At 35.4% G+C, this 116113-nt stretch overlaps 1 protein-coding gene across 3 annotated transcripts; it reads right to left on the bottom strand.

Annotated features, from left to right (window-relative positions):
• Positions 1 to 16585: 16585 nt before the first annotated feature.
• LOC136029167 (ATP-binding cassette sub-family C member 10-like) lies at positions 16586 to 100060 on the bottom strand. Of its 3 annotated transcripts, none has more exons than XM_065707276.1 (19): positions 99975 to 100060; positions 91543 to 92597; positions 89719 to 89845; positions 87338 to 87431; positions 80831 to 81068; positions 78216 to 78364; positions 73207 to 73489; positions 70154 to 70258; positions 67456 to 67688; positions 57541 to 57730; positions 49989 to 50563; positions 45708 to 45840; positions 43825 to 44035; positions 37547 to 37716; positions 35475 to 35697; positions 34072 to 34307; positions 28990 to 29189; positions 24219 to 24358; positions 16586 to 17587 (listed from the first exon to the last, which is right to left on the bottom strand). In XM_065707276.1, exons 2-19 carry the CDS (start codon positions 92588 to 92590, stop codon positions 17473 to 17475), a joined length of 4470 nt encoding a protein of 1489 aa, XP_065563348.1. In that variant the 5' UTR covers positions 92591 to 92597; positions 99975 to 100060; the 3' UTR covers positions 16586 to 17472. The 3 variants fall into 3 exon arrangements, with proteins under 3 accessions (XP_065563348.1, XP_065563350.1, XP_065563347.1); XM_065707278.1 differs by lacking the exon at positions 99975 to 100060 and adding an exon at positions 99922 to 99938; XM_065707275.1 differs by lacking the exon at positions 99975 to 100060 and adding an exon at positions 99610 to 99844.
• Positions 100061 to 116113: the final 16053 nt, after the last annotated feature.

Below are 116113 nucleotides of genomic sequence, written 5' to 3'. Positions count from 1 at the left end.
ATATTATACAGGTAGGAAAGAGTATTTTCAACTAGAATATCGTTCAATTGAGGATTGTCACCATAAACGCTAAGAAATTCACTGTATATCCGCAACATCAAAAATTAAATATAATACTGCATGAAATACATAGCTTTTGGTAGATAATCTTGTACTCACGCCCGATTTTGAATAATAGATTTTCCACTTGTTCACTGTTCAAAAAAGTTTTAATGTGAGGTATGTAGAATAGATACAATATGCCAAGAGGATCGAAAAATTCAATATTCTTCGTTGTTTGAAAGATGCACAGACAATCCCCCGTCTTTACAATTGATGGGCTGCTATTAAGAATGCTAAGGGTATTTTTAACACTTAACCTCGGAAAAGGTTAAGGGTATTTTTAACCTCGGAAAATCCGAGGGTTTGCAATAGGATTTATATTTGGACTTGTAGGGATCCAAATTGAATACGTTGATTATTTGATTTGTGTTCATGGCACCACGTCTAATATAACAGTGCCATCAGGAGTAATTTTCGAACAAGTTTCAGATTGATTCGGCTGTAATAATGCTATATTTTCCTCCAATGATTCGACAAAAGTACACTCTAATTGTACTGTACCTGTTCGGACAATACATTCCCGAGTACTGGACAAATCCAATACAATAATACGATGAGTTTTTTTCAAACATTTATTCGGTTATACCATTTTTAAATAGTTGTGAATCTCGATCTAGAGATTGCATTGCCAATTCATAAAGGGTCTTGTAGTATTTATCAAAGGATAAATCGTAGAGTCAAAAATCCATTTACTTTACATATAAGATTAAAGTCCAAACATTTCAAATTCATGTGCAGAATTTGTCCATGATCCTATAGCAGTTGCACTTTTTACAAAAGCCACTGCAAGTTTTGAAGGAATTTCACCATTGAAAAATGACAAATCGGTGTAGGTACGTGCCCCGTAGTAATATGTCGCCGATACGTGATTGTATGTGGAATGAGCAGTTTGATAATATTCCCACTAGGTCTTAATATTTGGATTGTCAAAGTAACAGAACTAACAACTTGTTCTTTTCATATATGAAGTATCAGGGAGGTGAGAGAGACTGTTATATCAGGTGCAGTGGCAAGTACTTTTCACAAGATAAAACTGAAAGGAGCGAGTTGTAGCTTTATATCTATCTTAACATTGAGAAGTAACCATTGAGATATGTTAAATATCTCGTCATTTATATTCCCAACCAAGTGCAAATCTTTAGTTGTCGCATCTTTAAGTATATTGGTAGTGTCAGTGTCCATTTTATATTCATATCCAATAGCCTTGCTTCTCAATAGCTTATAGAACATTTTAGTCATCAACATTAAAAAGATATCTATATATATGAAAATAAGTTGTTTGTCTGTTGACTGACGTCATTATAAGGATTGAGCTGTATGCCGTCATGAAGTTGTTTGTCAACTGACGTCATGTTTGTCGACTGACGAAATTACAGACCGGGACACAAATGACGACCGGGAAACAGGGAAAATAAATGAAGACCGGGACAAAGGGACACAACTACAACGGGGACGCCGGGGGGCACAGGGGATATATAAATGACGACGGGGACACAGGGAATGTTCGATTAGCAATCACCATCAACAAAGCTCAAGGGCAATCAATAGAATAATGAGGTATAGATCTGAATACGGATTGTTTTTCCCATGGACAATTATATATTGCATGTTCAAGAGTCGGTAAACCTGACAATCTATTTATATGCACAGACAATGGGACAGCGAAGAATGTTGTATATTCGCAAGTTTTACGTAGTTAAAAACATATATATACATATATATATATATATATATATATATATATATATATATATATATATATATATATATATATATATATATATATATATCCATATTCACAGGTGGGACACAGGGACACAAATACAACGGCACGTAACTAATATGGCGCGTAAAGACTTACGCGCGCAGGGGGGCTGGGGGGGGGGGCGAAGCGCCCCCACCAACTAGATGTTGGGGTGGCACGAAGCGCCACCCCAACAGCTAGTAAATTGTATAATTTGAAAGAGTGATGCTTGTGCTCACCAAATTTCCACTTATGTGTCTATAATATTCCACTTATTTGTCTATAAAATTATGTAGTACACAATTTTCATAGGGAAACCCCTCGGCTACACTTGGTTTTTTATTGCTAGATTTTTTGACAATTACACGCAAACCTATAAATGTTAAAGTGAAATCTATGAAGTATTCATCACTGGAATAAATTTGAAAATATATTTTTCCAGATAGTGGTTGTTCTGGATAAAAATGTTCATTGTAACCGTCTTTTTCACTCACATTACCATTTTCCGTGTTGAAGGATTTAGAGATGAGGTGACTGAAAGACGAAATTCTTTATGTGTTAGATACGTCATTTCTAGGAAAAGAAATCCTTTTTGATCTAACAATTCTTACTTTTGGTTTCTTTTTCTTCTTTGACAAGAGGGATGTTTTGCGCTTCCAGTCTGAGTTGAGACTGATGAGTGATGAGGGGCTTCTCGCCCATTTTGAACCTTTTCCGCTTTAACGTGACTTCAGTAGCTCACAGAGAGATCGCGGGCCGGACCTGAGATTTTTCGAAATAATTTTTTTTAATTCTTCCAAGAGCCCCAATAGTTTAGCGGAAAGGACAGAATATCCGTGGAGACCAGTGCAATATATTTTTTTAGCATGGAGTAGTGCAGAGCAAAACAGCTTAGCAAACTAATTGCCGAGACCGTAGCCGGACACTGAGGAGCGAACACTGTAATAGTCTATTCCGCAACCCAATTGTCGTGGTCTAAGAGTAGCAACATAGCAATCAATATCAGGACCAACAAAATATTTTTTCTGTTAGCCATCTCGTTATTGAATGGGTCAAAAATGACATGTAATCACAGTCAACTCTTTTGTTATTGCTAGCGCACCGCTCAATCCACTTCCTAATGTGAACTGACAGAGTTCCAAACACGGAGTGTTGGCTGGAATATATTGAAGGTGCATTATGTTGTAGTTGTAATTGTGTTCATGAGTAGTTTTACCTTCAAGAATACGCAGAAGGGAGACAGCGGTGTTAACAACTCTCGATGTATCGACAAAGATTGCATAAAAAAATACAATTGCCAGATAAAAATTCCGTCGGATAGTCTGCAAAAATAACTCGTTCCATACTACTGATGCTTCCGGCACTTTTACCCTCGATTATGTTCCGTTTAAAACCAAGAATATCTCTTGATTTATCGTTGAGATGAATCATTTCATTCTCTATGGGAGAGAAAATGTAGATCTTGCACTGTTCCACTGAATAGTTAAATTGAAAGATACCTATTTTAAGTGAGATGCGGGTACATATCAGTGTTAGGTGATTTTACCCATTCCTCTTCCTAGCCATGTACTGGCGAATCGTTTTGTCTAAGTTTTATGTTATATGTACGATCTTTTCTCAGGATATAATATTTATTTTTAAGAAAACAATCAACAAGAGCAACTTCATACTTTCCTTTAAATTTGATAGTGAGGAAAATTTTTGTCCGAAAATCACTAGTGTTATTCAAATCATCACAGAGGGGATCAGAGATATTGAACATGAACATCACATAAAAGTCATTAGGCACTGTGAACGTCTTCAACGGCAATCCAAGAATCAAAATCAGACTTGTATCCTAGCCAGCGAACAAAACAACTATCTCTTACCCTTGCGAGTTCAAGTTTTTAGTACCCCGTCAATTTGATAGATTCCGTTGTTTTTAAATTTTTGCAATTCATACTCGTAAGACCAGCCAAGAATGTCTGCATTGTTCATATCACGTAGACTATACGTAAGAGCTTTAGTGCCCAAGACTTTTGACACTTTAAAAAGTTCAGTGGATCATAAGTTTTCTCCTTTTCAAAAATATTAGTAGCTCGATTAATTCGGACTGCATCACCAACGTTCAATTTCTTCTTTTTCACTTGCCTCCTTCATTAGAATATTGTTTAAGAAAAATGTCAAGTGTATTTTTACTATGATGAACTTCAAGAGGACTAAAATCGGACAGCCATCGATAAGGACGTCGATTACAAATCAACATGATTTCATCCAAATCTTGATAAAAAAGCAGCAGTATCAAAAGTCGAATTGCTCTTATCGAACGCTCAGCCAATGCCGGCTTTATCGGACTATGACTATGATAGATTATTGTATTTTTTTTCCAATAAACCTTTTTTGTATGGGAATTGACAAACTCACAACTCCGATCTGTTTGAAATTTTCTGTATAAACCCTCTTCAATTATAAATTCGTGGGCTCAACATATGTATAGTGACTAAAACCATTGATTGGAATTAAAATACACTTGTACAGGTTATTGTGACGTATTTGAATCTCATCTAGAATTAGAAGATCTGCTTGTAATATATGCACTGGGTAAAAGGCTTTAGTTTTTCGATAATGATTAAAGCTAATTGTTTTATTTTGATGAAGAGTATAGCTGGTTTCATTTTGTAAATACGCTTTCACCAACTTCTTTTCACCTCCAGAGACTTGGGCAAGTTTGGTGGGACAATTTAAACTTCCCCATTCACCAGTATTTTTAAAAACATGTTTCAAACCTTGAGCCATTTTGAATATAAACACAATGTGAAGTGATCGCTAATTAAGATATTAAGATATTAATACTGATGTTAATACCCCTTCGTTTGATGCTTTTTAAATCATCAACCCCCTTTGGATTTAAAGACATCTTTTGATATTTCTTCATATTCCCAATATGTTTATTCCCAATAAGGCTTTTTGGGAAATTTGATAACTTAAAAAATTTATACAAGTGACTATCAAATGATTCAAGTCTTTTATGATTTGCAATTGAATCTGATGCCAAATAAACTAAATTTTAGCTCTTGCAGTAGATTAGACCTTCATTCTTTATGACACCAGTTAGTATATGCTAATTTTCATTTAGATAGGTTAAGAGTCTTTTACTTTGTTTACGATATGGTTGATGGACGCATTAGGTCTATAACACTAGATAAAGCTTTAGATAAAACTTTTTCTTCCCGTTTTGGCGCTTTCAAAGTTTCAGAACTTGGAGGTGGATTTCGATCAGTGACATTTACTTTGAGTGGTCTTTTGCAGTAGGGTTTATCCCTATCAACCCGTCAAAGGGCATTTTGAAGCAAAATTAATTTTCCATCATCGGATTTTGTTTCATTGTTAATAAATTTACTCATACTATCCTAAAAGTGCTCTTTTGGTGAAAGAGCGAATTCAATTGGCGTCAATTTGTAAGGCTAATTCATCTAGAGAATAGTGTTTGCGAATCCTGCGATCATTTGCAGTAACAAGGAAAAGAGACTACTACCCGCTTGAAGAAGCCGTTTTCTTTTAAAATATTCAATTCAATTTACCTGTAACTACGAATTAAGGATTTAAGAGCCAAAAAATATTCCATAAATGGGCCCCCAAAATTAACATTCACATCGATAGCCCACTCACTACCAGTTAGGAATTTAAAAGCCTGAAATTACCACATAAATGTTGGTAGTGTGCCCCTCCTTTACACATCAGCTATTATAATTTTCTAACGAGTCTTAAAAACGCACAGGGAGGGAGATGCTGTGTTCATTGGTGCTTCTTCTGTCCCGAAAAAATCTGCCAGCAAATCATCAATCCATTCAGGCACTTATTTTATATCCTGAAGAAAGAGTACCAATTGTTATTCAATAAAATATTTATGCTTTTAACTGTAAAAAAATTTATATTAGGCTGAAAAAGAATATTAATCTAAGGAGCCAGAGGCTCCTCGAATCCACCTTCTTAGAGGTGAAATTAAAACACCCACTTTTAAACACCAGAATGCGGGATCGGTCAACAAAAATATCTCTGGGTCAATCTAAAAATGCCTTATTTTCAAGATGCTACTAATGACTAGAAGAAATATTTACCTTGGCAAAATACATTAAGTTTATATTGTTTAAGCATGGTGAAAAATTCATCAAAGCTCCCCTCAAAACTAACGTTAGGAGCCCATGATTAGGATCCTCAAAACTCTCTCTTAGAGACAACAGTAGAACGCTAAGTTTTTAACATTAGAATGCAGGATGTCAAAAATACTTTATTTTCAAAACACTACTATTCGCTAAAAGAAAGGATTATTTTTAGCTATTTTTTAGAAGGTTGTGAGGGTTCTCAACCCCCATCAAAACCATCGATAGGGCCTGCCTTTACTAACCCAAAAGGAATGTCTTATTTTTAGTTATTTCTCTCTTAGGAGCGAAGGGTCTTCAAAACTATGAGATGATACCCTTTATTAGGCCAAAAGGACTACACATTAGGTAGAAAAAATAATAAGTTTTTCTCCGGTAATAAATAGGCTTTTCAAGAAATGTCAATGAATCTAGTTACTATTGGATTGCCAGCTCGATCTTACTTGTTGTGCATGAAAGGCCTCGAAACTTTATTGTCATTGGGTTTTGGAGTCGATGGGAAGTATTCTCGCCCTGTAATGGACTGCATCTTGGGTATTAGGCAGTTTGGAGACAGCTCCCATCCTCATCCTTTTATTGGGGGAGGGCAAGCTCAGGACTTTCCTTAAAAAGAAATCAAATCTTAGTTTTTCATGCAATACTTTTCATAAAAAGGACATATATTGTTAAAATACATGGAAATATGTGATCATTTAAGAAGACTTAAGAATTTAGCCTTCAGAATTAACACCATCGACCCCCTCTCCCCCTACCTTAACGGGGTTAACACATAGGTAAAACGCCGTAATGATACGAGACTATGGGGGCAAATGATGTGTAACCCCTTTGCTCTAAGTGAAATTTAAACTTCGAAAGAGATTAAAGGCGCCATCACCTCAACCTTAGTAAAGGGGGGCTAGTCTAAAATAGGGTATTTAACAGAAAACTTTCATCAGCGATTATCACAGACTGTAAATATTTTCTTTACGTATCTATTCTTCCTATATTCTAGCAAAGGAAAAAACATTCTTCATACTTGAGCTGTGTTAGTTTTATACAAGAGAGTGTAAATGTAATAGAAGAAGATTCTGAAAAAAATGAATAAATTCGATTTTAAGAATCATTGCACAATCGAAAATGACTTCAAAATGACTACATAGCTCCTATTAAGAGAGGAAAGGGGGTCATATAATAATTCATATTTTATAGTGAAATTTTCCTTGTTTTATCTATCTTTATTTACTATAAGGAAAGAATATTATCCGCCCCTTTCATTTAGCACATAGATAAGTAATATTTTTCGGAGTATTACACGCTAATATTAAATTTAACCATCGTCTCTTAATTTTAGCGAAAATAATACGCTTTTTCCATTGAAACGTCATTCTCTTCTCATAAATTGAATTTAGCGGACACTACATATGATATAAGCACCCCTTTTTCATGGTTAACTAACGACTAACAACTTGTTTGCCCTCCTTAGCGAATAGCTGTTGATCGCTTAAAATGGAACTTCGAAAAAAAATCAAGGATATGTTTAACCAGAACTTTCCAATTTGATAAGCAAAATCATTTCTAAATTGCGATTCGCTAGTAGTATCAATGTTCAACTTTACCAGAGAATGGGATGCTCCCCTATGCAACATCGGATGTTCGCCGGAAGCTAACCCTTACCCGAATGGTGGTGTAGTTAAGGTTTTTAAACACGTCTGTCATCCTACACAATTTGAGCCCGATAGAGGAATAGCGGAAAAAGTAGTTTAATATGGGACATGAATTTAGTGATAAAAATAAAGCTATTATACCTCCGATAAAACTTTTTTATGAGGGTGGGGGTTAGGGTTTTACTTCTTGGTCTAATATAGGGAAATATATTTGCTCAAATTTGGTTATACCCATCTCTTTTTGGTGGGGGGGGGGGGGTAAAAACAAAGAGGCTTACCTATTTGCATCTTTGAGACATATCCATTTTTAAATCAAATGATATATTCAAAATCTAATACAAGGCTGATTTTTGAATTTCCATTCTAGAATAAGCTTTTATACCCCCTGGGATAAAAGAATTACTCGGCTCGGTTCTGCTCGTAGAAAATGGCGGAAAATCCTTTGTTTACACAACAACAAAAGGCTAAATGTGTGAAGCATAAAAATATTCAGAAAATTCGAGTGATGAAGAATCGGAATCATGTCCTTATTGGGGCCCTGAAGTTTTTTCCTGGCCCTCGCAAAATTTTAAAGAAAAAACACTATTATGTAACATTTCAATAACTGAACAAACCTTACTTCGTAACAACCAAAGAAAACATTCCCTATTACGGAAAATCTAAAGAAATTCTGAAGTAAACATGCTCCGGCCATCGCAGGTTTTTTAGACACTCAAAGAAAAAACACTCTTTTGCATAAGAGACCCCTATATCTTTTAGAAAAACATTCCCTATTACGTAACATTCACCCGCGTCTGGAAGAAAATTAATAACACCTGTGTCTTTGGGGAATCGTCGTTAAACCTATTCATAATCTTAAATCGTTAAAGGGAGAAAAGAGTAGCGGCTATTGGTCATTCTAAAATATCTGAGGTGACACTACTTCTCTTCAGTTTTCCAGTTCCAGAGTTCATAATGCTGTGAGGCAGCCCATTCGTTTCTGAAAATGTCTACAGTCCATAAAACATATTTTGTAAGTACCATTGTATTTTTAAATTTTATTTAGCTGAATTGGTTCATCTTAGGCTTCGTAAAATTATGTATATCGATGTATATTCCTATTAACTATTGGGGATAAGGTTCATTGGATCTTTCTGTGAAGGAGTGGAGTGCCTAAAAGTTTAAAAGTGAATTTTCGGGGAACATTTACTTACACTCCGTAAGAGGCTGTTCAAATAAATATGGAAGGAGGGATGGGGGTATTTACCCCCTAAGATTTTTCCTGAGGATATTTTTTTCACTCAGCCTGAAATATGAGTGCTTTTGGATCACATCTCTTCTTTTACAGCAGAGATCATTTAAGTGTAGCATACATTTCATATTCATTTGCTTACCTGGATAGATGTTGGCGGGCATCCCTGTAACAAGTCTTTTTCGAAGAACTCACATTGAAAACCATGAAAATGATGACCTTATATATTCATTTCGATATTTTAGAGATAATTACTTTCATATCTTTGTCCTCGGGGATATTTTAAGAGACGTACAAAAAAGGATGTGTTAAAGGAATTAGTGTTGAGGGGGGGGGGGGAAGAGCGGAAGCCTCGCTCAGTACTATTTTCAATATTCATCTAGCATCTGACCTTTGAACACCATGAGATTTATCTTTCGGGCTATTAATCTTCTGGTATCAAGAAAATTAGAAGAAATGGTTAGACGAAGACTAGTCTCTCCAGAATACAGATTAAAAGTGTTTTATAACTCAGGTAAATATGAGGGGTTCATCTCGGGCAGGAACTGTAAAGTGTGCAAAAATTGATGCAATTAATTGGACTGACAGCTGCTTTTGTCCTGACTATTCTCAAAGAAGACTTCATTCTTACAGCCAAAACCTACAAATTCGCCCATTCTACCTTCCCCTCATACCTCCCGTTTTCTTAATTCAAGAGCTAGAATGCTTACTGCCCTTAAGAAGTTTAATGATGAATCACCATTGCCCCTCCTGTCACAGAAGAAGATCCCTTTTTCCCATAACTCTATCATGAAGAGGCATTTCCCCCTTTGGAAGTTTACAGTCAGACTGAGGGCAGGACCACTTTTTTTTGCTGACCCTTCTTCTACTCTTGGCAAAAGCCAGTGGGAACTCACACCCCTGCTCACGTAAGGTATCAGTCAGACCGAACCAAACTCAATACTTTCAAGTTATGACTCACCATATCAGAATCCCCTTGTAAGACATTTTGGGTGTCAAACAGATATGGTCCTTTTAAATAGGAAAAAAGAAACGTTATTTTAAATAAAAATATTGCTTCTAGTAGCGCAATTTACAGAAATCTAAGAAAAACTTATGTTGTCATTCTTTTACAATGTGTGTAGACGTCAATGGCCGAGGGAGGGACAAGTTCAAGTACATTACATGGATACCCAATCACATTTTCTAAAACTTAAAAGCCGAAAGTTTATTAGAAGATTTGGAAAAAGGTATGTACATTAGCTCTCGAATGGACTTTACCAATTGGTACGAGCCCGTTTACGTGGAGCGAGTGAAACACCAGGCCCCAGATAAATTATTATTATTAAAATCCGAGACGGGGAGCAACTTGATTTCTAATGGAGTCCCTGCAGGTTCGAAGGTGTAGTGTGTGCAAGCATTTGTCTTTTTGTCTATAAAAATTGTTTTTAATTATTTACTCGCCCCCGCCCATTACCGGCCTGGGGGGTGGGGTGGGGGAGATCCGACCTTCCACCTGCCACCACCAGTGGCCACAAGGCCCTTATGAGGGTGTGGGGACCGCTTTCTAAGTATTAATTCTAAGTGGTTAGTAATTTTTAAAACAATTTTATAGTGCCTTTATTTTCATAAAAAAAAACATGCATTATTGTTAAACTTTATGGTTTTCGAGCAAAGAAAATTATTATTTATTCAATGGATAGAAGCATTCCCCAGTTAGTAGTATTTTGACATTGGGGTGAGTTTGTAAAAATTTAAAACCCCATTCAGATCGTTTCTTTGTGGGCCATCAATGTCTGGTAAAACGACTCTCATAAAAATAAATCGTAATAAACTATTTTTCGAGAATCCAATAACTTCTACTATTGCAACAGCATCTGACAAGAATCCTATATTAAATTAAAGACTATTGCAACAGACACGAAATTCATACAGGGACACTTAAAATTTTTAATATAATTGAACCAAAATCTTAGTTGATTATTGACGATTTAGCTGAATCCATTGAAGAATGGTCTAAGGAAATGTTACAACTGTTCACTGTCTGTTCTCATTATGAAAAGATTTCCATAGCCGTAGTTCCACACAATCTCTTTCATCAAAGAAAGTTTATGAAGACACCTGCTTTGAATTGTACGTACTATATCATCTATAGCTTTTTTCATGATTCAAGTTCACTCATAACTTTAAACAGACAAATTTATCCCGGTGAACCGAAAGTTCTACTCTCGGTATACAATCAGACTACGAATAAACCCTACGGTTATATTCTACTGGACCTCAATGAGAACACACCCGAGGATTCACGTGTAATCACTGATACTTTTGAGATGAAATTAACGTATGTCTTCCAGTGAACAGCAAAAAAAGGTCGTTAGTTGCCATCGTAACACTGAAGAAACTACATAGAAACAGATATTTATTCTCCGTCCTAGGTATTCAAAACCACGGCTTAGGAAGGCCATACTCAAACATGGTGTTGACAGAGAATTCATTAATCTCATATCAGAGCTTTATTTGATTTTAACTGAAGGTAGCGTTCAACTGTCATTATTAGTTAAGGAACAGACAACCCAACATCGTTCACTTGTACACGCCCTAGCAGCAGCAGCCAAAAATAAAGGAACCAATTTTAAAAGAAAACAGCTTCTTCAAGCGGGTGGTAACTTCAGTACACTTTTACTGACGATAGTTTTAGGATTTGTAAAAAGTTTTGTGTAGAAAAAAGGTCAAACTCTACAAATTGACTCCAATAGAACTCGCCCTTTCGCCAAAGGAAAATTTCGAGGGCAATCTCAATAAATTCATTAACAATGAGACAACTGCCGATGATGAAATTTTTTGCTTCAAAATGGACTTTGACGAGTTGTTAGATATAAACCTTATCGTGAAAGACCATTTAATGTAAATATCACTGGTAATAAAAGGGAAGTGACTCAAAATTCTGAAAAATCACTGCCACCACTACCAAAAGAATCATCATCATTGTTTAAAGTTTTGACAAGTGTTGCAGACCTAATGCCTCATTCTTATCGTGAGCAATGTAACAGACTGTTGACCTATCTCGAAAAATGAAATTGTTCAAATTGATGGTACTGTGAATCAAGTTATAATCTACAGCAAGACCCAAAATCTACTGGATTTGATATTAGATTTGATAACCAATCGCAAAAGAATTATTTCATTTGACAGTCATTTGGATAAATTTTTAAACTCGTCAAACTTCTTAAAAAGTCTTATTGATAATAAACACATTTTAAAACGATTAATTGAATTTCGTTAAATTTCAAAAGATGGTTTTAAATCATATTTTAAAAAATACTTTTTGGAATATACTGGCACTCCAAGTGGCAACGATCTGAAGAGAATTGGGGGACTAAAGCGAAGTCGTCTCAACATCACAGCATGACCCTCATCTGTTAGTACACAAATGGGCAGTGGACACTTCACATCGTGTTTACGTTCAAAATGGTACAGGATATTTAACCTTCTAGTAGTGGCTATGTTTATAACTTGATTTTGTTGTTTTGAAATTAATAACTTTTCTCTCTCTCTCTAAAAAAAAATTGACAATAATCCCTAGATATAATCCCTCGATCGAAATTCACAACCATTTGAGAATGGTACAACCGATAAAAAGTTCGCAAAAAGTCAAGAGATCATTGAATTGGACTTGTCTGGTACTCAATATATGAGTATTGTCCGAACGGGCACTGTACGTTTAGAGTGTACACCATTGACGGAGAGTGTAGCATCTAGTCTTACTAAATCAATTTGAAACATAATGGGAAATTAGCCCCGACAGTAGTGTTCTATTAAACTTGGAACCATAACAAAAATAAAAAAAATTGATGTATTTAACTTGGATCCATCCATGTCCAAATACGAATCGTATTGCACACCCTCAGATTTCCTTGAAAATATTCATAGTGCTAGCAATACCATTATCATTGTTAATAATAGTCCGTCGATTGTGCAGACGAGCCACTGGCTATGCATCTTTCAAACTGCGAAGAATATAGAATATTTTGATCCTCTTGGTCTACCTTACACCAAAAACTTCTTTGAAAGAAGTGGGAAATCTGTTGTTAGAAATCGGAAGCGAGTACAAGATTTATCAATCAAAACCTGTGGTTTTCATGCGTTAACATCTTTTATTTTTCGACGTTGTCACTATACTTGCAAGGAATTTCTTGTAGACAATCCTCGATTGAGCGACTTCATGGTAGAAAATACCCTGTATAACATTGATTTCAGTGCCCTAAGAAAAAAGTGTTTTAATAACGTATGTAAATTTGTTTATTGATAAAAATATATGTACAATAAAGTGTTTTGTCTTCATCTTTTAGATTTTTTCTTCTTCGTCATTTAGGTGGTCATCGAAAACGGCTAGTGATGGCAGATGTGATTCAACTTGTACTGATCTTGGTGTGCAAGGTCAGGGTCACATTTTCTACAATATAATGTAATTTAATTTTTATTACATTTCTTTGTGAAGTCAATGATACTTTTCTGATTCATATGGTAAAATGCATATGTTTCAATTTGCTTATTTGAAGTAATGTCACGCACGGTATTATCATATGAAGAATCACTTTCTGTAACAGCCAAATAAAATCAGTAGGTTTATTATCATGTTGTCCTCACAACGATGACGTAGAAACCATACTCTCTAGTTGTTTCGACAATTGAAACCTGTTTCAAATTCTTCTTCCCCAAACCATTCCAATCCACGACGATACCAATCCCTTGAAAATAAACATAAATCACGTTTAGATCACGTAATTATACAATATTTTTTATTATCAGAAATATAACAACAGAATAATATACATTTTCGGTCTTTTTCACGAGATGAGTCAATCTTTTGTTTTCAATGTGCTTCGTGATTGCATTCAATCCATGTGTAGTCTGGATATATGCATTATATTCACTTTTGCAACGAAATATAATTGTTCTTCCAACTTAAATTTTTTCAAAGATATAAAATCTGTGTTTGGAACTGTAATAATAAGTAACTCTCCATCAAACTTTTATGTCCATGATCACATGATGCTCGCCAGATGGGCATTGTGCGCTTGTATGGTGGGAGTAGTGGCCAGCAGGAACTGTTCTGTTATTCCACATCATGAATAATTACGCAATACTAGATGTTCGACAGACCAGATGTAATGGGATTACTGGCTGGTAATATTCATTGAGCACCGTGGCCGGTAATATTCGTTGAAGCTTCATGTGGGTACAGGCCGGTAATATTCGTTGAGGCCCCTTGAGGGATACTGGCCGGTAATATTCGCCGAGACCCCATGTAGGTACTGGGTGGTAATAACCGTTGACCCCATATTACTTTCACTCTTATCACTTTTCTTGTAAAGGGGTTTAATTAAAGTTTTTTCCAAAATAGTCCATTTTAAAAATCGTGTTCATAATCAGTAATTTATCTCTAATAGTACAACCACCATTTTTAAGAAACTCATTTACCATAATAACAATACCTGAGGCCTTATAATTTTTCAATCCTTTTATTCTGTCGCTAATTTTTCCTCACAAAATTAATCTTCCTCCACATCCAAGGTGCCACAAACTTTTTCATTTTCCTATCTCTTCCTGTAACTCTATCCCAATTTAGTTCACTCTCAAAATTTCAAAATTGGCAGTATGAATGGAGGCTTTGCCCATTTCTATTTAAGTCTTTTCTTATCACTAATCGCGACCTCGTTCTTATCTTAAACAAGTCCAGATTGACTACTCCCCCTCAATTTATTAACATGCCAGTACACTATTCAATATCTAACTGTATCTTCCATATCCTTGGCAATTTTATCCGTGACCTCCACTCCACAAACTCCTTAGTTCATATTTTAATGCTTTCTCCACTTTCTTTATATTGTTCTTATTCTTATATAATCTATCACTCAACAATTCTTGAACAAGCCCCTCCTCCAGTCTATTAGACATAAAGCATTTTCACAAATAGTAGCACATGGTTACCGCTGAAGCAACAGTCCAACCATTCACAGCTTTAAACATCCGTGCTTTAAGCAGTGAACATGGACTAGATGGTATCCCATATGAAACAGGAATAAATTGTTGGTATTTGTATAGCGCAGGGTTACCGCTAGAGCAACGGTCTAACAATTCACGGCTTGAAGCCATCCGTGCTTTAAGCAGCAAACATGGGCTATAAAGTGTCTCATATGAAAAAAGGACTATATTGTTGATATGTGTGTAATGGAAGGTTACCGCTTGAGCAACAGTCTAACCCTTCAGGAATTGCAAGCATCCGTGCTTCAAGCGGTGAAGATGGGATCTAGCTGTGTTTCCAACTTTCTTTCCTCAGACGCCATTTTCTTCTGGAAAAGAAACTATTTTTGCCTCAAGAAAAGCAGTGGTCCCGGAAACATATGCAGGACGGGGACCAACACATCTTCTCAAGTCTACACCGATGCGCTTAAGCCGGCTTAGAACCGGACAGCAAAAACTCCCTGGGACCTCCAGTATGAAGGGAGGCTTTGTGCAATCCTGGGCCCATTTTGATCACAATAAGGATTCCTCCAGAAGTCATTAAGTATTTATACCAACAAATATTATACTACAACGAGGAGGCCATTCATAACAGAAAACTTAGCTAAGAAAGGGTTATTGCAGCCCAAAAAAGCCCACCAAACGAAACGAAATCCAGAAAAATCATCCTCGAATTCAAATTTATCGCAACTGCTGTGTTGTTTACTAGTTTATAACTTCATCGAGGGTTCACTCCTTAAGGTCATGCAACACTGTTTGCAGTCACGGTTCCATTTAAGCCCACTCTTGAAAGGCCCACCCTGACATCACTGTGAAGCCACGCAAGTAGGATTTCCGTTTTAGGGATAGGGATGGAGGAAGGCGCTTATGATGTAACGGAGACCCCAAATCCTCTCGCAACTTTGGAGCAGCTCCAAACTTTTATATCCAACCTATTCCTGTTAAAGTGTTCATTCCAATTTACATGGAAGAAGAACGGCAAAGGATATGGGGGAGCATGGAATCAAATGAGAAGTTTGAAATCACCTAGACTTAGATTAAGCTGATGATTTTAGTGTCCCACATAGAAATGTTAGCAAAATGAATGAGTTTTTAGAGGTTTTGAATGGTTCTATCCTGCTTTTTAAGGTAATAATGAGAAAACACGGTTGAATGGCTAGAACAAGCTCTGCGGATGACATATTGACAAAGTTCGTCCTTTTCGCCCAACCATATAGGGCCAAACAAAAAGCAGGTCGTTTCCAAATGGGGGGGGGGGAGAAGGTCGTAAACAAGGACTTAATGAAAATGCGAGCTTCATAGAAGAGTATAACGAGAGAGGCTTTGCACAGATTGAGATAAAGGAGGAGCGTGCGTAGCTGTGTTGACCTCCGGCAGCTTCTTGCTTCAGCAAGTTGTTGTTAGTAGTAGTAATCAAACCATAATGAAAGTTTTAAATAAGTGCATTACTTCACTTGAAACAAATTAAGTTTCAGCTACGTTGGGATATCGATACGTTAAAATAAAAATTCGAGTCCACACAATTATAAACGTAAGAGGGGGCAATAAAATGACAAATAATGAAAAAAGTTGGGTAGTTGTGTAGTTGGGACAACCGTGAATTTTCTTAGGTTCCGTAGAAGGGGGTGCGGAACAAAAACCTAACCCCATTTCACCATGTAAAGGCGTTTGACCCAAGCCCTTAGAGTTGATTCATCTAATCCATCTTTGATTTGGTCAATAATACAGACGTATATCGTTTATTAAAAAATATATCGCTAAAAATAACAGATAGAAAGCAAAAACAAGAGTAATATACTTATATGCTATATAAACAACTCAAAGGGACGTCTTAATTATATTAAGAAATTGAAGCGAAACCTAATAAGACTAAAGCCTTAGAAGCTCAATGCACCAAGGACATCAAAATAAAAGCTTTTTTGGGCCCTGGACACATCTTGTGTCTCTTCCTAACTGAAAACCAAGATTCCCTAAGATTTTTCTTCTGATCATTCCTAATTATAAAGTTTCTAGGGCAGTGTAGCATTTTCGTCAGTGATGCAATAAAAAAACCATAAAAATAAATATTTGAAACTATTAAGTTAAATCTGACGACGCTTTTCATCTGCAAGAATTCAAATATTAACACTATCTTGATTCTAAAAGACAACTGTAGCTCCTAAAGATAGCTATACCTTCTTAAGCTGTTTGGTACCAGCTTTTTTCTAGCTTTTCTTGCTGATTTTTTGCTTACGTTCCTTATTTCTAAATTTGGCCCCAACAACTACAGAAAGTGCCTGACTAGATAAGTAACTTTTTCCTCAAAAATTGATTTCCCGATTATTCCTAATTTCTTAAGATGCATGTGGTTGTGTAACTTAACACTTGTCCAATCCAAGTGATCAGATTTTCTTTTCGCTGTCCTTGGTGATTTGAACTTATCGAATCTATGTAAAAGCGTTACGACAACATGAACGGACATGTTATCTAAAATTGTAGCAGAACCAAAGACAAACTTTTAAGATAAGAAGAAAACGACTGGTAGGGAACGCATATATTTTTAATCTTTACGAAAAGGAACTCCAAAGGTACCTGTACACAGCAAATGCTTAAAGAAGAAATAAAAGAAACTTATGAAGATATCCCTGCTTCAGAGGCCAGGGCGGCAAATTCAGATTCAGGATTAGCTAATAAATTAGCTGGGGTGTCAAATTCTTTGATTATTCCATTTCCCATAACCATCACTCTGAAAAAAAAATCAATTATAGGACGATCGATATGGAAGCACAGACAAAGACATATACATACACAAGCCTACACGGCACAAACACACATACAGTGACACGGACACACAAAAACACGTGACACAAACACGACACGCGTACAAACAAACACGAAATACAGAAAACACGATGCAGACACGTAACAAAAACACGTGAACCAAATAGATGCATTGCTAGAAATAATTCAAAAAAAGTTTCTACAAAAAACACTGAAAAAAGAAAAGTATGAAACGATATAAAGCCTAAGATAAGCATAGATAAAGTAACATAATAAACCAAGCTTAAAATTCACCCTTCATTTATAAAATAATTATTTTATTCTTCGAAATGGTTAAAATTGAATAATTAAAACCAAATAGGAACATATATTCAAATAAATAATTACATCAACCTCAAAACGGACAGAAATTACTATGAATCAATAAACAAAACCCAAGACAGACAGAAGTTGAAATAAATAATCGGAATTATCTTAAAACGAACATAAACTGTCACAAATAAAAGGGGAATCACAACCCCTCAAACCCCCGAAAGGTTAGAATGAATACTGGAGTTAAGTGAAAACAATGTGTTATTTATTTGTCACGTCCGTAAAAAGAAAAATCAAATCTTACTAATAAAGCTTACAGGAAACTGAAAAGCGACACATTGAAATAAATAAATTCATGGGTTTCATTTTCGTTTTACCATTAAAAAATCCCTTTTTTACACGATTTTAAGTATAGAAGATTGATGCCTAATAATCGTTTAAAAGTTCGATTGGTAACTTTTAAGCGAGCGTTTTGTTTGTTGAAACACGGTTTTAAATTTCTGAATCGATAAATGATTCGCCAATTGGTTTTCCAAATTCTCTAAAAAAATTAATTTAAAAGCAAGAAATATTATTGAAAATCTATAGGGCTTTATGCAAGAGTAATGAAATTAAATTGATTTTTTTTTCAAATATGCTCATATGTAAGAAAAAACAAAACAAAGAAAAAAAAAATTCCTGGAAGTGTTATTGGTTTTTCATTGTTCGAAGTTAAAATAAAACTAGAAATACTACTGAAGATACAATTTTAATCTAAGAAAACTTATAATTTTAATTAGTATAAAGCGCAATAGGCATTCTAACCTTCGAGAGCATACAACCGGGAAACACAAGGCAAAAAAAAATGTTTATTTGTGAATCTTTTATACATAGCCCATGCATTGCTTTAAACGACTGAAATAAAAATAATTTTGTACAGAACCAAGAATTCATGAATTTGGATAAAAGGACGATATTTCCTTAGTCCTAGCACCATAAACCTACTTTTCTTCTTTTCATTTTTTCTACGAACGCTTTTAGAGTACATTTTATGTTCTTACTATAAATTCCTCGCCTAAGGGGTAGGCCCCCTCCCTTGATTGGAATACCCAAATAGCTAACAATATGGAAAAAGGGCTTGCTTCTCGGTGAGGGGTCGTGGCGGGAAAAGATATTGAAGTTTAGCAAATATAACACTCGAACTTTACTTCGCTTCATAATTTTCCGTCAGTCAAAGGCAAGAGGCTTACAGATTCCACGTTTTCCTAGGTTTTGTGCTAACTAGTAAGCTTTGAAGCTCAAGGCAAATTCAAGGACAGATCTGGAAGTCATTCAAATTTTTGCGAATTTGAAGTAGATTATGCAAAGCGCAAATTAAAGTATGCAACAGTGTAAGTTTTCACAAGAGTTGCAAAGTCTTTAAAGATGCAAGTTCTTTTATAAAACTTAAAACGAATATGAACTAATTTACTTAGTCTACTCCTATCTCAACGAAATTTTATACTTATCGTCGCCTGAAAGCAGAATTGGCGTAAGTGGCCGACACAAAATTTCGAGAAAATGCAGTTGAATGCTTGCAACCTTGCAGAACGGAAATGGTAAACCAAAGAGCGACAACAAAACTTAAAACGAACATGAACTAGTTTACTTAGTTTACTTCTATCTCAACAAAATTTTATACTTATCGTCGCCTGAAAGCAGAATTGGCGTAAGTGAAGGACACAAAATTTCGAGAAAATGCAGTTGAATGCTTGCAACCTTGCAGAACGGAAATGGTAAACCAAAGAGCGACAACAAAACTTAAAACGAACATGAACTAGTTTACTTAGTTTACTCCTATCTCAACGAAATTTTATACTTATCGTCGCCTGAAAGCAGAATTGGCGTAAGTGAAGGACACAAAATTTCGAGAAAAATGCAGTTGAATGCTTGCAACCTTGCAGAACGGAAATGGTAAACCAAAGAGCGACAACAAAACTTAAAACGAACATGAACTAGTTTACTTAGTTTACTCCTATCTCAACGAAATTTTATATTTATCGTCGCCTGAACCAGAATTGGCGACTGCAAAAAAGTGCAGTTGAATGCTCGCAACCTTGCAGAACGAAAATGGTTAGAGTAAAAAATGCGAAAAAATTACATGTTAAAAAGAGTGGCATTATAAAGGGAAGGTGAAAATTTCCAAGCGGTGAGAATTTTCGGCACAATAGATTGCCAAAATACTGTTACGTCCATTGGGGTTTAATAGTTGGCCAACTTGTCAGATACGTCGAAACCGGTTCAAGCATGTTAAACACCAGACATGCGACTTACGGTAAGACAGACCTGTAAAGCATGAGTACAAACTGAGTAAAACTTTTAAAAGATATAATATAAGTGACAAATGGATACGAATTTTTTTAAAGGAACAGGTACAGTTAAATTTCATAATTATGCCTTTCGTTTTTTCCACTACTTTGATGTTTGACAGCTTTCTCTTCGGGGCAGCTCTCAACTCTAGCGTTCGTGGAACTGGGTGGTTTACCTGATATATATTTGACAGTTCCACGATTTTTTCTTAAAGCAAGCCCTGGCAAGTTCTTTTTGAAGAATTCTCGGCAATAGTTTACATCGACAACCGGCATGAATCACATGAGAGGCTCTATTTCTTTTACCTTGTCTTCTGGCAAGTTCAGGACCCAAATGACAGGCTATGGAACCTCGAGATTCTCAACTACCCTTACTTCTGAGATCCCTTTCCCCTTGACTCCCTGAGAGGTGTAATTTGGACAACTTTACAATGATCATCTGCAAAACACTCTAAGTACCATGCTCTTTTACAGAAATTCTGGCGGATTTCAAGATATTTGACCTTTGAGAAAGGCACTGCTGAATATGTTTTATAGATTTTCAAGCATGCCTGGAAATTCAGAAAATGTGATGGCGGCAATTGAATGATCGCGCATGGATTCTGACGCTTTACTTTGACCCATTTTTTGGCTAGGTCTAAAGGCGAGTACACTTCCTGGCTTTTAAGTGACTTCTCAATAACACTGTGTATCGCATCAACTTTGAATAAGAGAGTGTCCTGGCTGAAAACATTTCATAATCATGCTCTCAGCCAGTGGATTTTTGAACAGGATGTTCTGCATTTTGTAGCTCATGGTGGAGTTTCTATTTTGCGGAACACATGAATCTGACCATGTTATTAACTTCCTAATATCCGAAAAATTTTATCGCGAATAGTTGCCAAAGCTATTGCATTGTTTGTTTACGTTTTCCAAATCTTTTCTTCTAAAAGGTACACGCGATTGCGCAGATACATCATAAAGTCCTCTGTTAAAAGCGCATGTCTGATACGTCAATCACGCTTCCAACAGAATGAAAATAACTCAAGTACGTCAAAACGATTTCGACTCGTAGCGTTATATGTGAGTGAAATACACTAAAACGGAGTCCAGATTCCGACATTAGATCGTGTTGATCACTAAAACAGAGTTCAGATTCAGAAAATAGATGGTACTCATAACTCAATTTCGCTTAGAAGTGCCTAAAACGTCAATTCTGCTTCCAGACGACGTAATGTTTGAAAGTGTTTTGTTGAAAGCATTTAGCAGGCAGATATAAGTATTTTATTTACCAATGCCTTTTAAAGCAATTGAACTGACAATGTTACTATCTGAAATGACCACAATTAAATAAATCTTTCCATTCTCAAACCATACAATGGACACAGCTCTTTACATGTGTAATAGTATCCATGTTTGGATCATTGAAAATAAAACTCACTGAAAGTTTCCATTCCTGAAAGTTTAAGGCTCATAAAACAAACGAAATACAGTTAAAGCTAAAGGAAATAAAGAGAGATACAGTTTTTTACCCATTTAGGGAGGCTCATGCCTCCAACACAAAAATTTGGTTCCAGATTAGGGTTCCCGTCATTCAGGAACTTTCAGGTATAATGTTACAGCTGTTCGAGGAAAAGAAAATTTTTGGCCCGTGTTTGGGGCCCAAACTCAAACCTAATTTTTCTGTGCATAGGGTTCCTTTGACCCAGGAACTTACAAATGTAATTTAAAGCCATCCAGAAAAAAAATGTGCATAGATTTTTTTGGGTCCCACTCTCGACCAAAATAATAATGAAAAAAAAAATCTGGCCCCTAAAACTAACATCCTTTTCATACAATAAGGTCTCCCTGGCCAAGCAAATCAGAGCTTAAAGCAAATCAGATTATATAATTTCGGGCACAATTTTTGGAATCCCATGCCCCGTAATACCTCCCATGCAAAGTAACGAATTTCTTTCCACATTAGGGTCCTATTACCAAAGAGATGGGCAGATCTGGTCTTCAAGCAGCTTGGAAAAAAAATTTTAAGGCCCTTTTTTTCAACCCAATTTTTGGGCAAATCATTTTTTTCACATTTTGGCTACCGTGGCTGAACATTTATGCATAAACTTTTCAACTCAATCCAATACAAACCAGGCAATCGACAGATTACCAATAAATCTAGAAAGGAGCTCATTAAAACAAGATTTTCTTATAATTTTTAGATATGATCTCATCCTCATCAATAGTTGTAAGTGAAATTTTAATGATATACCTGTTAACATACCAACTGACAACTATTTGTTGCCTTTATTTATTTTTTTATTATTTCCTATGATACATGCAGCTCTACGAGACATTCTCTCTATGGATTATCAAAAATCACGCTGTGAGCTCTTTGTCCCTTCGTCAGCATTTAAAGGTTTGACCTGACTCATTTTACATCAGGATTGCAACGTCAATTTCTGGATCCGGCAATCCATTTTTTTTTTCTTCTATTCAATACGTTTATCACAGTTAGATTTGATCTTATCTCAGATGTACTATTTACCGCACAATTGTTAGTTCAGACCCACTAAAATATTAAAGACTTTAAACATTGCTGCCCAAAAGGATTGAACACTCCAACCCATTATACCATATTGTACACAAGTGCAGCTGAAATAAGATACCAGTAGAGTGGAATTATTAAACTCACAGTTGAGACACAAGCAAAACTTTTCTCTGATATGAAATTATCTGTTTTTTTTTGTTTTTTTTTGTTTGTTTGTTGAGAAAGGTTTCCGGAAGTGAAACCAAAATATTTGGACTTTATTGTTTTATCTTTGAAGTTTTGCATGTTCTTACATATTTCTGAATTTTCATTTTCATCATAAATTATTCCGAAATACGATTATATTTAGCCCCTTCCTTTTTTTACTTTAATTTTTACAAAAAAAAAAATCCTTTCGTGTTTTTTAATCCAATTTTACATTCGTTTGAGCGTGTTTTTTCTTGACCACTAGGTCTGTTTTACCATATACTCCAATATTTTAATTCATTTAACAATCTCTCATGACGCCCTTAAACTAATGGACGGACTTTGACAAATGAAATAAAATACATTTTTTTTCAAGGAAATATCATCAGGGTGACACAAAGATTCGGCAATAAAACTGCAACACTTCCATCAAAACATACAAAATAAATCTAAAATTTTATAAGAGCACTTTTTCGACATTAAGAGTAATAAAGTAGAAGCAAAGAAATAAAATCAGACTTTATTACCTTTCTTTAATGGTATAACACCATTCATCTTTTGTAATATTTTCATCGAAGTTTCCAATGAAAAATAACATAGTTTATACAATGTGGAAGTTAGACAATTTTAGAGGTCAATAGCCAGAAATATAAGCCCACCCCATTCTTGAATGAACTCTTGCACGGTTTGGACAGAATATTTTCGTCATATTCTTTAGTTGAGCAACAAAATTTCAATTTTATGCAATTATCTTTTATCTCTCTTGGCAATTATTTTGGAAATAAAGAACATTCTTCGGATACTAATTTTTAGTTCTGGTACCAGTATTGGGGGTTTGGGATGGGGGTGCTAAAAACTATTCACGTCCGCTTTGTCTGGATTTTGTAACTTCGCAAGACGTACCATATTTACAATAGGCCTCAAGTAAAAAAAAAAGGGAGAAAAAAAAGAAGGGTTGGGGCAATCATCTTGATCCAACGTCCTTTTCGAGGGTTTTCGGGGTTATCTTTCAAAATTCCTCTATATTTATTTTCGTATTGAACTTTTAACATCAAGATTAATCGGAAGAATAGTTATCATTCCTAAATCGGCTTCAAATGGTAATTTTCCCGGAAAACCTTTTTCACTTTTTGTTTTTCAGTATAAATTTTTTGCTAGAGGATATTCACCCCCTGTTTCCCTAGATATTACAAAATTGCAAGACGAACCATATTTACAATAAGCCCAAGTTTCAAAATGAGGAAAAAAGCAAAGAATACCTGTCTGAGTCTAAAACAGTGTGTAGCCTATGGGCTACAGTGAAGACAGTTGAATTATGAAACACTGAGCGCAAAGCATGTTGAATAAATCGATCAGTTTCTCCGTCACAATTAGCCGTGGCTTCATCAACACAGATTATCTATAACGATAAAAACAGAAAACATATAAGAAACTGCAGGGACATAGTTAATTTCGGTAACAACAGACAAAAGTTGACTTGCTGTGGTAAAAGCCAACAAATTGTTCCAACAATAATCCTTTGAATATCTAACACTGTTTAATGGTTGATCCGATTCACAAACAGAAAGAGTTATCTTATATTATTAATCTTTTGGATACATTTTGCTCACAATAAAAATATCGACATGAATCTGTTCAGTGAGTAAAAACGAAAGTTATTCCCAGTAGATTGACTGAAATCAAACAGAGATTTATATTGACAAATAAAATCTGCTGATAATACAGGCTCTCGCCCTATTCCCGATGCTTAGAGTTTTTTTTTTACCTTCCTATAATTGCTTATGTGTCCCATATAATTAACCTTTTTTAATATAATTTGCTTAAATTTTCAAAACATAATTCTCGCAGATTCTTTTTGAAACAGATTCCTGCATAGCTATCATACTGATAGCTATGCTATCAGTATGAACATGCCATTGGAATGCATGAACATGCCATCCCCCCCCCCCCTACAGCATCCCTCCTCTATTTTAGAGATTCAAAATTCTTATCGTTACTGGTTTAGTCTTCAGATCTTATCTAAACTAACACTAATTAAATTTGCTCTTTAATATTATTCTTTTATCAAATTCTACTTTAGTCATTACAAAAAAATTAAATAGTTCATCTTGCACTTTGTCGAATCATGTACACCCAAACCAATCATTGCTATGACACACACAGGGGCAAACACAAAAAACATCCAGACAAAGTGTAGTCTCTATTGTAAGAGTTACAAGTTATTGCCATCGCTAAGAATGTTAAAAATAATTTTGCCAATGATAGTTAATTCTGACACAATTAAAACTGAAAGAACAGCTTATAGTTTTAGTACAGCTAATTAGTGGAACGACAAATATCCTGTTGCTATTCTGGTTTAAAATAAAGGTCGTAAAATATTTCAAAAGAACCCACCCAGTGCAAGAGCAATTTGACGTAATCTGGCATGTACTAAAGTAAGACGTGTATGTAGAAAAGATAAAGAGACTGGTTGGACTAATTACAGCCCTAGCATTTGCTTTAGGAGTTAAAGATTCACTATTTCGTTAGTCAGCTCAATGGAAGTAAGCAGCCAATTGATGATCACAAATATGATTGCCTCTTGAGTGGCTCTCGAACTGACATTGACGTTAAGGATACAAATTTTAATGACTTTGTTAAAAGAAAACAGCATACAGATTCTCATCCTTCCAACATTTTGTACCTTATACTTCTTTATATAAAAGTGACCTTATGAAGCCTTTATTTCGGTATTAACTACATTTCTTAAACCTCTTACTATTAAGTCTACATGAGGGTCGTGATGGTATTTATATTTAGTTAGTTTATAAATCCCCTAAAAAGCTGTATGATGTTCTTCTTAGCTCCTGTAACCCTATTTGGACACACCATGTGTTCTCCGTTGCTTGGGAGATCACCCTTGTCTTTCTTATCCTGAAAACTTCTATTTCTTCTAGCAGCCTCAGCTACCACCCGCTTCTTTAGGTTTATCCTGCCATCATGAAAATCCTCGAAAGGATGATCCATTTCAGAATTTTGACAGCCTATAAAACAGAACTCTCAGAAATAGATCTAGAATGTATTTTTACGGTTTGAAATATATATATACTATATACTTGTATATATATATAATATATATACTTGTCCTCACTTTTCCCTTGAAATCTACGTTTATCTTGATCTCTTCCCCTCCCCCCAATTCTCTCTCTCCGCTTTAATTCTTTCAGCCTTATCCTCTCTCCCGCATAATGATCTCTCTTGACTAGAATGGATTTAGCTTGTAATTTTGATCAAATATTGATTTATCATGTTCTTTCTTCTTCTTTTTTTGTGCGTGGACAAAATTGACAGATGAGACCGCACTATGAAGAGTACTTTACGTTGGTATACACTAGTAATCATACATCTCATATAGGGGAATACCAATAGGAAAATACATATATGTTTTTTTTTAGCTGAATCAAACAATTCGTGGTAACGAACTGTAGTAAGGAGCGACCCGGCTCAATAGTAAACGAAACTTTTAAAAACGGAATTTTGATACCAATAGATATATCAAAAGAACCGTATTTTTATGCTAATTTTAAATAAATAAGTTTCATCAAATTTAATCTTACTCATCAAAAGTTACGAGCCTATGTAACTCACACCACTGCATTCAGCGTATCAGAGAACCCTACTGTAGAAGTTTCAAGCTCTTATCTACAAAAATGTGGAATTTAGTATTTTTGCCAGAAGACCGATCACGGGTGCGTGTTTATTTGTTTGTTGGTTTGTTTATTGTTTTTTTTTCAGGGGTGATCGTATCGACCGAGTGGTCCTAGAATGTTGCGAGAGGACTCATTCCAACGTAAATTAAAAGTTCTAGTGCCCTTTTTAAGCGACCAAAAAAAATGGAAGGCACCTAGGCCCCCTCCCACACTCACTTTTTCCCGAAGTCAACGGACCGAAATTCTGAGATTGCCATTTTGTTCAGCATAGTCGACAAACATAATAACTATGTCTTTGGGGCTGACTTACTCCCCCACAGTCCCAATGGGAGGGGCTGCAAGTTATAAACCTTTACGAGCGTTTATATACAGTAATGATTATTTGGAAGTGTACAGACCTTTTCAGGATGATTTTTTGGTTGGGGGGTTGAGGGGAGGGGGCTACGTGGGAGGATCTTCCCATGGAGGAATTTTTCATGGGAGAAGAGAAATTCCATGAAGGGGGCGCAGGATTTTCTAGCATTATTTTTTTTAAAACAATAAAAAAATAAATATGAAAAAGTTTTTTCAACTGAACGTAAGGACCAGCATTAAAACTTAAACAGAACAGAGATTATTGCGCATATTGGGGGCTCATCTCTTCCTAAATACCTCGCTCCTTACGCTAAAGTGTTTTTAGTAATTTCAACTATTTATTCTACAGCCTTTGTGATTCAGGGGTCAATCTTAAAGAATTGGGACAAAATTAAAGCTTTAGTGTAAAGAGTGAGGTATCAATGAGGGGGCAAACCCCCTCATATACATAATAAAAATATACGAATATAGAAGTTCGTTACGTAAGTTATTTTGTAAGTTCTGTATATTTTTTAATAATAAAAACGTTCGTTAAAAATTAAAAATTCTAGTTGCCTTTTCAAGTAACCGAAAAATTCGAGGGTAACTAGGCCTCCTCTCCCACCCTTTTTCTCAAAATCATCTGATCAAAACTAAGAGAAAGCCATTTAGCCAAAAAAAGGATTAGTATGCAAATTTCATTTTAAGAATTTATGTGCGGAGGGCCAAAATCAAACATGCATTAATCCCATTAGCAAAAATTGCCATTTAGCAAAAAAATTAATACGCAAATTCATTTGCCGAGAGCCAAAATAAAAATATGCATTCATTCAAAAACGTTCAGAAATTAAATAAAAAAAACAAGTTTTTCTAACTGAAGTAAGGAGCGACATTAAAACTTAAAACGAACAGAAGTTACTCCGTGGGTGAAAGCGTAAAAAGTGGGGCGTTGAGGGAGGAACAGCCCCTTTCATACACGGAGTAATTTCTGTTCGTTTTAAGTTTTAATTTCGCTCCTTACTTTCAGTTAAAAAATTTTTTTTTTTATTTATCTAGTAAAGAACGACCCCAGGGGTCAGGCAACTGAGTCAGTCAAATATGATATCATATCTCAGATATATAACTTTTCAAAACAACGCGTGTTGTATTATCTTGCTAAAGATAAGTGTTACCACCATTCAAAGGGGGGGGAGTGAGCTGTGTCTATAGAGTTTCCAACAATTGTAATTAAACTAGTGTATTTTACGTTTCCGATCCGACGCCATTTTCAAAGGGTGTCAGGCTCTTTTTCAAAATTTATGTAAATTTATTTTCAAATAACATTTTACTATTAGTGATTCGTTAGTTACCCTTCCTGACACTAATAGTTACCCTAATTGGATCAGTTACCAACATCGATTTTTGCTAACTACGCAGTTTTTCTAAAATATTTTCAAATTTACGATTAATATGAGCGAGAGTTCGTTCTTTACTGATTGCCATTATCGATGTAACCATGATAAAATTCAGCAAGTAAATGATCTTCAGATTCAAATTGAAGAAACCTCCAAAAATAAGCTGCAATGCAATAAAGTTGAAGTTGCGTATCGAAATTCTTAAAATTGACGATCATGTCTGTCACTTTTTTCTGGCCTATCCGAAAACTGGATATTTACAAATAGACAAGACAAAGACAATTTTAAATTTTGGTGAGCCTCATATGGGCAAATTTTTTTCAACATTCACTTACTCTAAAAAGATTTTAATGGAAAATCACCGGATATTTTAGTTTAAGCTTCCTTATCTGCAATTTTTTCATTTGTGTACGGCCTATATCTTTGATTTATTTTATTTGATAAAATTTTAGTAAACTAATTTTATTTAATAAATTAATTTGAGTTAATTTTGATTAACTTGGGAATCTTACGGTTAGTCATTTTTTTTTATCAGTCGGCAGTCTAAATTAAGTAAAATAAAATTTATATTTAAAGAAAAGAAGAAGAAATGTCTTATCTTATAAAGCAACAACCTTTGCATTCCTAAGGACAGCTCTAGCTAGACAGAGCAACTGTTTTTGACCAGTTGAAAACTGTTTGCCACCAATACCAACATCTGCAGACAAACCCCCGAGCATATGTACAGCACTAGAAAGATGTGTTTTGTTCAAGGCGACCCACAGCTCGGAGTCCATATGTTCCTCATTCGGATCAAGATTTTCTCGGACTGTTCCTGAAAGTAAATAAAATTTAAATATAAAGAATTTTATATTCTTTAAATGTTAAAGCATAATATAGCTTCTCGCAATCGGGATTGAGTTTTTTTTTTGGAAATACTAGACAACTTGAATACATACAAAATATTGTGATACACCTGCAAATCTGAAAACCTAACGAAAGTAGTTATGACGAAAGAAAAAGCAAATAAAACTTCTATATATAAGAAAGTTTTAGAATTCATGGGGATGTTTTTAGAATTCAAAAATATAGGAAAAACAAGCAAAACTTCTATTGGACCCATTCATATATAAATATATGCAAACGTTATATTTATTCTGTGCGACATGAATTCAATCTTTTTTCTCTAGTTTACTGTTTTCTTAAGATTTTACGGTTTTATGATATTCCATAATCGAAAAATCAACAAGGACTGATCCAAATAAAGAAGAATTTATCAATAGGGAACCCAATGAGTAACGGCACGGTAACCATCTTTTATAGACCTTAGGTAAGCATGTCAGAAGCGACGAAAGCGGTTGGTTGGCCGTGTCAGACACGGTGAAGTAATAAGACACACTATGTGTGTAAACTAAAAATGCGTTACTTTGATTCACGGTGAATTCTTCTGAATTCTCTAGGTTACTAGGACGTGGAAACAGAGGCGTAGCAAGTTTTTTCAGCACCAGGGCCAATTTCAGTTTTATGTCTCTTAAGCTAAGCCAGAACTTATTTTGCGAAAAAAAAAATTCCAGTTGTGCAAACAAATAGCCTACACGTTACACACCACCAAGAGGCCACTAGCTACTCGCTTGATTTTGGCTAATCTCTAGAACTATTAATGGAAATGTCTTATTAAATCACGCAAACTAGAGCGTGGTACACCACTCCAGGAAGTTGTCAACGCCAGTCACGGTTTTGCCGGATGTCGGAAGCCATTTTACAAAAAATAAATATATTTTTAGGTGTGCAATTATTAAAACTATACAAAAAACCAGTTTTTAAAACAAGTCTATTACAGAAAACCTTACGCAAAACGCATCTATGTAAAACATGAGGACCCAAACATCTTTTCTGACAACAAAAACAACGCTTAACATTCGTGAATAGATACAATTATTTAGTGATCTTAATATGATCACATTTTGAGATATTTTCAAAAATCTCACAGAAAACTACATATTAAACTTAAAACGATCAGAAATAAAGTTGTTTAAGAACTTAAACTGAGATTACTATTAATGAATAAATGAAACCTAAAATGAACAAAATTACAACAAAATATCACATAAATTCCATAAATAACAGATAAAACTATGGAAGACTCGACACAATCCAAAAAGTGCAAAACCAAGCAAACAGTAAAGTCAAACTTAAAAAAGTGTAAATTACCGCAAATTTGGGTGGGGTTGCCAACCCCTCCCTTAAACCATCTTAAGGTCAGAGCGTCATTCTCATTTTACCAAACAAAAAATACATTTCGATCAGTAGGGTTTTATTTGTCAAAAGACCAACATAAAAAAAGAAGAAAATCACAATAATAATAGCAATTACAGAAAATGAAAAAAAATTCTAAGATTACTTAAATTCTGGAGAACTTCATTCTATTGTTTCCATAGAAGTCTTTATTTGTCAAATCTTTTGTTTTCATTATATTTCATGCAAACACATGGAAAATTGATAACGCATTAAAACTTAAAATGAATATTGGCTATTTTCGAAGCAATCTGTATAATTTGTTGAACTTGAAAATGACGAAGAAATACATGATTTACCGACGGATTTTCTAGACACTTGAACGGAATGTGTTTAAAGCAAAGAAAGTATGCATAAAAGGCAGTGCACATCAGACAAATGGAAGTAGATTGTTTATTTGAAGTACAATAATATTAATTCTTGTAAGTCTCAGCAATTTTAGATTTTTAGTGCCATTTTTGATATTATAATGATTTGAAAACTACTTTGCCAATGACAAACTGAACTTCAAAATGTTTTGTCTTTATTTAGATTTGTTTAGTCCTGTCCATAAACCTTGTTGGTAGAGTAAAAATAAATTTTCAACCCGTCTTCGGACGTCACCGCTCCATATAACCAAAATTATTTTCAAATGTGCTTTCTGCAAAGTGGTCCACCTTATCTGGCAACGTGTCAACGTTATTTCAAGCTCAAGCAACGTATGGTCCCGTTTTAGGCGTTAGGATGTTGGGCCGTTTAGATGTTGGGCTTCCTTTCAAGCCTACAACGGCTAAAAATTGTTCAGAACAAATCTATAATAATTCTAGAGACACCTTGGAAAACTAAAAAACTATCTGAAACTAAAACATCTATTTATTTCTTGAAATTCTTGATTCAAGACAATTTTTTCATTTTAATTTGTGGATATGGTTTTTGAAAACCCAACAAAAAGATTTTTTTTTTGTGAATGTACTGCAACTTTTGATTTAAAATCAATATTGTTATATGTCAAGAGCTGTGCAAGATCAAGCCTAAGGTATTAATCCTCTTTGCAAATAAGCGAAGTTATTTGAGTCAGTAAATGAATAACCTTAACACAAAAATTTTGAAAAGAATTTCAAGTAGTTACTTCTTTCAGCTTACAGTAGGGAGCTCTTCTATTATTTTCTAATTTATTTGGTGATTCTCATATGTATCTCACCCCTCTTTTTCTTCTTCTTTCTCTTCATGAGAAGTGTGAATTGTTTTTGAAGGTATTGTTTTTGTGATAAAAGAGGTGTATCAGGTTCTAACTCTCTGTCGACCTTTGTTAAATCTACTATTTTGATAACCAGGGTACGTATAATTTCTTTTTATCTACCTCGCTACTTCACTCTGAATAGATTCTTGATCCTACGTGGTCTTATCGTACATAAACTTTCAAGGCGGATCGAATCAAAAGAAATTTTTGGTCCCCTCATCACCCCCTAAACATACAACTTAAAGTCTTTTGGCCCTCCTCCAATACTTGAAAGTTTCAAATCGATCCTCCAATCCGCTCTCAATATTTGTTCACTTGCTCTTTCGACACTCCCTGAAAGTTTAAAATCCATTCCTCGAGCCGTTTGCAAAGTATTGCTCATACACCATTTTAATAGCCACGCTGCATCCGCTATCTTTCGAGGTACGTCACTACTTTAAAGTTAATTACTCGATCTAACAGTGCACAAACTTTTAAGCTGGATAGGAGGTATACATTTTTTTTTTGCCCTAGCGTCCCTCATCCTCTGCCCTTAGAAACAAAATTTTACTTTTGTTTCCTCTCCTTTTTCCCCATCTCTCTTAAAATTTCAACTCGGTTTTCAAGCCATTCCCAAGATGTTGCAGATATCTTATCTTAACAACTTGGAAACTAGTGTCTTAAGACCTATTTTTGGCCGCTTCCCCAATTCAAAACTGAGGTCCATGTAGACCCTAACACCCCCTGAAAGTTTTAATTCAATCCCTGTGCAGTTTTTGAAATATTGCAGATATACAATTTTAATGGTTTCTTGACCTCCAAGCAGCACATGCTAACTTAAATTTTTGATGCTCCTGTTTTTTTTTGTTTTTTTTTCTTGATCCTTGCTTTGTTTTATCGTCTGTTTCAACATTGCTATGCTCATGTTGCCTCTAGCAATTTTAGCGAATAAATATATTCTATTCTACAGAGTATTTAGATTTACATCGCTAATTCGATGGGAAATAGCGATGGAAATTCTAATGGGATGGGAAAAAGCTACTAGTCTCACAATGGCTCATAGTACCCAAAAATATTAGAGACATTAGAGAATGACCCAAAGACATTAAAAAAAAAAGAAGCGTTTATCTAAATGGCACCCAAACAGTTGCTGTGCCCTGAGACAAGATTACTTCCTTGTCACTCCCAAACTACGCGGAACCGATCTAAACTATGTCGAGACTAATAGCACACCTTAGGGATGTGTGTGAGTATCGCCATGCAAAACAATTTCATGAATGACCGTTATGGAGTTGAAAAAAAAAGAAATCTACAATTCAGTAAGCTAAGTGCCGTATCTTCTTTAGGATTTGTCATGGCGTTTTCTGCATTAATGTTTAGCATAACCCTAAGATTATCAATACGATGTATTAATTCCAGCTTTTAAATGACCTTAGACATGCTTATTGCAACAGGAGACATGATCAACTACATCCAAAAGTCATTCCTCTCCGCGGCAAAACAAGGCTCCATACTGTATATTTCACATGAAATAAGTTCCATTAAAAAAAAAAGAAGAAAGAAATCAGTAATTTAATGGCAACAGTGGAGTAGAGGGATTCTTTCACAATGGGATATTGCCATAACCAGCTTCTTTTTCATATAACCTTACTGAAAAGATAAGAATACACTCATGGATTAATTTTTTTTTTAATGAGGCACTGCGTAAAAAATACATGTACATGCTCTAGTTTTACTAAATAGAGATTAAAACTATCATTTACATTTAAATCATGTCCTGGACCAGTCTCAACATTTATAATAAATCTTAACAGTTCTTCGCATTATTTACAATACCGATTCCTCGTGTTTACATACAATTAGCAAAATAAATCTTAATTTCTTGTCGCTGTTCCGCCTAAAAGTCGAATCTGACGTTTTCACAAGAAATAATTGCCGAAAAACAGTCAAAGAAAGGATTAGTGGGGTACTATATGTTCAATTATATCTTGATCCTCCTGATCTACATTACCCTGCCAATACACAATAAATTTAGCTATGGCGCCGATTTAATCACGTAGATCTGTTCAGGATCGATAAATGATGTAGCATTTTGACGTGCCAAAGAAGCATGGAGTAAATAGAAGGCACACCGATGTTGTTACATTACATTCTTTATGCCAAATACAGCACAAAATAAATAATAGGATGAACAACTAAAATCAGTGGTAAAATACAAACATACCAGAAAAAAGAAATGGATCCTGTGGAATTATCGCAATTCGGAATCGAAGGTCATGTAATGGAAGAAGTCGAATACTTAAGTCGTCAATAATGATATCACCAGTTGTAACTTCCACAATTCTAAAAAGAGCTTTAAACAATGAGGTTTTTCCACTCCCTGTTCGTCCAACGATACCAATCTTTTCACCTGCATTAACTTCGAAGGTAATGTTATCCAACGCAAAAGGTAAATGCTCCCTAGATAAGATTACGGAAGTTTAAAATAAAAACAGGAAGCAAAACAAGCAGACAAAAAGTTTCTGGAAAGCATAAATGCAAAGTAAATTCAGGGAGTGTAAAAACCATCTTATACATAGAAGGGGGAGAGAGAGAGAGAGAGAGAGAGAGAGAGAGAGAGAGAGAGAGAGAGAGAGGAGAGAGAGAGAGAGAGAGAGAGAGAGAGAGAGAGAGAGAGAGAGAGAGAGAGAGAGAGAGAGAGAGAGAGAGTGGAGAGGGAGACGTGGAGAGGGAGACGTGGAGGTAGAGATGCAGCGAGAGAAGACAGAAAGAGAGAGAGAAATAATAAATTGCTTAGGTTACAGTTTCTACAGAAAAACTTCCATTGCAGCCTCATACCTCGACCACTAACCACTTGACTTGCTGTAAAGTGAGGGAGATTTTGAGGGGGTCTTGGGGCAACTAATGGATCCTTCTAACAATTAGACATTACTACCTTCTTTACAAAAGAATGTGTACTGGGTTTGGTTGGAAGGGGGAATACGGAAAGAGCATTGATCCGATAAATTAAAAATCCTTGCTGGATTCTCGTTTGAATAACACGTATACCTTTCTGATAAAATGGTGGAGGGTCAAGTGGTTTGATCTGTGCTTCCAATCGCAAGATTTAAATACCTCGCATGATTTTGGTTTCAATAAAGTCCAACATACCCAACTTTTCCACTAAAATGAATGTGCAAAGAATAATGCATCTGCTTATTTTGGGACGCTTTATCTGAAACTACGTGGGTCATATTCACCTTGGGTGTAAATTTATGGGACTCTTTGACCACTCGAAGCATACGGAACTATCCCCAAACTTCCACCCAATACTACAGAAGGCTACGGAGGAAAAAAAAGGGACAGAAGGAGACTGACTACTCTTGATTAGTTTTGGCACTTAAAGAGGACACTAAAACTTTCTATTCCCAATCACATGCCCCCCCCCCCCCCCAAATATATTTGTTCCATAAAAAGCGGGCAAAGAATAATATATAACTCTCTTCTAAGTCGACACAACTGGGTTAACTCAAAGATCAACAGACAATTATCTGTTTTAAAAATGTTCATTTTCTTCTTTTTGGGGCGGAGGGGGTTATTCTCTTTAAGCAAATAATAAAGTGAACACAGGAAACGAACAAATCTTACCTATATTGTAAGCAAACATTTTCAAATGTAACCGCTCCTTGCTGAGGCCACGAGACAGGTGGACTTGTAACTCCTCGCCATTTTTCAGGTACTACTTTTTTCGTATAGGCTTCCGTTCGTTCAACTGAGACTAAATCTCTTTCTGTATCAGCGAAGGAGGTCACAGATGCACTTAACATACCATTCATGGTCAAGGAATATGTTACAAGCAATCCCACGATTCCTGAAGGAATAAGACCATGATTAACAGTTCTAAAACATGAAAGTTTAAGAATGAAACATGCTCGAAACTCGAGGGACTTGAATTGTACTGTAGAGCGACACCACTGATTATTTATCAGTTTTTTGGTAATCAGTCTTAGAAAGCTCAGAAGCGGTAAGAGATAGAAAATTTAATTTTTTTTTAATTGTATGGGGTTTATGAAAAAGAGAAGAAATGGCCCGCTATATTTAGTAAAATTTCCAAGAAGAAGAAATTATCTTTTATAGCCCATTGAATAGTATAGGCAAGAAGCTAAATGAAACATCATAGATCATAAAAAGTTGTACTTGTGTAGAACATAGAAATATCAAAATCCCGAGAATCAAAAATACTAAATCTTTTCTAGGTTTCTAAAAAAAAAAAAAAAAAAAAAAAAAAAAAAAAAAAAAAAAAAAAAAAAAAAAAAAAAAAAAAAAAAAAAAAAAAAAAAAAAAAAACGCGACCATCCTTCTCAAGAAAAACACAAAATATTGTTACTCTATTAATAACCTTAGTAGTTGTCATTGTTAGTTGCTTTAGGCTTTCCAGACAGGCTGAATTTCTTGATCAAGTTTTCATCAAGATTGCCTCCCTTTTTGCAGATATTTAACCCCATTTTCTAAAATTATACAAACTATCTTAAGCTAATAACTTTTGATGGTTCAATTAAGAATTAATGGATTTTGCACATTTGGTATCAGCATTAAAGGTATATACTGTTTATGCAATAAAAAATTTTGTTTGTTAGTTTCTATATTTATAGATGACAACTTTTTGCCTCAACCCACAATAATTGGAAACCATCATATTATTTTAATTCAAATAAATTATAATAAGTATCATAGTAATAAATATAAATTATAGTAATTATAGTATAGAGGCCGAGAGATGCTGGAGGGACAAAGGACCTATTTTATGCCTGCAATAACAGAACTGAAAATCCTTGCATGATTCCATTTAAAACAAGGCTTAATAGACCTGCCTTTCTGAAAAATGGCTAGGTGATGAGATCAATTTCTTCCAGGAATAATACTACTTGAGAATTCCTGCATGACTGATTGAAACAAGAAATTATAAGCCTACTTTTTACTAAAAAGTTAGCATTAGGATAGAGGAGGTGTTTTAAAGAGACCATGAGCCAACATGACCCTCTAGTTACATCTATTAGAAACCCTTCCACGAATCCAGGCCAAACAAGATCTAACATGCCTGTATCTCTGCTAGAAAAGTTAGTAGAGAAAAGCGGTAAAGATGGCTGTAAAATCGTATAGCTTTTAAATTGTCACTTGATTCTGACAAAAAAAAGGCAACGCGCCCACCATTCTCGTAAGACGTTGAGATTGGAAGGGACGACAGGAGAAGGAGAAGCTTAGGACCCATTTAGTGCCTTGATTAATGCAGATTACGAAGATACAGGTATGAAAATTACAGACAAGGAAAATCCTTGCGTAGTTCCACTTGAAAACAAAGGCTACATGTCTAGCTTTCTGCTAAACAGTTGGACAAGCTTTCTTTTTCAAACCATGCTTTGCTCAATCCGTGTTAATACCCAATGTAGAGAAGAGCCTTTTTGATCATAAAATGCTAGACAATCTCATTAAGTAAATTAAGTACATTTGTGAAAAAAAGAGCTATTCATAATCAAAGATAGATAAACACAAATATCTAAACACCCCCCCCCCCCCCCGAATGACTGGCATATTATAATATAAGCAGCAATTCATTTTCTCCGCATATATATCCCATTGTTCTTTTTTTCATGCAATTGAACAATCTTGAAAATAAAAATTTGAAAGCATTACGTACTTTCAACTTGGACACTATTATTTACCTGGATCAACTGTATGAAAATGATGTTGTAAGACAGCGACAAGGCATATGGCGGATGTTAGTCCCACTCCAAGGAGTTGTACCCTCATTGCAAGCCAGCTGCTCGTGGCATAGCTAGCGAAGACACACCTTAAGTTTCCATCAATCTTGATTTCATTGCCTTGGATAAACCTGAAATTTGGAGAAGCATAATAGACAAAAGTGAGTTTTTGGGCATTAATTTTTGGTTTGGTGGTTTTTTGTTCTTAAATTTCGGACAATTAATTCCTTAGTTATAAAAAACACAAGGATTAAAAATTGTTGCAACATAAGAAAACAAAATCTAAACCAATTCAGAATAAATTTAAGTTCAATACTTTGAGGGTGATACGAGGTGATCTGTATTTACCAATACTACAAGATGTCCCCATGATCCCTCAGGAGGACAAAATCCCCACATTCTCATAAGCGAGGACCTCAATTTACACAACAGCCTGCTTCTTCACAAAAACATTTTGCAGTCAAAGCAGTAGCGTTGATAAAGTAAAGAGCAATATGTCTAGTATTTGTTATTATTTCTAACTTTCCTAGCCAGTTCGCGCAAAACGAGTGAACGTAGAAACTTGGGAGAATGCTCATGATTTTAGAAACTGAATGCTCTGGCACACACTCCGACATTCAAAAGTGGTCAGAGGACCATCAGCCATCCTTTTATGACTTTTTTGCCCCTGAGCATTCCAGCAACCCCACTCCTATACAAATTGAGTAGTAATAGGAAAATTGGCTGCCCCATCCATAGCCCCAATTGTTCCAACAAGCCATAGCCTCTTATTATGCAAATATTGAAAGAAAACCTCTAAATTCGGAAAGTTAGCAGAAAAAAAGTTTCTACTACGATTAAAAACAGATAAACATGACCAAATACTTTGAAAATATTAATGCTAATTTTGAAAGTCAAAGTCCTTCCACTGGAGTAGCGAAGGAAAAATAACAATCTAGTTACAACTAACACAGTATTTGACAGAAAAACACATAAAATACAAATAGAAAATACAAATAACTGATTGTCTCCCTTACATATATTATTGGCCACAAAGGGTGGAAGTATATATTCAAAAATTTTACTTAAAGCGCAGGAGACAGTAATTGGTTGATAAGAAGAGCAATTTAAAGGTGACTTTCCCCTCTATAAAACTGAAGAAACATTGCCACACAGAAAATTCTTCAGTACACTAGATGTTCAAATACACATCTAGAAAAGTAAATGTACATGATCAACGAGGGTAGCAGTCGAATGAAAGGCGAGTCCTAGAAATACCGCCGACATTATCTAACTTAAGCTTCTTAATTACTTCAGCTAGAGAAGAAAGAGGTGTAGGAATACAATGGCAATGAGATAAGGGTGTACACAAAAAAAAAACGATACAAGACGAGCATATAAAGAATTCACACAGTAGCTAATAACAGAAAAAATAAGAGAATAATGGTTATATCAAGCAGACGGTCGAAGACAATCACCTGAATTTCTCAGAATTAATGACTTTTTAGAAACCATTGGAGTATGAATAAGAGTATGTAAGCCATGGATAGAATTGCCAAGGATCTAAAAAATCCTAACTATGACTTGCGTAGATAAAGAGAGAAACTGGGCAGGATTTAGCGATAAGAAAATTGTTAGAGAGTTGGGCAGAGCCAAGTTGGGCTGTACTATTGGATGATAAGTTCCAATAGTAATAGAGTTTGTTTTTGTTTTGTTATTTTGAGTGTATATTTGGATGTAAAGCAAAGCAGAAAAATTTAGTATTATGGAGACATTATGTATCAGACGTTATGCATTCGTGTTGGAAAATTTTTGAATATATTAAGTATAACTGCGGACCTTAGAAGTAAAATTGAGAACTGCTCGAGAGAAATCCGGTTGATTTTTTTTGAAAAATGGAATGCTGTTCTACATGAAAGCTTGGATGAGGATAGTGAAGTGCTGACGCCTGATTTTAGTGATTCTGCGAAGTATGTATTTTCTAGTGACTTGTGTAGAGATAACCCTGTAAAAGATAAGGAGTTGAATTTGTTTCATTTAAACTGTAGAGGACTAAACAGTTCTCACAGATATTCGTCAGAGTTAGTTGAAAATAGCCGTGGTATTGATATATTACGTCTGACGGAAACGTGGTTGAATTTTAGTAATGAATCTTTATTAGACATTAATGGTTATAATTTTTATAGGAAAAATAGGTGCGAATACAGGCATGGTGAATTGGCAGCTTACGTGAAATCAGATCTAGAAGTCGAGGTGAGGGACGATTTATCAGTTTATATTAAAATGGCAATAAAGAGCGCAGTACTGGAGGTTAAACATCGACAAGGGAGTCTTTTGGTTTTTATTCTTTATAGAACGCCATCGTCCCCTTTAGTTCGGTTTTTTGAGCTGTTGGAGGAATTATTGAAAAAGTTGCCCATATCTAGGTCTCAGTGTGGGATTGTGGGGATTTTAATAAAGACTTAAATGTTGATGGCCGATAATCTCGACAGTTCATTTACACGATGATCAGTCATAGCCTATTCCCTGTAATTAATGTTTCCAGTGGAGTAACTGAAAATAGAGCGACATTAATTGATAAATTTTTTGTGCATTTAAAGCAAAATGTGAAGTAATGTCGATCGTGACTGATAGTAAACGATACATCTGACTACTAAGGTTATTACTTGTGAAGTAAACGGACTCAGTCTTCATGGTTCTGAACCAAAGAATGATTGTGATTATTTTAATCAACGATCTTTGTCTAAGAATGAACTGGAGAAAATAGATGGTATGAGACCAAATGGTATGAGAAGACGATTTTTTATTTTTTTTTGCTCGAAAGGGCGTGTGTAAAATTGTCTTCTGTGCAACATAAAACTGACACTCCTAAGAAACCTTGGATGACAAAAGCACGTCTGAAATCTGCGACAAAAAGCCACAGCCTCTATATGGTCAGTGTTCCTTAAAACAGATCGACAAATTTATAGAAAGTACAATGTCGCATTAAATATGTTGCTACGGAAAACAAAAAATAAGTATTTCAAAAGTAAGTGGCAAGAAATTCAAGGAAACGATGCTATAACTTGGAACACCATAAAGTCAGTTATTTGGAGGAAAAAAAGTTGTTCTGCCCACAGGCAATGGAAATGGCGAAGCAACAGATTTAGTAAACGATTTGGCCCAACATTTTTCGGAAGCAGATGAGAGGATGAAGTCTTCCATAGAAAACAACCCCAATGATGGAACTTTCGAGAAATACCTATCGCCGCCAAGTAATACCAGTCTTTGCCTTCGGCCAACTTCTATGCATGAGGTGAATGAAATTGCTAGTGATATTCGAAATGGAGCAGCGGAAGCAGATATCCTATCATTAAAAGTAACAAGTCTTATCTTACCTAAATTTTGTGTCATTAATAAATGGTTGCCTCGAAGAAAGAAAATTCCCTGATCATTTTAAGAAAACCAGAGTTGTACCTTTACATAAAGGTAGTGATCAAAGTGATTTTAACAACTATAGACCGATCTCACTCCTGCCGATTTCGTCGCGGGTTTTTGGAAAGATAATATATATCCGAATAAAGGAATTTATGGAAAAAAGAAATTTTTTTACAAGAGCCAATTTGGATTTAGAAGAGGTTTTTCAACGGAGCATGCTATACAGTTTCTGACAACTACAATAAATGATGCGCTTGATGACAAGCTTAAAATTGCAACTATTTATTTGGATATCCTCTCAAGGCATTTGATACCGCAGACCATGAGATTCCGTTAAAGAAATCAGAAAATGCTGGAATCAGAGGAAACGCCCAGAAGATTCTTGCTTCTTTTTTGAAGAGACGGTCACTATAAGTACGAGTGAACGAGGCTGAGTTGAGAGATTTTACAATAAACTAAGGAGTACCCCAAGGCTCCCTTCCTAGCCCCTTGCTGTTCGCAATTCATATAAATGATCTTCAACGCGCACGTTCTGAATTGGTGACGGATTTGAGTGAAGAGACTGCAAATTCAAAACCAAGAAAATCACTTGTTCTTTTTACCGACGACACCAACCATTCAGTTATAGCACTTACTGATAGTCGACTCTTGTCCTTAATGAAGGAATATAAGATCCGCATAGAGAGACGGATGATACTTAACAAGCTCAAAATTAATTACAACAAGTGTACCTTTACTGTTTTTGGGAAATGGGCAAACTATTACCCATGGCTGAAAGAACTTGATATTGGTGAATCGGTCATATCACGAAGAAAAGTTTGTATTGTATTGTTCGATTCTCGCGTCCAAATACTGCCGTTCTCTGGATTAAGTAGGTTGTATAAGATTTTGCTTATGCTTGACATTATTAATCATATTATTCTGGTTTACTTTCGGAATATGTTTTCGACAGCTGCGGATCTTCAAAGTTCTTGAACTAGACAGGTAAGCCAGTACAGGAGACCACTGAAGGTGTCGACAAGGTCGACATTTTCCAGTCGCCATGCTCTTCCGGCGCCGTGGAATGGGTTGCCTTCTTTTTTGAAAAATAAGTTAGATAGGACTCATTTCTGTTGTCAGTTGAAACATCATTGCCTGTATGAGTGTGATTTTTTTTTTTAAGCAGAATTATAATATTGATTTGTTATTTTGGTATACGGAAGGTGTGGTAACCTGGAAGGTGTTTGTGTAATGTACAATATTCTAGGAGTAGCCATACAAGCCCAGAATACTGGGCTTCGTGCTATTTCTGTATATATTAGCTATGTAGTAAAGATCTCCATTAAGAGCATTTGAGAGTGTTAAGCCTTGATAAAGCTACAGAAAATTAGATAGAAAGGTATAAAAAAAACTGCGAAAATTAAGACATGAAAGAAGATTTATTTTGCGAAGAAAAATTAGAGACACTATTAAAGGATTAAAAAAAAAGTCTTAGGTGCTGATAGTGCGGTAAATAAGTTTTTGAAGCATGACGATTGTAAAGATAGAGATAAATTACTGAAAAATACGAATATAATTTTTGAAAAGGGGCAAATGCCTAGCGATTTTAGGAAAACTAATTAATTCCATTAATAAAAAAGGTGATAAGAATAAATGTCGTAATTATACAGGCATTAGCTTTGTTTGTGTAGGAAGCCAAATACTTAGTATGATGATATTTTTTAGATTTAGATATGCTGTCGATAAAGTTTTAGGAGAAGAACAGGGCGGTTTTTGGAAGGGGGGAGGATACATCGACATAATATTCATTCCTAGATTAATAATGTGGAAGTGATTTTTATAGATTATGAACAGGCATTTGCATCATCAAAGGATGATGGCAGGCATCATCCTTTTAATCCATACATCCAGAATCAAGATTGGGATGGAGGAAGAACATAAGCAGCTATATTAGTCACAGTTGGCTTGGCACTGCAGTGAGTTATTAGTAATAGTTGTAGCAGCAGTCATATTCATTAAATTTGCGTGTATTGATCGATGTTATGTGCAAGGTATCTAATTTGTTATTAATACCAACAAACGCTATATATTCGGGAGGACGAATGTAAAATTACTATTGCCTTATTTTAGTTGAAATCTTATACAGTCTGTTATCATCGTTAGGAGTTTGCATAGGGATTTTGCAAAACATGTGCAACAGGTTTTCATTTATTTTTATTCTCCTTTTTAAAGGATTTTCATCTCTTTTGACATTTTCCTGAGCCTTTTAACTGTTTAGTTACTTTTTCTTTCCTTCCAATGATTAAGGTTTGTGGATGTGAAGCAAAAGTTATTTTTTTCGTTCATTTTATCCATTATCTTGGTTATTGAAGGTTATACTCGTTGCTTTTGTATAGTATTCAAATTTCGATTACTATGGGCTAGAACTTGTTCTTTACTAGGGTGCCCTTAAGGGGGCAGTCATTATATATCAAAGTTTCTATTTTACCACCAAGCATAAATGCACGTATACTGATAATATAGCACAATCAATTTGCCCTAAAGTCACAATCTAGAACTCTATCGGACTCGGGAATGGGAGAAGAATCGAGATAAGCGTCCAAGTCAGGATAAATTTTGGCATCGTCAAATTACAAAAAATTTAACCATTCATATTTGAGGTCCAACTTAAGTTTAGTTGAACACCTTTTCTGTCTAGACTTTTATTAAATATTTTACACCGCAAATGTGCTTAAGAGAGTGTTTGTTTTTTCAATATACTTAGTTTAACTTATATACTCTTAGGTTAAGGTATAACCAAATTGTTCATTTTAAAGTGAAGAGCATAAATTTCACTGTGAAATTAAAGCAATAAATGCATTTACCTAGAAGTCATTCGGAAAGCTCGAATAATGGGCAAGCCATTGAAGGTTTCAATAAAACTGGCGTACAAAGGTGACATTGTAATAGCACCAACACGCCTTAATTCACGGTAGGTCTGCCTATAATAACTTTGAAGTTGAAAGTATATCATCGCAAGTGGAAGAAGGGCAAGTATTATCCAAGGTAGCCCAAAACAGTTGAATATTGTCGTGCCTAAAAAGATAATTATCAAACATTACGAGAAAAGTATAGAAATAATAATGATGATGTTTTTCACATATGTTTAGGTTCACATTGATAAATGAGATTACAGCGCAGGAAGTAAGGTGGGGGTGTATTTAGCGTAGTTGAAGCGTAGCTCCACAGCCCTCATGGCAAAGGTTTGTACGTTATATCCTGGGGGTATATAAGGTTCTTATTGAAAGAGTAGCCGTATATACTTTAGAGGGTTTATTGGAGTGATAATCAGAAGTTCTAGTGCCTTTTTTAAGTCAAAGTGATCAGAAGATAGCTATCCCCCCTCCCACACGCCCTATTTTCCGAAAATGCATCCAACAGAAACTTTGAGATAGCAATTTTATTCAAAATAGTCCATCATAAAAGAAGGCTTTGGGGTTGATGCAAACCCAAAAGTCTGGGGGCAAGGGTTGTAATGGCGGGGCCTGGCGGAAAAAGGATTCAGTAGAAGAGTGATTTACCATAAAAATATATTTTACTTTTGGAAATGACACCTCAATTTCTATTTTCAATCATATGAGCCTCCTCCAAAGTTTCTAGAATCACGCCTTCGATACAAAATGGTCAAGGAAAAAGTAAGACATGAAAGGTGCATGACTTCTTACTTAGGCAACGCTAGAGCATTGTCTGTGAAAACATTTGCTTAAAAAAAAGCCAAAAAAAAATAGGCATAAAAATTTAAAAGTTTAAAAATGGAGCCCTCTTTTTGAACATATCTCTATGAGTTTCCCACTAGCTGTGGAGAAACAAAAGAAGAAAAATAAGCATATAAGTACTTTACATCCAAAAAAGTAATTTTCCTTATTGTTCAAGGTGTGGGGGTGGGGGGGGGTAATTTTCCTGAAAAGAGTTTCCGACCATACTGCCTCCAATGGTGCACTTTTATCCTGATCCGACACCATTTTCGATGAGTTTCAGGTTATTTTTCAAAATTTCCATACATGTATTTTCCCAATAAATTTTTACAGCTAAGATTAACGGAAACTAACATTTCTGTGTCAGCTTCAAATGGCAATTCTTTTTAACTTGATAATTTTTGTTTTAACGCACTGTTACATTTTTCAGCTACTATGGTTGCATGAGTTCCTTCTGTACCAGGTTCCATCTGATCCTGCAACTATAATCAATTTCGATTTACTACAGTTTATATTACAGTTATATATACAGTTTACTGTCTCATAGAACATAACACAATAATTTAAGATTCACACGACATTTCTTTTTAATTTTAGAGCATATGTTCGAGACGACCCTTATTTCGTTCTGTTAAATTTTTGGGAAATGACACTAAGTGGTCGATGACTAATCTAAAAACGACTAAAATGTATTTTAGTTATTTCCATAATGGGTCCACTGAGCATGAAACTGATCATAAGAATCACTATGGAAATTATATTCTTTATTACAGAAACAATACAGGACATTAAAACCTCACCCAAAATCGGTTTGGAGGCACATTTCATGGCCTCTAAACATACAGAAAAAACATAGAAAGCCTTGTCACTTTTCTCAGAAATTATGATAGTTTCTGTGTTCATTTCTAGTCTAAGTATTGATTTTTGCATAATAGCTTTATGTGCCAGAATAAATATCTGCACGATATTTTTGTGAATAGCTTACCAATATCTACACATATTGAATAGCTTACCAATAAGAGAAATGCTTGTTGCCAGAAAAATGTTCAAATCAAATGGGAGAGTATCATCCACAAGTGCCATATCGGAAGATAGTCGATTGATTATTCGGCCAACTGGTGTGTAGTCATAGAAGCTAATATTACCCTAAAATATTAGAAAATAAAATAAGAAAAAGGAGAAAAATTCACGGAAACAGCAATTTTATTCTCTTCAGAATTTTTCGTTTCAATCTTTGATTAACGAAGTTTTTTTTTTATTTCGAGTAATAACTAAATAAAACATTTTGCAGGAGGTCAGAAAATATATTGTAGAGTTAACAGAGTTTCGTCACCAAAACGAATGCAACTCGCTAAACAATTACTATCAGCCCAACTCTTATTTGTCGTAACTTCTGCTTGTTTCAACTTTGACATTCCTATTTAGTTTATTCAATATTACTAATTTCTGATTTGAGTTTTATTTATTAGTCCATAATAATTTCTGTTGAAACCAACACAATTGCTAAGGATACAAAGTTGAGGTAGGAAGAAGTTGGTGACTTTCGATGCACAAGGGTCCACCTTCAGATCATCCAATCATACTAACTTAAATCATCGTGAAACGGTGATCAAATTAAGGTGTAACCTTTGAAATGTGTCAAATATGTAATTTATTTTTTGTGAGACAATTTTGTGATATACAGGGTGGGCCACAAGTCAACCGTTTCAATTTTAAATAACTTCTTTATTTTAACAGTTATATGTATGAAATTTTAGTATCATAAAGTCAAGGCGATGGTAATTGATTTTCTATCACGTACGTACACCGTGCGTTGTACGTATACCATATCACGTTATAGCCATTAAAACTTTGAAATAGCCATTTTGTTCAACATAGTTGAAAAGTCCAATAACAATACCTTGGAGAATGACAAGACCCCCCCCCCCAAGGCTCTTGGGCCAAAGACCGTAAGTTATAAAATTTGCCCAAAAATTTAATGGAACTAAATAAAGGTCGTCTCGAACTTGTGCTCAAAAATCAAGAAGAAATACCGTGTGATATCGGAACCAGAGCAAAAACTTTTCTACGGTTCTTAGTATGAGTAAAAATTCAAAAAGTACTGTCCTTCTCGAAAACTTTGTAGATGCGGCTTCTATACAACTTCGGAGCAGAGTGAATTTTGCAGTGTTTGTTCTCGATATGACCGGAGGAAGTTGGCTGACGAATATCCCATAGAAAAATAAAATAATGATATTGATAAATCAAAAGTACTAAATCAAAAGTAAGAACACCAAGATGTGGAATGTGCAAGAAAAAAAAAATTAAGTTTATGCCCTGTGAGTGTAGATGTAACAAAGTATTTTGTTTGCGACACAAAGCAAGGGAGGATAATCAATGCACTTTCGATATCCTAGGAAAAGGGGCAGAAGAGTTGAGTAAAGAGATCCCTATTGTTATTGCTGATAGAGTGGAACAAATTTAAAGAGTTTCAAATTTCTGACAAGCATGAAAAGAGAGAAGGACCTACGGTCTTAGCCTTGCAAATACTTCCCTGAAATCGCAATCTTTATAAATATTCTAAGACAAACTTTCAAAATCCTCCCTGATGTAAAACAGGAACAAGTTGATTTTGTGCAGTCTGCACACATACTGAAAAAGCAAACTTTGGTACAATCCTAGTTGAATGTAATCTTCTCTATAGGATTTCAAATTCGCATTTTTTAAAATTAATATGTTAATTTTAGGTATAAAGAAAGGATCCAAGTGCTGACATCACTCGAGACATCGTTGAAGACGATGAAGATGAAAGGTTTGATGAGCTTTGAGATTCATCACCCGCCGTGGAGCTACCATGGCCGTGGAATGTAGGTTTAAATGCCATGGAGCTACCCCATCCAGAAACGAGTAAATTAGACCAAATTACCGAGGCAAGTAGTGTGTTGTTTAATTGCATTTAAATGTACTTCAATTTTCGCTTTGGAAATCGTCTGTTATTTGTAGGATACACCAGATCGCTTGACTAGCGGTTTTGTACAATAGCTAAGTAATGTGTAGGTTCTGATGTAGGTTTTAGGTGAAGTTTTTTTCTTTTTCAAAGGGTTGTTTCTTCTCTTACGAAAAAACACACAAACAAACAAAAGAGTCACTGGTTCTTAGACAAGTGGTTAGTGCTGGACTTTATTCTTCTTTAAAGGGTATGTAAACCAGTCTCAATTGGTAAGCCCTGGCTATATTGCACCAGCTATTATTAGGTGAATCACTTATGCCATAAAACTATCTATAAACAAAAGAAAACGACATTCGGATTAATTGTGTGAAATGTCCTCAACTACGCTGTAAATATTTTAGTGCAAATTGGAATTGTCTTCTGTATATGGCTCGAAAGGATGAACTAAATAAAAACACACTATGTATGCGCAAGTTGTCAAAAGGGCGCGTCAGCAATATCTCAGGAACGGCTAAAAATATAAAGCTGAAATTTTCAGGATATGTTGAATTAACCAGAAGACAAAATGTGCTTACTATTACTACTGCTACTGCTACTAAAGCTACTACTACTAAGGAAGTAGGTAGTAGTACTACTTCTTAGTACTAATACGGAGTTTTCAGGGAATGTTCAGGGAGGTGTTGAAATAACTAAAAGGCACTACATACGTGCTACTATAACTATTACTCCTCCTACTACTGCCATTACTATGGTTATCACGATTGAATTTTCAAGAGGGGGGGGGGTAAACTAAATTATAACCCACTATGTGCATGCAGGTTCGCAGAAATTTGCGGGGGATGTTGAACTAACCAAAAGACAGCACACAAATAACAAAGGCTACTATAGATATTACTAAAATATTAATACTACAAATATTACTACTACTACTCAGGGTAAAAATTTTTATGGAAAGTTGAGGGGGGTATTGACTGAACCAAAAGATAGTATGTGTCAACTTTTGCTACTATTGCTACGACTGTGACTACGTGTGACTGCGATTACTTATGACTGCGACTGTGAATACTTGCGACCGCAACAACTTACGACTATGACTACTTAAGTATGCAACTAACTGCAGCTCCTACTGCTTGCGATTCTAACCTTGACTGCTTATGACTAAGGCTGCTTACTACTGCGAGTACTTACGAGTGCAACAACTTGCCATCATGACTGCTTGCAACTGCCGCTGCCACTGCGACAACAACCACTTGCCAAAGGAACTCCTTGCGATTGCGACTACCCGCGACCGTGACTAATTGCGACAGCAATGCGATTACAAACACTTGTGAATATGAATACAACTACTTTGCGATTGTGAATGCTACTAATAATAATACGAAAGCAACTGTGACTGCGACTCCTACTGCTTAGACTGCAGGTACTGTCGTTACTACAACTACTAACTAGTGAACTAAATCAAAAGAGCTGAAGTGCATGTTGGTTTTCAAAATGGCACACAGATGCAATATCTCAGTAATAATATATGATAGTAGGTTGAGACTTTCAGAAAAAGTTCAGGGGGATATACAACTAAATCAAATTCACTTTGTGCATTTCAGAGCGTTAAAAGGGTGTCAATACAATATCTATATCTCAGGAACCACTAACGGTCTTAATTAGGAATTTTCAAGACATGTTGCTCAGGATATTTAACCAAATCCAAAAACAATTGTCCATCGAGCTTTGTCAAAGCGCGTATATGCAATATCTAACGAACGGCTAAGTTTATTAAATTGAAACTACCAGGGTCCGTTGAACTAAATAAAAAAAAAAACTAAAGGCATCCATCTTGTCAAAGTGGCGCATCTGCAATATTTTAGGAATGTCCATGGGTATTAAGTTAAAACTTCCAGGATAGGCTGAGGGGTATGTTGAGCTGAATTAAAACACACTATATTCCATGATATTTATCATTTTTGACTTTTAATTTCAAGTTAAAATTTTTGCTTTTTATTTTTGCCTTTTGATCCAATCATTTTCATAGTTATCAATTGTTTCTTTACTGAGTTTTGACTGGCGCAACGCTTATGCTTCTTGTTTTAGAACCCAAATTGGGATACTTTTTTTTAGCTTGTGACAGTTCAGTAAAGCACAAGTGACGTTCTGGTCTTTAAAAGGCATAAGGGGCTATTTCTATTTGTTTTAAGTTTTAATTATGTATTGATAGTTAATAGTATTCATTTTTACTATCTTTAGTGGAAAAGTTTTAAAATTAATTACTGTCATTTGGTACAAAACATTATACATTAAGATTTGATTCTTAGGATGAAAATTATTCAAACGTAAAGAAAGATTACAGTAACTGTAAAGAAAGAATACTTACGCTCAAAAGGCTTTTGATCAAATCATTATGGATGGTACGAGCTGAACGTATTCCACCAAAGGCAAAGAGAAATGCCCTAAAGAGAATCAGCGCCGAATTGATTCCAGCTATAATACCAAATACGATCAGGTAATACTTTGTAACATCATCCAGATCAACAAAGTGAAAACCTTCGTCCTGTTCTGAGAAATCATTTGAAGAAATGTTGTAAATAGAACCATAGAGGCTATGATTTGGCACGAGATGATTAGAACGAACTAACAAAGAAGTCCTATTACTTTTGGCGCTGACCCAATGGGCGAGCCAATAGTCGGCTGTATGTCTTGATGCTTGCATGAAGACACGGGCTAATATTGTGAACAATGTTAGTTTAATACCAGCATTGTTGAAGTATGTCATCCATATGTTAAAAGAAACGCCATCGGCAGCACGATCCTCATCTTCCAGATTATCTTCTTCAATTTCAGGATTCATCGAAGCAGAAGATTCTTCAAGGTCATTAGGTACTCTCGGCAGGGGCGGAGAGGGAGGTTGAATAATTGTTTGACAAGCCGGTAAAACTTCTCCTGGAGTTCCTGCAAAGATTTATATCTTTAGTACAAAAAACAAAACAAAACAAGACCACAGAAAAAAAGTGTATATATATATATATATATATATATATATATATATATATATATATATATATATATATATATATATATATATATATAACACCCTTGAAATGCTGCAAAACAGTGAAACTTGTATTTTCTAGAAAAACAAATAATAAAAATGTTAATAAAACTGAAAAACAAAACAAAAAAGAACAAACAAAGAAAAAGTACGTTTTATACTTAGCTCTGATCAACTGTTCAGAATCAAATAAACAACGCTTCTTGACTAATAGGGTCTTTGCGATGGCCCTGCAGTGCGTTGATACAGCTGAGCTCAAACTTTGGGTCCCGTATAACCAAGCTGGGATCAAACCCACTGCGTCACCACAGGAATATGTCTCATCAACAGTTAGTGTATGATAGCAATTTGAAAACCCCAGCAAATTTTTGAATGTAACCTAGGGCTTTATCCAGACATTAGGAGGGAAGAGTAAAGAGGGTGGGAAAGGTGACAGGATACAGTTAACCTGGAAGTAACTCAGAAAATTTGATAATAAAGCTTTCTGAATGTAAGGAAGTAAAAAAAAAATTTATGATTGTATTTAGTTCAAAGGGCCTAAACTGCACTGTTACTAAACAGAATATATTGAATCTTGAAGCCAAAATTACAAGAAATTTACAGGAATTACGAATCAACAGGAGAGCGTGACAGTAATGAGTTCAGCTATGAGTGGAAATGTTAGAAACCGCGCGATTACCGCACGGTTTCCTCTATTCCAGGCACACATGCAAGGATTGCTTTCAGGGAAGGTGGAGGGTGTATATATGAATTATGTGAAAATATAAAGAATTACCCACTAAATACTTTGGGAAGAAGCCCATGCCCCGTGGATGCAGGACTACCTGTATGCATCCGAAAGGAGTCAGACCTAGTTCCAAAATTATTTACAATGATTGATGCATGAATTTATTTGAAAAAAAATGCTTATGAATAAAAAATCATCAGAATCAGGAGGGTTTCAAATTATGGACCATGTTAAAATAAATATGTGAATACGGTGTTTAAAAGACATGTATGAAACTTTCAAAACGCGTTTAAAAAAAACTGTCAAGTGGGATAACATTACCATTTGCAGCTGGTTCAGGAACGGTAAACATTATTTCAATTATTCTTAATAATAAAATGTTATTTTGAAAACATATTCATGGATATTTTGAAAGAAGCACAGTTGCTCTTCTTGGATATTATGTCATATTTGGGTGACTCAACTACCTGATTTCCCGGGGTTCGGTCTTCACTAGATCCAGCAAAGAAAAAATCCAATAATTTTGCATGTGTTTAATCTCAAACATTAAAAGCTGCAACCACAGCTGCTACTTCAGCTGCGGGGGTAAAACTTTGACAGTTGGTCATGTCTATGCATAACACATTTTCTTGTGGAATTTCGTTTCTTAATCTGTCAATATCGGGAAATAGTTAGAATGTTTAAAAGTTACAAAAAAAGAAATACTTTTTAAATGTATTGATTAAACTACTTCTTAAACATGAGGATTAGGTAGCTGATAAAATGTTGTCCACCGAATTTGAATTTGTCGTTAGATCCTAATTTTAAGTAAGATGAAACTTTGAGACGTCAAAGATGATCGGCAAAGGCTCTGTAAATGCTTATAATATGAGCTGCAAAGGATCAAATGAGAAGGCAATGGAAGCTGAATTTATCTCAGGAGTTCCAGGGTATTCATATTTTAGAATATCAGTAGATGAAAACCCCCATGAAAAAATTTTGAATTTTGATGAAAACCCAAAAAAAAAAACTTTCATCAGTAGATGAAAGTCCCAAGAAAAAATTATCTACAGCAGAAGGAGATTCCAAATATACCAGAAGAGATAGAGCTGATGCAGATCAAAGGCATGATTATGAGTTAGTAAATCACCATAGACAAGGCAATGGGTACAATACGTCGTTGGTACCAAACCAGTACTATTTATAAAACCCTTATGCTATTAATACCATCAACTGAAAATTCTTGATATCTTCATTATAACTTGACTAAAATGAAGCCTGAAGAAAATATTCTCATCAAGAAGAGTATCTACGAAACGAATATAAAGATCACCAGGTCTACTGAGAGAACCCCTTGAAAAATAAGCTTCCGATAGTTGGGGGAAAACCTGATCTGGGAAGAATCTAGGGCGGGAGGGCAACCCGTCCTGGGCACTTGTTCGTAGGGGTGCTGACTCGTAAGGCACTTTTTGAGAGCACACAATGGTTTAGCATTGGAGACTAGGTAATGCTTTGTTCGGGGACCGATAGGGATAGAAAAGTGGACGAAAAGGATGACAAGAGACAGTCCCCTCCCTCAGACACGTCCATAGGTAACCTTAAACGTAGAAAAAAGTTTTGTGCATCCGTTTCAGACTATTCCATGGTGTTTAGAGGAGAAGAGGTAGCCTAATCTGAGAACCTTCGAAATCTGGTTAAAACTTTATGACAACAACAGTGGAAAGCACTGTTCTCAGCTTTGAACGTCAAAGGTAATACGTATTCGTGGTATTGTATTCGGGACTTCCACATTTAATACAACGCACCTTTCATCTGTTTTTCACTTGTCAACTTTAACGTTAATATAGAGTTTCCAACATCGATATAACTAAAGTATTCCATTTTGACTTACATATTTGTGTCGATTGTGTAGTAGAAGTGCACCGGAATAATGACTAGAAAGACGTTTATTATCTTTTGGTTCTTTTCTTCTTCATTTTTCATTTTCTGAAAGAGCTCCAACTTAAAGAGCTCTTAAAATATGCCTTTGTTTTTAGGCATAAACTCGTGTTTTTTTGTACTTGCACACTGTGTTTAAAGTTACAATATTTGTTTTGCATTTATTTATGTTTCCTAATTGATTTATAGTCGGGACTTGAAGGAGTGAACAAGATTTCAAATTTCACAGTTCAAGCACTGCTCAGGGGGATAAAAAAAAAGGCTCATTACTGTCATGTCTATGGTTAAATATCGTAGGAATTATGTTTAATATAATTATTTTAAGAACATGATGAAAATTATTTACTGGAAAAATTATTTTTTAAGACAGTCTCAGGAGGAAAAAATAAAGGTTGGAAAAGGAAAAACAAAACCTAACTTCCATAATTTATATACTGGAAAATATGTGGTTGAAGTTGTTACCAACCGCAATAACCTTTGTTATTCAAACCACATAATTTTTTGTCCGTTATATAGGGACACAGTCTACAAGATGCCTATCCGTACGTGACAATCGCCTTGAAGATGTACTTAACTATGTATGTATCAGTTCCTTCTAATGAACGAAGCTTCAGAAAATCAAAATTAGTTAAAACTATCTTAGAAGCAGGACGATCGAGCAGCCCTGGAGGAACTTAAGTGTAATCCACACAGAACAAGATACAGATTCGAATCTTCCATATGATTGCATTATAAAGACATTTACTTCGAGAAAAGCATGTAGTTAGGTTTTAGTTTACGGGATAAGATTGATTATCTATAATCAAGACCCTATGTGTACAGTGTCACCAATAAAATAAAGTTACGTGCAATCTTAAAGTTTTTCTTGAACCTTGTTGTAAAAATTAGGATCTATTTAGAGAAATATATTAATAATAGTTGAGTTATAGAATATACTACTAACTACTACTACTACTAATAACTCATTGCACCACCAAGCCGCCTGAGGCCAACACAGCTACGCACGCTCCTCCTCCAACCTAATCTATTTAAAGCCTCCCTCTTTACACCCTCCCAGGAAGTTCCCATTTCCTTTAAATCTTTATTTATGACATCCTCCCAACCCAGACAGGGACGACCTGCTTTCCGTGTAGCCCCAGACGGTTGGCCAAAAAGGACAATCTTCGGTAATCTGTCATCCTTCATCCGTAGAACGTGGCCTAGCCATCTCAACCTTTCTTTCATTATAGCCCTAGAAAGCGCGATTGAACCACATTTTTCGTACAGCTTACTGTTTGAAATACAGCTGGTCCCAATGGTCAGCCGGGTACCCAGAACATTCCATAGGCAATTTCTCTGGAAAACATCTAGTAAATTTTCATCTGCTTTTCGGAGCGCCCATGCTTCAGAACCATATTTGACCATTGTCATCACTGTAGCTTCCAATATTCTAATCTTGGTTTGCGGACTTATCTTTCTATTCTTCCAAACTTTTTTTAACTGTAAAAAAAACACCCTGAGCCTTAGCTATTCTACTTTTAACATCTTCACTGCTCCCACCATCTTTACTAATAATACTACCAAGGTAACTGAAGCTCCCAACCTGATCAATCTTTTCGTTACCTAATGTCACCTGTTCATCTCCACTTATTCCTAGCCTTAGTGACTTATTTTTCTTAACATTAATTTTCAAGCCTATTTTAGCACCCTGAACTCGCAAAACCTCTAAAACTTCATTCATTTTGCTCGTACTTTCATCTAATATGCTTAAATCATCAGCATAATCTAAGTCCAGGAGCATTTTTCCTCCCCATTTGATTCCGTGGTCTCCAATTGCCTTTCCTGTGCTCCTTAAGACAAAGTCCATCAAAATGATCCATATAAAGGGGGATAGAACACAACCCTGCTTAACTCCTGATTTAATACAAAACCAACCTCATTTCCTACCTTAACCGTAGCAGTATTATTCTATGACATAGCACAAATCATTTCAATGTATTTTCCTGGTATACCATATAACGATAAGACCTTTGTTAACGCTCTTCTATCAACAGAACCGAAAGCTTGCTCATAATCAATAAAACTGAGGACCAAACGTGTTTGACAACGAAGGGACTTCTCAATTATCAATCCAAGAGTGAAAACTTGGTCGACACATCCTCTACCTTTTCTAAAACTGCATTGGTCTTCCCTTAAAACTTTGTCTACAGCATCTTTCAGTCTAAAAAGTATCATATTACTCAGTAATTTGCTACCTACAGAGACCAGACTAATGCCTCAATAATTACGACACTCACTCTTGTCACCTTTCTTACACAGTGGTTTAATTAAGGTTTTCCTAAAATCATTGGGTACTTCCCCTTTTTTAAAAATCATGTTCCTAATCTTCAGTAGCTTATTCCTAACCTCAGAGCCACCATATTTAAGAAACTCATTAACCATACTATCAGCACCTGGAGCCTTATTATTTCTTAATCCTTTTAGTACTGTCGCTAATTCTTCCTCACTAAACAAATCTTCCTTCACATCCAAGGTATCAAAAACATTTTCATTTTCATCTATATCTTTTCCTGCAACTGTATCTCGGTTTAGCACATTCTCAAAATGTTCCACCTATCTTTCTTTAACCTTTTCCTTATCACTAATTGTGGCCCCATTTCTATCTTTAACTGAGACTAGTCCGGATTGGCTACTCCCTTTCAATTTATTAACATGACAGTATAATATTTTACTATTATGCCGTCTAGCCGCATCTTCCAGATCCTCAGCAATTTTATCCATGGCCTCCACTTCACATCTCCTTAGTTCATATTTTAATGCTTTCTCCAATTTCCCAACATTCCTTTTGTTTTCATACGACCTATCACTCAGATAATTCTTATACAAACCCCTTCTACTCTCTATTAAACCTAAAGCTTTTCCACTAATATTCCTAGTTGCTGTCTTAGCACTCTTCCCTAGGACACCATCAGCAACTTCACAAATTGTTTTTCTGAAATTATTCCATCCATCTTCCACATTGTCAAATTTTAAACTCTCAAGTTTAGCATTCAGCTGTACCGGGAAATTTTTTCTCAAATTTTCATCCTGGAGTCTACCAGCATCGTAGCTCTCCGGGAGGTAGTTACCCTTCCAAAATTTCAGCTTTAAATTAACCTTACACACTACCAGATGGTGATCTTTACTTTTAACATCAATAACAGCACTCCCATACACCCTAGTATCTTGTATTGATCCTGCTAGTCTTCTGTTTACAATAACATAATCAATAAGGTTTGCTGTCTTACCATCACATGAATACCATGTCAATTTATGGGCCATTTTGTGACCAAACACCGTATTGGTTATAACTAGGTTGTTATACGTACAAAATTGCAAAAGCCTATAGCCATTACTGCTTTCTTTTCCTACACCAAATTTACCAAGGCTAGGATACCATCTATCCCTATTTCTACCAACCTGAGCATTAAAGTCTCCTAGCAAAAACACCATATTTCTACCTGGTACCCTGTCTATTTGCTCCAAATTAATATATTCTTTAGGGAAAAAATAGCCATAATTTGGTATCTATAACAGGTTTGTCTTCCGGTTATCACCAAATACGATTCTTATCCCAAATGTCAAAAGGTCTAAATCCGTCCTTGAGCCTTGAAAATACGCTAGAAAATCAGGGAGCTCGACTTGGCTACATTTAATGCCAGGCAATTAGAATCGAACCCCGGAATGACTCTAAAACAACCAATATGATGCGGATCTCAGGCTCTATTCTGATAGCAGTGCCAAGGGTACTGTCGTCAGCAAAGGCCACAAGAATTCCATCATCAGTCAATATAGATTAGGATTATAGGCATGGAAAGATTAAAGGATCATGGCATGGAAAGATTAGAAATGTTATAGACGACAACAAACTGTTTGGTTTTGGTTCGTGGCCTTGAAAATAATATCATTTACATAAATTAAGAACATGTAATTAAATTTCAGTGTGTTTGTCTGCAAAAGTTTGACTCAGCTTTTTATTAATAGAAGGCAAACGTATGAGTATAAATAGGCGAAGCAACGCATAGTTGACAGCAAATCACAGGTTCCTGCTTTTCCTGCATCAACTAAAATAATACTAACCCTAGAGCTAATCCTATAGGGAATCCGTAATTGCGTAATTCACAATTTTTGACGTATTTTCTGGAGGCTATAACAAATGAACTTGGTAGCGAATTGTTGATATGAATAAGAGAATTTTACCAGACTTATACAAACCTTGCATTTCAATTTTGCCTCTTTCCATTACCACGACCCAATCCGCATTCTGAAGCCAGTGCGACTGATGTGTGGCAAGAACAACCGTTTTTCCAGAAAGAAAACCATGCAAACAGGACGTAACTATGTGGCGTCCGACATGAGCATCGACTGCAGACAAGATGTCGTCAAATAAGTACACTTCAGATTCCTAAAAAAATTTATGTTGCCTCATTTTGTTGAAAGAAATAGCAAAAATAAAACAATTTCATGCGAAACAATTGAAAAACATCAGAGGGTACAACGTGCTTTACTAGACTAATATAGATCCTACGGTCTCTATCAAAATATCAGTATCATGAAGTGTTTCCAATATAGCTAGTTCATCATAGGCTGTGTTAAAAAAGGCAAAAAGCACATTTCAAAGCCAAGGATCAACTTTTACAAAAAGTATACTGTTTTTCACTAATTGAAAATTGATACAAGCCCACATTTTAGAACTTCAAATTGCATTTTATAAAATTATTAAGACAAATGTATAACTATAACTGAACTGAAGATAAAATATAAAGATGCACTTTCAATCATCCCATGGATCACTGAAGCACTGCAAACTTTCCTTTCAATACCAAAAACAGATAATTAGTGTTAAGGCAGCGTCTTACCGCACAACAACAAATATCCATACATTCCTATCCACACAACCGATGTAATCCACAAAATTCGTTGATGATGGATCGCTGCCTCATCTGCATTGGCTACCATCAATTACAACACTTCAAGAAGCTTAAATATAGTATACTTAGTCTTATTATTTTCTTTTTCGTGGTTACAGCGGTAGCTGCAATCTAGTAAAAGACGTTGACTTCAAGACCCTGTTTTTACCTCAAAAGCTAAGACATTGAGAAGGCTAGACAATTTCGGCGGTACTGGTCAAAATTAAAGGGATCCGTGTTTCGTGGTTTAGATTAAAAAAAAAGGATTTACCATTTTGAAAATGTTTGAGGAAAATAGTCTAAGCTACGTCCAGATAGGAGTTGACTTTTGCTTTGGCAGCTTGATTCTCTATCGTCCAACGAATAAGTTTCTTGGATTTGGCGAATGATTAGTTTGTCTCTGCTTCAGTTCAGAGTAAAAAAGAATTATTTCTCCGGTCAGAAAAACTGTGCTCAATGTGAAGGTTTCCAGTTTATTCATTGCTTAAAAATTACTTTTGGTGACAAATATTTCAGAAATCTTTTTATCATGACATTTTTAAGGAAGAATTTTTCAGGATTTCGCTTTAAGTAATAAATATCAGTCAGACTTTGTACAGCAACAGCGCTTGGATATTTTTCCTTGGCAGAATTTACCCTCTTCTCTCAAACCTGGTTTCAGTGTAGATACATATGATAAGATAAGATTTATCACTCCTTATTCATAAATAAAAAAACATCAAACATCAAGTCTCCATGGCCGGCAAGGCTCAATGGCCGGAAATGGGGGAAGTAGCTCATAATGCAGGGTGTGATGAATCAGCTTATAGTTTTATAAGCAACATCCAGCAAGACTCTATGGCTAGAAATACGGGGAGTAGCCGAGAATGCAGAGTATGATTAACCAACTTATTGTTTTATAAGCAACAATAAGCAAGGCTCTATGACCGGGAATCCGGGGAGTAGCCGAGAAAGCAGGATATGATCAACCAGAATTACAGTTTTCCCTTCTTTTTTTTCTCTCTCAGTTTTCAATCAACCTTAAACCTCGAAATAGACTCCAAAGTCGAATAACACTCAAGAAAACAAGAGCTGAGAGCTCATATGGCACTAGTGACGAGGCAAGAAGAGCTAAGAGCCAAGAGATCATATGGTATGATCTCTAGCAAAATTCTATGAATCAATAGATTGATTGAAAAGGAAAATAAGAGGCTTAATGCCGGTCAGGATTTAAAATAAAGCTCTGAGTCACGATGTCGTTCTAAATATCAAAATTCTTTAAGATCCGATCACCCACTCGTATGTTATAAATACCTAATTTTTTATAATTTTTCCTCTCCCTTTAGCCCCCCAGATGGTCGAGTCTGTGAAAACGACTTTATCAAGTCAATTTGTGCAGCTCCCTGACACGCCTACCAATTTTCATCGTCCTAGCACGTCCAGAGGCACCAAACTCGCCAAATCAGGGAACCCCTCCCCCCAACTCCCCCAAAGAGAGCGAATCCAGTACGGTTCTGTCAATCACGTATCAAGGACATTTGCTTATTCTATCCACCAAGCTTCATCCCGATTTCTCCACTCCAAGTGTTTACTAAGATTTACCCCTCCAACTCCCCTCAATGTCAAAAGATCTGGTCTGGATTTGAAATAAGAGCTCTGAGACATGGATTCCTTCTAAATATCAAATTTCATTACGATCCGATCATCTATTCGTAAAATAAAAATACCACAATTTTCACATTTTCCAAGAATTCCAGTTTTCCCCTCCAACTCCCCCCAATGTCACAGGATCTGGTCTGGATTTAAAATTAGAGCTTTAAAGCGCAAGACCCTTCTAAATATAAAATTTCATTAAGATCTGGTCACCCTTACGTAAGTTACAAATACATCAATTTTCAAAATTACCCCCCCCCCCCCAACTCCACCAAAGAGAGCAGATCCGGTCTGATTATGTCAGTCACGTGTCTTAGACACGTTTTTACTCTTCCCGTCCAGTTTCATCCTGATCTCGCCGCTTTAAGTATTTTCTAAGATTTCCGGTTCCCCTCAACTCCCCCCCCCCCAATTATGCTGGATCCGGTTGAGATTTGAAATAAGAGATCTAAGTCACGAGGTCCTTCTATATATGAAGTTTCATGAAGATCCGATCACTCCTTTGTAAGTTAAAAATATGTCATTTTTCTAATTTTTCAGAATTAACCCCCCCCCCCCCAATGGAGCGGATCTGTTCTAATAATGTAAATCAAGAATCTAAGACTTCTGCTTATTTTTCCCACCAAGTTTCATCCCGATCCCTCCAATCTAAGCGTTTTCCATGATTTTAGTTTCCCCACCCCGAACTCCCCTCAATGGCACCAGATCCGGTCGGGACTTCAAAAAAGAGTTTTGAGACACGATATCCTTCTAAATATCAAATTTCAATGAGATCCGATCACCCGTTCGTAAGTTAAAAAATACCTCATTTTTTCTAATTTTTCAGAATTAACCCCCCCCCCCAACTGCCCCAAAGAGAGTGGATCCGTTCCGGTTATGTCAATCATGTATCTAGGAATTGTGCTTATTTACCCCACCAAGTTTCATCCCGATCCCTCCACTGTAAGTGTTTTCCAAGTTTTAGGTTTCCCCCTCCCAACTCCCCTAATGTCACAAGATCCGGCCGGTATTTAAAATAAAAGCTCTGAGACACGATATCCTTCTAAATATCAAATTTCATTGAGATCTGATGACCCGTTCATAAGTTAAAAATACCTCATTTTGTCTAATTTTTCAGAATCAACCCCCCCCCCCCCAACTGCCCCACAGAGAGCGGATCCGTTCCGGTTATGTCAATCATGTATCTAGGACTTGTGCTTATTTTTCCCACCAAGTTTCATCCCGATCCCTCCGCTCTAAGTGTTTTCCAAGTTTTAGGTTTCCCCCGCCCACCTCTCCCCCTATGTCACCAGATCTGATCGAGATTTAAAATAAGAGCTCTGAGACACGATATCCTTCTAAACATCAAATTTCATTGAGATCCGATAACCCGTTCGTAAGTTAAAAATCCCTCATTTTTTCTAATTTTTCAGAAATAACCGCCCCCCCCCCAACTACCCCAAAGAGAGTGGATCCGTTCCGGTTATGTCAGTCATGTATCTAGGACTTGTGCTTATTTTTCCCACCAAGTTTCATCCCGATCCCTCCACTCTAAGTGTTTTCCAAGTTTTAGGTTTCCCCCTCCCAACTCCCCCCCGTGTCACCAGATCCGGTCGGTATTTAAAATAAGAGCTCTGAGACACGATATCATTCTAAACATCAGATTTCATTGAGATCCGATAACCCGTTCGTAAGTTACAAATACCTCATTTTTTCTAATTTTTCAGAATTAACCCCCCCCCCCCAACTACCCCAAAGAGAGCGGATCCGTTCCGATTATATCAATCCTGTGTCTACGCCTTGTGCTAATTTTTCCCACCAAGTTTCATCCCGATCCCACCACTCTAACTGTTTTCCAAGTTTTAGGTTTCCCCCTCCCAACTCCCCCCCCCCCAATATCACTAGATCTGTTCGGGATTCAAAATAATAGCTCTGAGACACGATATCCTTCTAAATATCAAATTTCATTGAGATCCAATCACCTGTTCGTAAGTTAAAAATACCTCATTTTTTCTAATTTTTCAGAATTAACCCCCCCCCCCCCAACTACCCCAATGAGAGCGAACCGTTCCAGTTATGTCAATCATATATCTAGGACTTGTGTGCTTATTTTTCCCACCAAGTTTCATCCCAATCCCTCTACTCTAAGTGTTTTCCAAGTTTTAGGCTTCCCCCTCCCAACTCCACCCCCTTGATGTCACCCGATCTGTTCGGGATTTAAAATAAGAGCTCTGAGACACGATATCCTTCTAAATATCAAATTTCATTGAGATCCGATCACACGTTCGTAAGTTACAAATACCTCATTTTTTTCTAAATTTTCAGAATTAACACCCCCCTCCCCAACTACCCCAAAGAGATCGAATCCGTTCCGGTTATGTCAATTATGTATCTAGGATTTGTGCTTATTTTTCCCACCAAGTTTCATCCCGATCCCTCCACTCTAAGTGTTTTCCAAGATTTTAGGTTTCCCCCTCCCAAATCCCCCCGCCAATGTCACCAGATCCGGTCGGAATTTAAATTAACAGCTCTGAGACACGATATCCTTTCAAACATGAAATTTCATTGAGATCTGATCAACCGTTCGTAAGTTAAAAATACTTCAATTTTTCTATTTTTTCCGAATTAACGGTCCCCCCAGATGGTCAAATCGAGAAAACGACTATTTCTAATTTAATCTGGTCCGGTCCCTGATACGCCTGCCAAATTTCATCGTACTAGCTTACCTGGAAGTGCCTAAATTAGCAAAACCGGGACCGACAGACCGACAGAATTTGCGATTGCTATATGCCACTGGTTAATACCAAGTGCCATAAAAAAGCTTATTTACGAATAGAAGCTTGGTAGTCTATAACACATAGAAAGCTAAAATAATCTAAATTGTTCCAATTATCGACCTGTGGGGGGTATCTGCCCCCCTCGTAGATTTTCCAACTCCGTAATTGATAAAAATACCTTTCTTCAGTACTTTCATTTAAAACCATCTCTCTTTGGTACTTTCTTCGAAAAAACTTAATAAAAACAGCTAAGTTGCCCCCCTATATTTTCAAAAATTTATTACTCCCTTCATTTCGGTAAATTGACAAACTGGACTCACCTTCCACACTTAGGTGGTTACATTCCCTTGAAAGGTGGTAGACAGGAGCCTAAAACTAAGGAGACACCCATCAAGAAATTTCGGAATATCGATTTTTACAGCCAGCAGGCTTCAAAGTTCATTCTTCAATGATTTCTCCACTGTCAAAGAGAATTACTTCTAAGTCAAAATTGTGAAGAATGTTCATTTCGGGTACGAAGGATTACACAGTTGTAATAATTGGAGAACTTTTTCTTCATTTCTAACAATAAATTGCGGGTTTTTTCAGATAATAAAGTTTATCTTCATACAAATGGTTGTTCAAAGAACATAAAACAATAAGGCTAACAATGATGTAGTTTCACAAATATTAGTGAAATGTTTATGTTGGAACCAATCGGTGATTAACCGATAAAAAATTGTTCTTACCATCAAGTAATTAAAGAGAGCCCTTTTCCTCTACGAGTCAGAAAAAAATTCCATCGAAGATTAGCACAGGCCGGGAATGGATAGAACAGGTGAATACTCCTTGCTTGGTCTTCAGATAGTCAGTTCCGGGACAACAACAATCAGATAGGACAATTCAGCGCTGTTCCTGTCAAGTCAAATAGCTTGGTTTCAGCTTCTGTTGAGAGTTGGATCATATTTTGGAGACAGCCATTCAAGGCTGTATCCAGGGGGAAGGCGGTTTAGGGGGTTTTAACACCCCCATGAAATGTTTGTCCACTCGTAAAAACGAAACAAAATGAATATAAATAAAAATCTTGCACCCCCCCCCCCCCGAAAAAAATCCTCTGCTCTGTGACATTCAAATGGCTGGATCATTCAATGAAGACTGTCTCTAAGTTTTGTTTTTCTATCGTCATTCCAAAAGGAGTCCATTGAGACTGTAGGACCTTATGAAAGAAGCCTTTATTTAGGTTTAGGGAAATCTGGGGTTTTGTATCTCAGATTGAAATAACCCTGAAAGAAAGAAGGTGCGGACATTCAGTAATTCCAGCATAGGTCAATGACTTTATTTCAATTATTGGAAGTGAAATTAATCACTAGATAGGCTTTGGAATGCAAATTCTTCGCCGTTATTGTTAACAAAACTGGAGAAATATAAAAGACAGAACAGGTCATAGTTCTGATTGGATACATAATGGGAAAATGAAAGAAGAGGCTTTTGGCTGCTATCACAAAAAATTCGATATATAGATTCAGTCAGGATTAAATGACCACCAAGCATAGAAAAGAGCTCAACTTGTGAGGGTTACCATTGTGATAAACATCCACATTTCAGGCATACAAACCTTTATTAAAACGCACACTACTATGCTCAGAGACTTGACCTCGCGTTTGGTGATTACACTCAAAACTTGAGGCGAATGGCTTCTCTCTTCTTCATTTTTCAAGAACTGTACTGCTTTATCATAAGCAGCAATATGCACTGCCAAACGTATATTAACGGTCAAATTCCCATAGACAGAACTGTTTAGCAGCTTTAGAGCAGCTTCATCTGCAACAAATTTGACGTACTAGTATAGATCAGTGAAAAAAGCACTGAAATAGATGCATCTGTTTTAACAATTACCACGGACTCCTGACCAAACTTTAAAGAACTGAACTTATATCTACATTCCCTGGAAATTGTGTCTTTCCGAGTAGTTGCAGGATTTCAAATGTAAGTTCTCTAGGTTCTTATTAAATCAGGCCTCTAGCACCCGAGTCGGTATTCTGAATTAACCGAAACCGGGGATGTAGTTTGCTAATTCCCAGATCAAAATCAATTTGAAGTCCAGATAGCAGTTTTCTAATACCCGTACCCTAGGAAAATGAAAAATGAAAAATTAAAATGGATGGATTTTTCACCTTAATAAAGACGAATTGGGAACTAGAAATCGGGTGAGAATTATGTGAAATACTCAAAGAATAATAGAACGGATCTATGTTCTGAGGCACTGAGGGAGTCCTAGTTTCCAATACCCTCTGGTTGTGGCTACGACCAGAAAGTTTATATTTGCTCACATAAAGGTTGCGACAAATAAATTATTTTCACAAAGCATACCTAAAAATTTCAGCTTTATTTAAAATGTCATTGTAAACACACTTGTGTACTCCTGCTCAATGTGATAAATTAGTGACGTATAGAACTAATTAGAACTAAAGTAAGATAGATTTTCCAAAGATAAAATGTTCAATAATTATTGACAGTGTTTCTGGATTTTACATTTTGACAAACACTTAAGACTGGGGGAAGGGGCACAAAACACCGGACTCCTTGCAAATAAGTTTAATATTCCTTGTCTTTGTCCTAGGTTAAGTGAGCTTGAGAAATCTTTTCTAAAATACAGTTCTTTGCTTATATTTGGCGCAGAAGTGCTATATACACATCTTGCCTTGGCGTGTCCAAGGTGAAATAGTAAATTTTCATCCACAATAACACAAAGGTATTTAAACAGATTTTAGAAAGAACTTTTTGACCATAACAGTCGGTCGTTGACCATAAACGACCGTTTTCCACAAACTATTCAAATCCCCCGCATTCAAGAAATTTCACAGAAAATACATTTTAGGCAGGGAATTTTGATACTTTGAGTGTGAAAACCTTGACGACGTTTTGGTTTAGAAATACCCGTACATGAACTAAAAAGAATTAACCGGCTTTCTACTCTAAGCCCAAGGCTGAGAAACAGCAAGCTCGAAAAGCCCCTATTATGCCTAGTCTAAAAACTTACTCCAGAAGATCTTAAGTCAGGGCCAGTCAAAACAATTGTGCCTATTTTTAAGAGGGTCCAAGACTGTTTCTCGTAACGTGATATCGTGAGTTTAAATACAAAATAGAATCATCTGTCTTTTTAGTAAACGGAGGAGATATAAAATCAAGTTTGTAGAGGACTAGTAATTTTTAACATTCTCCATCTGCCTCATGCAATTTCCCCTGCATTTCAATTGTTCTTATCCCAGCTATGGCAACCATGATGACGATAATAGACACTATAAGTTATTAATATCTATGGTGTCGGGGTACAATACGCCGCATCCATAATTTGTCCACAAGTAGAGGGGAGGATTTCTTTTAAACCGTTTTTCTTAAGCGCCGCATACTGAAAGATATTTTCAAACATTAAAATAATAAGTAAAATAGCCTCTTAAGATGTTTCCATGTTCTCAACAAACAAGAAATTACAATTTAGCGTTGACAATGAAGAGCTGGTCTCATAAATAAAGGTTCCCCCTTAAAACTCAAACTTGTATCGTTAAAATGTTCCTTGGGCTTTACAGAAAAGTTAAATTATCCAACAGCTATATAGCAATCGATCCAATCGATAGCAAGAAATATTTAAAGTTAAAAAAAAGCTTGTGTATTTTCATGTTTTGAATCGAACTGTAATGATTTGATAATGCAAAGTTTTCAGTGAAGCACAGCCAACACTTCAACATTACGTACAGATCGGGAGGCTTAAATGCGGGTACTTTAGGATTCCCTCTCCTATTTAAGATACTCTCTACCCGTTGTAAATTTTAACGCTCAGCACGAAGTCAAAACTGTAAATGTTCACGATCCTTCAAACCAGCGATTTCTGGAGCATTCACGTGATGGCAAACATTTAAGCCTAAAATTTCATACTTTCTATAGGATGAAAGCCCATCAAGTTTTCTCATTAGAAACAAACCTTTCTAAACACGACACGTATATTGATAAGATAGAGAGAGATAAAGGGAGTTCATGGATTCACACAAACATTATTCGTTTGGGTTCGGTTGAAATCATTAGTGCGTAATTTAAACTACTAGAAAAATGTTAATCTTCTATCAAAATCAATGGATTTACTGGCACCTAAAGCATGTAATGCTTCATCAGCAGGCAAGCCCTCCCCCTCACACAAAAATGCTATCTAAGTTTATGTTCTTGGCCAAGAATCATCTCTTTTACGTGCTTTGAAAATGATTTGTCCTGGCTAAGTGTATGCTCCTAGCAGGGAATGATCTATTTCTCATGCTTTGAATTTGAAATTCATGGATCCTCTTATAGCTATTCCCGATGGATGTTATTAATTAAAACTAAGAAAAAAAATCACATCAGTGATACCCGGTGAAAAAAAAAAGACTTTCCTTATTTTTCAAGGTAGAGCACTGCATTTTCTGTAGGCCTGTGGGATTTTTCAGCAATGGCGATCCCAATGATGTACCTCCGTTTTCGATCTGGCGCCATTGTCGAAAGGTTTTAGGCTTTTTTCCAAAACTCCCATAAACTTGTTTTCAAAGAAACATTTTACCATTAATATTAATCGAAATAGTAGTTACCATTCCTGAATCAAGAACAAGTGGAAATTTTTATCTCCCTATCTCCCCAGACAGTTTTAAATCCTGCTTTTTAGATTTCTAGTAACTATGGGCCGTGGTAAGTCCCTTACTAGGTTGCAGCTATAGCTGCAGCCATGATTCTATTGGAACAGATGTGAATAATATTCAAAATATTATTATTTGCAGTAAAAATATTCAAGTTTAACACTTCTAGAACTGGTCTATGCTGTCGCCTATAGGTACCTGGTATACAGCCCGGGCTAAAGCCACTCTAGCTTTCTGTCCGCCAGACAAATTTGCCCCTGAGTCAGAAACCAGTGTTTTATCACCCTCAGGCAAGTCATCCAAATCTTCTTTTAAGGCACAGGCTTCAATTACTGCTTTGTATCGTGCTCCTTGATATGTCGAACCAAAAAGAATATTCTCGCGAATTGTTGTATTTTGAAGCCAAACTTCTTGCGTGGCGACAGAAAATACTGAAAAAAGAGACAGCTAGAAGGTTGAACAGAAATAGAAATGATGTAAGTTAACGTACTTTGCCAAATATAAAACAAAAAAGAATTAGAGTTGGGGAACTTTAGCTAGAGAACTTAGTGGATCAAGCCCCAAGTTCTTAGTGAAAAAAACACACTTTTATCAATACAGTGCGTTAAACATAATATGCTTATCGTTGAAAAGACAATATGCAAAACAAACGATATGTCTCAGCAACTCCAGAATAGAATCCACAAGCATGACTTCATGATAACATCCGTGCCATAGCTGAAGGTCCAATCTGCCACACATAGCAACCAATACGAGCATAGAATGGTGAAGTCAGGTATTGCTAGCTAATAGATCAACGAAGTAGTCATTCCTTTCGCTAATCCTAAATGTCTTCGGCGTTTCCTCGAATTTCTTCGGGGAAACCCCGAAGAATTTGATGATGCATAAGCTTTGAAAATTGATGTTTGTAAGTACATCAACATTAAAAAGAAATACAGACCTATAAATTTCCTATAACGATAATTTTCGGGGATATTCCAGAGAGCCCAATTTTCTTTAAAGGAAATTAAGAGAAACATAAAAGTTCGGGAGCAGCAGATACACTGGAAGCAGAACTTTTTAGTCAGAATATTAAAGCGTGTTTCTTTATTTTGTTAGTCTGCTATACATTCCTATGAATGTATAGCAGACTAGTGCTATCAATATGAGTTCTTCTTCTTTGGTTTACTGGCTAATCCTATTTATAATAAGATAGTAAGCCTCCGCAGGTGTTCCTTTACCCGCCCCTTTAGGTGAAAAGTTGTCAAAAATAAGCTTTCTGAGTTTATGAAAAGTTGATCTAGTCTCAATTCTAAAAAGCAGATAAAATGAAAACAAATGTAAAAAAGGGATCGCCTGGAAATCGGACTAAAGGATTGACAAACTTTTTTTTTTTTTGAACAGACTGCAATGTACCTCCTTGGCATAAACAGACTCAAAAGTACAAGAATGATTGTAGTCTGGAGAAACTCCCTCCTTCCTATGAGACAGGGACCCAAAAAAGGACAAAAACAAACATTTTTTTTATTGGTTTGAAACTTTCAAGGGTTGGTTTGTCGAGCTGATTGTCCTTATTCAGTTTAAGACTTAACGCCCAAAGTTCTTGAGCTAAGGAGAACCTAATGAAATAAAAATGTTTTTGGCCAATAAGGACTCAAAAAGGGCCAAACAGCTTCTTATGTTTGTGTGCAGATTTGACCACTTGTAGGTATAAACCGTTCTGTTTCAAAATTACGCGTAGACAGGGTCAAGAGGCCCATAAAAGACATTTTTTTCCAAAATTAGGTTTTACCGATTCGCGACGACAGAAAATAAGCACATATTTTCTTATTTCCATGCTGTGGTCATCACCTAGCACAGTGTATCGCAAGTATGTTCAACTTTGATTTGTTCTTGAAATACACTTAAGATTCAAAGTACTTGTTCCTGATATTAGCTTTCTTTCAATAAAAGTTACAAAATTTACCATCCGTAAAAAATAAGGCAAGTTAAATAGCTTCAAATACATTGACTCTAATAACGGATGCTTTTTGCAAGTTTAAGTTTATAATTCTGAATCAAGCTGCACTAATTCAAATTTACTAACAATGCAGAACTTAACTTATTTCTGACTCCTAATCCTATGTCTTAATTATTCAAATAATATGCAACATAGCAGGTACTTGAGATACAAATCCATCTAAAGTAAGCAAATATAATTTTTATAACTATTTTTTATTCTGTTGAAGCTAATTTTCGCTGCATCGTTTTGTGACGCCCAAAAATGGGCCTTTAATTCATTTTGTCTCTGATATGATTGAAAACTACAGGGCATGCTGGCAGACACAAAGAGACTTTAATGTGATTAAAACTATTGAAATAGATTTATTTTGCTTGATGACGTCCAAAGAAGTGCAAAATCAGCTTGCAACTTACTCGGTAAAACCTACCTAAGAGGAGAAAATGTTTCAAAAATAAAACTGATTGCATCTATTTTTGACACCAAATGGGCCAAAAAAATTGTTTTTTTTTCTACCTTCGTCTTCGGGATGAATCAGATTAGACAAGATTTTTTTTTAACTAAACATCAGATTTACACTTTTGAATATTCTCCGCGCACAATCAAAAAATTGATCAAACTGACATAAATAAAAAAAAAATTTCCAGTTCATTTAAAACAAAAATGTTTTCTTAAAAAAAACAACAGGAGAACGATCCCAGTTTTCCCTTTGGGGTGTGAGCTTTTTTTAATTTGAAGGGAAATTAATCGACTTGTTACGCTGAAAAAAAAAAACTGAAAAAAAAACCGTAGCCTTCGCATACACGCTTTTGTTCGAGTTGTACATTCAAAAACAAAATATAACAAACAATTATGACGAAAATCACCAATAAAATCCACCAAACTGGAGGATTTTACCGTTAAAAGGGTTAAAATTACCTTGATCGAAATTGCCTACAGATAATCTTCCTCGGACTTTGTCAAGCTCGCCTAATAATGTATACAACAGTGCTGACTTTCCGGAGCCAACAGGACCAACAACACCTACAATAAGTAAGAATAAATGATAATACGTCACAAATCTACTTAAAGAAGTTATTCCCAAATGAATAAAATGAGATTAATCTTCTTGCAGTTAGGAATAAATGTACGCGAATATTGCAGGAGTCTCAAGAAGTGATGGCATGAATAGACAGATTTATGATCGAACAGGAAGTCTGGAATTTAACACTCGTAGTAAATAAAAATTGACATAGAAAAAATAGAAAGATTAGAAAAGAAGCCATAAACAATATAAATGACACAAAATAGGAAATTCAACAATAGAGATGGATAGATACTTAAGAGTTGTGATTGAACCGGAAGTCTGGTATCTCACATACGTAATAAATAAAAAAGAAAAAGAAAAAAAGAAAATGAGCAAAAAAGAATAAATAAGCACAGCCAGTCACAAAAAAACAACGGACTACAGCGAATTCGATTTCAGTTTAAAGGAAAGGAAAGGAGCTTTTGCTAACCCTGTTTATTGTTGTACTTAGTGAGCAAAACTTCCATTCTAATTCTAAAGAACAAAGCTATTATCAGTTTATACTTGAAAAAAACAACGGACTACAGAGAATTCGATTTCAGTTTAAAGCAAAGGAGAGGAGCTTTTGCTAACCCTGTTTATTGTTGTGCTTAGTGAGCAAAACTTTCATTCTAATTCTAAAGAACAAAGCTATTATCAGTTTATACTTGAAAAAAACAACGGACTACAGCGAATTCGATTTCAGTTTAAAGGAAAGGAGAGGAGCTTTTGCTAACCCTGTTTATTGTTGTGCTTAATGAGCAAAACTTTCATTCTAATTCAAAAGAACAAAGTTATTATCAGTTTATACTTGAAAAAAAACAACGGACTACAGCGAATTCGATTTCAGTTTAAAGGAAAGGAGAGGAGCTTCTGCTAACCCTGTTTATTGTTGTGCTTAGTGAGCAAAACTTTCATTCTAATTCTAAAGAACAAAGCTATTATCAGTTTATACTTGAAAAAAATCAACGGACTACAGAGAATTCGATTTCAGTTTAAAGGAAAGGAGAGGAGCTTTTGCTAACCCTTTTTATTGCTGTGCTTAGTGAGCAAAACTCTCATTCTAATTCTAAAGAACAAAGCTATTATCAGTTTATACTTAAAAAAAAAAAACAGACTACAGAGAATTCGATCTCAGTAAAGGAGAGGAGCTTTTGCTAACCCTGTTTATTGTTGTGCTTAGTGAGCAAAACTTTCATTCTAATTCTAAAGAACAAAGCTATTATCAGTTTATACTTGGAAAAAACAACGGACTACAGAGAATTCGATTTCAGTTTAAAGGAAAGGAGAGGAACTTTTGCTAACCCTGTTTATTGTTGTGCTTAGTGAGCAAAACTTTCATTCTAATTCTAAAGAACACAGCTATTATCAGTTTATACTTTTATAAGAAAATTTCATAATAAAAAGTAAAAATCGTGACCTTATAATGGATTGTTGGAGGTTTTGATTGAGACATTTGTATTGCATTTTATCTTCTGACCAGGATACGAACAAGCGTTGTTAGAAGTTCAAATAAAATGATCCCCTCGGTCTGAATACAAACAAGTACTTGTAATATCTCAAAATTTTACTTTAGCAAACAATAATTTTGTGCCAGTACATTCATTTATGACAGTGCGATAGCGTTTCTTTTTATACGCCTATAATACTTTTCATAAACATTTGTTCCATCTCAACCATTATTGCTTTAATTCGAAGCTGAGTTTCTTGGACAGTTTCCTGGACCTGCAGTCTAGAATTCTCTACCAGCTAGCATTAGGACGGCTGAGCATCTTCTATAGTTTAAAAAAATATTAACAGAATATTTATTGAAAGATAGTTGAATTATGCATATTTGCTGGTTGGTACGGAGGAACAATTAGTTGTGGGATGGTAGGGAGTAATTATTGGTTGAGGGTGGTGGGGAGTCATGGGTGGATTGAAACTCGGGCTGGTAGGGAGGAAGTAGGGTTGTTGTGAGGTATTTGTTTATTTTGGAATTGATGATGTGAAGGAATTTTTTTTTTTTGTTCTTTTTACGTCGTTTGTTGGTGTGTTTCAATTAGTATAGTAGTTGTAAATTGTACAGAGTTATAACTATGTTTATTGATAAACCCAGTATCAGTAGCAGTTACCTTTTTCCATCCCATTCGGAGAAGATTTTTTCTTTGGACACACATGGATGGCCAAAAAGCACAATCTTTGGCAATCTGTTATCATTAATCCATAAAATAAGGCCAAGCCATCTTAACCTTTATTTCATTAGAGCCCTAGAAAGTGGGATCGGACGACCAGACCATAATTCGAATAGCTTACTGTTCTATATAACGTCAGTGAAATAAGTATCCAAATCTATTCGTAGGCAGTTCCTCGGGAAAACGTTGAACAAATCTCCTCAAGCCTTTCGAAGCACCCACGTTTTGGAAGTATACTCAACCACTGCCAATACTAAGGCTTTCAATATTCTCGTCTTAGCTCACAGACTTATCTTCTTATCCTTCTAAACTTTTATTTAAATGTTAAAAAAATAACCTGGGCTTCGGTAATTCTACATTTTAAATTTCCATTGCATCCAGTATTTTTTAATAATAGCAATAATCAGGTAAGTAAAACTATCTACTTGATCAACTTTTTCGTTACCAAACCTAGCCACTTCACACTCATTTATTCCTGGTCTAAGCAACTTAATCTACTTAATACTGATCTTCAACCTACACATACATCCTGAACTCTTCAAATCTACAAAAATACAATTATTTCGATAGCATTTTCATCTTGGACACTAAAATTATCTACACAATTAGTTTCTAAAAGAGTTTTGACTTCCATTTATGCTACGTTCTCTCATAGCCTTTGGCGCGTTCCTTAGGAAGCCCATCACAAAAATCCATATTCAAATGGATATTGAATTACAGATTAAAAAGGTTAAAGAAATAAGAAGAATTACCTAAGAATTGTCCTCTTTTAATGGTTAAAGAAACATCTCTGAGACAAACTTGGAATTCATTTTCAGCTTTAGCATCCCATTGGCAAGTAACATCTGATAAAATAAAAGCTGAATCCGTGTCATCGTGTGTCCGATAATAGGCAATTGTCTCTACTTCAGGAAGGAATACAAATTGCTGAACCCTCTTTAAAGAAATGTATGCTTCTATAATGCCATTAAAAATCCAAGGAAGAGCATTCAAAGGGAAAAGTAGCATGTTAAATAGAGCCAAACTTGTGAAAACCTAGAAATTGCGAAAAACAATTCATTTATTAAATCATTAGAAGAGATAGAACAAACACAAACAGAGCATTTTTCTAAAGCTTCTATTTCGAAATATGGCATTTTGAAGACCCATAGATTGCTAATCCATTTCTCATAATACAAAACCCTTTACCTGGCTATGTAAGCAACTTCTCTCGTAAGATACCAGCAATAATGTAAATTAATACCCAGTAAATGCTTGGGTTCCTAAAGGTAGCAACTTCGGACCCACACTATGACTGGTGCAGTTCAATGACGTATGGGACAATCTCATGAGCCTTCTGAGGCGTTTTATTGATGATATCCCTGTCCATGAAGCTAAATATAAACACAAACCCTTTTGAAGCTCCCCTGTCCCTACAATCATATCTCCTGGAGATAGACACGTGGTATGATTCCTGGATCATAAGCTTGAATATATCTATGACAAAAAAGCTATTAATCATCGGATTGAAGGATCTACGTCAGCATCCTGGCTTCTTCTTAAAGGGTAAAGCTATGAAGATAATTACAAACTTCATCTTACTGCTACCCAAATTTAACCTGGGACATATAACTCGGTCGGTTTCGATCCTCTAAAGCAAAAAGGGTGCGACTCTTCGTTCTAAGAACATTACCTTCCAGCTCAATCCTCTCTCTGTGCAGGTTTTGCATTCGGCCAAATGCCAAATATGAATACCCAACTTTCGTCAAGGGCTGCGTAAATTTCTGTACTCTACAAGTACGTTCACCGCCATTCTTGAAATTCACTGTCTTGACTAACACAGCCGATTACAAAGACAATACGGCAAACAAGTAGAAACATGGTACAGTCGGAGAAATTATAGTAGAAGACACCTTACACTGACCACTCAAAAAGAAAACTTTGTAAGATGCACCACATTCATTACGAACAGTCTCTTTTCAGGGAAAGATTATCCCTGAAATTCGATCAGTTGACTCTTTGAAAAGAAAGTTAAAACATGCATATATTTAGAAGAAAAAAAAACTCGGTAAAGTGTTGATTAGTGTGACATATATATTCATAAGTGACATTTGTCACTTATATGTGACATACAAGGTCATAAGTTTTTGGTGGCCTGGCTGACTTTTAACTCAGTCTCGGTAACCAAGGTAAGTATTTAATGAACTAGTCCACCTTTGTATGGTCATAAGTTTTGGTGGCCTGGCGCCATGAAATATGTTGTAAACAATGATACAATTATTATTTACGCTATTCTATCAGTGTCTAAGCGGTGGTTTCAGGATGATTCAAGAGGATATATTGAATTCATAGTGAGAGCACGTATCATTTCAAGCCGCATGATATTGGACTCTGCGGCATGGTGAGTTGTCTGTGGCCGAAAAAAGTAGTTTTGCCCAAAGGTCACGAAAACTAACACTGGATATAAACTGCTAGGATTTCACCAAGCTCGTGATAATCAAAGGGCACACCACATAGCTATTCATTCAGCCATTAAAATACCACCACACGCCTTGACAATGCCTTTAGATCAAAATGATGTATTCAAAAAACATGACAATGTTATCAACAATAATGGAAACTTTAAAAAACGAAGTTTTGCAAGCAATAAATACGTAAAAACACCCTATGTTTCGGCTGATTGTAAATATATGGTGAGCGGCATGGTGAGTTGTCTGTGGCCGAAAAAAGTAGTTTTGCCCAAAGGTCACGAAAACTAACACTGGATATAAACTGCTAGGATTTCACCAAGCTCGTGATAATCAAAGGGCACACCACATAGCTATTCATTCAGCCATTAAAATACCACCACACGCCTTGACAATGCCTTTAGATCAAAATGATGTATTCAAAAAACATGACAATGTTATCAACAATAATGGAAACTTTAAAAAACGAAGTTTTGCAAGCAATAAATACGTAAAAACACCCTATGTTTCGGCTGATTGTAAATATATAGAATTATTTAAAATTAAACGTCAAAAGTTGCCGTCAAAAACGTCAAAAATTAACCTGCCAAAAGTTGTAAACATAAGTGATAGCTCATAATGTCAGAAAAAGGGACAGTCTTATTTATCCAAAACCTTTTGTTTTTGATTGTTTCTCAGTTGAAAATGATTAGTGGGCAACTGGGTCCCACCCTGCGCCATTTTTAGCCTTGGCACCCTTCACGACAAAACCTGATGTCAAGTCAGAAGAATGATCTTCTTAAAATTAAAAGTCTGGTTGCAGTATTATTCGTTGTATGACAAAAAAAAAGAAATTTACCACATCAGGTGCAAACATAATTCGTCATGACCATTAGTAGCATCATTAAAAAGAGTGAACTGATCACTTCGATTTCAGTAAAGAGCAAGCTGCACAAACAGTAACCAATACACCAAAAAAAAAAAATTTCATCAAGATATATATACATCAAAAGAATATACCCTTCTTGATGTGAAATATGTATAATTCATCCAGTTTAAGAGTACTTTTCAAAAATTATAACTGAAAAAAATATTGCAGCTTCAACTGAAAAAAAAATGGATTAAGAATTCACATTCAACATCTTGGATAGTCCCAGGCATTATAATAAAAACAAACAGATCGTTTTCAGTTTTAATGTCCCTCTTTACTTTTATTTATAAAATTCGTTTTGTTTTTTCTTTTTATTTCGTAGCAGCAAAAAGCGAGATAATAACTTTAAAAAAAACATTAGGAAGGGTAGGTTTCGTCCTTCTAATTGTTCATTATAGAAGTAAAGTAATGACGGGACCTTATTCCCACTCTCCTGTTGTGAATGCTCATCATTTTGAGCAGGGTAAAATGCCCAGTACTCAGATAGCTAATCACCACTACAATAGTTAAATCACTGTAAATCTTTATTACACCACCTACAAATTGGATTATTTCACCATTGAGTTTGTCTAAATCTTCTTTATAAAAATATGATTAGCATGAATATTTTATCCATAAGCAATAATGAATATTTCATATACACCGATAGTTAATGCTAGAGACTAATCTTGGGGAAACATTTAAAGTTCCCCCAAGGATAAACATTATCCTTTATCAGGCCGTTATTGGAATATGCATGTCCGGTCTGGCATTCGCAACTTTCAAATGAACTTAGTGACAAAATCGAGTCGGTCCAAAAGCGTTCGCTCAGGATCATTTACAAAGAAGACAAATTTCCATACTCCTTCCTCCTTAAAGCTGCGCACATTACCACCTTAAAAGAAAGGAGGGAAAAAATTTGCCTGCTTTTCGCTAAATCAGTCATTTCCAATCCCCGTACTGAGGACTTACTCCCTGATTTTCACAATCCCATTAGACTCCGACTCCCCCGGTCAGCCTCCTTAGCAATCCCAACTTACTCTCCGATCCATGCTGTTACAGAAAGGTTTCGCAAAAGTTTTATACCCTTTATTCTGGAACACCTTAATAATAATTCGTGATTATGTAATTGCCAAATTCCCCATTTCCTTTATTGCCGTTTTTATTCTTTTTTATTTACTGCAACGTTTTTGTAATTTAATTGTTAAGTTTACTGATTTGCCCTTTATCTTTGATGATTTTGCTTTTTTAATTCCTTTTAATTTTAAGTGTTTGAGTTAATGTACTGTTTTGAATTTTTTTTTTTTTTTTAGCTTTTACTTGACATATAAAGCGAATTCGGCTCTATAGAGCTTGTGATAGTCTTTTGCAAATAAATATTATCTTATCTTATCCTAAAGCTTGGATTTAATCTTGTAAAATGCGGTCAATCTGGGACACAGTGTCTCAGAACAAAGTATCTAAATCCAAGACAGACTCAATGTTTGATAGATTTAATCTAAGACAAGTGTTGTGAAGCAGAATAAATATATTTAAATAGGCTAGTCTGTAGGGGTAGGCTAACTTTTATCGAAATTCAAATGTTGATAAACAATGTTTTTCCAGATAGTAGTCAGCTAATCCCAACTAGCCGGGCCCAAATCGTCAGCCAATCCTAACTAAATAAAACTATATAAACCATGTCAAAATTAGAAGCATAGTGTCTAAGTTTTAAAATATACATTTTAATCAAGGTATATATTCAAGATTAGATACTATCCAAACACCGTCGGCCTAGCCTTACTAAATATATTCCAGAATTAACACCTGAGGATAGAGGGATGGTTCTCACATTATATGTGATAGACTTCTACTTCTTCTAAGTCGAACTTCAAAAAAGAAGAAGAAATGAAACAACTTAATTTAATATACTTGAAACAATCAAAATTCTCGATCCATTTTAAGTCACTGTGTGACATAGGGCTTTCCTTACCCGTAGGTTTTGAGAAAAATTAACAACTGATAAAATCATAGAGACCAGAAACTTTGAAGGTTAGAAAGCTATCATAAATACCAATATGAATAAAAAATAAAAGCCGTTAGTGAAATGGTATTAAAAAAATATATTCAAAGACGAAAACTACCAAAAATTATTGGTTACTATTTAGGTTCTGCTCAGCATTTATTTGATGTTTAGGGGTCTTTTCGGCCACGAAAGTCGTTACACCTTATTTCTCTGATCAATCTTGAAAGCCAATTACTCAAATGAGAATCTAGTATAGCATCTATTATTTGTCAATAAAACTTGCATACAGGATCACTTCTTTTACAAAAGTAGACACCTCAGTACTAATATGGTCTAATATTTTTACTTTAATAGTTAAGCTTTATATTGTTATCACCATGGTCTTACTCTTGTTCCACCGAAGCTAAAACAGAACCTTACCTTTGATGCAACTAGATCGTATCCAAGAAATGAGTAGAGGGTAAACGTAAATAGAGAAATTAGAACTGGGGTACTCGCCCAAAAATACACACAAATAGCGTCCAGGTACTTTCGTCCTTTCAAATATTTTAACTCCTTCTCTCTCAGGCCTGGAAAGAAGACAAAATAAAAATTAAATAGTACTGGAAAAACGCCTAAATATCTACACTTATTGAATATCTACATTTGATATTGAATATCTACACAGCAGTGCTACATCAGAGCAACTCAGAAGTAATAAAAACAAAGTTATACAAATAACTCATTTATTTGATTCACAAAAACATTTAAAAGAATACTTTTATACCTTTTATTTTTAGACGATGAAAAGAAAAGAGGAATTTATTTTTCTGTTACCCAGAAAATTACAAACTTTAAAATTAAAAATGAAAGGATGAGGTAATCATAACATGTTTTATTATCAAGTTTTTTTCAACACTCCATAACTCAAGCTTTCATTTACAGACTTAAAATTTCCATTTTTTTTTTAGGTTCAGGAATAAACCATTATTTTTTTTTTTTGTTTAAATATTCGGAAATACATAATTTTTTTTCATTTTTCTTTTTTCAGTTTTTGGTAAATCTTGTGATCGATTTTCACCCTTCATACGTTAGATAAACAATTCATGCTGCATAATAACGGTTCTTTCTTATAACACTTCATCATAAGGCCACAGCTACCTCTTTTTTAAAATACCCAATGACATTATTATTTCCTATAAACATAAATTTGATTTATCTTAAACATAAATAGAAAAATTTTATTTAGAATTGTCCCAGGGCTTCCTCAGATGCTTCTTCTATGCTAGTTCTCATTTGAACTTTAGTTCTTTTTTAAACTAATGATAGGGTTAACTGTTAGGCTAAATGATGGGACTAACAAGAGGCATTTAGCACAACGACATTCCCCCGTTAAAGAGCTTCTTTCATGTATTAAACTTTTTCTTTTTTGTTAGCCTCATCTCACAATATGGCTGGCAGAAATTATTATGAATGAAAAAATTAAACCGAAATTCCACAAAAATTGCAATAAAATAATAGGGCTAAGTTTAATAAAAATAAAGGATAGCAGTGCTGCCCTGCCCCCCCCCCCATTTTTCTTTTTCATTATAACATTAAAAATTTAAATGCTGCTCAAACTCTCAGGATTTTTAAATTATCTATTCTTCCGATATAACAGTCTTGAGACGTTAAATTAGAATAAAATTTAACAATTACTATGGTCTAATTAGTCCAATATGTAATTAATTTTTCTCATATTTATATATATATATATATATATATATATATATATATATATATATATTAATTGAGCAAACTTAATAGTGACTTTTTCTTACATAAAACATTTATGACAATTAATTTAATTTCACTAATTAAACTATTATTGTTAACTACTCAATTCAGGATCGAGCCGCCTGAGGCCAACAAAGCTGCGCAAAGTCCTTTTCCATCACAGTTTATTCAAAGCTTCACTCTTTACCCCCCCCCCTCAATTTCCTGTTTCCTTTAAATCCTTTCTTATGTCCATGGACAATGTACTTTTCCACTGGCCCCAGATAAATAGCCAAAAAGCAAAATCTTTGGCAATCTATCATCATTCATCTGTAAATCTAGCCACGCTAACCACATTTTCGAACATCTTATTGTTTGACATACGTCACTTAAACGACTGCCTGAAAATAACTTTAGACAATTCCTTTGGAAATCATTAAAAGATCTTTCTCAGCCTCTCGAAGTACCCAGGCTTCAGAGTCAAAGTTGACCACTGTCACTGCCATGGCTGCCCACAGTGCAGTGTTTGTTCACAGACTCATCTGTCTAGTCTTTAAATTGGTTTTCAACTGTGAAAAAGACACCCATACATATATATATATATATATATATATATATATATATATATATATATATATATATATATATATATATATATATATATATATTTATATATATATATATATATATATATATATATATCTTCATTGCATCAACCCTCTTTGCTAATAATGCCACCCACATAAGTAAATCTATCCACTTGATCGATTTTCTCGTTCCCCAGCCTCACCCGTTCACCCTCATTTACTTTATGTCTAAACGATTCAAGTCTATTTAACACTAATTTTCGGACCTATTCGGAAATTTTTTTTTTAACTGTGAGAAAGATGTCCTTCCCTCTGGCCATTCTACTTTTCTGATTAAATAAACGAATTGGCTATTGCCAGGACACGTGTGGTTTTATGTTTGGAAAAATATATTACTATTCTATGTTATTTCTACATTCTATGAAATTCCGAAAATGTGTTACAATAACATTTAGCTCATAGATACAAACACGCTTCAACTTCAGGGAGGATGGGAGATGATAATTTTTTTTCCTAAGTGGATGGGGCCAGAAACCAGAAAGTGAGTTGCAGGCCAGCATTCTTCCAAACAAAGAGCTCTTCAGACAGTCTTTGGGGATTCACTCTTACTCCCCGTCTCCTCCTACCCATGTGCACCATGCGATTGAACACAACTTGAGCTACCATACATTAGCCATAATTCAAAATTTTTCAGGCCTAGCTAATAATACTTACGAAAAATCCGGCGCAAAAAATATTCTTCAATTGCCAAAAACTTGATATTTTGTATGCCTGAAAGAGCTTCACTGGTAACTTTGACACGTTCATCTTTAGCTGCAAGCATTTTTCTTGTAAGACGGGCAATCTGCACAGCAATATATCTGTTCAAAAGAATTGCAAATATGGCAAATCCAAGACCAGCTAAAAAAGCCCAGCCAATTTGAATATACAAAAGATATAGCACAACAGCAATCTAAAAGAAAAAAAAATGAATTTAAATCTTTTCTTTAATGGTCAAATGAACAAGTTCAAGAAAAAAAGGGGGAGAGAATTTAAAGAAAGATCCACTATTTTAATTTTAGCTCTATAATATTTTTGTGGTAGAAGTTCTAGATTCGCCTTATTTGTGTAATATTACATTACACTAATTTGTGAAGGGGTTTTATGAAACAGGCACTTCTTAATTATTAATCTAAGAATAAAAATTTGGTCAATGTATCCTCTCCCCTTCCTAAAATCTCCCATTCTTCTCTTGAAACTTTACATCTTACAGCTGAAACTTTACATCTTTTTTCTACAGCCTCTCTAAGCCTAAAAATACCATCATACTAAGTAATCTGCTTCCTACAGAAATCAAGTTAATGGCTCTATCATAACCACACTCCCTCTTATCACCATTCTTATAGAGGGGTTTAATTAGAGTTTTCCTAAAATAACTAGGGGCTTCTTCTTTTCCAAAAATCATACTCATAATCTTCAGTAACTTATTTCTAACTTCATAACCAGTTTTAGAAACACATTTGCCACACTATACTTCAACTTCAACTTTTTCTTTATTCAACTCAAAAAATACAGAGAGGGGGCGAATGGATTTTTCCTAGGACAAAGGATGTGATTCGAAATCAGGAAAAATTGTATTTGTAAGCCACTAGTCTTCAATTTTTTTCACGGGGAAGTCTTTGGCCAAATCTCGTTGATGAAAGTTGCAGGGAATGTTCCACCTATTCCACTGTGTGAAGGTTTGTGGTTGAGTATAGATGATGTTCTTAAGAAATCATAGAATTAACTCTGTCATATTGGCTACTAAAAAATACTTGCGTTCGATGTTAAAGCAGCTGTTCAAGTGCGATTCTGGTTCAAATAAGCTCCAACATTCCTACATTTCTGGTAGAACGTTGGCACACGATGTTGGAGGAACCGCAGGCTCACACGATACCTCCAATTATAGTAGGTTTCAAACCAGCCAATTTTTAAACCTATTAAACCAGCATGCTTAGGCAGAAAGTTAGTAAAGAATTTTCAAGGAAGCTATACCGTTATCCAAGGGGACTTCAATTCCTTCTCTACAGATTAACGAGACTGTGATACAAGATTCACAGGAAAAAGCTGAAGCTCTTCTAAGGCTTTTGCCTAAGTCTCGAATCTTGATAAGGACGGTAGAGAAGTGCCAAGTTTCTCGGACTGAATCTATACTGTCCTGGATCACGTTATTTTTTCTGCTCCTATGATTCTTCGTATTTTGCAGCATCTTGATGTAACCAAAGCCACAGGCCCTGACAAAAAACCAAATGTTGCCCTCAAACCCTGCAGTGTCGAACTAGCTGGACCATTGTCATTGCTTTTCCGGATATGCTTTCGCTCCGATACCTTCCCACAAACATGGAAATCTGCCATGTTATACCTTCCCTAAAGCCAGATGGCGATCCAATGAGCATGGGCTCATGTAGGCCTATTAGTCTCCTCTCGCTGCGTTGGCAAAGTCTATGAGAGCGTCTCGAATAAAATATTTCAAAAGTTCCTGAAATCAAATGATCTCGGCAATCGCCAATATGGAATCCGAGGAAACGCCTGACATTAGACTACATTACGGCCCAACATCAAGATTGGATCGAACTTCTGGCAAGGGAGTACGGCGTTAGGCTATTGTCATTCGACATTGCCAAAGCTTTCGACAGACTACGGCACCATGGCCTGCTAAAGAGACTCCATGCAAACGTTGTTCGTGGATGTCTGTTAAGAGTAATCGAGTGCTTTCTTTCAGATCATTTACTGCGGGTTGTCCTCGACAGGTTTATTTCCCGAGAATATTCAGTGAAAGCAGGGGTTCCCTATGGCACTGTCTTAGGACCTACTCTCTTAATTATTTATATAAATCACATGGGAGACAACCTTGCAAGCCCTCTGGAACACTTTGCCGACGATACTACAATCCACTCAGCTATCCCAAAACACGAAGACCCAACACAAGCCTCCCTTTCCCTACAGATGGATCTTTGTAAAATCGGAAAGTGACATATGATCAACTTTAATGTATTGAAAGCCAAGGAGCTTCGTATTATCCGATCAAAGGTGCCGCGTGAACACCCCAGTTTCATTTTCAAAACTGAAACTGGGAGCTTTGTCTACTGAGGATTTATTTCTCCATACGTCTCTCTTGGAACAACCGCCTTGATCGGGTGAGAGCCTCCTGCGCAAGAAAGCTCGGAGCCACTCTTCGCTGTAATAACCTTCTTCTGTCCAGCTCGATTACCCCACTTTACAAGCCCTGTATCAAACCCACAGCTGAATATCGACACCCGTTATATGCTGGTGCCCCAAAAACGCTGTTAGCACCAATCCAAAAGATCTAGACCAACAGGGCAGGCTGCGCCTCTGAAAATGACACGCTCCAGCCTCTAAATGAAAGGTTTGATGTAGCGTCAATGGCTGTTTTCTACAAGTACATGAATTCACCTCCCTCAAACGAGCTCTCTCGTATTGTGCCCCTTCGTCCAACCGACAAGGCAGAGGTGAAGACACACAGCTTGGTCCAATTATATAAAGGAGGACACGCCAAGAACCGAGTACTTGAGGAAGAGTTTCATCCAACGTTGCACTTGCAAATCCATCTGTAGACTCCTTCAACATAAGGTTCAGCAGACATTTAAAACCTCGAGGTTTCAAAACGAGGTAATTGGATAGTGGCATATAAGATACCCTTAAGTACCTGGCGCTTTGAATATGGGAATAAAAAAAAATCATTTTCAGTGTCACTAACCGATTTTTGTTTTCGATATACACCTCAGCATTAAAGTTGTCAAATCCTTAAAATTTTCAAAAAAGTGTAGCCAACTTTCTAATATCACTACTAAGTAACGAGTAAGGAGCAAGCTCCAGTTTTTTACCCGGCAAGACAAAACTTTAAGTTTTGGACGCCTACGTGATGTCGGTTCTCTGCCGCAATTCAAGGATTGGAAAATAAAATGATAAACTTACCCAAGATCACAAAAAAACCGGTAACGACATAGACGGCAGCGCTTCTTGAATCCAAAATATTGCTTTTTATTATGAAAAAGATGTTTTATCAATGGGACCTAGGAACTACCAAATATCTGAATTACTTTTAGACTTGATTCTAACGTCACTTTAAACTAGTGCCTATAGCTTGAACGGGATTTCAATTCGAAAGCTAAGACGTGACTAAAAAATGAGAGTGACAGAACAAACTGAGACAACCGTCTTCTACATAGTCTTAAAAGTTGAATTCTAGCCATCCACTATCGGCACTAGAACGAGGACAACAGAGAGCTATCATTTTTGGTCTCAGCAAAAAATTATAAGAAGCTTTCCGTAATATATCATTTGCACCAATCTGGCACGGGGTTGACACTAACCGTAAAAGCCTACATAGTTAAACCCTGACTACTCTCTCAACATGAACAGAAACCGGCGGGGAAGAAAAAATATTGCTCCAGCAACAATATAAACTTTATAAATTTGAAATCACCATCAAACCCTAAATATGTATGCACCATTATCAAAATCATAAAAGTTTTTTTTTATATATAAGGTGGACGGTTAGTCTAACCGTCCATTTCAAATGAACCCATAGCTGAAGTCTAGTAAAGAGCGAACCAATATTCATAGTAAAAAAAGGTTTAAAAACATGTTTTCGAAGTTACTCGATAGTAGGAAAAATTTTCAAACAGACACTGATTTAGAAAAAATAACTATATTTTAGATTCAACAAAATAATAATTTGTATTTATGAAAACAATCTTTCTAAAATTTCAAAAAAGAGCCTGGAACCCCCTGAACACAAGCTCAAATCAAAAAAAGCACCCACTGAAATCACCATTGTTGATTAAGGATTTAACTGTAGGATAGTTTTTTTTTTGTTTTTTCGAAAGATATTTTTGGGAATTTCGGTAAGAGACTGAAAACTCTCAAGCATGAGATGAAGCCAAATCAAAGTAAGGAATACGCGCTGAAATTGACTAGAGGTTTACGGTCTCCCACCTTGAAACATAAAAACAATAGTATTTTTGCGCAGATAGTACTAATACGTCTCCTCCCCCTCAGTACTAGCAGGTTACCAGAAAATCATAGAAATGATACGGGTCAACTCAAAATTAATGTTTGCATCTACGTGTTTTTGTATAAATTCGTTTTGATAGCGCCAGAGTAAAGCAACGTATGGTAGCAAAAGCAGCACATTTTTGGGCCATTTCTGGAATGAAGAAGATTAGGACACTGGCTGTTTAGATCTTCATCAGATGGATTTTGCTAAGATAGATAAAAACTTGATTTGGTAGACACACGAACTGTCAAATGAGATAGTGTCATAAAACTTAGAATTGAGATCTTCTCAAAGTCATAGAGCGGCAACCAAGATTCACATGAAAGCTAATATTGAATCTTGCGTACTATTTGCAAGTTGATACTGACAGCACCACATTTGCAGAAGATGCTATTGAAAAATACAACTATTGGGGGCTATTTGCTACGTGGAAACAGATTGACAAAATGTTTAGTCTTTTTGAAGAAAAGCATTATTTAAGGAGAGAGCTAAAATAAGTGTAAACTCAATCAGGAATGTGTAAAAACTTGAGGATAAGACTTGTTACTTCATTAATCTTATCTTCGAATAATGACACTTGGTGGTAGTGAGTTCGTTTAGCATGCAAGTGTCTCATTTATTATCTCTTTTTCCGACAGAGAAAAATATGAACTAAAAGTGCTGAATGTCCTTTGGTCAGTAGTGAATGTGTTGTCATAGAATTGCAGGAAAGAGATCATCTAAAGATAAATTTAAGTCGTAGTGCCCTTTTTAAGTAAGAAAAGATAGATGGCAGGTTAAATTCCTAATCTCTGCAATTTTGTTCTCCAAAGCAAAAATATTACTCTTCCATAACTATTACACAAAAATATTCGACAATCGTTCTATATATAGTATACAGAAAAATACCAGCGGCTATACAATATTGCATAGTCTTACACCACCTTTCAGCCAAGGCTCACATGGGACCGCAGCTATAGTAGTTGATCTACGCGAGCTGCACTAGGACGGATCGTTTCTCTTTTTGAAAACTAAACTGACGATACGAAAACATAACGGATCAGGTACAAAACCAAATAAAAACTTACTTGATACAGTAAGGTTGAGTGCTCAAGCAACATCAAGCAATATACTAAAGCATGGAACTGATCAACTATTTTTATAACTTTAAAAATCACGTGTTTATTATAAAAACCAAGAGTTTAATGGAGTTGTAAATTCAATTTTATACGTTTACCACAAACTAGAGAATACAGAAACATAGTTAAACAATTTCATTATGCAACGAACCGTGCACGATACATTATTCATAAAATCATGTTAGGATTCTGCAATAAAAGGTACATAAGAAAGACGGATAGATTTATTGATCAACACATTTACACAATAGCTGATAATAATATACCCCCCCCCCCTGCTAGGCTCTTTGGCCAGGAAATAGCGTAAGGCACTGGAGGTGCTTGAGTAAAACACTATTTTGGTGGATGTGAAAGTTTTATTTTGTGATACCGTTCACTGCAAAAATAAAGAACACGGTGTAAAGTTTTAGAATCCGACCAAATTACAAAATGTCGCCAAAAATAGCATTAACAAATAATCCAGGGCCAAAATCGCATCTTAGAGATATTCCAAGGAGTGTTGAACCATCATATTTTACGAAAATGGCTTTCGCATTCCTTTCATTGCGGATATCAAACACGCTTTTTATCCCCCCCCCCTCCCCTTTGAACTTGTTGTTGTCTTGGTAAAGCATAATCCACGTTTCCTTTCCGAATGTCTCCCTCGTCATTATGTATCGCTCAGAAATGCTGCTTCGACTTAGATCAGGTTGTGCCATTTTCTGCATGAAAAGAATTTTGCCAATTTTCTTTCCAGAAAAAGAACCAGTATTTTCTTTTTCTGTAGGCTTTGGTCCAAATTCAAGCGCATGTCTAATGACAAAGCAAATTAAAATACTCACCTGACCCCAAAATATTTTACACATTAGACCTACATAAATTTTATGTATAATGGTCAACCGGTATGTATTCTTGGGAAAGCTCATCTATAGCTCATATCTTGTGAATGGCGAAGAAATACAAATGAAATTGTTAAAATTTGGCCCAAAATTTTGTGGGAGACATGACGGGTGCTAATGAAGGTTTTGCTCCGGGCGCACGAAAGACCAGAGCCACCACTGAAACAGACGCGTCTTATTTGCTTACCTGAATAGGGCAGCTCCAAAGAGCATGGAAGCTCAAGGCAAAGTTCGCTATTCGTTTTACATCTGAACTGATATAAGTAGCAATTTGACCAACGCTATAGAAAAAGAAAAAGAAGTCAATCTAGTTATAAGTTCAGACTCAAACAAGTCATAAGCAATAACTTACAGAAGGAGTAGAAAATTCAGAGGGCCTTTACACTGACAATCTGAATTTTCGGTTGAGATTGTCAGAGTGTAAATGAAATTGACTAACCAAGACCACTAGTCTGTTTTTTGGTACTATATTGTAAAAGTTTCAGTTCAAATCGTTTACTACCTTTATTAACAAAAATTTAGAAACGCGTTTTAATAAGAAAATGCCGAAGATTTGCGTGCATTTTGACACTCAATCTAGCCACAGTAGTATAGCGATATGAAATAAAGCTTCCTTTACTATCTCTATGAATTGGACAATCTTACTTAATAGTAGGACTGTTGATCAGTCGGCTAAAACAACAGTTTTTTTACTTGAATACCCCTTTTCCAAGACCCAATTTATTTGGATTTATATTCTTAATTCAACCAGTTTTGCTTCTTTGTTTGTCGAGCACCCTTTTTGGCAGTCTTCCATGTGAAAACAGCCATCAAAAGAGCCGTGTACTAAAAACATTGTGTATACATTATTATACAAAACTGCACTCAGGTCTGAGCCCTCGAAGGGTGTATCACTTTGAATTAGTGCGGATTTAAATTCGATAAACAAGTTTGTTTAGACTTGCTTGTTTGTGGTTTGATACTAATACTTTAAGTTCCCCACACCTGTAAAGGAATTTTTGTTGAATAGGCTATTTCTACCAAAAGCTATTTGCCATCATTTTGCTGCAGCTTTAAAATAGTCCTATATGCCTTGAAAAATAATCACCCAAAAATTATGAAAATATTTTGCTTATGTAGGACCATGCCAAAACATAGTATAGACAGGGATGGTTGGAAAAAAGTTACAACGCTCAAGATTTCCGAAATTTCGGCCTCAAAGGAATTTCTTTGAAGAAAAAGGATAGCCTCTTTGCAAAAGCCGAAATTCAGTGTCAGTTACACTGAAATGTACTATGGAAGAGGTCCCAGGCCTTATGATAGTTGTACAAGAGTCATTTCCGTAAATGTAATCATTGTCACTAATCAGTACATGGTCGAACCAAATATTAAGCCTAATTTTAGTTTAATTTTCAATTTAAGACTCTTTCCCATACACAATCTACTCATATGCACTACAAAAGCATTGACATTCACAGATCTTATTTGGTGATATTTTACACATGCAGATGAAAAGATGCTGGTTTTCCGGATGAGAATACCTGATGCGATCTGTTCCGAAACGTAGTTAGTGTTAAACTCATTCATTAAAACAAAGATACGACACACTGGAGAGAGTGCGAAAAGGAATGACAAAAAAAGTTCCCTGCTTGTCTACCCCATATGTTATGTCAGAACTGCTTTAGTCCTCTTAGTTTGGGGACTCTCACCCACCGTTTCTTTCGAGATGAACTAATTGGGTGGTTCAAACTATCGAGGACATTACAAAGAGTTAGTGGAAGACAACTTAATTCATTTTCCGCAAAGCAACCACCGCCCCCACCCCATCTCAATGGTAATTCTTTCAAACTTTGAGGTAAATGATTCCATAATGGCTACTGGGCTTTCCGAAACCCCCTTTTCCGAGGAATGGAAATGCCTACCTGAAGAAGTTATGATGACCCCTTCCATAGCAGACACTTAAGACTAAACAGTATTTAAAGTCAGAAGATATTTGATCCCAATGAATTTTAAAGAGAAATTTAAGACTCCTCAGTTGTTTCTTTGTTTTGTTTTTTTCTTTATAGAGGCTTTATAGAGGCTTTAACCTTTTCAAAATGAACGAATGAATGAATGAATGAACTTCATTACCCGTAAAAGTATAAAAAACACAAGGTACAGAGTATTATAAATAAACAAAAACAAAAACGATAAACAGCGAAGATAAAATTCAAACTAACAAAAGACAACATAAACTAATTAACCAGTATTTAAAACTAAAAATTACTTAGTTGGTCTTATGACTTAGCTATTGTCTCCCAGCATTCAACAATTTGGATGAGTAATTTTACATATTAGCTAAATGTGGTCAGGACATTTACTCAAAATCAGTGTAGCGTTTGGACAGAATTAATTGACCAAGAAACTGGACGGGTTATTTTGTGTCATCTAAACTCTGTCACAACAATTCCTCCATAGTGAAATTTAATGTTTCAAATATATGCATATATATATATATATATATATATATATATATATATATATATATATATATATATATATATATATATATATAAACTTATAAAAAGATAGTAGAGTTTAAATGCTTACTTGTAGTCACTAAGTTGACACAGAGAAACTGTAAGCATTTTTCTGTAAACTGTGGAAATAATTGTGCCTTCAATTCGGACAGCAATAGTTTCTGCTTGATAATTAAAATGTACAGAAAGGCAGGACCCTGTAAAACAATTAATATTAGGGGTAGCCTGACACAGATGTAGAAAAACACACAAAATTGGACCCAGCGAAACAAAAATCATTCAAAACCCTCTGTTTAAAAAGCTCGCTAAAAAATCCTTACCGTCAAATATAAGATTTTTGGAAAAATTAAATCCTGTAGCAGGTGTTTTAGTCTCTATTCTTAGTTCAATGTAACAATGTAGCTTATTCGGACCACATTTTACAACCACGACTACAAAAGCGTGTCTTCATGAGGCCTAAGACGCTTCTAAACACTCCAAGGCACAATAAAAAGCCAATGTGACATAGTTCATCTATAACTATCAGACGGATCGTGCTGACCAACTGTAAGTAAGGTGCAACCAATAATAATCAAAACTCTAGAAAAATAATTTTTGTAACGATTAATACATCAAAAGAATTCACTTTTAATGCTAATTTCAAACATATAACAACTATTAAGTGCAATGTTAGTCCATCTAGCTAGAAACAAATTGCCTGATTTTTGAAAAAAAAGGTTCAAACATCCCCCAAAATGGCCAAGCAATATTAATGAAAATTAAATATTCAGCATATGAGATAACCAGATATACAAAAATATTTGATTTTTGTTTCCCAGAAGAAAGATGTCGGGTGTCTGTTCATTTGTTGTTGTTATTTTTTATTTCCAGGGTTGATTGTATCGAACTAAAAATTCTAGTGCCCTTTTTACATAGCCATAAAGACTATGCCTCGGGAAAGTGGCATTTTCTGCCATTTTGTATTACTTTGCAGCCTTTTATTTTCACTAAAGATCCAATGTGGGCTTCTGGTATTTTTGAGAGCCACTGTCATTGTGAATTAAAATATACAATCCTCCTGATTCAAGCTTCAGAACAGATTAAAAGTTTTTAAGCGTTTACCAAAACCAGTCAGCCTCATGAGTGTAAACATTTAAAGAATTCAAATAAATACAATTATCACCTGGATAATATGGCTTTATTTTTGCCATGTAGGCTATCGCTTAAAATTACAATTCATGTTCTTTGAGCTAGCGGTTCTGACACATTTTGTCTCAATAATGATTCCTACCTTCTATGAAGTGAACAAGTTTATGCAAGTTAACTGGTGGTTATGGACTTTCACTCAAAAATATTTCTCATTTTTTAAAGAAGTTGAATTAAATCCTTTTTATACATCGACAAGAAACTTACACTCGTCATTCTATTGAGAAACCAGCAGCAAAACCTTACTTGTTTTGGGCATCATGAAACATTTCGAAGGCAATAGAAATAGAATTTTTAAACTTGCTATTTGACACAATCTGCTCCCTGCATAAAGCAACAAAGTATGTTGCTTTATGAGCAACAATACTTTGTCTAAAGCAAAACCATGTGCGATACTTTCGTAGGGGGAGGAGGTACGAAGCTCGAAGATTGTGAATTGGGAAAGAACTGTTTGTGTTCCTCCCATACTCTTAGGACAAAAAGTGTTTTTGCATTATCTCATACTTTATTCCAGAATTTTTACACTTAGACTCTGGAGCCTCTCACAAGAAGAAGAGAGCTAACCTATCACTAGCATGACGGTATACTTTTAGCTGGTATAAAAATCCTTCATTTATTTTATTATTACCAAATATCGAAATTCAACCATAAGAATATAGTTATATTCTAACCATGTTAATGAATAAGGAGAAATGATAAAAGGCCTTACCAACAAGAGACGCAAGACAAAGTCCACCAGCAAGAAGATATCCATAGAGCATTGTCTCATTTTTATTGTCAATGAAGTCAATGATTTCACTCAGCAAAAATGGTATTAAAAACGAAGCTACGTCTGCCAATAGCTTCAATATTCCCAAAGAATAGAATTCAAATCCGAAACAAGAATTCAAAGTGGACATTAAGGATCTTTTGCCATATCCATCATTTTGTTTCCTTTTCAAGACTTCTTGAAATACTTTACTAATCCTAGCAGTATTCATCTTCATAGGTAGGTCAAACAAGTCATCATATGTATTCAGTAGGCCTCTCCTCCCTTTGGATAGCAAAGGACTAACCCAGGAAAACAGCAGTTTTGAAACAAAGGTTATACCTTCACATGCAACACCCAAATAATAAGGATTATCTCGAAACCTATTATAAGCTCCAGATGATAACAATGCTTCTTCGTAATCTATAGAGATATAACTACCACTTCCGAAGGGAAAATGTGTCAGAAAAAATAAAATATAAAGTCCACAGTCACTTATTGCAATGAAAAATTCATATTCTTTTGACACCCCAGATAGATATCGAAGGATAGTTGTCCTCATAAATATACTGGTCACTATCAACTTCAAAAATACCGAGATCACAATAGGCCAAGGTCCAGATATATGGGATTTAATTCTATTCTTTATAGTTTGAATGTACACAAATTGAGCCAACCAGGCTGCAACATCAAAGAGAGCACTTAAGTACTCAACTGGATCAATGATTTCCTTAAAAACCTTAATCTTAATAAATTGATCGGAGCTTCTTAAAGCAATTAGTAATAGAACTAACAATATCCTGAAGTTCAGGAAAACCCTCTGTGTGGTGTTTCTGACAACCAGTAAGCCATCTCGTCCAATATAATACACAGAGAATGCCATGAGAAGAGTTGTTACCGGTATGTCAAGGGCAAGCTTCTGAAAACACAAGCCAAAATCTACTTTGTCTTGGATCCATGGCTGGATGCTTTCACTACCACAAATCTGTGAAAAATTTACAGAATCCATTTTGTAACTGGAAGAAAAAAAATTGTTATTAATAAGATTAAATAGTTTGAAATTGTGTATTATATGATAAATTACCCAGGGTGTACATGTAAAGACATGTAAAGACAGAAAAGCTAAGAGTATTGTTGAAACTATCCGGGCATGACGAAGGGGGATGTTCAACTAGCCAAGAGATAATGTGTGCATACTATTACTGCTACTACAGTTACTATCCCTACTACTTCTAAGACTACTATTACTACCAATACTGCAAAATGAATTAACTTTTAGGGGTTTTGGAAGTTCAGGGTACTAGAATAGGTTTGAAAATTAATATTAAGAAGACTAAGTTACTAAGGCAAAGAATAAGTGAAGATGAGAAGTTGACGTTGGGCAACGAAAAAATTGATCCCATGGACAGCTTCACTTACCTTGGTAGTATTACAAGTAAAGGTTGTGGGAGCAGTGAAGACGTTAAAAGTAGGATAACCAAGGGTGTTTTTTCACAGTTGAAACAAGTTTGGAAGAATAGAAAGATAAGTCTGGAAACGAAGAGCATGTCACCTGTGGTTGGGGGGGGATGTTGTAAAGAAAGCTTTAAGGGAAATGGGGAATTCCTGGGGGTGTAAAGAGGGAGGCTTTGTATAGATTAGGATTAAGGAGGAGCGTGCGTAGCTGTGTTGGCCTCAAGGGGCAAGGTGTTACAATGAATTGTTAGCAGTAGTATAGAAGTAGTTGAGGAGATGTGAAACTTAGCAACAAGGAACAATGTAAGTACTATTACTGTTATCACTGCTACTACTGCTTAAATTGCCAATACTAAGCGTATTAAGCTAAAACTTTCAGGGAATGTTAATGTTGAACCAAATCAAAACATACTATGCACATGCACTTTGTCAAAAGTGTGTGTCAGCAATATGTGAGGAATGGCTGAGAGTATTGGGTTGAAGCCTGCCAGTTATTTTGAGAGTGATATCAAACTAAAAAAAAAAACACAGTACATGGGATAGATTGAGACAGATATTGTACCAATTTATTGGCGGTGTGCCGCCAATGAATGACGTGCCAGCAAGGAAAAAAATTTTGGCAGCATGCTGCTGGTCTGTTTATATTTAGCCTTTTACTTTTGCAGTGATTTTTGTTAATTTTGGTGTAGTATGGGTGTTTCAGTTGGAGAGAGCCGTCCTGGCCGAGTGGGTTGGTGTGCTGGATTCGGGACCCCTTGTCTGAGAGGACGCGGGTTCGAATCCCAGTGTACCCAATTCTTCAGTTTGGGATGGGGTCAGTGGCGTGACTCTGTAAGCTTAGCCAGAGTCGACCCAGCTCTAAATGGGTACCTGGAGAAATCTGGGGAAGGTAAACAGGAAGGGTGTGCGAAAGCACAGGATGGCTGGCCCCCAACCCCCCATTGCACTTCCTGGCTGAAGGGCCAAGAAACTGAGATCAGCACCGCCAGTACGGACTGTAAAGTCTAATGCCGTATCCTTTACCTTTTACCTTTACCTTTTCAGTTGGAGAGCTCATTCTGTGGTTTAAATCTGGCAACATCAGCTCTGCTTATTGAGTTATGAGGAACAAAAAGAAGATTTAAACAAGGATTGGAAAAAATATTACAGGATATAAACAAAGAATTTTAACTGAAGAAGATCTGAGGTTTGAAACTTGAATTTGCGACTTAAAAAAGGAAGGGAAGATTGAATAAGTTTTATATATTCTATAATAATAGGCTTTTACAAACCATATCTTATCAAGTTTGCCCATGATGATGCAGCGGCTTTGACCAAAGCTTGGTATAACTAGACATAGAGATCAAACCCAGCTGTAGCAAAACATGACAGGACTGACAAAAGGACCTAAGTAGTTGAGAAGCATTGTTAATCCTATGCAATGCACTGCAATTGTCTCCGTCTTTCAAGTGACTCAGTATGCCATGAAGTGGTAAAATATTCTGAATTTAGAGGATTACAGGGTGTTCTTTTCTGTAATTAAATAGAAAAAACAAGTATTTTTAACTGCAAGTAAGCAGCAACATTAAAACTTAAAACGAACAGAAATTACTCCATATATAGGTTGTCCCCTCTGCAACGCCTCGCTCTTTACGCTAAAGTTTGACTCTTTGTCACACCTCTACTTTTTGAAACAATAAAAAAAACTTCAGTGTAAGGACCGAAGCATTGCAGAGGAAACAACAACTTTCATATATGGAGTAATTTCTGTTCCTTTTAAGTTTTAATGTTGCTCCTTACTTGCAGTAAAAAAAACTTTTTTTTTATTTAATTTCTGAACGTTTCTGAATTAATGCATGTTTCGATTTTGGCTCACTGCACATGAATAATTAAAACGAAATTTGCATATTGATTTTTTTTTCTAAATGGCTTTCTCATAGTTTTGATTGGATTATTTTGATAAAAAAAAGGGGGGTGGCGGAGGCCTAGTTACCCTACAATTTTTGGTTACTTATAAATGCAACCAGATTTTTTTTTATTTTTGTACAAACGTTTTGTTAGTAATAAACATATGTACTTTACAAATTAACTTACGTAACAAACTTCTATATTTATGTATTTTACATAAATAAATACATAACTTGCTCTTTTTCCCCTCGTCAATAACTCACTCTTTGCACTAAAGCTTGAATTTTATCCCAACTCTTTAAGAATGACCCCTGAATCACAAAGGTCATAGAATAAACAGTTGAAATTACTAAAAATATTTTAGTATAAAGAGCAAGGTATTGTGGAGGAGACGATCCCCGTTATATACGTAATATTTGGTGTACATTTTAAGTTTTATGCTACTCATTACTTCCAGGTGAAATTTTTTTTTTATTTTCTTTTTTTTTTAATAATGCTAGAAAATCCTCCACCCCCTTCATGAAAATTCTCTTCTCTCATGATAAATTCCTTTGAATTTATCATGAGAGAAGAGAATTTCCATCATGAATTTCATGAATATCATGAATTTATCATAAACACAAACAGAAATAAATGAAACTTTCTGGACAAGAAGTTTTCAAAGGAAAGTAAAGAGCTATATTAAAGAAAAAAAAAGCAGAAATAAATTCCAACAATAATTCAAACTCAAAATGACCAGAAATTCCTACTTAAGATTAAGTGAAAACCGAAATAAAAAGAAATTTAATAAACAATCATAGCAAACAAACACAAAACAAGTACTATAGTAAATGAATATATTTAAAGCAAGTAAAACTTAAATTGAATATTCAAATCAAACAAAAATAACTAAAAACAAGAGTTCTCTAAACCCTACTGTGTCATTTGTGTTTTTACTGAAAACAAATTATATTACAAGCATTTCCTTTTTTTACTTACAACATTGAAAAAAAAGCAGTGAGATAAAATCTTGAATTGGTGCCTTTTTAATGCTCTTTCATAATTCATATTAAATACCTTTGGGGCCCTTTAAGGGCTCAAGATGCAATTACCCCCAGAAGCAATTGTTGAATTATGAAATAGCATAAAAAGGCATCAAATGAAATTTTCATTTTCATCCTAGCTAAATTATATACTCAGCTACAAATTTACCTACAAAGCTACTATATTAATACAGTTCTGGTTCCTATATCTTAGAAATTTGCACACTTGACAAATTTTTCAGTTTTCAATTTCATCTTCTCTAGTTTTAGTTCTGAATATTCTATGTGATTTATGTCATTTGAGGAAAATTTTCAACCACATCAATGGGGTTTTTCTAGATTAAGGAAAAGCATTTTCAGATCTTTGAAATCTCATAAATTGGGATTGAGTAAAGTTGTGAAGCTGAAAATACTTTTCTTGTATGCCACTTCATTTAAGCAGAAAATCTATTTTGCAAGGTTTCACTTTGATAAAGCAAGGATTTTTCAAGTTCATCAAAGATAAGTGCAGTGTTGCCACCACTGGTGATTTATCACCAGATCTGGTGATTTTCATTTAATTTAGTGATATTCCGCAAAAGCGGTTGACATTCCATGTAAGATTTCAGATTTCACTGTCTTACTGAGGTGAAATAATAAGTGACTTTCATATTTATGTCTTGTTTTTATTTGTTATTTCTAAAGAATGGCATTATTTTGGGCTTCTCTGTATCATTTTGGATTGGCAATCAGCTTCCCCATAGTTACAAATTTTAATTTATAAATACATGTGTGTCCCATATGTGCTAGAAATGGATTGAGGCTAAGAAAGGAAAAAAAAATCAGGTAAAGAAAGAATAGTCCCACATACAGGTAAAGAAGTATTCAGCAGCCTAGGCTAGGTTTTTTTCAAGGAACAGTCTCAGGGAAAGGTAAGAAAAGATAATAGGTTTTGAAAGCAATATATATTTTGTTTCTGGTGTCTTGAACACACTAAACAGAGAAATTTTTGTAACTGAGTTTTGTTCTTTAAGCTTTTGTCAATCCTACTTGTCTATGACACATACAAAAAAGTGCATAGTTCACCCTTGCCAGGACTGAGATTAGCTTTAGTCTAACCAGGTTTTTGATGGGACTTCAATCAAAAATTATCTTTAGCATTATAGTAAATGGACTCTTAAGGGGAAGTTTAAAAGCTAAATTTCTACCTGATTTTCTTATGTGCAGAATGTTGACATGGGACAAACCTCACTAGAATTGTGCCATAATTGATGCTACATCAAACAGTTCCTGGTGATGAACTGTAAGTAAGGAGCAACCTGGCTCAATAGTAATCAAAACTCTAAAAAACAGAATTTTGATGCCAATAGATACATCAAAAGAATTAGATTTTTGTGTTTACTTTAAACATATAAGTTTCGTCAAGTTTAGTCATACCCATCAATAGTTACAAGCCTGAGAAAATTTGCCTAATTTTCAAAAAAAGGGGAAAACACCCTCTAAAAGTCATAGAATCTTAATGAAAATCACACTATCAGATTCAGCATATCAGATAACCCGATTGTAGAGGTTTCAAGCTCATATCTGCAAAAATGTGGAATTTTGTATTTTTTGCCAGAAGAAAGATCATGGATGCATGTTTATTCGTTTTTTCCCAGGGGTGATTGTATTAACTCAGTGGTCCTAGTATATTGCTCCTGAAATCAAAGTGATGGAGTTTCTTTTTGGCAAGGATGTTGTCAAAACACCATCCAAAGCCAAATCCATGGTGGATTTGGAAAAAAATCATTTGGAAGACCAAAAATGAGCAAGAAGATGGGGTCTACTGTTCTCACCACTGGCAGAACAAGGCTCTCTATCCAAACCATTACAGAAATTAGGGCTGTAACCAGACAGTGGCGTCATTGAGTGCTGAAGCACTAAAACACATGCACAGCAATTTTGTAGCCAACCTAACTTTAATGTCTGATGTAAATTCTGAACTGCAATGGTGGGTTGATATTGCCAATCATTCTTCTAAAGCAATTGAACCTAGATCAGTTGGCAAATATTTGTATAGTGAAGCATCAAAACTAGGCTGGGTATTTGTGGATGAATCATCAATGAAAATGGCCACAGGTAAGTGGTCCCAATTTTTTTTACATATTGTAATCTTTGCATTGCCGGGTCTAAGTCATCTATTTCTAGATGGATTAAAAAAATAATATTTCTTGCAGTTATAGCCTAGATCTCAGTGTTAGTGGTGTTCATGCAACCAGGTGCACCACAATGTCCTGCCTTAAACCAAGGTTCTACAACAAACAAATAGAAATTGGATGACACTTATCTGTCTTTGGAACTTATTTGTTGTATTTGTTTTGTTTGAAACATCTTACTATAAATGAATTTTCATGCAGTAGCCTCTTTTTACAAATAGGGCTATTACTGATTGTCAATCATAGTTTAGCTCATGGTGAACTTTAAAATCTTGATAATTAATAATTGATAAATTAACCAAAAACTTACCAGGTTTGAAGTTTGATTGTAATTCTACTCCAAAAAAGGAGCAACAGCATAGCTGAGAGTTCAACTGCCCTCCCAATTTCCCTTCCTATTGAACTTTCAGTGTTTCACTATGAGATTAACCATCTCATACTACAAGGGCTTTAAATGCTGGTATTACTCTTGGCCAATTCAAGTGATCAATGACATCTATCTGAGTTGAAATGTCAGCTATACTGGTGCTCCTTTTTTGGAATAGAATTACAATCAAACTTGGTAAGTTTTTGTTTAATTTATCAATTAAAGAACATAATTTTTTGACTAATATGGAACTGATGAATAGTAGTAAACATTGTTCTGTACTTCAAATAGTCTGTCCTTGGCAAAAGTCATCCTTCTCATTTTAAATTAGAGGACAAGACTCATGGATAGCTATTTAGATACTATAAGTATTCATAGTCCTTTTTTTCTTTTCTTATGTATATACTGCTTATCTAACTTGTTAGCTGAAGATAAACTGTAGCATTAGACCTAAAATTCTTGAAGATTCAAAGTAGGTCTTTGGAATTCATTCCTTAGGTCATGAACTTAGGCATTAATTAACAGAACTAGCAATAATAGATTTATGACAGGAGAGGGGGAGGGGCAACCCTGCCAGGTACATTGCGTGAAGTTGTGGGTTTGCAAAAGGAAAACTGTTGAAATGGTGAAATCTGTTTCTGCTGGCTGGTAGGACTGTGTGTCTCTGGGCCTTGCGATTTTTGTAAGTGGTTATGTTTAAGTTAAGTGTAACTAAGTTAAGTGTTTACTAAGATAAGTTGTAAGTGTAAGTGTTTAGATGATTGAGGGCTCTTAGCAAAAGAACAAGGGAAATAAGATTTATTAGGCCTACTCTTTGTCTGATATTTCAGCTTACACTTGACCCATGACAATCTTCCAGAAGTAAAACCAATAGCCTGTATAAGAAATCAACACCATTTGAGTGGTCTTTTTCAGAACTACAGTTTACCATTAAGGATATCAACTGTGGCAGGGAGATTAAAAATGCTCTGGAGCAAGTGAAATTTGATTTGAGGATGACAGAGGATTATTGTGGTCATTCTTTTCAGTTTTCAGATTTTGCAAAGTAAAGACAAAGAAAATTAAAATAGTAGGCTAGTTAAATAAGTAAAAAGGTTCCTCAGGTCTACAAACAAGATTTTACGTCATAATTTCAGCTTTTGGTGTGAATTCTCTTCCTTCTTGAGCAGTTGATGGCCTTTGAAAAATATAATGGCATAACTCAGGGTGCCCAACACATCTTTTTGGTGTAAAGATCATCATTATTGATCACTATCTTGATAAATTAGGCTACTGGTGATTTTCTTGTTGAAAAAACTAGTGATTTTTGGTGACTTGAAATTTTTATCTAATTGTGTTGGCAACCTGCCCTCTAGACCAAAAAGGAATGGAAGGTAAATACTTCAAAGTAGGCCTACATTCCTGAGACATACTTTAGCTTGTAGATAGCCTATACCTATCCCTGAAAGTTTCATTTTCCTAAAGTGACATTTCTTAAACTTTACTGACTTTAGTTTACATCCTTATGAACATTGACGTTCATATTCTAAAGTTCATGCTTTTTTGTCCAGTCGGAGTTGCGATGTTAGAAATCGAATAAAAACCTGGAGATTTTGAAAAAAGCGACACGACGTTTCGCTACAGCAAAGCTTTTCTGTCGTGTACTTATGCGGGGCTCCATGGCATCATAAAGCTAATAAAGTTGTCCAGAAAGTTAATAAACCGTTTTCAACAAATAATCTTGTTGATTTTATTGCTCTCAGAAAAAAGTTGAACTTTGTTTAACTTTTTCAAGAAATTCTGTAAAGTTCAACCTATAGCAGAAAACGTGTGGAAAATTTCAAATAAACAAAATACAATTTAGAGTCTACAAGTATAATAGAGTGTACTGTTTATAATACAATTTAGATTTCACAAGCATAATTTACTTGCTTAAATTTTTTGCTTGATAAAAGAAACAAAAAATTATTTTCATTTAATGTTTAAAAAATTTTACTTAAGAAAACGGTTTCCCCAGCTGTATGTCTGACAATTTCAGTGAGTTTCTATGAAAAATTACGGTAAAGACAAAAAAGGGAAATCCTTGTGTGATTGTGACAAGCTTATTGAGGCCGTGCAAGTCCCACATTACCCTTATATATTGGTTGGATGGGATAGTTCGTCAATTAATTGGGTTCTAGCATGATAGTTAGCACTGTTACAGTAATGTATTTTGAAGCTTTGACTTTACACTTTAGATTTCTAGACCATTAATCCTGATAAATTTCAAACTTCAATATTTAAAAATACTGAACACCAAGAATTTGAAAAGAATATAGACATAGACATAAGCATATCTTACTTACAAACATTTCCCAAGAGATTATTTTTTTTTAATATTTAATGATATAAAAGTTCTTGATGCTGATTTTTCAATTTTTAAGATTGATGAGAAATAGTACATATGACATCAGCAGATGATAAACATGGATAACTCAAACTTAGTTTGTTGACTAAAAGTAATACTATCATGGTTGCAGCTGTGGCTTAAACCTAGTAACAGTTAAACCACGACCATTACCGACTGGAAAGTTAAAAAGTTGGCTTGGAAAAATATCAGGTAATAAAAAATTGCTAGTTGAAGGTAATTCAAGAACGATAGGTGTCATTCTGGCCAGTCATAACTCTCTGACTGGGTATGCTGAGATTCACGCTTACAGTAGCTACTGGTTTAATTCTACGCATCCTACGATTTAGACATGCTCGCATTTATTTAGATTTATTTACGCTGCTGTCACGTGATTTCACCGTTCAAACGTTCTTCTTCGGCTGACAAATTTTATACATCCCAATTTCGACATATTCACATTATTTATGTTTTTGCTTTTACATTGTTATTTAAGCCATTACCGAACAACATGTATTTTTGCGCTGGTAGATTAATTCTGTTTCTCAGTGCCTTTCTATGTGACTGAATACTCGTACTGTTATTTACGTGTAAAGTATACATTTTAATAAATTACTGTTGAAAAACATTTACTTTACTATTTATGTTTTTAACTAAATTTGGCGAAATAAATATGCGGCCAGAAAATTAATCATAAAAGTTTATTAACAACATAAATTACTGGACTTTGGAAAAAGAGCCTGAAGCCTCTAAAAGGTACTGTCAGATCCAAATTAATACTGTACCAACAAAATCACCATAGTTGAGGATCCTACACAGGAGTATTACAGTCACCCATTTTGAACAAAATAAAAAACATCTTTTCGCACAGCAAGCACTGATATGTCTGCTTTTTTGCTCTTTTTTCATGGGCGATCGCACTAAACCATTGACCTTAGTATGTTGGGAACTAGCTCGTTTAAAAGGAACTAGCCATATTTAGTGCCCAAGAAGCACTAGATTCCTTAATTCCTTCAGAACAGCTTAATACTTTCAATGTCAATAATATCATCTCTAAATAGCGTGTTTTCCGCAGTATTCCTGAATTACAAAGAAGGTCTAGTAGGTGTACTTAGTAAAGGAAAAAGTGGCCTCTACTCTTTCTGTTTTCTTTTGGCCCGTTTATACAGACAGGGGGCTACGAACTTAAAAGAGGACCCATTCAATAAGAAATTGTAAGTTTAAGTGCCCTTTTCCAAAGTAAAAGAAATTAGATTAAAGTAAGATATATTTCTCATGGCTTAACACTCACAAAAACTGCATACATTTCTCACAAAAACTGTTTTTTTTGTATCTCTTAAGAATGATCTTGTTTTAAGTAAATCGCTTTTTATTGGAATTTCACGAGGCGGTTTAATATTTTTGGTTACTATGTGCTAGTTCATTTCTTATTCGATTGTGGCACACACCAAGACCATGAGCTGGCACAAACACAGGACTAAACACTAAAACGAGAACATGAACGAATATAAGTGCGAACAAAGACACATTTATGGTAAAGAGCACAAGAAGAAATATTTGTTTCTTTTTTATGTTATATTTTTTCAGGCGGACTCTTTCATATTTATCCCTGAAGAGCTACCACTCATCTCAGAGTGCCCCAACCGTAGGACTTGTGACACTGTATTAATTGATGCCTGCCAGTCCTAGTATAGAAATTCGTTACAGTCCTTCTGTACCTTTGCCGTATCTTATGATAAATCACAAGGCTTTTGACTTTCAATTGAAATTGGAAGGTATCCTCGATTCAGTCTAAGACCCAGCTATATGTTCTACCAAATGCACTTAAACTTCTTAATAAACACTGCAGCTTTTTAGTATTAATATTTATGTGCTGTTCCTCATTTGGATCTTGGCGTGTTATTCCTTTACTCATTCTTCTGACGTTCCCATCGACAGCAAGGAGAGACTAGGACCACCAACCAGTGATTTATATTCATGTGTTTTGCTCGAAAATCTGTTTCAGTACTCCTTTCACACACAAGAAATGAATTTGCAAACGTGTTTGGAGTAAGGCATGCAATATACTAAATTTTTTTTCTCTTGCATTGCAGTTTTTCACGATTTTGCTGCCTTTTTATCTTCTTGGTACTGATTATTTTTTCAGTAATACCATTAATCAGTTGAATACTTATCAAGTCACAATAATTAACAACTTACCGCAGCAAACAGCCACCTGAAGCCAACACAGTTACATACGCTCCTCCTCCACCCCAATCTATTCAAGGCGTCCCTCTTTACACCTTGCCAGGAAGTTCCATTTCCTTTAAATCTTTCTTTATGACACCCTCCCACCCCAGACGAGAACCACCTGCTCTCCGTTTAGTCCTAGACGGTTGACCAAAAAGGAAAATCTCTGGTAATCATCCTTTATCCGTAGAACGTGCCCTAGCCATCTCAACCTTTCTTTCTTCATAGCCCTAGATAGCGGTATTGAACCAAATTTTTTATAAAGACTACTGTTTGAAATACGGTCTGTCAGCCAGGTACCCAGAAAAATCCGTGGGCAATTTCCCTGGAAAATATCTAGTTAACTTCAACAACTTTCCGGAGCGCCCATGCTTCAGAACACTATTTGACCACTCTCATCATTTTACCTTCCAATATTCTAATCTTGATTTGCACACTAATCTTCCTAATCTTCCAAGCTCTGCTTAACTGTAAAAAAAACACCCGGAGCCTTGGCTATTCTACCTTTAACATAATCACTGCTCCCACCGTCTTTACTAATAATATCACCAACGTAAGTGAAGCTACCCACACGATCAATATTTCCGTTACCCAACGTACCCGTTTCATCTTCATTTATTCCTAGCCTTAGTGACTTAGATTTTTTTTTTCCTGTATATCTTTTCCTGCAACTGAATCTTAGTTTAGCCCATTCTCAAAACGTTCCGCCCATCTCTCTTTAAATTTTTCCTTATTATTAATTGTGGCTCCGTTCATAACTTTAACTGGGAAAAATCCGGATTGACTACTCCCTGTCAATTTATTAACATGCCAGTACAATTTTTTACTATTGTGCCGTCTACCTGCATCTTCCAGATTCCCGGCAATGCTGTCCGTGGCCTCCACTTCACACCTCCTTAGTTCATATTTTAATGCTTTCTCAACTTTTCTTACATTCCTTTTGTTTTCATAGGATCTATGACTCAGATAGTTCTTGTACGAACCCCTTCTTCTATATTAAACAGAAAGTTTTTTCACTAATAATCCTAACGGCAGTCTTAACTTTCTTCCCTAGAAGAACATCAGCAACTTCGCAAATCGTTTTTCTAAAATTATTCTAACCATCTTCCACATTGTCAAATTTTAAACTTTCAATTTTAGCATCCAACTGTTCCTGGAAAGTTTCTCTCAAATTCTCATCTTGGAGTCTACCAACATCATAACTCCCCGAGAGGTAGTTACCCTTCCTAAATCTCATGCTGAAATTAACCCGAGATACTACTATATTGTTATCTTTACTTTTAACATCAATAAAAGTATTATCTTGTATTGATCCTGCCAGTCTTCAGTTTACTATAACATAATCAAAAAGGTTTTGCTGTCTTGCCATCACGTGAATACCATGTTAACTTATGGGCCATTTTATGACCAAACACCGTATTGGCTATAATTAGATTGTTATAGCTAGAAAACTGCCAAAGTCTGTAGCCATTGCTGTTTTTTCTTCTACGCAAAATTTACCTAGGCTAGGACACCCTCTATATCTAGTTCTACCAACCTGGGCTAAATCTCCTAGTAAAAATACCATGTTTTACCTGAGAACCTCTCTATTTGCTCCTGTAACTGTAGGTAAAATTCATTTGAGGCACTAGTACCTCAGCCAGTCGGTTCAACAGTGGCATATACTACAATAATCGATACCCTGAACTTTGTAGTCATAAAATGAGCGATTAGAATTCTATTCTTAATACCTTGCCAGCTTAAACAAAACTAAGCAGTTTTCTGATTCATCATGAGTCCTACTGTGAGCCACATCCTTCCTGCCTCAGTAAACAAATTCTAAATCACCTAATTTCATGCTTCCTATCCCTGAAATATAAGTTCCTGAAACTCCTAATACGTCCAATTCAAATTGTTTGAATTCTTTAGTCAAAATGTCGGTATGATGGTCATTTTTAACGTTGTAACATTCCAAGTTTCAATTTTTATGTTCTTTAAATCATTGAATTAATTTTTGCCTCAGGAAAAGCAATGATCCCAGATACCAGCATAGGACGGGGATCAATTTATCTTCTCAAGTACAGAAGGAAGTCCCTGGGACCTCCAGTGAGAATGGAGGCTTTGTGCAATCCTTGGCCCATCTTGTTTACAACATGGTTTTCAGCACTTGGCGTTGCTCTTCTATCAAGAAGAGTCAAAATCCTGCACGGACAGCCTCAAGCCTATTACCTCTGACTAATTATATATATGCCTTCAAATGCTATATTGCCACGGGGACCCAACCCATAGTAGATAAATCAGCTAGGAAGGGGTTTTTTTAGCCTGAAAAACCTGCCAAGAAAGACAAAGTTCAGAAGAATTATCCATTAATCAGACTCCCCTGCGAATACTGTGTCGTTTACTAGACTATAATTTCCTCAAGGGGCGGAAGTCCTAAAGCAGGAATGGACATGACCGCAAGGTCCCCAGTCCTGCAGGTACCCGGAAAGGGCTGAGGCAGCCCTTTGTAGAGGCCGTTGTCCATAGATCTGGATGTCACGCCCTGTCGCAGTTGTCTTCCAAAAGAGGATCCTTCCACGATGGTGATCTGAGTCACCATTTAATATAACCCATTTCTGGGAGAAGGTTTGTAAGTCATCAGACGTGTGGACACGTCAGTGGGCCATGTTGAGTGTACATTTGAGGGGCCTTCTTCCTTCTCCGCCTGCTTTTATGGTCCCGGGTAAGGGTGCCCCAGTTTCTATTACAGACCCCAACGGAACAGGTCCACAGTGATCCATGCCTCGGACTAATGAAAAAGCTAATGAGAGGAATTCCTTTTCTTGGGAAACGCTTATTTGATGAAATTCTTCACATTATGCGGTGGAAAAATTACATGTGAAAGAATGAGTTGTTCAAAATAACTAAAGTGATTTGATAAAAAAAACAAACCCATAGAATGGGAAACTGAAAAAAAAATTATTACAAAAGGAGACAATGTCGAAACTAGATATCAATTAAATGATACAACACAGGCGACCAACAACTTTATAATGCACACATGCACATAAAATTTTAGGTAGATATTCCTTTTATTTCAACAGTTTCGAAGGTACAAAAAGTATTTGAAAATTTGATTTTTTTGAAAATTTTTGGAATTTTATTTGCAAACTTTACAAAACGCATGTAAAGAATTTAAAAGAATGAAACAATTTTATTACTGGCTTACGTTAAGGATTTAGAGGATTTTATTAGAGGCTTAGCTTGAAATTTTCTAGGGAGTGAGTGTAAATCTGATCTCAAAGTTTATAGTCCCACTCCTTGGTGGTCAGCATACCCGCACAGAGGGTAAACTTTTATAAATATCACAATTACCAAGAAAGATGCAAAGTTGTAATTTTTCCCTGTTTTGTGAGGAAAAATAAAAATAAATGTTTGGATCATGAATTACTAAGAGTATTCCAACAAAACAAAACTAATAGAAGATACTAGATAATGAAAATATTATTTTTACTAAAATGTTAATTTAGTTAATCTATGCCAGATGTCTATCCAGTGACTGTCTATGCCAGAGCAATTTCTCCAAGACATCTACCACAAAAATGAGTAGACAATTTAGCAAAATCTCTATCTTAGCATGTTGAAGGGTGTGAAATTAAAAAGCTTTTAAAAATACAAAAAAAGAATTTTTAAAAAAGGCTGCACTTGCGCAGGATCCTTTGTAAATAACAAGAGTTAAGGCCCTGTACCTATCTGAAACAAAAAAGAGGAAGCAGTAACTCAAAAATATAGTTTCATTGGAATTTGAACTTATGTGGTAAAGGGATCTTATGGTAGAGTTTTAAACAAAACCGGAAAATGGGAAAAATGTTTTTATTTTGGATTTGTTTTGAACCATTGTTCTGGATTTCTTTATTTTCCTTAAAAAGTTTCAACAAATCAAGTGTAAAAATGTTTTGTAATACCTATTTCCAGAAAACATCAGTTTATCTTGTGGTGAAAAAACTGAAAGAATTATCTTCACTTAAAATTAATATGTGAGGACCCTAACCTCACATTTTACATGTTAGATCATTTTTCAATATAAAAGTGATCTAGTCTAATCCTTTTCTTAGCCTGATAAAACCTATTGATAAATAATTGTGAATCAACCGCAATTATTCTCAAACTTAAGGCACGTTTATGCTAGAGTTTGCAGTGGATACTGTTATCTCCAAAAAAAAAAAAATATAATTCAATTAATTATGACCAATAAATTTTAATCCTAACAATCGTCAACTCTAGCTCTTTAGCAATTTTTTATATTTTGTTTATTTATAGGTTATTGTTATCTTTCCTATTGTGTTCTATTTTTCCCCTTTTATAAGGGGTTAAGAAAAAATTACTACTATTAGTAAAATTAATGGCCCGTGTGCTCTTCTGTTGGAGCCTCGTCAGAAAAAGAGCTAATATTTTAACAGTACTAATGGTATTCAACCGTTCTTTCAATGATTATAATCAGTACATTTGGAGCTCGAGTAAGATCACTTAAAAGATGTTCTTCATCTCAAAGTCTAAATAATGCAGTAATAGAGCTGAAAAATAGACTCTTGCTCGTTGGTTTTAGTGGCAAGCCACTGTACATTGGAATTGGTGTGCGTGTGACTGAAACCTGTGGAACTGAACACCAAGTAATTTAACCTCTATAACTGAGCCCCCTTGCAACTAAATTCCCATACAACTGAACACCCATACAACTAAACCCTTCTTCAACTGAACCTTGTGCAAATGAAACCTCATGCAACTAAGCCCCCATCCCACTGAACCCTTGTGGAACTGAATTCAATTTAACTGTACCCTCGTGCAAATCAGCCCCTGTACACTGAATTTCAAATTCTTCAAAGAAGAGGCTATAGGGTAAAACACAATTTAGAATCTTTACACTTTCTACCTTACTGTAATTTTTTTAAATCTTAAGTGCTTGTCATGATCACTTAAAAACGCTCACAAACTATTCAACCAAGATTTATTTCCTCTAATTTTATGTCTGTATAGGGGGTTCCCCTGGCCCTGTTTACATGTTGTGATGGTTTTTTTAACCTTTTCCTTTTTTGTTTTTTTCACGTTGTAATATTTTCTAGGCCCCAAGCTTTTTAACGTTTGGTTTGAAAAAGGTTAACAACCTATTTTAACGGAGAGGCGAAAAACGAGCTTTATGTTTTGTAAAATCTTTGTACAAATTGGTCATTGAACCCAAAAAGACACAGAAATTGAATTCAACCCAAAAATACCAGTTATGAAAGGCAAAATGAGCCTGTAGATGAAACCGCAACAAAAATTGTGTATAACCTAAAATAGAATAACGAATATTGTAGTGGCTACGAAGTAAGAGACGAGAATAACTGCCATGTTGAGAGAAAAAATGATGAATATATCAGGGAACAGATTTTTAACATCCAGAGTAATTTTATAATATTAGCAATATACAATAGTGTATATGATTTTGATTTTTTCTGACAACCAAGCTTTTTTCAACAACACCCACGTAAGGCATTTTGCAATGCCAGACGTAAGATAAAACATTAAAGAAACAAATCTAATTATATAAACGTTTTTTAAAGCCACAGACAAATGAATAAGATTTTTCTAAAGTCAAAAACTTACAAAACGGTTTTTAAAAGTCAGATACAGGTGAATGACAATCTTCCAAAGTCAGAAACGTGCAACCTGTCTTTTTTAATAAGCTAGAAACATTCAACAAATAATTTTTATTCAAAAGAAAGAGACATGTCAACAGAATTTGACAAGTTAAAGTTGACCCTTGTCCACATACGTGTTGGGACTTTTCAACAGTCAGAGAAAGGAAAATGGGATTTCTCAAAGTTTGAAATGTATGAACTGGTTTTTTTTTTTATTAGAAACATGCCAATGGATTTTTGCCAAAATTTAGAAACATGTGCCAGACACAAGTGAACAGAAGACAAAAGAAACAAGTGAATGGGATTTTTCCACAGTGATTAACGGGTGAACTAGAATTATGATATAGGTGTAATTACACAAACAGAATTTTTTCAAAAATCAGGGACATATAAACCAGGGTTTTCAGATCAAAGACACATAGACAGGATTACTTAAAGTCAGAAAGAGGTGAAAACGATTTTCCTAATCACATACGTTCAAAACAATTTTTCAAAGGTAAAAACAAACAAATACAATTTCCAAAAGTCAAAGACATAGGAATGAGATTTTTAAAAGTCAGACACACATGAACAGTATTTTCAAGATTTAAAGACAAGGAAATGGGATTTTTAAAAAGTCCGACATATTTTTTTTAAGCTTAGAGACACGTGAACGGGAATTTTCAACTCAGAGACGCATGAACGGGATTTTTTAATAGTCAAGGGTACGTGAATGGGAACCTCCAAGGCCAGAAACATCCTAACCTGATCTTTTTCAAAAACTTCGAAATAAACAAACCGATTTTTCTAAAGTCAGAGACAGGTAAATGGGATTTTTAAAAGTAAGAGACATACGAACGGGAGTTGTCATGAGTGTGAGACAAGTGAATGAGATTTTTCCAAAGTCGGAAACGTACAAAATGGGATTTTTTTAAAAATTAGAAAAACAGATAAGAAGAATTATTTTTTTTCACAAGACAGTGTCATGTGAATTGCATTTTCAAATGTCTAAGACAATTAAAAAACATTTTACAAGAGTCAGAAACATGTGAAGGGAATTTTTCCAAAGTCAGAACCGACTTTGGGTCGGTTCTGACCCAAGGAGATTTTTCAAAAGTGGGAGACACTTCAACAGTTCTTTAACTGTCAAAGGCCCCCGAACTGGATTTTTTAGAGAAACCCGAAGGGATTTTTAACAGTCAGAAGAACACGAACGGGATTTTTTAAAAGTCAGAGACAGGTGAATGTAATTTTTTTAAAGTCAAAAAAGTACAAGTCAGACTGTTTTTCAAAAAGTTGGAATAACATACAAACAAATGTTTTTTTTAATAGTCAGAGATATGTAAATGATATTTTTAAGTCAGATACTCAAGAACATGATTTTGCCAAGTATGATACGGGTAATTGGGATTTCTCCAAATTCACAAACGTGCAAACCCAGTTTTCTTCCAAAAAGCAAGATAAACATGCAATCTTATTTTTTTTATATTAGAGGTACGTGAGCCGGGCTCAGAAACATGGAAATGGGATTACTCGAAACTCAGGGACAGGTGAACAAGAATTTGCCAAAGTCAAAAATATTCGAATCAGATTTTTACCTAAGCTAGAAATATTCAAAACAATTTTTTTCAAAACTCAAAGTAAATGAACCACTTTTAAATTGGGCTATTTTAGGTTAAGAAACTTTACAGCTTTTGAATTAGATTAGGTTTGCCAATTTTAAGCTAGAAAAGTTAGGTTTACCACTTTTGAGTTTCTTAGTTTAGTTTAAGTTCGCGCACCAATGTAACCTAAACCAATCTAACCTAAGAGCGGTAAACCTAATTCGGATTAAAATTAGTAAACCTAATTTTACTTGAACCTAATCTTACCTAGCTTAAAATGATAAAATTAAATGAACTCTAAAGGGGTTAAAGTTTCTTAATATACTTTAACCTAACTTAAAAGTAGTCCCGTGTCTTCGATCTTTTAAAAAAATTTCGTTATGCATATTTCTAGTTTTTTAAATAAAAACCAGTTCGCCCATTTCTGAAGTTGGAAAAAGTCCTGTTAACCTACTCTGACTTTTTAAAAATCTGGTTCGTATGTATATATCTTATGAAAATCCCTTTCATGTGTCTCTGACTTTTGAAAAAAGAGTTTGTGTGCATGTTTTTGAAACTTAAGAAAAATCATTTCACATGTTTCTTACTTTGAAGAAATCTCATTCACCCTTGTCCGACTCTTAATAAAATCCTTTTCATTGGTCTCTGTGTTTTGAAAATCCCATTCATATGTCTCTGACCTGTAATAAAATTGTTTGTATGCTGGGAGCTTTTTGACAAAAATCCAGTCGCATATTTCTGACTCCGGAAAGATCTCGTTCGTGTGTCTCTGGCTGTAGAAAAGTTCCTCTTCATGTGCCTCATACTATTAAAAATGCTGTTGCAGTTTCTTTAACATTTGAAAAATCTACAGTGGCATGTTTCAAACTTTTTGAAAGAAATCCGTTTTGCACGTTTCTGACTTAGGAAAAATCTCGGTCATCTATCACTGACTCCTGAGAAACCCTGCTCATTTAACTCAGTCTTTTAAACATTCCTTTGACGTGTGACTAACTTTCGGAAAAAATAACTCGTGCATGTTTCTAACATTTTGAAACAATCTGGTTTGGATATCTCGGACTCTCTTAAAGTCCTGTTGACTCGTCTTTGACTGTTGAAAAACCCGTAAAAGTATATCTGCCTTTTGAAAATTTCATTGGCGTGTCTTCCCTTTCAAAAATCTGAATCTCGAAAATCCTGTTCATATGTTTCAAACTTTTGAAAACTCCGTTCACGTGCCTCTAACCTTTGAGAAAATTATCTTTGTATGTTTTTAACCTCATGAAAGAAATCCATTTAGCATATTTCTGACTTTAAAAAATCCAGTTTATGAATCTAAGATTTTAAAATTCCCTTTCACATGTTTCTATCTTTTAGAAGAAATTCAGTTCGTGTTTTTCTAAATTCTTGAAAGGAATCCGTTTTGCATGTTTTTGACTTTGGAAAATTCCCTATTCGCCGGTCTCTGACTCTAGAAAATATCCCCTCCATGCCTGACTTTTGAAAATCCCATTAACGTGTCTCAGCCTTTTAAAAGCCCCATTCGGGTGTCTATGATCTTGAAAAATCTCGTTTACATTTCGCTGACTTATGAAAAAATTTATTTTGTATATTCTTCTAGTTTTGAAAGAATTATTTTGAAAGATATCTCGTCTGCACGTATCTGGCGTTGGAAAAATACAATTCATCTTCTCTGACTCTTTGATTTTCCCGTTCACGTGTCTGAGACATTTGGAAACTCCGTTGACGTGTCTCTAATTTTTAATTAAAACTAGATTTTGCCTGTTTCTAACTTTTTAAACAAAAATCTTTTCTGTATGTTTCTGACTTTGGAAAAATTTTGCTCACCTTTCTCTGACTTTAAAAATTATTTTCTTAATTTTCTTACTTTAGGAAAATTCCGTTCATCTGTTTCTGATGTCCGGACTTCTTGCTGTCCGGTTCTAAGCCGGCTTAAGCGCTTCGGTGTAGACTTGAGAAGATATATTGGTCCCCATCCTGCACTGGTATCCGGGATCACTGCTTTTCTTGAGGCCAAAATAATTTAAAAGATTTAAAGAACATGAAAATTGGAACTTGGAATGTTACGACGTTAAAAAATGACTATCGCATCGACATTTTGACTGACGAATTCAGACGGTTTGAACTGGATTTATTAGGAGTTTCAGAAACTCATATCCCAGGGGTAGGAAGCATGAAATTAGGTGACATAGAATTTGTTTACTCAGGAAGGAAGGATGGGGTACATAGACAGGGAGTAGGGCTCATGATGAATAAGGAAGCTGCTAAGTCTTGTTTAGGCTGGGAAGGTATTAATAATAGAATACTAATTGCTCATTTTATGACTAAAAAGTTTAGGGTATCAGTTATAGTAGTATATGCCCCCATCGAACCAACTGATGGAGATACTAGTGACTCAGATGAATTTTACTTACAGTTACAGGAGCAAATAGACAGGGTACCAGGTAGAAATATGGTGTTTTTGCTAGGAGATTTTAATGCCCAGGTTGGTAGAAATAGGGATAGATGGTATCCTAGCCTAGGTAATTTTGGTGTAGGAAAAGAAAACAGTAATGGCTATAGGCTTTTGCAATTTTGTAGGTATGACAACCTAGTTATAACCAATACGGTGTTTGGTCACAAAATGGCCCATAAGTTGACATGGTATTCACGTGATGGTAAGACAGCAAACCTTATTGATTATGTTATTGTAAACAGAAGACTAGCAGGATCAATACAAGATACTAGGGTGTATAGGAGTGCCGTTATTGATGTTAAAAGTAAAGATCACCATCTAGTAGTGTCTAAGGTTAATTTAAAGCTGAAATCTCGGAAGAGTAACTCCCTCCCGGAAAGTTATGATGTTGGTAGACTTCAGGATGAAAATTTGAGAAAAAAATTCCAGGAACAGTTGAGTACTAAACTTGAGGGTTTAAAATTTGACAATGTGGAAGATGGATGGAATAATTTCAGAAAAACAATTTGTGAAGTTGCTGATGGTGTCCTAGGGAAGAGTGCTAAGACAGCAACTAGGAATATTAGTGAAAAAGCTTTAGGTTTAATAGAGAGTAGAAGGGGTTTGTATAAGAATTATCTGAGCGATAGGTCGTATGAAAACAAAAGGAATGTAAAGAAAGTGGAGAAAGCATTAAAATATGAACTAAGGAGATGTGAAATGGAGGCGATGGATAAAATTGCTGAGGATCTGGAAGATGCGGCTAGACGGCATAATAGTAAAATATTATACTGGCATGTTAATAAATTGAAAGGGAGTAGCCGATCCGGACTAGTCCCAGTTAAAGATAGAAATGGGGTCACAATTAGTGATAAGGAAAAAGTTAAAGAAAGATGGGTGGAACATTTTGAGAATGTGCTAAACCGAGATACAGTTGCAGGAAAAGATATAGATGAAAATGAAAAAGTTTGTGATACCTTGGATGTGAAGGAAGATTTTTTTAGTGAGGAAGAATTAGCGACAGTACTAGAAGGATTAAAAAATAATAAGGCCCCAGGTGCTGATAGTATGATTAATGAGTTCCTTAAATATGGTGGCTCTGAGGTTAGGAATAAGCTACTGAAGATTATGAACATGATTTTTGAAAAAGGGGAAGTACCCAATGATTTTAGGAAAACCTTAATTAAACCACTGTATAAGAAAGGTGACAAGAGTGAATGTCGGAATTATCGAGGCATTAGTCTGGTCTCTGTAGGTAGCAAATTACTGAGTAATATGATACTTTTTAGACTGAGACATGCGGTAGACAAAGTTTTAAGGGAAGAACAATGCGGTTTTAGAAAAGGTAGAGGATGTGTCGACCATGTTTTCACTCTTAGGTTAATAATTGAGAAGTCCCTTCGTTGTCAAACACCTTTGGTCCTTAGTTTTATCGATTATGAGCAAGCTTTCGATTCTGTTGATAGAACAGCGTTAACAAAGGTCTTATCGTTATATGGTATACCAGAAAAATACATTAAAGTGATTTGCGCTATGTACGAGAATAATACTGCTGCGGTTAAGGTAGGAAATGAGGTTAGCAACTGGTTTTGTATTAAATCAGGAGTTAAGCAGGGTTGTGTTCTATCCCCCTTTATATGGATCATTTTGATGGACTTCGTCTTAAGGAGCACAGGAAAGGCAATTGGAGACCATGGAATCAAATGGGGAGGAAGAACGCTCCTGGACTTAGATTATGCTGATGATTTAAGCATATTAGATGAAAGTGTGAGCAAAATGAATGAATTTTTAGAGGTTTTACGAGTTCAGGGTGCTAAAATAGGCTTGAAAATTAATGTTAAGAAGACTAAGTCACTAAGGTTAGGAATAAGTGAAGATGAACATGTGACCTTAGGTAACGAAAAGATTGATCAGGTTGGGAGCTTCAGTTACCTTGGTAGTATTATTAGTAAAGATGGTGGGAGCAGTGAAGATGTTAAAAGTAGAATAGCTAAAGCTCAGGGTGTTTTTTCACAATTAAAAAAAGTTTGGAAGAATAGAAAGATAAGCCTACAAACCAAGATTAGAATATTGGAAGCTACAGTGATGACAGTGGTCAAATATGGCTCTGAAGCATGGACACTCCGAAAAGCAGATGAAAATTTACTAGATGTTTTCCAGAGAAATTGCCTACGGATTGTTCTGGGTACCCGGCTGACTGACCGTATTTCAAACAGTAGGTTGTACGAAAAGTGTGGTTCAATCCCGCTTTCCGGGGCTATAATGAAAGAAAGGTTGAGATGGCTAGGCCACGTTCTACGGATGAAGGATGACAGATTACCGAAGATTGTCCTTTTTGGCCAACCGTCTGGGGCTACACGGAAAGCAGTTCGTCCTTGTCTGGGTTGGGAGGATGTCATAAATAAGGATTTAAAGGAAATGGGAACTTCCTGGGAGGGTGTAAAGAGGGAGGCTTTAAATAGATTAGGTTGGAGGAGGAGCGTGCGTAGCTGTGTTGGCCTCAGGCGGCTTGGTGCTGCAGTGAGTTATTAGTAGTAGTAGTAGTAGTAGTTTCTGACTCCTGAAGGATTTTGTTCAAGTAACTCAGTCTTTTGAACATTACGTTGACGTGTCTCTAACTTTCGAAAAAAAATATTTCCATGGATTTCTAACTTATCGAAACAATTTGGTTTGAATATTTCTTAATTTCGTAAAATCCTGGTGACCTATCCCTGACTGTTCAAAACCCTTTTTATAGTATATCTGCCTTTTGAAAATCCCATTCATGTGTCTCTGCGTTTTTGACAAATTTTGTTTTTTTGTTTCTGGCTTTTTGAAAAATTCTGGTTCACAGGTTTCTTATTTTGGTAAAATCCCGGTCATCTATGCCTGACTTTTCAAAAATCCTGTTTATGTTTCTCAGACTATTGTTGACTTCTCTTCGAATTCTGTTGACGTGTCTCGATGTTTCAAAAAATACTTTTACTTCTCTGACTTTTTGAAAGAATTCTCTTTTGCACTTTTCAAACTAAGGATAAATCTTGGAAAAACTTTTCAAACTAAGCCTCTAGCCTTTGGAAAAAAAAACTATCTTTGCATGTTTTTAACTTTTTAAAGGTAATATTGAAAATCCCGCTATGTATCTATGACTTGTAAATTCCCGTTCACATGTTTCTAGATTACTGAAAAGATTCAGTTCGCGTAACATAAATCAGTTTCGTATGTTTTTTAATTTGGAACTTAAAATCCTGTTGACCTTTCTCTGAGTGTTCAAAAACCCCGTTAAAGTATTTATGCCTTTTGAAAATCCAATTCAAGTGTCTCTGACTTTTCTGACTTTTGACTCTTGAAAATCCTGTTCATGTGCTTAAGACTTTTGAAAATTCTGTTGATGTGCCTCT

Source organism: Artemia franciscana, chromosome 7, assembly GCF_032884065.1.
Source record: "Artemia franciscana chromosome 7, ASM3288406v1, whole genome shotgun sequence".
NCBI classification, from domain to species: Eukaryota; Metazoa; Arthropoda; class Branchiopoda; order Anostraca; family Artemiidae; genus Artemia; species Artemia franciscana.
The sequence above is the reverse complement of the archived record's forward strand: the minus strand, read 5'-3'. Positions and strand labels throughout refer to the sequence as shown.

Coding starts and splice junctions, on each gene's coding strand:
- LOC136029167 (XM_065707275.1), bottom strand. CDS start 99,728: ATGATGATCTTTACACCAAAAAGATGTGTTGGGCACCCTGAGTTATGC. Junction 50,564..57,540: donor AGGCAAAATTGAAATGCAAG/GTTTGTATAAGT, acceptor AAATCTTTGCAG/GAACTCCAGGAGAAGTTTTA. Junction 44,036..45,707: donor AACAAGCATTTCTCTTATTG/GTAAGCTATTCA, acceptor TTATCTTTTTAG/GCACGACAATATTCAACTGT.